Here is a 138,473-nt window from a genome sequence, read left to right on the forward strand (position 1 = left end):
CAAAGTCGACCTTTGAAGCACTAAAATTTCGTTTAAAATTTTAAAATCACTTATGCGCAGCATAAATTCCTAAATTTGAATTAAAACAATGTGTTTTAGGTAAAAAAAAAAAAAAAAAAAAAAAAGACATTTACTGATTACCAGTATATTTGAAATTTATAAAACAAATATTTTCACAAAAATATACATTATTGCCCACCTTTTAAAACCCAAGAATTTGTTCACCTTCTTCAACTGAAAAAAACAGTTCACACAATTCATCCAGACTTATGTTTTCATATGCACTTTTTAAATTATCGAAATTATCAAAAAGTAATTTTTTTTAGATTGTCAGTTTCTTATAGCAGACCCCTTCGATATGGAGGCATTGTTTACAGATTAACCAATTTGTAGTACAGTACTAAAGAAATAAAAGGAACGCCCCATTACATAATCGAAACCTCCAGTAACATCAATCAGTGATGTAACGTCTACACTTATTGCATGGAGATTGCAGTTTACCTCTTTGGTACTGCACTGCACAATATGTTGCTCCGTAAACGCTTACCGCTTTCATTTCAGTTTTTTGTGAGGTATCAAAAAATATCAAAATGCAGAGTTTTAAAAAGAAAGAGCGGAATTAGTTGAATTGAAAAGCAGACGCTTGTTCCTAATGGAATTTTCGAGACAAAAATATAGAGGTGAACTTATACGCCGGATATTCCAAACTCCTGTTATTACTGTTTATTTCTGTTTATTATTATTATTAAATAATCAGATAATTACGTCTCGATTGTTGTTTGTTATTGATTGGATTTTAGAGGTATCTGCAACCTTGCCCATTTGCTCCGTGTATATTGTCTGTAAATTGTGTGTGTGTGTTCTGAGATCGATTTTCTGTTTTCTAGACAAAAAACCCGAGTTTCTGGAAGAAAAAAAAACATGCTACCCTCGTCCGGGACCGACTAACTCAGCCACATTGTGAAAAGACCCATAACAATTCCTTCCGTCATCGAAGGGATTCGAATGATGCTTATATGCATTGTGCTAGTGCCAAGTAATTCTAAATAATTGATAAAAAGCAGAATTTACATTAATGGATAAATTTATTTTGAGACCTCATTACTGTACATGTAAGAAACCAAAATCGAAATTAATCAATTATCAATTTTAAAAAATAATAATAATTTTATTGCATTATCAGGCACACATAAGCTGGTCAAGATGATCTAGTTGGCCAGGATCCAGATGATCATCCAGTCACCACAAATGAGCACACAAGATGTGCAAAGGGGGGAAACTGAGAGATTTAACAGCCACTGCTAACGCCGTACGTGTGGGTAAAAAAAAAACTTCAGATTTGTCTAGGGATTAGATCGAACGCTTGTGGATCGAGAGCCAATTTTCGAATTGGTACAGCTTTGTACGGCATTTACATTTGTATAATTTTTATAATTTTTGTATATGAGTGATAATAATGACAAAATGAGTGCAATGTCGTAGGTTATTTTTAAACCATCAAAATGACTATCAGTGTGGGTTATGCCATGGTTAGGTAATAAGTACAACACGTAGCGATTTCAAAAGACTCGAAAGAGCCTGAATAAAAAAGATTATCATTGCTAAATAATTGATGCCCTCCGAAGTTAGTATTACTTTCTGTAATCGAAATACTGCCTGCGCGGTAGCACAGTGATATTGTCGGGGTGGGGTTTTTTTATTATATTTTTTGTTTCTTTGTCTTTATTTACTTATTTTTTTTTTATTATTATTTATATATTTACTATACCCCACTTTGCATCTGACTTGTTATCTCACAGAAGAATTCCGGTTCTGAGGGAGTTTCTATATTAGTGCACTCCTCCTTTGGGTTTTGCTGTGTTTTCAGAAATGACCAAACTCCATTTTCATTAAGTTAAATACAATTAGTTTATTATACACATTCACAAATAAAAAAATCTAGCAAATCATACACATTATTCACTTAATATAAGTACATAGCATGGATTACGTTCCTGATCATTGGCTTCTCCTATCCATCATCTTCTTCTTACTATTGCCCCCTGGGGCTCACATCTGGTGAGTATGGGCTTGGCACACCCAGGGTCCTGGGCTGGATATCATCATTCTTCTTTTTCTTGGTGATTCCCTTCTACTCTCTCTCTCTCTCTCTCTCTCTCTCTCTCTCTCTCTCTCTCTCTCTCTCTCTCGGGGTAATTCAGAAATTTTTTTTTTTTTTTTTTGGCTGGTGCAGCATAAGCCTCAGGCTTCCTTGCACCATATATGGCTAATGATAATAATAATAATAATAATATTGGGTCACTAACACTCTCCTAGGATCAGTTTAACTTAACTCTTTTTTAAATACAATTGACATTTTATCTATTATTCATACTTATCTAGCACAATCCTACATTCTTCTTCATGGTTAATACAATTCTTCTTCTGGAATTAAATGTCCACTTTACAAATTATTCTAGGCTAGTCTCACCCTAACACAACCAAATTATCCGTTAATGAAATATACATTGGTTTATTTATTTCTTGATTCTCTCAGGTAAATTTCAGCATTTAGCGACTAATTGCACCACTTCTCTACTTCAGTAACATTATATAAATTAACATACAACTCTAACAGCCCTATTGATTAACCCTACCAAAAGGTTTTTATTCTACATTCATTAAAGTTAGGCAGATGAAACGTAACTATGAACTACCCTCTTATTAAACAATCCTTATATTTCTGCACTTATCTATAGAATAAGTATTGAATCAACTATATGCATCCCAAAAGAATTCCCTTTAACTATTGTCTATCTTTAGCTACAGTCTTTTGTACTACCTAATGGTACCTCCTATGCAGTTCAGCACTTATCAGAAGTAAGTGCTAAACTGCATTGGTACCTATGCAGTTCAGCACTTACTTCTGGTAAGCTGAATTCCTCAGCTAATACTAGGATTGGTCTTTGACTTTCTGCTCTGCATCGGGGTCCACCATCAATCTGAGATCGCTTTTATTCAGCTTCGGAACTACTAACATCTGCCGGGGATACTATTCGCTTCGCCGATGATTCCTGGTGCCATATCTTTCTTCGCTGTGCCTGATCATTCAGTAGGAGTCGCTTTACTTTATTTCTCTCTGTACTTCATTTCTCTCTGTAGGCTGCAGGACGGTCCGGTGTTCTTCCGTAAGCATTATCTTGCTATTCTCCTAAATATATCTCTCGGTGGACGCTTTCGGACTTCTATGTCCCATCTCGAGAGAGTTCCCTTTACTGTAACTTATCTATACTTTACTAAAGCTATCAGAGCTTAGTCAACTCACAATAACTGGTTCTACTGGTGGATCACTTACAGGGACTGTTTCCTGAGCCTACCTCTCCGAAAAAAAACTTTCATCACCCCTTCTAAAGTATACCTCTCCGAAAAAACTTTCATCACTCCTCCGAAAAAACTTTTATCACCTCTTTTCGCGCGCACTTCCCTTTTTATTTTCCAAAATTTCGTAACGCCCTCCTTTCCTCAACCAATCATTTCTATCTGACCATCATCATCTCCATTCTCATTTGCCTCGACCCATGACAGGAAGGTCGAGCTCCTTCCGGTGTAGAAAGGATATTTCCGGTTTCTAGAAATTTCTCGAACTTTCTAGTAAGATGAACAGAAATTACATCAGCTCAGAATCCTTCTAGAACCATCCAGAAAACACCTGCGTCCATTTACTTGGTTCGTCTCGCCTTATTATGAAATGACCACGCCTGCTCTGTTAACGGTAAACCAGGCCGTTCCCCGCTGGTACCCCTATTGTAATCTCTGGAGCACTCCGTCCCTTGCCAAATCTATCAATTGACCCCCCCCCCACACTGTTCTGTCTTGATATCTTCACTTGCTGCTTCAGGTAGTGGGCGCTGATCGTATATCTCTTTTTAATGTTTATTTTCACGGTATATTTACATTAACTCTTTCTGGGAAGCGTTGGCAATTGTAAGACTTTGTGTCTTACAATCGCAAACGCTTCCCAGAAAAATTTATGCATGTGTAAATTTTTCTATACTTATACACCTTTCCACGCAATTTTGCCCACCGTACATCTATTTATAGATCCCCTTTATATACAGCTACTTATGCTTCACTATCCTCTTACGCCAAAATCACCTCGGTGAAGCCTCCTATAGTCCGTCTTTGGAGTTTTTCGTAAACGGTACCCTTCCTTGCCGACTCGTCGGGGACACCTCTGCTCCTCCCCCCTTCGTTCAGTAGTTATTTCTCCCGACTCTGTTTGCATACTGCTCCTCCCTCTTCCTTCCAAAACGTAATCATTTATTATGGGTTTCCATTGAAAGTAATATCTTTTTAACCTATTTTCGTGTTCGACCCGTTCGTGTCGGGGGTTGCTTATCGGTCTCAACTTGTAGGTTACGGGGCAAAGTTTCGTTATCACCCTGAACGGCCCCTTAGCTTGTTTAAGCCATTTTTTTCCTCTTTGTCCCTCATTCTTAATCAAAACCCAGTCCCCTTCATTATCTGCTTATGTGTCTGTCCCTTATTGGCTTATCCCTCCTCCTAGCACTATTTCGTAGGCTGGCTTCCTTGGCCATCCCTCTAGTGGTCTCGAACCGATCGATTAGCCTCTCATTTAAAATCCTGAATATCATTATATTTAGGCCGGGTGCTGTCGTCAGACAAATCCCATGGGAACCTAGGATCGAACCCGAGCAGTAGAAAAGATGGCTGTTCTAACTGCAAATAATGCATAGGGAATTTGCTCATCCCAGTTGCCTCCCATTCTATTACTAAGATGAGACAACGCTTTCTTTAGTGTTCTGTTTAGTCTCTCACACATCCCGTTGCATTGAGTCCTATATGGTGCCGTGAATATTCGCTTTATTTTCAGTAACTCACAAACCTGCAACATTAATTCTGACTGGAAATTCTGCCCGCGATCAGTTAAAATTGTGTCACTGCACCCGTACCGACACACCACGTGTTCTAAGTATGCTTTGGCAATAGCTGAAGCTGCCTGATACTTCAAGGGGAATGGCTTCGGGGTACCTGGCGACATGTCAATCACCGTGAGAATGTACCGATTTCCATTCCTAGTGATGGGTAATGGTCCCACAATATCCATGGAAATTGTCTCAAAGGCTTGATTAGAACTCTGGTGTGCTTGGAGAGGGGCTATACCTGTGAAGGTGTTCCGCACCTGACACTTGTGACAACAACGACAAAACTCCGTTACATCCCGATCCAAACCCTTCCAATAGTACCGGGTTTCAATCCTCTCCTTTGTTTTTCGGTATCCCATATGCCCAGCCATAGGATGAGAGTGATATCATCTTAATATCCACTCTATCATCTTCCTTGCTGCTACAACTCTTCCCACAGCTGCTTTCTCCCTTGATCCGGTCGTCCCATATCGGAGGATACCTTCGCCATCCAACTTCAAACGGTCATTTTCCTTCCCTCTCTCCTTGTTACTACCGCTCTCTAGTTCCAGGTTTTGCATGATTGTTTTTAGTTCGGGATCTTTCCTTTGTGCTTTGTGTAAGCGATCCCTTTCCCAATCGTTCTCTCTACAGGTTTCAGTGCCCCTCTTGTTTTTATCCCAAGTACGTAGACCGGGTTTGGGCCCCCCCCCCCGTTCTCCCTTCTGATGGTCGTATTCTGCCCTGCTCAAACAATCCGCTACCACATTTTGTGACTCCAGTATGTACCGCACCTCTATGTCGTACACTTGCTGTGCTATGCTCCACCTGACTAGCCTGTCATTCTTGTCCTTTATGTCCCGCAGAATTCTTAGCGGTTGGTGATCAGACAGAACGATCACTTTGCGTCCGTAGAAGAAATCTAAATTTCTTCACTGCGAACACGATTGCTAGAGCTTCCTTTTCACAGATGGCATAGTTTCTCTCAAGTCTACTCAGAGGCCGACTACAGTAGCCTATTGGCTGCCTGCCTCCATCCATTTCTTGCTCTAGCACCCCCGCTATAGTCTTCTTAGAGGCATCACAAACCAAGAAAAATGGTTCTGAGGGGTTTGGGTGTGCTAGCAGAAGTCGCTGTGTTAGGGTCCCCTTTAGGGTTCCGAAGGCCTGTGCTGCCTGCTCATCCCATACGAACCTCTGCCTCTTTTTGGTTAAAGCAGTTAAAGGCCTCATTATCTCTGCTCCATTTCTTATGTATCGCCTGTAATAATTTGCCATACCGAGCACTTTCCTTACTTCTTTCACTGTGCGAGGGGGCTTCAAATTTTGAATGGCTTCTATATTCTTCTGGTTTAGCTTTATACCTTCTGCAGAGATGGTGTGCCCCAGATATATCTGGGATCAAAAATTAGCACTTTGACGTTTTCAGAGATAGGTTTGCATCAGTCAGTCTTTGGAAAACATCCTCTAACAGCTCTCTGTGCTCCTCCAACGTGGAGGAATAAATCAGAACGTCGTCCATGACGCACATGACCCCTCTATCTAGTAGGTCCGCGAAAATAGTGCTCATAATGCATTGAAAAGAGGCAGCAGAATTTCGGGCCCCCTGGGGCATTCTGGCCATTTGATATTTTCCAAAAGGGGTTTGAAAAGCAAAGTATTTCTTGTGTTCAGGGTGGTTGTTGTTGTTGTTTGGGGGCTTTACGGCGCAAGGACAGCAAAGGCCATAATGCGCCTAGTGTTCAGGGTGGAGTGGTATCTGATAATAACCTGAGTTTAGATCCAGTTTAGAGAAATACATTGCCCCCTTTCGACTGCTCAGAATCTCTGAGCAGTCGAAAGGGGGTAGTTCCGGCTCTGACACATTTGGCATGGGGAAATCAATAGGTTTAGTGAATTGGTTAATTTTTCTAAGATCTAGCACTATCCTAATTCCCCTTCAGATTTTTTCACGACTACCAACTCAGTCACGTTGTGAAAAGGGCCCACAAAATTTCTCCGCGTCTTCGACAAGATTCGAATTCTGGTATTTTCACCCAGTTTGGGAAGGAAAGCGATCTATTAAATGTGAATGGGTGAGAACAAAATTTATCTATTCTGGCTTGCTGAAGATCTGCCATGCCTTTTACCTTTTACTCTTTCAGCCTTAGTAATATTACTGTTCCTTACTCTTTTTTTTTTTTTCTTACTGTTTTCCTTACTATTCTATTCAACTTCTTTTAAAAAAAAAATTAGCCAGGGCTCACATCTGGTGAGTATGGGCTTGGGTCCTGAGCTGGATATCATCATTCTTCTCTTCTTGGTGATTCCCTTCTCTCTCTCTCTCTCTCTCTCTCTCTCTCTCTCTCTCTCTCTCTCTCTCTCTCTCTCTCTCTCCTTGCGCCATATGTCTAATAATAATAATAATACTAATAAAGTAGCTACATCTTTCGGTGGTAAATCGGTTAAAAACACAGACTATTATTTAGAATTTTTGTCTTCCTTGTCATAGATTTCAGTGGCACTAGGGAATAATGCCATCTTCTGTGAAGAACATACTGGAGGATTAGTAGGAGATAGCAGCAAGTGATTGGGCCCGAAATTCTCAGATTGAGTGATTGCTGAAGCCTCCGGCTGGATGATGCCCAGAGTGGCGCAAGAAGTACGAAGTGATTTATTTTCAGCTGGCAGAACAGTCGGGGAGAATTGGCACATAGAGAAAGATCCTCACTCGGCATAAAATTTTTCCATATTGCAAATAAAAAAAATAATAAATAACAACAGTCATAAATTGTACAAGTTAATTTTTTTATACTGTATATATTTTTAATGCTGTTTTATTTATTTTTTTATTTTTCTCTACACTTATCTATAAATTTTTATCTTAATTTATTTTATTTTACTTTCTTTTTTTAATTAACTTATTTATTTTTTTAAATTAAATTATTTATTTTATTTATATTATTCATTTTTAATTAAATTATTAATTTTTTTATTATGATTTTATATATATATTTTTTCTCTATGCTGGTAGTACCTAAGCTTGGGTAGCTGTCGGTATGGGATTTGCTGGCACCCGCTGGTATAGCATTACCTCCAGTGGGTGCGGGACTTTGCCCTCTTCAGGGCAGACAAACGTTGTAATGGTTTGTGGAGCCAAGTGGAGATAGACAATTTGGCAATTTGAATTCAAATTGCCAAACTTCGTAAAGATAATCGCAATAGGAAATATAGTAAATCCAACACGTATAAAAGCAACCGAGAACATCTAGGAGACTTTATAGATTTATTCAAAATGTGGGATACGGATCCTATAAATATTAGCAAAATTCACAACACACTTTTCAGTATTAAACTTAGTGTACTCAAAGCACTATATAGAAAAACCAATGATTACGTCTTTGCATCCTCCCACCTTATGCACATTATATTGGATATTTTTAAATTCAGAATTAATATTTTGAATGTTAGCAAGCAGCCTGAAAACTCTGTCCTCATCTTATACTTTCAAAATAAAATGATGGATGATTTAGATATACATAAAACTATTAATTTACGTAATGACTTGCTGCCTATTAATAACTTACATATTAATATCAGATTTAGATATTCTAAACCATTTGGTCTTAAAGCGTGTAACTATAAAACAATAGCTACAAACCTTCACAATATTAACATCGGACAGGATACATGTGTTTGTCACAAACCTTCATTTCACAGATACGTGGATCCTAACCATAATCACATTATAACCGGCAATTTAGATATAATCCCATATCCCGAACTTAGAGATATTTTATCACTGGGTTTTAAATTTCGACCTAATCCACCTATTAATAAATCTAATTTTAAAAAATTGTTATATCTAGATTTACTAAAATACTGCATAAGATCAGCATACAAACATAATATACCGGTTGAAGCTTATCACATGTGGTTATTTACAATGCTTAATATCATATCTAATAAATATAATCAATTGAAATTCGTACAGGATAATCTATATAATACCAAATTAATAAATAGGCAGCTCAAAGATATACATGAACATTTTATAATAACTCCCGTTGACAAAGCTGCTTGCAATTATGCAATCATATGTAAATCATATTATATAGATATTATAAAAAATGAACTACAGTCTAGCCGTACATATAAACAGATAACATCTTCTTCTAATATAATAATCAAAAAATTAATTGCATTGCATAAAAAATTAAAGTTAAAGTATAATAACCTAAAATATCCATTTATATATTGCATACCCAAATTTCACAAAACACCAATTGCTTTTAGATTCATAACATCATGTAGAGATAGTTATGCGAAATTTCCCGGAAAAACGTTAGAAAAGTTACTTAAAAGTATATTAAATAACTTAAATAAAACTATTATAATAAATAATAACTTACCTATTATAAATGCTCTAAAAAATAATAATATTCATCAAATACAAACTTTTGACTTTAACAGTCTATTTACGAGCATTAACCTTAATAACTTAGAAGTCGTCCTCCAGAAACTATATTTAGAAAATAAAAATGCTATAAAGGTTGATTTAACCTATTGGAATTCTCTAATAAAATTATGCATCTTTAATAACTATGTATATGACGGAACATCGTTATATTTGCAAGTCACTGGCACCCCTATGGGAAGTCCAGCATCAAGCATAATCGCAAACCTTTATCTGTATTATACAGAAAGAGAATTTCAAGATAACCTACTTATATACAGATACGTAGATGATATATGTGTTTTTAATTGTCCACATTTTGTCCAGGATTACAGTGGATTATATCCAGGGGAGCTTGTGTTGGAAAAAACTAATAGTTCCGATACTATAGCAAATTACTTGGATCTTCATATAGAAATATTACATAATAATAAAATAGACGTAAACGTATATAATAAAAGAGATGCATTTAATTTTAACGTAGTCAGCCTTACAAACTGGAAATCAAATGTATCAAAATCAGTGCATGCTAATATAATTTTATCGCAATGTTTAAGGATTGCTTATATCTGCAATAGTAATAAAAATTGTTCAGCGGGCTTAACAGCGTTGTACGGCAGGTTGATCAATAATAATTTCCCTATCGCTTACCTGAAATATCACTTCAGGAAAGCAATTAGCATAATTAATTTCAAAAATTTGTTTTCTGAACCTATCGTTTCAATATAATTTTCAATAAAATCGTTATATTTAGTGCCATGTATATATGTAAATAGGATACACTTTGCATTCTTGGTGTCTTACGGCGTAGAAAACTTGTACCCACCGGCTTGCAAATTACAGTGTATCATTTTTTTTTTTTTTTAATACATATAGTTAAATTCTTTTAATTTACTTAAATTCACGCTGAGATAACATGCAAATTCAGCTCAGGGTCCTACTATAGGAACGGGTTTGCGATCCCGGGCATACCCGAGCCACAACTTATATCTTGTAATGCCTTTAAGCTGTCCTACACTCTTTATTTTTATTTCTCCGAAATTATTAGGGCAATCCGAGGACGTAGGAGAAACTATTTCTTATCTATACCACTATTTTTCGCCTTTGTGGAGTTCAGGTTCTATTTTTCCTACTCCTTTAGTTTTTCTTCTTACTATCTGCATGTTTCTCTTTGCGTTAATTTAATTTAATTATTTATTTTTACCGTATCCATCACATAGGGGGCACCACATATTATTTTGACGACTATTACATTATGTCCTAGATACGGTCAAATGTAGTATGTATTATATATTTAATCTTGTTTTAATCCTTAAATTACGTTCTCTGTCGGGTCAACGATGATTAATATATGCTTACATTTATATTTTACTTATATTTCTTACCTTTGATTCTAATATTTCAAAATTTTTCTTAATTAATTATCTTCATTCGATTTATTTATATTCGATTTATGTTCGGCCTATACTGGTTTATATTTGGTTTAGATTTAAATTACTTAGCATATATTGATCATCACAGAAACAGAGAACTTCTTGTCGTTTTTTGCCTTCATTCTGGGTGGTTGGCCCCAGTTGAAGTCATCTAGATTGTCGGTAAAAAGCGATAATAATAATAATAATTTTTTTTTTTTTTTTTTTTTTTGCGTTTTCTTAAGTCCTTGATGGTATTCTTATTATTGGATTGATTTACTTTTTCTATTGATATTCTATATATATATATATATATATATATATATATATATATATATATATTATAATTTTTTTCTTATTATTATTTTTTTATTTATTTTTATATTTTTTTATTTATTTTTATTTTTTTATATATATTTATTTTGCTAATTATTTTTTTGTGATTTTTTTTCTTCTATTTTCTTTAGCCCGTACCTTCTTTTTTATTTTTTTTTTTGCTTTGTACCTATACATATATTTTTAATTATATCATTTTATTTTATGTTTTTTTAATACTGTTTTATTTATTTATTTTTATTCTTTTCTACTCTTAACTATAAATTTTTATCTTAGTTTATTTTATTTTTATTTTTTAAGTTAAATTATTAATTTTTTTTTAATTATGATTTTATTTATTTTTCTCTATGCTGGTACCCTAAGTTTGGGTAGCTGTGGGTACAGGATTTGCTGGCACTACCTCCAGTGGGAGCGAGACTTCACCCTCTTCAGGACAGACAAAGATTGAAATGGTCTATCTCCACTTAGTTAAGGATATCTAGTGGTGGCCCACCTCTTCGTGGGCACCGGGCACGCTTTCCAGGAGATCGCCTGCCCGGTGGCAAAGAGACCAGAAACAACTAAACAACACAACGACACATAATATATGCAAAGATAACACTACACGTTTCTGCCCATTCTACAGAGTTTTGTATCATCAGAAAGTAACATGGCGGAAATGAATTATGTTCCTGTAGCCGCTGTACAGAAGATACTAAACATGTCTTCTGCCATTTAGCAATAAAAATTCGCCTTAATCTTGTCTTCTCAATCTTAGTGGGAGCGCTGAGATCTATTTCGATGTCATCATAAGTCAATGGTATTTTCTTCATTAGGTGATACTTAAGGTAGCAGTACTGAACTAATTATGCTTAATTTTAATGGCGTAACTGACAAGAGAAATTGCTAAATGGCCGCTAATTGGAAAAGCGAGCAATTTTTATGGATTTCTTTCATACCCGTGCACCCGCACGCTGTTTTTGTAAATGGCATGTTCATACTTGACTATTAAAAATATAATAGTTTATTAATTAAGGAGCATTCCATTGCCAAAAATCTTCTATTTCAACCCATGTTGGAGACCCAATTTTTTGAAGCATTTTTCCAGCAAACAGGAAAACCGACCAGAGAACGCATCCAAGTGGCATATATAATATACGATGAATATATGAGCTACTTTATCAGGTAAACAAAAAATATATATATTTATATACAGGGTTGTTAAAATTAAAGTATCCCTACGTAGAGAGCTCTTGAGCGAGTTCTAAGGATCTTACTGAAGAGAAATTTGGACAACAGGTACAAGAAAGAATTATTGGGGGGGGTAAAAAATTAGTTCCAAAATTTGTCACTATATAGCGCTTTGGAAATACAAATCACTTGAATAACGCTACAATTGCTCTATGTGTCTCCAATTTGGTCAACAACAGTTTCCATTCGAAGACAGCATTTCTATAGCAGAACATAACATGTCAACTAGAATAGCCAGCACATGACGTCTGATGCTGTCCTTAAGATCTGGCAGAGTTTGACATCCTTCCCGATACAAACTATTATATTTAGACCACCTGAATAATTAAATTCATCTGCCGTGCTGTGTCTTATGTCTGTCAATTACTTGTGTTCTATGGTCGATTTGTCTGTTTACTGGACGAAAAATCCCAGTTTCTGAGGAAAAAAGCTATCTACGCCTGAGACCGACTAACTCAGCCACAGAGTGAAAACAGTCTTCCCCGATACACCTGGTTCTTCAAAAAACCCCACAGCCAGGAGTCGCATGGGGTGAGGTCCGGTAGTCAGGGTGGCCAAGATGTCTGGAAACAACAGCTGATGATCTGTACTTCTCTAAAGTGTTGCTTTAGTAAACTTTGAACACAACGATGGATGTGTGGTGGCGCACCATCTTGCATGAATATGGTATCCTGATAGCACGTACGTTGTTGCAGCTCTGGTATTGCGAAATTTGCCAACATTTCATAATATCGCTGTCCAGTTACAGAACAGGTGCGGGGTCCAGTTGGCGTTACCTGTTCAAAAAAAATTGGCCCAATTATGAATATAGCCGTAAATCCACACCACACCGTCACTTTTGGAGAATGCAACTGGACCTCTTGGATAACTCGAGGGTTTTCTGTTGCCCAAATGATACAGTTGTGCATATTAACTTGACTATTTAAGCAGAAGTGGGCTCCATCACTCCAAAGGATGCTCCACGGCCAAGCGATATCCACTGCCATTCGCGCCAGAAACTGAACTGCGTATGTGAAACGAATATCTGCATCACCATGCTTTAGCTGCTGCAGCATGTGCATCTTGTAAGGATAGTACCGGAACACATGACGCATTACTAGCTTTAGAGAGTGTAGAGTGTAGAGTGTGTTTAGTGTCAAACTGCACCAGGCGTCTCCCCCATCTCCGCGTAGTATACATTGTGGGTGTAGAACAGAACACTGTCAATGCCAGAGGTTTAAAAGTGTATGGGTTTTGTATATGTGTAGTGTCGTGTACCGTTGTTCCTCTGGTCATTTAGCCGCTGGGCCCCTATTAGGTATTAGGTATTAGGTATGTTCGTGGGCTGACGGCACTGGGATTTCTCCCATCTCCGCGTATGTTCTCTGTATCGGACAAGCCAGAGATTTAAAAGTGTGTGGGATAAAAAAAAAAATCAAATTACTATATTAGGGTTACCCGTAAATGATTACATTAACCGGTATTCGTGTCTGTAAATTGCCTGTGTTCTCTGGTCGATTTGCCTGTTTTGCTGGACGAAAAAACCCCAGTTTCTGAGGGAAAAAAAAGTGTGTGGGACAGTGACATAGTGTTTTTTGACAAGCGGCACCGGTGCTTTCGCACAACTCCGCATTTGAATCTCCAGTGAAGTAAGACAGTACTGTCAAGGCCAGATAGCATACGTTAGTGTATGTTCATGTTTGCTTAGTGCGGGTTATGTTATTCATCTGGCTGCTTAGCCTAGGGTCCGTGCAACACCACAGACTGTTAGTTACCGTCACTGGCACTGGGAGCCAGACCAGGTATGTAGGAAGAGAACTCTGGCTGGCCGACCCTGGGGTTAGCCTGAGCTTCCCAGGGAGGGCCAAAAAAAAAAAAAATTAATAAAATAAAATAAAAATAATAATAATAATAATAACAAAAAAAAGTAAACAAATAAAAAAAACAATAAAAAAATAATAAAATAAAAAATATATAATAATATAAAATAAAATAAAAAAATAAAAATAAAAAATATTTTTTTTTTTTTTTGAAATAGGAGAAGGGGGTGAGAGATTGAAGTGAAGAAAGAAGGTAAGCAGAAGAAAGAGGGCGCGGTAGGGTGGGCTCCCCCTACCTTCCTAACTGGTCATGAATCTTTTCCTCACAATCTTTTCTCTTCTTCCTGAGGTAGGGTGGGCTCCCATTTGGGGGGGAGCCCACTCTACCTCAGGAAGAAGAGAAAAGATTGTGAGGTCAAGTGACCCACAAAGTCAGATTGCCTAATAGCATGATGATGTCAAATGCCAGTCCCACTCCCAGAGGAATATTTATATGAGTTCCTACACAAGTAGGAAAATCAGACATTGCTCTACACCTTGAAGAGTGCCGGCAAGTGAGTGGGTGCCACATTGGGCAAGGGGCCCAGTGTCAGCAATTTAATCTTCTTCATCCAAGGGTGACTTGTGGGCAATGAGCAGTGTCCCGCACTGGGTAGAGGACTTGGATAACCTTCTCTTAGGGGATGAGAGGAGGCACATGGATTCATGAAGCTCGAGGATTGCTTGGAGTTCTTGTGTCTATTGTAGAAAAGTCCTTTTTGGGTTCGTGGGTTTGTCAGATCGCTTCCTTTGTGAATGTCGAGAGATTCCTGTTAGGTCAGGATAAAGATCAATATCCTGTTTGGTTTTCTTTGATTCCATTCAGGATATGTTCTGTGAATTGAGTTTTGGGTTCATTATAAGATGGGGGTGCGTTGAACAGTTTGCTGTAGGTGAATTTGACGCATTTCAAATACAGTCTGGGCAAAAGTAGTGAAGGCTTTGTAGTTGGTTTCGTCAATTATGTAGAGATGTTCCTGCCCACTGGGTATATTTCCAGTTCTGGTAATTAGGAGACTTCTGGGTAAATCATAAAGAGGGCAATTATACATGAGGTGAATCCAATCTTCATTGTCACCGCATGTGCAGAGAGAAGAATTGGTGAGACCCAGGGCATGCAGCTTGGCCCGAAACGATCCATGACCAGTGAGGAAGAACGAGACGTGAAGGCCTGGTGAGTACCATGGAGGAGGTTTTCGTGCAGTTATCATAACTTGTGGAAGAAATCTTTTAGTTGTTTCACCTTTGGTTGTTTGCTCCCAAGATCTTTGCCAATGCTGGAAGAGCTTAGAGTAAATCTGTTTCATTTCGTTTTTTGGATCATTAGCTGGATCGAGTGTTATATCCAGAATGGTGGTGGGAATTCCTCTCTTTATGCGGTATGCAAGGCCACGACGAATAACCTCCAGGTCCAGAGGAAGAGTACCTGCTAAGATCTGCAGGGCAGGATTACTGACTGTGCGGCAAGTCTAGTCACAGTGAGTAGGATATTGCGTTGAATTGTATGTAGCTTTGCTTTATTACGGGCAATGATGGCACGAGGGAACCATATGGCTGCACCATAGCACACAGCTGGTAAGAAGATGGTTTTGTAAAGTAGCATGAGAGTCCTTCTCTTCAAACCCCAGTCTGCTCTACTAATTCCTTCGATCATGGCAGTATAACGACGTATTTTGTTGGAGAGGTAATTAAGATGAGGTAAGAATGTTAATCGGGAGTCGAAGGTTACTCCTAGATATCTTAGTTCTGTTTTGAGTTGCAATGTCTGCCCAGAGATTTTAATTTGAGGTGGTCTTCTTATGTCTAAGGATCCTTTGAGGAGAATAGTCTTCGTTTTTTCCCCAGAGATGACTAACTTGTGGTTGTTTGCCCAATTTTGGAGGCTCGTTAAGGCAGGGGAGGCAATTTGCTCAAGCAGAGTTCTAGAATCAGCTTTGATAAGGAGGATGAGGTCATCTGCATAGGCCATGCAGTCCACAGGACCTAGATCCATAAGAAGGAATTCATCTAGTATCAAGTTCCAGAAGTAGGGCCCAAGAACTGAGTCCTGTGGACACCCTCTAACAACTGGTCGGGAGGTTTTTCTGAAAATTTGTTTGAACAGTTACTGAGCGGTTGAAGAGGTAGTTCTGGAGACAGGGGTAGAGGTTCAGTGGAATATTGAGTTGACGTAATCTCCTGACAATGCTGGGCCACCAGATGGAATCAAAGGCACCAGCAAAGTCAATGGAGATAGCCAGTAGATATTTTTTTGTGGTTGAGTTTGCTGTGTTGAGGAGATTGTTCATAGCGTCTTCAGTGGAGCATCCTGGCTTGAAGCCATACTGCTTTGGAGAGTCTAAGTTGGCTGTCTGGTAGTAGGTGGATAATCTGGATTAAGCAGCCACTCCATTACCTTTCCCAAGACCGGGAGAAGAGCAATGGGGTGGTAAGATTTGGGTAGAGTAGGATCTTTATCTGGACCTTTTAGGATGAGTCGAAGCACTGCCTGTTTCCAAGAATCAGGGAAAATTCCTTTCGCAAGGCATTTGTTGAACAGTGCTAATAGGCGGTTTGGGAGATGTGTTGCTGCTTTCTTGATGACCTCAGCCTCAATATTATCATGACCAGGGCATTTATTTATTTTCGCTCTGTCAAGTGCTTTGTTCATTTCCTCAGTGGTGAAAGGAGGTTCTATTTTATTGTTGGAGAAGGCCTGGTTGTCTTGTTTAATTTGCTTTTGTTCATCATTGAGGGGACTCTCATCAGTCTGAAGTAGGGTTTCATTCAGAATATTATTCATGGATTCAGCCCATGTGTGTGTGTTGGATTGCCATCAGGAGTCATGGTTGCATTTGATATGTACTATGTAGTTTGTTGTGCCCATTGTTCGTCCGGCCTGTTAGCCGCCCGGCCCCTAATAAGATCCGACGTTACCAATACCCGCCACACGGTGGCCGGCCGGATGTTACCAATATTTGTACTCAGGCTGGTCTTGCCACTTAGTTGCCTGGGATTTCAGTGGCTAGGACCAAAAAAAAAAAAAAATCGAGGTTGATATTAGTGATACTTAACAAGTTAGTATTAATTGTTTGCGACGTGGGGCTGTGCGATGAAAGTGAGTTTTTAAAAACAAATAGGTTCGGGCAAGAATTTTGATGATCTCTTTTGATTGAAATGTAGGGCTAAACGCTGTGCAAGACAAAAGTTTGGGGGGAGGATGAACACTGGGGGGAAGAAATTGGAAATAAAGGGCCGACAGAATAGATGGCCCCTGCAGGTAGTGAGGCATGCCCGTGCCCCAACAGAGTGAGAAAATTGGGGAGGCAAGGAGAGGCAAGCCTCTCCTCCCCAGGAGTTTAGAAAGAAAGATCTGCTCAAGAGAATGCGGATTTGGGGCACCAATAGGCTGTTCCGGCGGAAGAGTGCCACCGTATGTCATCTCCATCAGTTTGCAGGCCCTAAAAAGCTGGTCGTTGGGTTTCATCTAGGTGGGACACTAATAGGGGGTTAAATCTGTGATGTCATCCTTCCAGACTGCATGTGGTCTGGGTCCTATTTTCTGGTCATTATCTTGGGGTCATAATCAAGTCTACTGGCTGTCATTATGGGGTTTTATCCCTTCCGTGATGTTTGCTAGTCCGCACACTACTTTTTTTCATTATGTAGTGGGTCTATGCTGCAAGGTCTTGGGGCAGTGTCCCTTTGTTCCGATGTCACGACTATTTAAAGGTGTTTTTTTCGCTTCCATTGGCGGTAATCATGACTCTTGTGGTTAGACAATATATTGTCACTTGTCTTTTCCCAGTGCATTTTGTAGTCAGTCCAAGGTCTGTATAGTCGGCTCCTCTGTGTCGTCTCGCTGCTATTTGCAGGTTTGTTTTGTCTCATTCCGTTAAGGTCTTCTGTATATGGCGGTTAGTGTTTGGCGCCTGGTAAATAATCGCTGGGCAAAATCAGTTAAGGCTAAATATTCTTCTTTTGTATCTAGTAGATGTGACTCAAGATCCCTCGGTAGACAGTGAACTCTAGTTATTAGTCTGCATGTAAAGTCTTCGTGTTGGGCACACTCAAACATAATGTGCACCCAGCTTTCTTGTTCCCCGCAAGTACAACGCGGATCCTCCACTATTCCCAATGCTGTAAGCTTTGCATTGAAAGCCCCATGACCCGTAAGGAGGTAGGTCGTGTAAAGTCCGGGTTGCAGCCAGGTTGGAAGAATGGGGTATACCCTGTCTACGCCCGGGATGAACTTTTTGGTGATATTCCCTTTTGTTGTGTTTGTCCAGCGGTATTTCCAGGTTTCTTTTAGATATTTCTGCAGCCTGTTCTTTTCAGCCTTATATAATAGGCTATTCCAGTACGTATGATGTCCAGGTCAAATGGGTTCCAACGGGCATACTCTGCCCCGTGGAGGCAGACCAGGTACACCAGTATTATAGTTATTTACTCTGGCAGGTCCCGCCACCTAATTTCCTGAGATTTCAGTGGCTAGGACCTAAAAAAAAAAAAAACGCTACAGATAGAGGTCAACCAAAAGGATTACTGATTATGCAACTGATGTTGTTATTAATTTTTGGGTGTACGGCTCAGGCAATTTAGAAATGGTTCAGACGCTGGTTATAAGTTAGAGAAGGGAGAGGGAGCTGAAGGCTGGGGAGAAAAGACAGAGATAAGGGGTCCATAGAGAAGATGATCCCCAAATCAGTGGAGCAGGCCCATGCCCCATCAGAGGGAAAAGAGGGATGGCGAGGTAGTAAGCGACCAGGGGTTACCTCCCCCCTGCCTGGGTGGTGAAGAAAAAGAACCACGCAAGGGAGCGTGGCAAAGAAAGCTTAATGGCAGCAGCTGAGCTGTGCTTTGGAGTGTCATAGCTGGGACGAACGTCCCGTCCCATCTTGCCTTTTTTTTTCAGTCTGGCAAGGCTGTCACACTTGGGACTGTGCGCAATGTGTCTCGCCCGATGTATACTTGTCACTACGAGCCTTCAGGTCTGGTCGTCAAGTGTGTAGTTATCAGTAGACTGTGTCACTAGTACGGGTCTCACCGCGGATTTGTCCCTTTTGTTAATTCAAAATTAGAGATGTATTTTCACTGCAGTCTGACTTGGGGCGGTTTCAGGGCTTCTGTCCATTTGGTCACTGGGTCAGCAGAGCTGCATAATATCTTTGTAAAGAGTAAATCAGGAAGGTCCAAAACAGTGCTGTCATTCATGGAACAGAGGTCCCATTTTAATTTGTAAAGAGTCTAAATCAGGAAGGTCCAAAACAGTGTTGTCATTCATGGAACAGAGGTCCCATCCCAATAACGATGGTAGTCATTGACAGTCCAGCTTGAAATTGATTCAGCAGAGCTGCATAATATCACAGTTTATAAAGAGTCTAAATCAGGAAGGTCCAAAACAATGTTGTCGTCCAGCTTGAATTTGAGCAAGACGAGCTAATCAGGTGTATGTTCGTTCCAGCGGTAGGGATCTTCTTCTTGTGAAGAGCTCCTGGCAGTATTGCGAAAAGGCGTTGTACTCTCTATCGATGTCCAACAAGTAATGCTCCTGGAGTTTTGGATTAAAGTTAATTCTGGTAATCAGAATGCAGCGAAGGTCCTCATACAAAGGGCAGTCATACATTAGGTGAGACCAACTCTCCAGCTCTCCACAATGGCAGATGGGATCATCAATAATTCAAAGACTTGAGAGTTTGGCTCTGATGGATCTGTGACCTGTTAGCAAGAAAGTTGTGTACAGGCCGGGAGAGAACCATGAAGGAGACTTGGGTATACCTTGTTGATATGTGGAATAAATTTCCTAGTGGTATCTCCTTTAGTAGAGTTAGCCCATCTATCTTGCCATATCTGCTGTAAATGGAGGCTAAGGTGCTTCTTTTCAGCAATCAAGTTATTAGTGGGATCAATGGTGTGGTCCATGAACGTCACCGATGTGCCTTTTGATAGTTAGTAGAGGAGCCCGCAACGTATCACCTCCAGGTCCAAAGGAAGGGTTCCTGCCAGCACCTGAAGGGCATCAGTGCTGACAGTATGGCAGGCCCTGGTAATGGTGAGGAGGATAAATATTTGACTTACAGTTGAATACAGTATGTCGGCTTCACGAGAAACAGCTGGCACACTTGCGCTACCAAATGGAGATTGACTTGATAAATGCACGACAGCCATAGCCACATCTTCAACACGAGAGGAGTCCACACGTTTTCGACCTGGTTGAACACCAAGCTGTCCTGTCTCTTCAAATTTCGAAATCATTTTGCTGACAGCACAAACAGTCATCGGTCCACGTGGGCCTTATGCGCTTCTGACGCCGGAATTCTCTGATAGCCCCAGCTGCATTGTTACTGATCTGATAGTACAGCTTCACTAATAGCGCCTTATTCTGCAACGTTGTTGGCATTGCTGCTGTAGTGCAGGCAAACATCTACCGTATGATTTCGAAGAGACTGCTTTGCTTCTATACAGTACAATAGAGCTGAGTAGTAGCTCAGAGGCAATAACTTAAGATTATTACGTTATCTGCACAATCGCAACTAAGATAATTACGCGCCATACAGTGACACAGCGTAATACAGCGACAAATTTTGCAACTTTTTTTTTTTTTTAATAAATGTCGAGCGCATTCTTTATTGTACCTGTTGTTCAAATTTCTCTTGAACTCGCACCAGAGCCTTCTACATAGGGATGCTTTAATTTTTACAACCCTGTATGTATATATAACCCGAAACAATTTTAACAAGAGTAATAGCCAATTCTTCCTGTGAATCATTCATTTGACAATGAATACACCCATTAACTTATTTATAAATCACTTAGTTCTGAACCCCGCTAAATTCAAATTTGTTTGTTACTGCGTTTTCATGTTGACACTTGACTTCGTGAGGTTATCGTTGTAGGGTTTTACGTGCATCAGTGACTTTAGGCCATACTGCAAAGTACATCTCCAGTCCGTGGGAGGTCCCCACGCACTGGAGATGTACAAATGTATCCCCAATTCACAAAGGGGAAACGAAGGTTGACACGAGTAATTACAGACCAGACAGTTTAACTTCTGTTCCACGTAAAATAATGGAATCACTGGTTAAAGATGCATTGCAGGATCATCTACACAAGGCTGCAGTAATAATTCAGACACAGCATGGGTTTGTTAATGGAAAGTCTTATCTGACAAATTTGATTGGCTATTATGATGTGGTTACAAAGGAACTGGATGCAAAAAATAATTTTGATATCATATACTTGGATTTCAGGAAATCTTTTGACACTGTTGCGCATGGAACACTACTGTACAAATTGGAGCAGAATGGTATTAAGGGTAAATTGCTACATTGGAAAAAAGGATGGATCATTGGGAGAAGACAGAGGGTGTCTTCTCTGTCTTCTCCCAAAGGAAAAAAGGATGGTTAAGTGGGAGAAGACAGAAGGTGGTAATCAATGGGTGCTGCTCTTCGTGGACTAATGTTATTAGTGGAGTCCCACAGGGTTCGGTGTTGGGTCCACTGTTGTTTTGTATATTTATCAATGATATTGATGAAGGTATATCAGGCTTAATGTCGAAGTTTGCAGATGATACAAAAGTTGGCAGGGTTGTTAATGACAGTAATGGCAGCGTGCTACTGCAACAGGATCTAGATAATTTGGGCAGATGGGCTAAGAAGTGGCAACTGAAGTTTAACCTTGACAAATGCAAAGTACTGCATGTGGGTAGAAGTAACCCCAGAGAAACGTACCAACTGTGTGGTACTACACTTAAGGTGGTAGAAAATGAAAAAGACCTGGGAGTAATTGTGCAGTCAGATATGAAGTTTTCTGAGCAATGCAGCAGGCTGCCAGGGCAGGTCATGGGGTTTTGTCAATGATATATAGGAATTTTGCTAGCAGGGAAAAGGAGGTGATTGTCCCTCTCTGTAAGGCAATGGTCAGGCCACGCCTTGAGTACTGCGTACAGGTCTGGGGGCTTCATTTTAGGAAGGATGTAGATTTGCTTGAGCATGTGCAAGGAAGGGCAACAAGATTGGTGAGGGGAATGAAGGGATGCTCTTACCAAAAATAGGCTTACGTTCTGTAAATTGTAGTGGCTGGAGACTAGTCACCTGCTAGGATATCTGACTGAGGTGTATAAGGCCTTGAATGGGTTGAGCACGCTGAATTCTGATGGGATTCTTCCACTTGTTCAGATTACGAACCTAAGGTGACATAAATTCAAATTAAGGAAAAACAGATGTAGAATAGATGTGCGGAAATTTGCCTTTAGCCAGCGGGTGGTTAATTGCTGGAACAAACTTCCATCTGTTGTTGTGGAAGTTGATAGGTTAAATAAATTTAAGGAGGAACTGGACAAACATTTAGAGGGATTTGTTTTTAATTTTTTTTTTTTTTTTTTTTTTGCCACTACTACTACTACATTATGTGTGCTCTCTAGCCGATTTGCCTGCTTGTTGTACGGAAAACGAGTTTCCGTTAGAAAAAGTATACATACAACGCTCACCTAAAACCAACGAACTCTGCCACGTTGTGAAAAAAGCCCGTAAAAGTTCCTCGCAACATTGACGTTGACGGTATTTCAAGCTGGACAGTTCACAACTGGTGTGGGGAGAACTGTGTCAATATGCAATATGCTACCAGCTAGAGCCAACATTAGGACATAATTCTGCCGCATTTGAAAGAGCCCACAAAAGATTACTCTCTTAAGGAATTCTAGCCGAGGCCTGGAAAGACAGGAAAAAGGTAAGAAGAAATGGTATTGATGCGTTGCGTCTTCGCGATAGTATAGTGGGTATAATCACCAACCTCCTCACAGCGGATGGAAACTATTTGTTTTAGTGGTGGGAAATGGTGCCAGAAAAAATGCTTATAAGGCATCAACCAAAAAAAAAAAAAAATACCATTTATTCTGCCTGTGGTTTCTAACAGTTTGCCTAGTTCGTTCTTGAATTTATTCAAAACTATGCACTTCCACAACAACAACAGATGGTAACTTGTTCTGGCAATGAACCACCTGCTGCCTAATGGCAAACTTCCATACATCTATTCTGCAACCATGCTTCTTGGATCGGAATTTATATTTCCCTCATTTGTGTAGTCTGTGAAAAAGGAAGAGTCTCGTCAACATTGAGTTTGCTCAATCCATTGATGGCCTTAAACACCTCAATTAGATTTCCTCACATATACTTAATCTCCAGACACTGCAATTCGCAGAACTAAAGCTTTTCTTGGTAAGAGTACCCATTTGTTCCTCTCAGCGATCTAGTTGCTCTTCTCTGTACCCGTTTCAGTAGCTGTACTAAAATACTTCATAAAAATCTTTCAAAATTGACGCCTCCAGACCTATATGCAGTAAGTACCCAAGTTGTGACCTGGCTATTGCCTTATATAATGGGGCAGTCGCCACTTTATCCCTACTAGCAAAATTTCTATATATATTGACAAAAACCCACAAGCAGGCAACTTATCTGCACTGCTCAGAGAACTTCATATTTGAATGCACAACTGTCCCAGGTTGTTTTCATTTTCTACTACCATGATTGTAGTACCACATACTTGGTACTTTTCGCTATGGTTACTACTACTCATGTGCAGTACTTTGCATTTGTCGATGTTAAATTTCAGTTGCTATTTCTCAGCCCATCTGCCTTTTTCTAGATCTTGTTGCCTTAGCATACGGTCATTACTGTCACTAACCACCCTGCCAACCTATCATCAAACTTAGACATTAAGACTGATATACCTTCATCAATTTCATTAATATATAGAGAAAAGAACAATGTGCCGAGCATCGAACCCTGGGGGATTCCACTAATGATATAAATTCAAGAAGAGCAGTGTCCATTGATAACCACTCTCTGTCTATTCATACTCAACTGTTCCTTTATCCATAGTAGTAACTTGCCCTTGAATGACGTACAAGAGGACTTAAGGAACATGAAGATCATGAGAATAAGAAGTTGGAGAAGTTTGACTTCTGTCAGGGCTTACTGGTGGACCATCGTTGAGAAGGCTAAAACCCACCCGGGGTTATAACTTCATATTTATCCTCCTGAATCGCAAATTTTTCTTCCCCTAAAAGAGGAAACCGACCAAAAGACGCATGCAATTTATGGACATAATACACTTGGTTGGATTAGTTTGTTCTCGAGTAACTCTTAATGACAGTCCCCTCTCCCCTCCGCTTGATGCGATGCTCCTGGTTTCCGGCACAGAAGGGGAACTAAAAACGTTTGACAGATAGTTATCATATAGTTATAAAAAAAAACGTTGGATTTTTCTAATATAGTCATGCACCATGTCCCAAAGTGTGATTGTACCATCTTGTTTGTTAAAGAACAGCGGTTGTAATCACTAGTGCTGTACCCGAAGTCACGTCAAAACAAAAATCTTATGAGTTTTGAACGATTATGGTAGCATTACTATTATGGTAGCATTACTATAATTAATTATTGAAGAGTCCTCTATCGGCGATTAATGACAATCAATGAAAGAAATATGGAGGTTTCGTCGAGGGTGTGGTGGAAATCCGTTTTAATTTATGTTGTTGTGTATCTTTTGTGTGAATAACTTGTGATGTTCAATATGGTGGATAGGGAAGGTGCATTAAAATGTGCTGTGTATTTTATGAACCTGTCTCAATGTAAACGATGTTTAAATTATTCAACGATGATAACAACAGTGCAATATGGTAATGGAATTTTTTCCTTTATTTGCATATACTGTATTAAAATTTAGCAGAACTGTATTGGATTTTAGCCGAACAGTGTTGGCACTACAGAATGTGTTGATAATGAAATATTCTATGTGTGTTAATGCAGTTGAATAAAATTTAAAGTAATAGGATATACACCAAAATGTTAAGTAATATAGATGTAAGGCCATTCTTTACATCTCATATATTATTCGTTTCAGATAGCGTCATCGTCAATTGGCAAATGCTAAATATGGCCAAAAGTATTCTGGCAACCCTCCATGAATATTTTGAACTGTGCAAAAGATTCTTAGTTATCTGTATCGGCCAAACCCGGTGAAAGTATATCAGGCTTAATGTCTAAGTTTGCAGATGATAGAAAGGTTGGCGACTGTATGCTGCTATAACATGATCTAGAAAAAGGCCAATGACTAAGAAATGGCAACTGAAATTAACATTCACAAATGCAAGGCTCTGCATATGAGTAGTAGTAATCTCATATTAACATGACAACTTTGGTACTATACTCAGGCCAGTGAAAATGACTGGGGTAATTGTGCAGTCAGATATGAAGTTCTCTGAGCAGTGCAAGCTGGCTGCCTGCTCATGGAGTTTTGTCAATGATATACAGGAATATTGCCAGCAGGGGTAAGGAAATGATTATCCCATTGTATGAGGCAATGTTCAGGCCACATCTTGAGTACTGCATACAGGTCTGCAGACCTCATTTTAGGAACGATACAGATCTGCTGGGATGGGTGTAGAGAAGGGCAAGGGAACATAAGGGTGGTTTTACCAAGGAAGTCTTCATTTGTACAAATTGCAGCATGTAGAGACCAGATACCTGCTAGCCGATCTGATTGAGGTGTTTAAGGCTTTGAGTGGATTGAGCAAGCTCAATTCTAATGACATTCTTTCTCTTGCCCAGAGTATACACATGAGTGGGCATAAATTCAACTTGAGGAAGGATAGATGTATAGAGGTTTGCCTTCAGCTAGCAGTTGGTTGATTGTTGGAACAAACTTCCATCTGTTGTTGTAGATGTGGGTAGTTTGAATAAATTCAAGGAAGCAAATTATTTCAGATGATGGACAGGTGACGTGGGATTTTTTTTTTTTTTGGCTGAAGCTTCATAAGCTTGCTTACTTGCATCACATGCCACTACTACTAATAATAATAATAATAATATGTAGCCCTAGGGAAATAGACCCTCCTCCTGGTTACTTCATTATAGAATATCACAACTTTGGAGGAAGGGAGAGGTGGTCTGCCCTCTGTTTCCCAATTCCAGAATTCATATTGCCTGACAGAATACGTCTCATGAGTTTGCACTTTATGTCAGTGGTCATATGTGAGATTACAAAAACAGCTTTGCTGTTTTTTTCTAACAGTATGCCTTGAGTTTGATGATTAAGATATTACTGGAATCATGATGTAGGCAAAAACCAACATTTTGAAAATCATTTTCCCCTATAAAATAGTATGTTTGGGTTACATTCTGGATCATACTGTGGCAGTTTTTCTCCTCCCCTCCCATTTCCTCAAGGAAGAACTACTTAAAGTTTATTTTACAGTACTGCAATATAACTTATGGAAAATGATAACCATGATTAATAGTAGCAACTTCAAAAATGTACAAACTGTTCATCATCTTATGCACACATTGCATGAACTGACCTTTAGCAGTTTTTGCCATTCTAAATTTAATTTCATCCTTGAAAATAATGTCACATGCTTTTGTTTACAAAATCTTATAACTGAATTCAGAGGGTCCTTGGTATATGTCGTTAATTAATTAGGGACGATAAACTCAATATACATCGTATACATTCACACTTACATTGTTTGAACAGGAATGTACATGTATATTTCCCTCGAATCTTCTCATTCTCCTTCTGTATTTAAATTCATAATTATGTATTGTATATAAAATGTAAAAATATATACAGTATGTAGCATTAGTAGAGGCATTTGATGCAAGAAAGCAAGCTTATGCAGCATCAGCCAAAAAAAAAAAATAAAGTAAAATAAATAAATAAAAAATAACCACTTCCACTTCATCCCTCTGTTCATTCGAAATACCTGTCCAGCTGAGCCTTAAACTTATTTAGGCTATCAACTTCCACGACAAGGGATGGAAGTCTGTTCCACCTACCAACCACCCGCTGGCTAAAGGCAAATTTCCGCACATCTATCCTACGGCTGTCTTTCCTCAATTTGAATTTATGCCCTCTCAGGTGATTATTCTGAGCAAGAGGAAGAACCCATCAGCATTGAGCATGCTCAAACCATTCAAGGCTTTCTACACCTCTACCAGATCACCTCGCTGGTGCCTAGTCTCCAGACACTAATTCGCAAAACGTAAGCCTTTCTTCGTAAGAGCACCCCTTTGTTCCATTTACTAATCTTGTTGCCCTTCTCTGTACTCGTTCCAGCATCTCTACATCCTTCTTGAAATGAGGCCTCCAGGCCTGTATACAGTACTCTAGGTGCGGCCTGACCATTGCTTTATACAAGAGAATAATCACCTCCTTATCCCTGCTAGAAAAATTCCTATATATCATTGACAATACACCATGAGCTACTCTTGCAGCCTGTCTGCACTGCCCAGAGAACTTCATATCTGCCTGCACAACCATCCCCAGGTCCCTTTCATTCTCCATCACTGTCAGTGTAGTACCACAGAGTTGATACGTTGCTCTGGGGTTGCTGTTTCCCATATGTAGTACTTTACATTTGTCAATGTTAAACTTCATTTGCCACCTCTCAACCCATCTGCTCAACCTTTCCAGATCCTGTTGCAGCAGCATAGTGTCAGTAGTGTCCTTGACAACCCTGCCAACCTTCGTATCGTCTGCAAACTTGGACATCAAGCTTGATATAACATCATCAATATCATTTATAAATACAGAGAACAATAAAGGACCCAATACTGAACCCTGAGGGACTCCACTAATAACATTAGTCCACGATGAGCAGTGTCCATTAATTAACACTCTCTGTCTTCTGCCACTCAACCATCCCTTTATCCCTATCAGTAATTTGCCACCAGTGCCACACTGCTCCAATTTGCGCAGCAGTCTTCCATGTGCAACAGTATCAAAAGCCTTTCTAAGATCCAAATATATAATAAAGTCATTCCCTGCATCCAATTCTTTTGTGACTACATCATAGTATCCAATCAAATTGGTCAGGCAAGACCTTCTCTTAACAAAACCATGCTGTGTCTGAACTATAACTGAATTCTTGTCAAGATGATCCTGCAGTGCTTCTTTAACCAGTGCTTCCATTAATTTTCCTGGAACAGAAGTTAAACTCACAGGTCTATAATTACTTGTGTCAGCCTTTGATCCTCCCTTGTGAATTGGGGTCACATTTTCACATCTCCAGTCCATGGGTACTTCCTTTGCTGCCTCCTTTAATATAACTGGATAGATTCCATCCACAACAGGTGCCTTTCTTCTATTTATCTTCAACAATTTCTCCTCCACTTTACTCTCAGTTATTACAAGATTGTAGCTTACTGCTACAGTTGAATACACCTCTGGCATTCCCCTCGCTGAATAACTCCTCATGTGTGAATGTCGATGCAAAATATTCATTTAGTTTGTTAGCTACCTGAGCAGGGTCATCAACAGTTGACCCATCGATATCAAGTGGACCAATCTGATTCATCCCCTTCCTTCTAGAGTTTACATAAGTAAAGAACTCTTTGCTGTTTTTCTTCACATCCCTTGCCAAGGATCTCTCGTAATCTGCCTTCGCCTGCCTAACCTCCTTTGTAACTTGGTTACAGATCAACTTGTATCTATCATAGGTTTCTGTGTCACGTGCTAATTTGTATGTATCCCATGCATTTTTCTTCTCTGCCATATGCCTCATTAGTTCATCTGACATCCATTTTGGCCTAAACCTTGAACAATATTTCTTAGTTGGTATGTAAAGCCTAGTAGCTTGCAAGATAAGTTCTTTGAATGCTTCCCATTATGAATTTGCTGTTGGTAACATCATCAGTTGATCCCACTGTATAGAATTTAAATACTGTCTCAGTCCATCGTAGTCGCCTTTACGAAAGCAATACCCCTTCCCTTTACCCCTAATGGTAGTTACCTCTTTGAGTAACTCCAACTTCAGAACACTGTGATCACTGCCACATAGTGGTTCATTTATCTGCAGATTCTTAATGCATGAAGAATCACTACTGATAATCAAATCAAGAGTATTACTCCCTCTAGTTGCCTCCCGAACATGCTGATGTAGAAAACAATCATCCAATAAATCCACAAAAGCCTTGCTAGTGTGTGAGTGACCAGCCCCCAAATTCCAGTCAATATCTGGGAAATTAAAATCCCCCATTATAAGACTCTCTGATTTACTGGCCCACTCTATTTCTCTGTACAGTTTCTTATTATACTCATCAGAGTCATTAGGCCTATAGCACACTCCTACTCTCAATTTTGATCTCCCAATGCTTATGTCACACCAAACTGACCCGACATTGCACTGTCCAGCGATGTCAACTGGCTTCACTTCCTTGGATTTTGTGTTTCTTAACTAATAGCATAACCCCTCCTCCCTTCCTATCCTGTCTATCCTTTCTGTAGACATTGTACTCCCCAAATTCCAGTTCTGCATTCCTTATATCTGTGTGACACCACGTCTCTGAAATCCCAACAATATCTGCCTTTGATGTTTTGAGCAACACCTCAAATTCATCACATTTATTTACTAAACTCCTAGCATTGGTGTACACGCAAGTATACATGCACCTGCTCTTCCTCTTAGCCACCCTAACACAACCCATGTGTTTACTTGTACCCCCATGATTCCCAGCAGTCTCTGAAATATCCTGCATCTTATTTTCCAGGCTGCTGCTCATTCCAATAGAAGCAGTGCAAGAATCACTTTCTCCTCTGCCAGTGGCTACTGTTAATCTATTAGTCCTTGTATCCCCCCAATCTAGCAGTTTTCCGACCCACCTAACCCTGCCTCGATAGCATCAACAAACATTCTTGCACCCTTTCTATTTAAGTGTATCCCATCCCTGTAGAAGCAGTCTCTCCTGTTAACAAGTACAGACCAGACTGAAAAAAATTCTACCCCTTGAGCCCTGCACAATCTTTCCAGGGCCGAATTGATCGACAGGGCTCTCATCATATACTCCCTTCTATCGTGTCTGGGCAGAATTGCAGACACTTTCAAATTCAACCCTAATTCACGACTTTTTTTCATCAGTGACCTGTACTTGTTAAGTAATTCCGCCGGTCTCCTACTCTTAATATCATTAGTGCCAACGTGTACAACTATATCACCTTTTGTGCCCTTAAAAGATGATATCCACTCTACAACGTCATCAACCTTTGCCCCTGGCAGACATACCCTGGTCCTGTTCCACCTATCCTTTTTACAAAGCATGTTTCCCGTTTCCCTGACAATAGTCACCAACAACTACTAGTTCCTTTGGGACCAGCGCATTCTGCCTTGGGGGTTGCCGCGATGACCAAGTGCAAGCTCTGGCATTGGTGTGGGCAGCTGAGAGCTTGATGGGCCCCTCACTTGTAATCCTTCGAGGGCATCCACCCTGTCCTTCAAGCTCTCATATAGGCCCATAACAACGCTGAGTTGTCGCCTGATTTCCTTACACTCCTTGCATCGCGCACATACAAAGACATCCCCCATGGCAATATCATGTCCCATATCTGACTGCTCCGCAAACATCAAGCAAATAGTGCATCTTAAAAGGCTGTGATTCAGAGGGCAACTGCCCCCCCCCTCAGTTCTCCCCTGAGCCACAGCATTCCCATTAGCTTGAGTCTTTTGCTTTGCTGCTCTGGTTTGAGTCATGATTTCGATTTACTTTCAATAAAATTTCAATTTCAGTATAAAATTAAATCCTAAACTTGTATCCCAACACAGTTATAACGCTATATTTATGTTTCAGTAACGAGTGTTATCTACGAGTGTTATCTACGAAATATTTATGTTTCAGTAACGAGTGTTATCTAAGAAATATTTATGTTTCAGTAACGAGTGTTATCTACGAAATATTTGTTTCAGTAACGAGTGTTATCTACGAAATCCCTTTATATAACTTCTGTATCAAGGTATGTATTAATTATTTATTTTTACTAATTATTTATGTTACGTAACCTAAGTGGTTATATGTATAGTTAAAAGTACAATTTAATTGCCAATGAAGTTCGACAAGATTAATAGATTTTACTGATTAATTTTCCCGTAACAATGGCGGCTATTTACGAACGGTAAACACGTGGATTTGATACCCTTTCCGATACTAAGTAATACCTACAAAATCTCTATCTAAGTTACTTTAAACTTAAGTACCATAAATAGGAATATAAAGCTACTCTAGAAAATAAGTTAATATGTCAATTTAAACTAGTAAAGCAGAAAATAAATCAGAAAAAACTTCTCTGTTCCAAGAGCGGCAGAAAGGCACTGTATCAAAACATAAGTACAGCAATAAATATGTATTAATTTTAATACAACAAATAAATTTTACAAAACTGTATAGCCATCACTGTATACCATTCAGTACTGTAAATCATAATTTTAGAGAATACATAATGAAATAAAAATATAAATAGTAAATTCTAGAAAATAAGCAATAGAACTTTCTAGAACAATGCACAGTAGGTCCGTGAAGTCACATGCCACCACTTGTGTACCCACTGTCCAGTTCCATGTTGTTTTGTGAGTGAAGAGGTGCCGTGCATATATATCTAAAAATATTTTACTAATACTTCATCATGAGTGGAAAATATCCAAGAAAGTTGCTTAGTGCAATGAAAAGGCGACATAATGTGACTTAAGATGTTAAAATAGGGGTGATTAAGCAATGTAGAAGTGAAACAGCTGTTGATATTGCTTGGTGTCTTGACTTACCGCCAACAACATTGCATATGATTATCAAAATGCAGGGAAGATAATGAGCAAAGCATGGTATATAACCCAACATTCTACAATTAAAATTACCAGGCAGAGGAGTAGCATTATGGAAAAAATGGAGAAGTTGCTTTCAATGCGGCTTGAAGATTTGCACAAGCAAAATACTCCAGTAAGTTTTGCTCTTATATGGGAGAAGGCCCTCAGCCTCTATGATTTAAAAGTAAGAGAGTGTGTTTAGCTTTAGCAAGTGAAACTTTTAGTGTGAGTCGTGGCTGGTTTCATAGGTTTCAACCCATTATGAATTTAAAAATGTGGGAGTACAAGATGAGTCAGCAAGTGCAGACACTGAAGGGCATCTGCATTTGCGCAGACTGTCTAGGATTGTAAAGGAAGGTTACAACTCTAGACAAGTTTTTAATTTGGATGAAACTGGCCTCTACTGGAAGAGAATGTACATTTCAATCCATGAAAAAAGTGCCCTAGGATTTAAGTCCTCCAAAGACCACTTAACACTTTTTCTTGGGTGGAATGCAAATGGAGGAAAGAAGCTTAAGCCACTACTCGTGTATCACAGTGAGAATCCCAAGGCCATGACAAATTATATGAAACTTCAAATTGCTTATACTGAAGTTTTTCTTATCTATTACTGAACAAAAATGCCTAATTTTGAGTTTTGCATCAGATAAAATTGAAAATTTATTGTAAAGATCCTTATAGAGAGCTTTTAATGATTGTTTTAATAACCCTGATAAAATAGAGTATTTCATTAAGCCTTTTGATCTTTTATGAATGATTGTTGTATTGTTGAGCTAGTTATTGTCAGTGACTATTGTCAGGGAAGTGGGAAATACAAGGGGGTATCAAGAAGTTCGTACCGTGACCTAGATAAAACATCAGTAGGAAGATGCCGTTTTTAATATAAGTTGTCTACATATTTAATAACTAACATGTGAAATTTCATTCCCATAGGTGAACATACACCAGAGGTGGAACCCGAGGAAGTATCTAGCAGTGATCAAGTTCCTGCATTTGCAGGGCAAGAAGCTCAGGAAATTGACGAAGAAATTAAAGCTGTGTATGGGCAGAATTGTCCATCCTATGACACTGTAAAAAAGTGGAAATGGGAGTTCCAGTGTGGTCATACAAGTGTCTTTGACAAGCCAAGAGAAGGAAGGCTATCAACATCCACAGACAGTGAGACAGTTGCAAAGGTTGAGCAGCTGGTGCCGAGTGACAGACAGACATGTGAATTCATTTCATCACAAATGCAGTGGGAATTAGTTATGGGTCTGCCCACAGCATTTTACATGATCATCTGCACTTGTTTCATTTGCCTTTGCAGAAGCAATGTCAAATGCAATGTTTTTGTCAACTGTTGGATTTGTGTAATGCGAATTTTGAGCATTTTTTGATCGGTTGGTGACAAATGATCAATGCGGGTGTATCGGTATGATCCTGAGACTCAGTAAGTCACCAATGGAGTGGAATCATGGTTTCAGGTAAAAAGTGTGGACTTCTATGATCAAGGCATTAAGAAACTGATCCATACATACGACAAATGTGCTACTGTACATGGAGAGTACATAGAAACGTATTAAAGTTCCTGTGAAGTTTCGGCGCCTCCGTAGCCAGGTGGGAAGGAGCAGCAGTGCATAGCACACGCTTCTTGATTAGACCGGGGTTCGAGCCCGTCGCCACCAAATATGGAGGATGCGGAAAGGTCAGGGAATGACCACCGCATATCCCGGAGCAATATGGCCTTAGTTGCTAATGCTCCTAAAAACCAAAACAACAAACAACAACAACTGTGAAGTTTCACCTTTCTAGGGTTAGTATTTCTAGGTAAGGGTACAAACTTTTTGATACCCCCTCATATGTTATGCAAAAAGGTTAGGTGAAATAGGACCAGGGTATGTATGCCGGGGCAAAAGTATATAGTGTTGAAGAGCAGATATCATCTTTTAACGGCATAAAAGGTGATATTGTTGTACATGTTGACACTAATGATATTAAGAGTAAGAGATCTGATGACTTACTTAACAGGTACAGGGCAATGTTGGCAAAAAGTTGCAAGTTAGGATTGAATTTGGAAGTGTCTGACATTGTGCTCAGACATGGTAGGAGGGAGTATATGTTGAGAGCCTTGTCAATCAATCTGGCCCTGGAGAGAATGTGCAATGCTCATGTGATAGAAGGGGCGCAAGAAAATTGCTGGTGATATTGAGGCAGTGATAGGTGTCAGAATACTGCTAGCTTGGTGGGATACACAGATTAATAGTTTAACTAGAGCCACAGACAGAGGTGAAAGTGATCCTTGCATTAATACATGCATCAGCCTAGAAAGCATTGTGTCTGGAATCTCAGGCCCTGCTTTGGGTCACCTTGAAACAAATGAATGTGGGCTGTGCTAGGGTAACTAAGAGTAAGAACACGTGCATGTATTCATGCATGTACACTAATGCTAGGAACATCATAAATAAATTTGATGAATTTGAAATACTGATTAAGTCGTCAAATGCAGACATTTAGGAATATCAGAGATGTGGTGTCACTCAGACATAAGTGTTGCTAAATTTGAATATGGGAAGTACAATGTATATAGGAAGAACACACAGACAGGACTGCAGAAGTGGAGGGGTTATGCTCTTTGTTAAGAAAAATTCAGCTTTGTGTGATATAAGTGCTGGGAAAACAAAATTGAAAGTAGGAGTGTGTCAAAAGCCTAATCACTGTGATAAATATACTAAAGAGCTATACAGGGAAATAGTGGGCCAGCAAATCTGAATTTCTCATAATGAGTGATTTTAACTTTCCAGGTGTTGACTGGAATTTGTGGGTTTGTCACTCAGACTATCACGACTTTTGTGTATTTCTTGTATGACATGTTTTCTACAGCAGCAGGTTAGGCAACAAAAGGAAGCAATACTCTTGATCTGGTTATCAGCAGTGATTCTTCATGCTTTAAGAATCTGTAGGTAAAAGTCCTACTGGTTGGCAGCGATCAGTGTACTAATGTGGAATTTAATTAAAAACAACTACTGTCAAGGGTAAAGGGAAAGGTTTTGCTTTCTTAAGGTGCCTACACAGGCCTCAGACAGTTTTTAAATTGTGTGCAGTGGGATCAACTGATGATACCAATAACAAATTGTAATTGGGAAGTATTCAGGAAATTAATCAAAGAAAAGCTACTAGGCTTTTCGTACTAAAAAGAAATGCTGTTCAAGAGAAAGAAAATAACTCTTTCCCACCCTCCTATCCTGTGTCCTTTCTGTACAATCTCTACATACTAATTTACTGTCAAATCCTTGGAGTTTTGTAATACATGAGTTGCAAATCAATTTGTTGGACTCTTATTATATTTCAATTCTAAACTGACTGACAAATTGTCATGTCATAAGTTAAATGACTGGGAAATACCATTGAAACATAATGACAAAATGACCTTGGAATCAGAAGACAATTTACAAGTTGGTACTCGGCTACATGCACCCACAGATGAAGATGAAGCAGGACCTTTGCCAGTGAAATAAGAAGGATAAAAATGTGTTCATGAGTGGAAACCCCACAGGTTGAGGAGAATTCATAAGAATCAAATGAACAAACCACTGAACATCACTCTGAGGCAACTCTATGGACAGCTGGTTCTATCCTGGACAAAGTTGTTACAGCCAGATTGGGGCTAGAAAAATTAATGACCACAGAAACAGGAAAAACCACTGCAAATGTTAGAAGAGAGAATATAGAATATTGGACAGCTGTGGAACGGACATTCAAATTGATAATGAAGTTCTCAAAGCAAAATTAGAAACGAAGGAATCGAGTGGGAATGAACAAGACTCAGGCCTATGCCCAAGTACTTATAAGTAACCAATCAGCCCAAAAGATAGCCAAGAAACAAGACACATAGACAAATCAAGGAAAGGGCGACAATGTGATTATTATAAGACCAACAGAGGGAACCAGGCTTGATTCAAGGGAAGCTCTGAAACAGGCAATTGCTAAAAACCTGGAAGCACAGTTTAAAAATGTGAAGATTAAGACACTAAGGAAAATTAGAAATTAAGTATGGTCATTTAAATCACCACAAAAGAAGATACAGAAAAAAATAAGGAACAACCCTCTGGTCACTGACTGTAGTTTAAAGATTGATAAAGTAAAAACCAAAGGGCCCAACATCTTAATCTTTGATATAGATAAAGCCAAGAGTAAACAGAATATAACTGAAATATGCAAAAAAATATATACAGGAACACATGACAAAGGATCAACTAAAGTTTCAAGATCTATTAAAACTATAAATTACTAAACAAAGAATTTTCTCGGAAATACATTACAAAGTCAAGATTTGCCCAATACTGTAACTGGATAGCTGAGTTACTTCCCATGGTCTGGCAGATATTATCTAAACAGCAAAGAATCTATATAGGATGGGTTAGTCACTAGTATAGGAAGCACTTCCCAATACCCAACTGCTACTGACTCATATACTTCAGACACACGTGCACTCAGAATGAAAGCACATGCGGCCACTGTGCCATAAGAGGGCACGAGTACAGTATGTGCAAAAAAAGGGGTAGTTTGGGGTTGCCAACCTGTTCCTGTACTAGGACCCTGAAGATAGTTCTGGGACTGTTAGCAACCCCAAACTACCCTAGCACACTCATTTCCACTCATCCTCACATTACTTTTTACTGTTCTGACTCCCTACCTTTTATTTCTTGTCCGCGATTAGGTTTCGAAAGCAATATCAAGATGCTATTTTCTTGCTATATTTTCTTTTTTTGCCTTGTACAAAGTTCAGCATCTATTTTATGCTATTTTGTCAGTTATTCTTTCTCCCCTATACTGCATTTTCCTTAGTTTTGACGGCTGGCCCTTGAAAAAGATGTTAAAATCATTGGATTTGCAGCATTAAGTACTTTTTAGTATATTATTTTTTATATTGTTTTACATTTATTTTTGCAAGTACTAATTGATTTATTATTTGACTTCTATTTCCGGTGTTATTCCATGATTTCTACTTACGGTTTTATTATACTACCTACTCACTATTAGCCACATTAATATGTACTCCCTCCTATCATGTCTGTGCAAGATTGCAGACACTTAATTTAATCATGACTCATGAATTTTTCCCAACTATGCCCTGTACTTATTAAGTAAGTCTTAGATCTCCTAATCTTAATATCATTAGTGCCAATGTGTACAACAATATCACCTTATGTTCCCTAATCTTAAAATCATTAGTGCCAATGTGTACAACAATATCACCTTATGTTCCCTTAAAAGATATCTGCTCTACAGTATTATCAACTTTTGCCCCTGGGAAACATACCCCAGTCCTATTCCGCCTATCCTTTTTTGCACAATATATTTCCTGTTTCGCCGACAATAGTCACCTACAGTGACTACCTCTTTTTTGCAGGACCATTCTGCTTTGGGGACTGCCATTGTGTTGTCTGATACAAAAGTGGGGGGCCCTAGCATTGAGTTGGGCAGTGAGAGGTTTAATGGATCCCATTTTAATTCCTTCAGGGGCATTCACGCTGTTCTTCAATAAATGCTCATCAGAACACCAAGTTCACACCTAATTTCCTCATACTCCTTGCACTGAGCAGACACACAAAAACATCCCCCCCCCTGCCCTTGGCAGTATCATGTCCCATTCCAGAGAGTCCATTAACATCGCACAAACAGCACATTTCGTAAGGCCGTGATTCATAGGAGAATTATCCCCTTTAGTTCTCCCCTGAGCCACAGCACTCCCACTTCTTTGATTCCGTTGCTTTGCTGCTCTGGTCTGAGGCATGATTTCTATTTTTTCTTCCTTCCAAGAAACCCATACGCACCCAGCTGTTCAGTAATCTGTAAGTTTGTTTCAAATATGTCACCTTTGAGGCACAATGAAAATTTCTTCTCAAGTTTTGCACCTGTTAAATTGGGAAACGCTTCCCATATATAGTAGAATCCAATTTCTTCTTTATCCAGAACCTTAAAATCTGTGAATCTTCCAGTGTCTCGCACTGTGAGAATATGTGATGTATGAAACTGCTATAAAACAGTTTGCTGCATTCTTCCCTGAAATCAGGATTATTATAATAACCTAATCTTCTACAATTATTTATTTATTTATGGTCATTGGGTGCTTTCTACTCTACATAGTAGTAACCCAGGTCTATAATCATTCAAATATTCCTTTTATAATTACTCCAGTGTCTATTACTATTATACTATATATATATTGCAATATTGCATTGTAAGTTCTAAGTATACATTTGTAAGTTCTAAGTAATTATAATAGATAATAAATTTAACTAATGCCTACCTATGTGATTCGGACTTTCTAGCGTTTATTTGCCACAATTAAAACAGCAGAATTCTATCGCTCACTCTATATTTCTGTAACAATGGTAGCAGAAGTCAAACTGTGGCTTCTTATGCAATTCTAACTGCCAAGTAACAAACAAATAAACCAACTCAATCAGAGAATCTTAAATAATAACTACACTGCCAAATTTAAATCAAAAGTTATAGAAAAACAAATTTTAAGCAATAACGAAAGTTTCATTTAGCAGCTCTGAAAATGTTGCTTGTTCCACTGGTGCCTTAATCCCAGGATCCCTGTAGATTTTGGATGATCCAAACCTCACCAAATAATTCTGAACTTTTTGAAAGAAGCAACTCACCAAATCATTTGGCTTATTTTATTGTGGGTGATAAGTTTGTGTGTTTTTTACTCGAAAAAGTGTGTAAACTTATCCAAAACTTGTCTTCCTTTACTTGTAAAAGTCAATGTGTTAAATGACAAATTGTTTTACATGCCAGGTTCCTGTGGTATATCATTGTATTCTCGTTACATGTAATATAATTTATAACCTTACACCAGTATGTAAAAGTGACACAGAAATAAGTGACAGAATAAATTGTATTTTCAATTAAAAAATGCAATAATAATATTTACATGTTAAACAATATCACTCAATTTCTATGAGACAGTGGTGCTAAGCATGCATTCCATATGTGACTTAAATATAGGCATTACATATATGCACTCTAGTACAAAGTATTTTAACATTCACAGTTGCTTTTAAAATTAAAATTTATTATATGCTAATAATGATAGATAACAAAAGTTGTCTGAGTTAAAAAAAACTGTTACAGGAAGTTATAGTTCCACAATTGATCATAGCAGAGTGGTTAGTATTAATATGCTATTGGATTGCAATAGCACACATGTTTGAGTTGACTGTGGTTTGAAATGTGATTGTTAAACATAGTTACTGATTGTATTCATGTCCAAATTATTAGCTGTAAACTTGTCTGACCTAGTGATCATGCTGGATTATAAACAGAACGAACTAATGAGTGGTTTATGAAGATGTCTCAGGTGTTCCTTTAATCATAAAGTTCGCTTCTGCTGAGGTTTTAAAATTTTAGAATAAAATTTAGTGTTTTTTGTGATGACCTTTCTGAACTCTATACCCACCCTCGTGCACTTCCTAAGAAGGAAAAAAATCGAATCTCAGCTTCACTCTGATAATCTGCAAAATTCAGTGTTATTATTTTCACTCCAGACATTGAAAATCATGCTGTAAGAGAAAATCATGATCTGCCAAATGCAGTATATCTGTGAATCTTCCAGTGTCTCGCACTGTGAGAATATTATGACACTGCTATAAAACAGTTTGCTGCATTCTTCCCTGAAATCAGGATTATTATTTTTATTAAACTTAACTGCCTCCATATTACCAGTATCCTTTTTGTTTAGGTGTCTAATAGCATTCTAAAATCAACTAGGCTGCTGGGTGTTTTTTTTTTTAATCTTGACACAAATGAATGTGATACGTGGTTTTTCCACCTAGTTTGCTGGTCATTTTATCATAACTTTTGTGAAGCTCACATATGTTGTGCATGTATAAAGATTTATAAAGGTCACTACTACTTACAAGTAATGAAATAACATTACAGTGTATTTACAACAAAAGTTTACAATTAGATCAGGAAAGCCAAAGCAAATATTTCATAATATCTGACTTAAATCAGTCTTTCACTGAAAGTTAGAGCTGTTTTTCTGACATGTGTAAGCAACAAGTACATGATAGTGATACTCTTGTTTCTAAGTTATAAACAGGTTGCTTACAACATGAAACTTCTGTTAATATAAAGGCAAAGTTATATGGCATAAATAATATAAAACTTTTTACAGTGTGTTCACTGTTGTAGTTTGCATACATTTTTTATTCTGAAAACAGTCTATCACCACATATATTATATTGAGGGGTTTGTTGATGAAATTGTGTTGAGTTTCTGGTGGAGGAGGCATCTCCAAATCACATCCATACATGGTGGATCTTATAACAGATGCTAGATTGATATATGATGGGCACTTTTTATTTTTAGTGTTAATACCTTGCAATTTAGATGATTAAAAAATAGTGATCATGTTTCTTTGCTTCTCCCTCATGTCAGATCATGGGAATAATAAAAGGCAGCGACTAATACCTTGCAATTTAGATGATTAAAAAATAATGACCATGTTTCTTTGCTTCTCTCTCATGTCAGATCATAGGAATAATAAAAGGCAGAGACTTTTCTTACTGTTCCTCAACCTTTCAGCACAAGTGGGCACTTGTGTGGAACCATAGTTTATAGTGATCACTAAATTTCTTTCTGATATGCACAATATATGTCTTTTTAATAAATTCTGTAATGTTTTTCCTTTACTTTTTTTTATAACAAAGCTAACAAATTGTTTTGCTATACCACAAATACAGCTAAATGTGTGTGGATGATGCTGCTTCTTTTTGCCTTATTGCCCTACAGAATTTACAAACATGAAACAGTTTTACTTGGATATTTCCATATAAAGTAAAACAGTACAGAGAATAATAGCATCCTGGTAGTCTTCTATCTGCTTATAAACTAATACCATCTTCCAGTGTGCTTTCTCAACACTTCTGGAAGGGCCTCTGTTGTTCTTGGTCATACTAGAATCAGAGGTTGTCGATCTTATAATAATGAAAAGTGCACTATCAATTTTACATATTTTATTCAAAAAAAAAAAAAAATCTATATGTAATGGGGGGGGGGGGAAGTGGTGTTATTGTTGAACTTGTCACACACTACTTACAAAAGACAATTAGCCAGACCCCAAAACCATTATATTAAGACTTGTAATTTGAAGAATAACATGTTTTAATATTGTTGCTATTATTTTTTTGTCCTAGAGATTTGTTTTTACTTTGTAATTTATATTTATTAAACTTAATTGCTTTCTATTATATTTCAGATTGTTGATGTAACAGAATAATACGAACGTTAACATACCTTATGGAATGCTATGTAATTTAAATGAAAAAGCAAAAAGAGCAGCTTGTAAATGAAGAGGAAGCCAAGAAGGATGTCATTTCATGTAGCCTATAGTTGATATAGTCTATATTATTCTTCAAAAACAGCCATTCAGGTATTGGATATATCACATATTTACATTGATATGCTGCCATAAGTTTCACTGATTGCAAGCCCCTTATTGTATGTTATATTGTGGATATTTTATAAAAAAAAGACAAAATTGTAAATGAATTTTGCATTGAGAAACTCTCCTCAGGAACTTTTCTTTGTGAAGAAAGTGCAAAGATATAGGTACTACAAAGAAAAATCCTCAGTTTACAGAAATGAACATTTTAATTTGTGATGGTGACTAGGTGAGTACACTGTATTTTCATTATTTGTTCCAGTTTTATTTTAATAAAGTTGCTATTAATAAAAAGTTTCCTAAATTTTCTGCCGTTAATTTGATGATCATTACTCTAATTAAATACTGATCCACTTCCTTCCATCCATGTGAAATGTGTTTAATGTGTTTAAGCATAAGTCAAAATTCTGAAAAAAACTCACAAAACATAAGCAGTTCTTAAAAGCCATTGAATTAAAACAGAAAAAACCCATAAAAGATGGGGGGGGGGAATGCCAGATATAACATAACCCTTTCTTGAGTATGTACATACGTGGATCTATGTTTTTCATGTATGAGTGTAAGCACGAGATCTGGAGAATACATCATACATAGATCTGTTTTGAAATTCATTTCCAATAATGTTAATGTACAGATTGCCTTATAGATTTCAGCCTGTTAGTTGACCTCTATTCGTAGCTTTGAAAATTTAACTTAATCATGTATTTATTGTATAAGTTGACTTCTTTTTCTACAGTCATCTTTCACATCTTGTGTAGTGGTATATTACAATAAAATCTATGTTAAGAACCATTTATTTTTAATTTGGCTATTTCTGCTCTTTCTTTTAAAATTTAATTGTAAAATTTTATTACATGGGGAAACTTAGAAATTATAGACCTCTGAGGCCGACCCTTGGGGGTTTGTATACAAAGTGACCACTAACAAGCTGCCCAGAGGCGTGTTCGTATCAACCACAAAATTACCGAACAGTCTTTACACCAGACAGTGTGGTAAGGCATTGTCAATAATATTCTAGACACTACATTCCAGCAGCCTGTTGACCCACACACAACAGAACAGCTACATCTCAGCACGGAGAATAAGACATATCACACAACTGCAACTGAAGAACCCTTCACCCCAACCGAGCTCAACTTAGCTGCATCTAGAATCAGAAACAAGAAGGCTCTGGGCAGAGACATGCTCGATCCAGAAATTGTCCAGAAAGCCATTGAACTTATTCCCACTACCATACTCAACCTGTTAAACCACTGTCTCCACCAAGGATTCTTCCCCACACAGTGGAGGACTGCAATCGTTAGACTTATATTGAAGAATGCAACCAAGCCACGTGATCTGCCACAATCTTACCGGCCCATTGTACTGCTGCCAGTTTTCAGCAAACTTCTCGAACGGATGATCTCCCATAGAATAGAAGTCCACTACAATGACACTGGTCTCTCCACAATAGATGCACTGGAAACAATCATTGAAGCTGCTACCAAATGCAACTCCAAATACTTTCTACTAATCTTCTTCGACTTTGCTGGTGCCTTCGATTCCGTCTAGTAACCCAGCATCCTGGGCAGGCTCCGAGGGTACAAGTCCCAGAAAACTTATATAGATGCATCAAGACCTATCTCCAGGACCGGCAAGTCATCGTGTCTGCTCCCCACTGCAGCTTCAGACCAGTCTTCATGGGTCTGTACTGGGGCCTCTCTTCTGGAATCTGGTTCTGGATGATTTCTTGAACACCGAACTCAACAATGTACAGAACCAGGCCTATGCGGATGACCTGGTCATGCTCTTTTCTGCCAATAACAGAGCCCAACTGGAAGCAACTGCCAACCAGGCCATCTCTACCCTTCAAGCTTGCGCAGATCATAACAACCTAAAGATCTCCCCAGAGAAAACCAGTTCGATCCTACTAAAAGGTACCCTTGATCTGAGAAGACCACCCCAAATCAAGGTCAATGGTGTTACAGTCAAACTAAAAACAGAGCTTAAATGTCTAGGTTTGATCTTAGACAAAAACCTTTCCTTCATCCCTCATCTAGATCAACTGAGGATTAAGATCAGGAAGTATGCTGCCCAAGTCTCAAGAGTTGCCCGGAAGGACTGGGGCTTGAATATGAGAATGCTCTCCCTCTTCTATAAGGCAGTCTTCATCCCGGTTATCGCTTATGCCTCTGGAGTCTAGTACAAGAAGGCCAATACAGTTGTAAACAGATCGTGCTTAGGAACTATCCAGCGCTCTATTCTCCTGCTGTCCTCGCGTGCCTGTCACACTGTCAGTACCCATATGCTCCAGGTCTTCACTGGATCTCTTCCACTGGACCTGGAGATTTTGTCATGGGCTGCTCTACCAATTAGCCAAAGGAAGAACAGTTACCTGTGCCGGTTTCACTACTGACCCAGCAAATAATAGAAACACTGAAAAGAAGAGACTTAATGAACATGAACATCTAACAGACACCTGGCAAGAAAGATGGCAGACTTCAAGTAAAGGTGCTGTCTCCAAAAGATTCCTCCCGGATGTCAGGGCCTCTCACCCCCTCACACCTGACTGGTTTTCACCGGGACTCTATGATACTTACCTCCTCACTGGACGTGGCTCCTTCCAGAAAAAACTACATGACTTCGGAATTTCAGACTCATCCCGCCGCTGCTGTTCACCTTGCCCACAGCTGTGAAATCTACGAGGACTTCAGGAGGATTCTAATAACGAAAATACGCTTCATCTACCAAAACCAAGAACACCTCACCCTACAGAATGAAGAAACTTATCAAACCCTGACTCAATTTGCAATGGGCCTATTTACCAGGCAGAAAGCTCTACCACCACCATAGTATTTGAATCAATAGGTCAAAACAACCATGGCTGCCAATTGTTGCTGCACATCGCTGAGTCATGGATACTAATGCCTTGGACCAACGTACACAAGACTTGACCAACAAACCATCCGGAGTACAGAACCCAACTTGCTCCCTCACATCTCGAGTAGTCAACTGGTCTCCCCACTTGTTTGTGACAATACTAGTGGTGCAATCAAAGACAGAGTCCTCACATACCTTGACAAATTCCTCATCACTGACTCCTGGACTAACTTCTCCCCACCGGACATGATACATCTCATCAAGAAGAGACCTAACATCGGTCCCTGGACTTGACCACCCTATCTTGGACTCCCAGTTTTGACCTCCCCACTATTTGCTATCATGGAATACTGGACCAGCCTTCAGTCTGTTGTTGTTGTTATTTGATTTTTAGGAGCATTAGCAACTAAGGCCATATTGCTCCGGGGATATGCGGTGGTCATTTCCTAACCTTTCCGCATCCTCCGTATTTGGTAGTCATGGGCTCGAACCCCTGATCAAGAAGCGTGTGCTACGCACTGCTGCTCCTGTCCACCTGGCTTCTGAGGCGCCCCTTCAGTCTGGATGCGACACAGACTCACCAAATGGAGTCCCAATGACGACACTAGACCTTCTCAAACACGATCCATCCACCATAGCAGCACTCAAGCTGCCGGATCTCCACCAAGTTGCCGGCTCCTACTGACTAGCTGTGCTAGCCATACCTACCCTGCACTTGCAGGGTATCTCTCGTTTTTTTTTTCTTTTTCTTTTTTTTGTGGTTTTCAAACACACTTCCCCACACACACACACACACCCCACTCCGCCAGCCCATTCTTTCCTCTGGTCAGGCATTGGGTATGCCACACTGTCAGCAGGTGCCTTTTTACCCCCTCCCCCCATTTTCTCTTACACAATGCTTTCCCCTATCTTGGGGGTGGTTTTTCGTCCAACCGCCACCCCACTCATCCTTCTGGTGAGGCACTGGGCATGCCACACTGTCAGCAGGGGCCATCTTCCCTGTCAGCCCCTTCCTTTTGTTTCCTACCCTTCAGCCTTCTGCCTTCCTCCCTTACTTTTCTCTTACACAACGGGTTTTTTTTTTTTTTTTTTATATATATGTATGTATATACAGGGTGATTCACTACCAGTGTGACAAACTTGCAGGAGGTGTAGGGGACACAAAGACGAATCAGAATCACATACCATTGCAGGGTCCGAAATGCCTTCGTCATGCGGTAGAGGATGTTAAACAGGAGGTTGCGTGAACAGCAATCCCGCTGGAAGTCTGCATTTCCGAACCGTTTCTGTTGAAGAAACCAAGTAGCAAAAGTCCTCTGGAGTGGATAATCCGTAGGTTCCAATGATTGGATGCGTTGCTGAACTCATAATGAACTCATTTGGTTTGTTAACAGTATCCTCCATACAGTGGATTGGGAAATACCCAATCGATGGGCCTATCGCTCGAGTAGTCCTACTCGGATTGCCTTCTGCAAGACGTAGGACATTCTCCTTATTGTTTGGCGTCCTCGTCGTTTGCTCTCGATTCATGATACCTCTCGTGAAACAACCAGTCTCGAGTAACCTTCTGTGCACACATGCGAAAATCGTATGATGAGGAGCACGCCTGTGCGGGACACATTCCTGGTACAAGTGCAGAGCGGAGCGCCCGTTACAGTCCGCAGCTCCATACGCGAGGTGCATGTCGGCTCAACGTTTGAATACTCGTCCATCCTACTGCCTCGGGAACTGGTTCGCAAATGCTGACTTTCAGCGGGATCGCTGTTCATGCGACCTCCCATTCAACGTCCTCTACCGCATGACGAAGGCATTTTGGACCCTGCAATGCTATGTGATTCCGATTCATCTTTGTGTCCCCTACACCTCCTGCAAGTTTGTCGCACTGGTAGTGAATCACCCTGTATATATAGGTCAGCCTCCCCGTGGCACGGTGTGGTAACGTCGGGTCTCACTAGGGGCTTGACGGCTAATAGACCGTAGGAACAAAGGGCACAACACATGACCCCCACACACCTTCAAATCTCTGGCCCGATACAATGTACACCCGCAGAGATGGGAGAAATCCCAGGAGCCGTTAGACACTAACATACCTTACACCCTAATAAATAGTGGAAGCAGAGACAACATTTTGGGAACAGGCTTTATGATTGAGAAGGACACTAAAGCACGAATCATGAGTTAGTGTAATTAATGAAAGGATTATAGGGGCCTTTTTTAACACATTTGTGATCAGTATACATAATTTGACAGAAGATGCAGAGGATGAAGCAAAGGATGCCTTCTATGAAGCACTGGGGAGGACATTAGATGAGGCCCCAAAACACGATATTAAACTTATCCTTGGTGATTTCAGTGGCAAAGTTGGGAGAGAAGTAGTACATATACCAGCTATAGGAAGAAACAGCTAACATGAAACCAGTAATGCAAGAGGGAAAGGCTTGAGCATTAGTAGCACAAATTCCCCACATAAGAATATCCACCAGGAAACTTGGATTTCACCTGATAGTATCACAATATTTCTTGTCATGGAGAGGATAAAAATGCAGGACCAGGTTGGGCCTATTCTTGATAATTATATGCATGTGCTGAAATTCATGAATTTAAAATTAGTAGTATTCCTAGCATACAGTTATTGAAACTTGCAGTATTTATGCTTTATGATAGGGTATCAGTCATTGTGCTCTCTAGCTTCACATTGTGGAACAGTCTGACTGGCATGTAATTGTTTAAATGTTTTTTTTTTTTTTTTTTTAAATTGACATTATATTTATTGTCTGTCAAAGATAATAAGGAAGATAATATTCAAAAATCCCAAGTGAAAAAAACAGTCATAAAAAAAAGAAATTTTCACAATGGTGCTCATAATAGATTGAAAATAAAGCTGGCATCAAAATCAAACAATTTTGAATTTTGTTGTTGATTTTTTATGGTTACAAATAAATTTTTACCACATTAAGTGTGTGCAGGAGATACAAAAAAAAAAAAAAAAAAAACTGGTGCAACCACCTATGAGACGATGATCATTCTGGGCGTCCATCATCGAGCACCACCCGAGAAAATGCCACAAAAGTTCGAACTGCGATCCATGAAAACTCAGGCAAACCATCCACAACATTTGTGGCATTGTCAGACTATCGTACTGCATGTGTCAGCAGATTTTGTCAGACGAGTTGAACATGAGAAGGATTGCAGCCAAGTTCGTGCCATGGCTACTGAGTGAGGATGAAAAGCAGCATCGCATAGAAGTTAGCAGAGATTTTCAAGAACGGGCCAGGAGTGATCAAAACTTCCTTTCTACAGTCATCACTGGTGACGAGAGTTGGGTATATGGATATGACCCAGAAACCAAGCAACAATCATCCCAGTGGAAGAGCCCATCTTCCCCCCCGACCAAAGAAAGCCTGACAAGTGGGGAGCAATGTGAAGTCCATGCCGATCTGTTTTTTTGAACATTGACGGGATTATCCATAAGAAATTCTTCCCTCCTGGCCAGACCATCGATGCAAAGTTCTACTGCGACGTCCTGAGGCAGTTAAGGAAAGCTGTCAGGAGGAAACGTCCAGAGAAGTGATACACAAAGAACTAGACCTCCATCATTGCAATGTGCTGCCCCACACAGCTCTCGCTGCGGCACAGTTTTTGGCATCCAACAACGTGACAATCCTTCCCCCCCCCCGCACAACTTCTTCCTCTTCCCAAGAATGAGAATGTCCAAACAGAATTGCAGTGGGTGTGCTGAACGCTATAACGAAGAAGGACTTTCAGAGAAGCGACACACAAAGAACTAGGTCCTTCGTCGTGACAACGCACTGGCCCACATATCTCTCGCTGTGGTGCAGTTTTTGGCATCCAACAACATGACAGTCATCCCTCACTCCACCCCTTTATTCACCAGACTTAGCCCCCTGCAACATCCTCTCCCCAAGAATGAAAATCAAGCTGAAGGGTCGAAGATTTGACAGCATAGAGGATATCCAAACAGAATTGCAGAGGGGGGGGGGGTACTGACCACTAGGATGGACTTCCAGGACTCATTCAAATCATGGGAGAAGCGCTGGGATTGGTGTTTATGCTCTCAGGGGGACTACTTCGAAGGTGACAGTGCCAAATAAGACCCAGGTGAAGTCTAATTTATTTTATAAATACATTTTGGGAACTTTTGGGTAGCACCTCGTACATACATGTAGATATGCACACACACAAGCACTGTATATGATAAACAATGATGTGAAAATAAAATTTCAAATTCCAACAATTTAAGTGAGTAAAATATATTCATAGTTTGAAATGTTTTCCTATAAAGTGGGAGTAGAGATTTCTACCTCCACTCCCAGCAATCAAAATCTCTTGTTCTCTTTTGTCTGCATTACTTTTGGTGATGTCAAAGAAATAAATCTAGGTTTTTCGAGTCTTTAGGGCATGTGTAAAAAAAGCAGCCCTGGTGGTATAGATGTAGAAACAAAGAATATCACATGCTTTTATATAGTTAAGAGTAGAATAAATATTTCACTAAACCAAATATATGAACATGACTTATGATAATACTTACTATGATTTCTTGTCCAAAAACCAGAAAAATCCTAAAATCCCAATCTCTTAAATCTTCAGATTTCTGGAAATTTGTATTATACATGTTTATTTAATAATTTTAAGTTGCATAATATAGAAGATGAATATACAATATAGAAGATACATAGAATATAGATGATACAGTGAGTCCTCGTATAACACGTGTTTACACTACACAAATTCGATCATACGCGATTTATGAATAGGGGAACGATATTGTATATAACACAAACCGAATTCGCTTATGCACAATTTGCCTTTGTGTTTACAAGAAATGGCAGTTGAACGCGGAATCGCCCCAACTGAACGCAACACAATAGGAATGAAGAGAAGGTTCTGAAAATGTATTTGTTTTTTTATATCAGTGAAGGGGAAACACATTTCACCATAATAACGTAAAAACCCACACAATTCTAGCTATCGGTATTATCGCAAATGCAATTAGATCGAGTTTACTACCAGTTTATAACAGATTCCACTAGCAGGAACACAACTGGAAATTGTTTTTATTGTTTTATGGTAGTAACCCCCAGAAATGTGCTTTAATAAAATGTGAGCTAGTGAGGTGTTCATAGTGTGTCTCTGCCTTTACGGTGTTGTTTATTCAGTTGCTACACACACGCAGCTTTGTTTATGTGTATCAAGCATGCCTCCTCATTTTGTAATTGTGCTTTATTCCCTAAAAATGAGTAAAATACCTAAAAGGTGTGAAAAGGAAGCGTCCTGGTGAAGACACTACAGATTTAGAGAGAAAAAGAAAAGCAATATCGATAAACATAGGCAGACTGGGTCAAAAATTCTTACACGGGAAAATTTGTAGTGGCCTCATACTAGCATTTATGGCCAAAATCACACCGGCCTCTAGCCCACCAGGGTTTCCCCGGTAAGGCCGGAGGCTGGTGTGATTTTGGTGTGATAAACTATTACAAAACATGGACTGATATTATGTTGGGAGGTATGTGCAGTAAAGTGAAAACCATTAATTTATTATTAGTTAATCAATTACTAATTAGTTGGTAACAAGATAATTAGTTATTTACTTTAAACTTCTATTAACTAGAAAAGAAAAAATTTTGATTAATTTAAGAAATAAAATTCTAACATGGCCGAAATGTAACACACCACCTACATTAACTCATTTAAAATTCAGATAGCCATATATCTGCATCCTTTCAGAATAAGACATGTTTATATGAACTCTTTTTGTTTCCTGAAAGTATGGCCCATGTGTTGTGACACCCTGTGCATGCGATTAATAAATACATAAAGCCATAAATGTAAATACATTTTGGGTAGTGTACTAAGACATTGTCATTTCAATATGCAGTAAATTCAAGAAGAAAACTGCAGCATTACACATCTGAAATTGTGAAATCCTTCAAGTGTTGCCTTGAAAGATTTCACAACCTTGCACTTCTGAATAAGTAAAACTTCCCAAATAGAGAAGACTATTGTGCAGAGAATAATTAACCCCCAGACAGCACCTTTTTGGCAATATTTGTTCCCTCTTCAGTGGGGGGGGTAGGTTATATTTTGGTTGATTTATATTTATTTGGGAAGTGTTACTTATATGAAAGTGCAAGTCTAAGCAGCTTGTGAAGGACTTCACAATATGAGATGTTATATTAATGATGCTTAGTGCACTACCCAATATGCATTAGTAGATAAATGTAACTAATTATCTAGTAGATAAATGTAACTAATTATCTAGTAGATAAATGTAACTAATTATCTAGTAGATAAATGTAACTAAGTAAATAAATGTAACAAGTACAGGTCAATGTTGAAAAAAGTTGCAAGTTAGGGTTAAATTTAAAGTGTCTTCAATTCTGCCCAGACACAATAGGAGGGAGTATATGATGAGAACTTTGTCAATGAGTTTGACCCTGGAGAGATTGTGCGAGGATCATGGGATAGAATTTATCTCAGCGTGGTGTGTGCTTGTTAACAGGAGAGATTGTTCCTACAGGGATGGGATACCCTTAAATAGAAAGGGTGCAAGAATATTTGCCGATGCTATCGAGACAGTGTTAGGTGGGACAGAAAACTGCTAGCTTGGGGGGGGATTCACAGACTAATATATTAATAGTAGCCACAGGCAGAGGTGAACGTGATTCTTGCACTGCTTCTGTTGGAATTAGCAGCAGCCTGGAAAGTGAGGTACTGGGCATTTTAAAGACTGCTGGGAGTCATCATGGAACAAATAAATACATGGGTTGTGTTAGGGTGACTAAGAGTAAGAACAGATGCATGTATACTTGCATGTACGCTAATTATAAGAGTGTAGTAAATAAATTTGATGAATTTGATGTGCTGGTGATGACATCAAAGGCTGTTCTTGGGATATCAGATACAGTGTCACACAGAGATAAGGAATTTAGAATTAGAATTTGGGGAGTACAATGTGTACAGACAGGATAGAAGGGGAGGAGGGGTGATGCTGTTAGTTAAGAAACATAAAATCTAAGCAAGTGCATCCACTTGACCTGGATAGACAGTGCAGTGTTAAGTCAGTTTGGTGTGACATAAGCACTGGAGAAAACCAAGTTAAGAGTAGGGGTGTGTTATAGGCCTAATGACTCTGATGAGAACAACAAACAACTGTACAGAGAAATAGTGGGCCAGTAAATCAAATTGTCTTATAATGGGGGATTTTAACTTCCAGATATAGACTGGAACTTGTGGATTGGTCACTCACACACTAGCAAGGCTTTTGTGGATTTATTGGATAATTGTTTTCTACAGCAGCATGTTCGAAAGGCAACCAGAGGGACTAATACCCTTGATCTGATTATCAGATTATTCATGCATTATCTGCATGAATAATCACTGCTGAATCTGCAGATAAATGAACCAATAGGTGGCAGTGATCACAGTGTACTGATGTGGGATTTACTTAAAAATGAAATTACCATCAGAGGTAAAGGGGAGGGTTTTTGCTTTTGTAAAGGTGACTACAGTGGTCTCAGATTTTTTTTATAAATTCTATACAGTGGGACTAACTGATGTTATCAACAGCAAATTCTAAATGGGAAGCATTAAAGGAATTAATCTTGGAAGCTACTAGGCTTTTCATACCAACTAAGAAATACTGTTCAAGCTTTAGGCATAAATGGATGTCAGATGAAGTAATGCGACTTGTGGCAGAGAAGAAAAATGCATGGGATGCATATAAATTATCAGAAGCCACAGATGCCTATGGTAGCTATAAGACAGTCTGTAATCAAATCACAAATGGCGTTAGGCAATCAAAGGCATATTACAAGAAATCTTTAGCAAAGGATGCATAGAAAAACAGTAAAGATAGTTTTACTTATGTAAACTCTAGAAGGAAGGGGATGAATCAGATTGGTCAACCTGACAAGGGGAAGTCTTGTCTGACAAATTTTATTAGATACTATGATGTGGTCACAAAGGAACTGGATGCAAAAAATAATTTTGATATCATATACTTGGTTTTTAGGAAAGCTTTTCATACTATTGCACATGGAAGACCACCATACAAATTGGAGCAGTATGGCATTAAGGGAAAGTTGCTACAATGGATAAAGGGGCAGTTGAGTGGGAGAAGACAGAGAATGGTAATCAATGGACACTGCTCTTTTTGGACTAATGTTATTAATGGAGTCCCCCCATGGTTTGGTGTTGTGCGTATTGTTGTTTTCTGTATTTATCAATGATATTGATGAAGGTATATCAGGCCTAATCTCTAAGTTTGCAGACAACGTGAAGGTTAGCAGGGTTGTTAATGACAATAATGATAGTACCTGATATACCTTCATCAATGATATTGATGAAGGTATATCAGGCCTAATGTCTAAGTTTGCAGACAATGTGAAGGTTAGCAGATATGTTAATGACAGTAATGATAGTACACTACTACAACAGTAACTGGAAAAGTTGAGCCGATGGGCTGAGAGCTGCCAAATGAAGTTTAAAATTGACCAATGTAAAGTATATACTGCATATGGATACCCATATGCAATGTACTGCATATGGGTAGCAATAATCCCCGAGTAACGCTCCAATTTGGTTGTACTACACTCGGGGTAGTGGAAAATGAAAAGGACCTGGAGTAATTGTGCAGTCAGATATGAAGTTTTCTAAGCAGTGCTGACAGGCTGCAAGAGTATCCATAGTGACTTGTCAATAATATACAGGAATTTTGCTATCAGGGATAAGGAGGTGATTGCCTCCTTGTATAAGGCAGTGGTCAGGCCACACCTTGAGTACTGCATATGGATCTGGAGGCCTCATTTTAGAAAGGATGTAGAGCTGCTAGAATGAGTACAGAGAAGGACAACAAGACTGGTGAGGAGGAAAAGGGTGCTCTTACCAAGAAAGGCTTAGATTCTGCAAATTGCAGTGTCTGGAGACTATGCACCTGCAAGGTGATCTGATTGAGGTGTACAAGGCCTTGAATGGGTTGAGCAGGCCCAATGCTGATAGGATTCTTCCACTTGCTCAGATTACAAACCTGAGGAGGCATAAACTGAAATTGAGGAAAGACAATAGACAATTGTAGAATAGATGTGCGTAAATTTGCCTTTAGCCAGTGGGTGGTTGATAGTTGAAACAGACTTCCATCTGTTGTAATGTGTAGGTCATTGGAGTTCAACAACTTAAATAAGTTCAAGGCAGGACTAGACAAACATTTGTCTAGTATATAAGCTTGCTTCTTGCATCATATGTTTCTATTAATGCTAAATGTGACAAATGTAATTTCCTTAAAGTGCATTCTGCAGGAATTCTTGTGAAAAGTCAGTCACACCAGGGCACCTCCATAGCCAGGTGGGAAGGAGCAGCAGTGCGTAGCACACGCTTCTTGATTAGACCGGGGTTTGAGCCCATCACCACCAAATACGGAGGATGTGGAAAGGTCAGGGAATGACCACCGCATATCCCGGAGCAATATGGCCTTAGTTGCTAATGCTCCTAAAAACCAAATAACAAAAAAACAGTCACACTAGTTAGTTTCTAGATTATAATATTAATTTTATTATTTTTTTTTTTTTATTTTTTGAACCTTCTGTTCTCCATTTTAAAATTTTTAACCACTTTGGAAGCATCCTGCTTTATTCTGATAGTACTTATCTAAGTGATTGAAATTTCTCTGAGAAACCTATTATCTCCCTCTGTTTTGTTTTTTTTTTTTTTTTTTTTATTAGATTAAGGTTTCTTAATGTGCATATATTTGTGTGGGTAGGCGAGTTTATTTATTTTTATTATTTTATTTATTTATTATTTACAGTTTTTTTTTGTTGTTGAAGAATGGCTTTTTAAATGGCTGCCGAACAGCAGGAATGGGTCCAGTGCTGAGGAAGCTCAAAGAAGGAGAAGCTAGACATGGAAGTCATCATCCAGTAGGTAAGTTTAAATTGTCAATGTAATTTAAATTTCAAGGTCATGGATATATAAATAAAATTCAATTGCTGAAATATTTCCCTTGCTAGCAAAAAACATGCTCAGCAGTTGCAGTTGTCAGGTTATGACATTTTACAGTTTAAATTCTCCAAATATGTAATTGAATGCATACTTTATCTCATTAAAGCTTCATTATTTTGATGGGGGCCTGCTTTGTGATAGCAGTCACAACTATACACATTAGGCACTCAATATTTTGTCACCTATTATCACAGAAAAGAAATAACATCCTCTTTGAATTAACAGTACTGCTTTCATTTTGTTTTCTTTTAGCCATAAGAAATGTATAAATTGTTATGATACTTAGCTATGCCACATGAGAACTGACAGATAAATAGTTTAAAAACTGCATAATTACACTGACTAGAATTTAAACCTTTTTTTTTTTTTTTTTCTCATGATAAGATATTTTATCCATATGTATTTCTTAGTGTTGAATACAAAAATGAGGGATGTTTGAAAAGCTTGTGGCCTGAATATGAAAGATTTATTTGAGGAGTCCATACACTTTTGTCACCGATGCTGCAATGCATTGATTCCAGCTGCAAAGAAAGTTTCCTCTTTGGCCTTCAGGAATGCATCCATCGCAACAATGATGTCACTGTCTGTGGGGAAATAGGTACAAGTCTAATGGTGCTATGTCTAGTGAATATGGAGGATGATCCAAAATTTCAAAGCTACACGTGGGCAGTGCAGCCATGGCAATAACAGCCATTTGAGCAGACATGTTGTCCTGCATGTTGACGATAGCAGTAAACAACGGATCCGTTAGACAGCAATGTAATTAATTAAAAGGTACTAAAATTTTATAACCATTTAAAAGAAAGTGGAGAATCTTCTATTTACCCGGAATTTGTTGCCAGTAAAGGTTGGTTTGAGCGATTTAAAAACCACTTTTCATTTCATAACATAAGAATTCAAGGAGAAAGTGCATTGGCTGATAATGAAGATGCCAAGACAACTCTGCTGATTTATTTAAAGAATGGTTTCTAAATTGTTTTGTGCCAGCTGTGGAAATCCATTTAAAGCAGAAAAATCTAGGTGGTTGTTGTTATTTGGTTTTTAAGGAGCATTAGCATCTAAGGCCATATTGCTCCTGGGATATGCAGTGGTCATTTCCTGACCTTTCCGCATCCTCCATATTTGGTGGTTACGGGCTCGAACCCCGGTCTAATCAAGAAGCATGTGCTACGCACTGCTGCTCCTGCCCACCTGGCTACGGTGGTGCCGAAAAATCTAGGTTTCCAAGTTTATTACTATTGGATTATTACTCCAGGCCATCCAAAAGATTTAAGCCATCCAAACATTGAAGTAATATTCCTACCACCTAATACAACTTCTTTGATTCTGAATAAATTGGAAATGATGGGGGCATGGAAACATTTTTCAATTGTGAATATATCGGAATCATAGCTTTATCACACAAAGAAGAAAAATCATCAACATTAAATGCATGTTGGAAAAATGTATGGCCAGAGTCAGTTCATTCAGGAAATATGTGAACCAGCAGAAAACAGAATCAGTGCGATAGTAGAACTTGCCAAGTAAGTAAGAGGGGAAGGTTTTGATGATATGACTACTAAAGATGTTCACGGATTACTGGTAGAAAAAGAGGCCGGTGAAGCAGATTTGGTGGAAGTGGCATCGGAAATAAACCAAATCAATTCAGAGGATCATAGGGCAGATTAAAATTCCAAATTTTACAGTAAAAAGCATACGGAAAACATAAACTAGCCAAGCAATTAGAATCTTATTTTTTGAATGCAGATCCTTCTACCAAAAGGAGCAAAGTTCAAAAGGGAGTTTCAAAAATGTTACCTCCATAACATAAGAATTCCATACCGTGAAATTTAAAAAGATCTATTAAGCAAAAGCAAACAAATTCGGGTTACTGATTTTTTTAAAGAGAGCAGAAGATACACGAAATCTAGATGCTGCAGAAGAAAGTTCAGAAGGTGAAGATATTCTGCAACAGAGAAAATGTTCTTGTTTGATCTTGCTTAGCCACAATGAAGAGGAAATTAAATTAAATGAACGTACATTATCTGACATATGTATCACAGTTTGTAAGCCATTTGTTCGGTTATTACTATTTTTAATAAAAATTGTTTCCAATAGTTATAAAAAAAAAAAAAAAAGGTGTATTTTTGTTATCTTTTGGAACGTAACCCTCCTTTGGTTCTTAGTCCCGTATAACACAGTTTAACAGATTTTTCTTAATCCATCTATTAAAATTAAAATGTGTGTATTTTTGGATGAGGGGGGCTGATGAGGGGAAAATGCATTTTTTAAAGGGGTCAGCATGTAAAAAAGATTGGGAACTCCTGACTTATATCATTCAAACATACTGGTACAACTTAACGTTTCAACTGGTACAACTTTTTGGAGATTTTCCCAGTTGAAAAAAAATTTGATGTTCTTTCATTGCTCCATTGCAAAATTGTGACAATCTCTGTACAACCTCCAACCATTTGTTGGAGGAAGTTTTAACCAAAACATACTACTTCAGTTTATTTTCAAAACTCATTGAACATGACTACAGAGCACCAGTCCAGGAACTTTATTGCCACACCTCATATGTTCAGATTTTATGCACATTGCCTAATTAAAAGTAGTGCAGCAAGTTTAATTGGATGATTCTGGAGACTAATAATGTCAGAGGCTGAAAAAACAAGGTTTACTTTGTAACTTAGCTGGTCAATTAAATAACTGTTTGCCTGTTTACACCTTTCTCCTTTCACAATAAAATGTGGTATGTATTATATGAAGCAGAATTTATTAGTCCCAAAAGCTGTGGCAGATTGCTCCAGGTGTCTGTTTTAATCAACCACTTCTCTGCACTTTTGTTTTTGTCAACTTTAGGCTTGTCTTGATGACAGCATCAGTAATTTCTTCTGTAGTCATTGTTATGGGAGCATCCCTGTTAGTCTAAAGTTAAGTCCATTGTTGAAAATTTTTTCACTGCATTGTATCATTAACACAATCCACTAATTCAATTTCTTGATGGTTGCTTTAGCCTGCTTGCTTTTTTGAGATTAAAAACTTCAGAATTCTCATATTCATCATCCAACTTATTTTCAAATGTTGCTAGAGACTATAGCTTTATGAAATTCTCAGTTTTTCCTTAATAGTTTCTAAATTTCACATGAAGTCACATTGGTAAAACATTTTCAGATTCTGCATTACTCCTACTAGTCTTCTGGCTGTATTAGACCCATCACATTTACAGTTAGAAAGCACAAAAATATATTGCCGTTAACAAGTTCATTTCAAGAGAGAGGCACAGTAGCAAAGTACAACTTCACTGTCTTCTGGCATTCCTTTTTTATTTGGGTGTCCTTTGCCACTGGAACAAATACATAATGAAATCCCCAAACACAGATTTTTGCATTCGTCTGTACTCCTCTATCAGGCAACATAGCAACAATCCCCAAGGCAGAATGTACAGATCCCAGTGTTACTATGTGATGCAGAGGAAGATAACTTATCCTTTTAAAACATCTTTGTTTTGTGTATTTTCCAATCACAGTGAATTTTACCTTATGCATACATGTGATAAGCATCTTAAATGATTATCACAAGCATTTAATTAATGTTTATCAAAGAAACATTAATTAAATGCTTTTTTATTGTGCTTAAATCTGGTAACACTAGTTTTGTTATCTCCAACTACTGTCAAGTTTGGAATACATTGCCACAGTAAGCCAATTTTATCAGCATTATAAAATTTATCTGCAGTCAGCTCATTTTCAGTAAAAAAATTTTTCTAAATTACTTGCAGAACTTCTCAGTAGATTCTGTATTGGCAGATTTCTGTGTTGAGCATTCCAGTCCCACACAGAATCTTGAAAAATGTTCATTCAAGGCGCCCAAAGCCCAGTGAACATTGCTTTCTGATTTAAATGCTCTCCGTTTTCCTCATTGCATCTGATATAGGTGACACTTCTGCCCTATAAGTTTAGGAGTGTGAAGCATAACATTTTTCTAAGACTCCACAGGAAAATAAAAAAAAAAAAAATAGTCCATAAACTTATTGTGATGGGATTTTGTCATAGAATGTAGAAAAGCTGATATTAAATTCTTTCATAAGTACATAGTGATTTGCACCTTTTGTACATTTTTCTATCTGTGTCAAAACCATGCATTTACACTTTGGTCATTGACTATAAGACATTTTCAATACCTGCAGAGGATGGGCCTCAGATTCTCAGATAAATACTGCACACAAATTCAAAAACAAATTACAATCACATGGGAAAGAGTGTGGCTCCATTGGACATCACTTCCTCTATAGTAATTTAATTTACTGAATTTATTTTACATTGTATACAACATTAATGTTGTATAGAATGAAAATTAAATTCAGTGTTAATACTTCATATGAAAATCATGGAACTTTTTGAAATCGTAGCAGATAATTTGTGATCTAACAAACCTTCCCATGCCATAAATTAATTATAGTAACTTTGAAGTGTTTTAAGTTTAGTGAAAATCTTCACCTCACATACCATAATTCAGTGAAAATAAGAACATATGTATACATTTCTTACTGAATGCCATTGGGCTTCTTTTTTTATCAAATTACTAATATTGTAGGCCGTTTTTTTTTTTTTTTTTTTCTTTGAAAATGTATGGTAGTTTTCAGGCACAGTATGAATTGTTTATTAAATTGAACTAAGCTTTTTTTTTTTCTTTCTTTTTTTTTTTAATGGGTTATAATCTAGTTATTTTTATAGAACTATTGCCATTGCATGAAGTTTCTGGATTTTGGGATGCCAGATAAAAAGAGCTTTTATTGGAAATATATAATGGAAGTATATAATTTTTGCTGAATTTTTCTGTAATGAAATAGTATCAACACAAACTTTGTTTTGTATGTTATATATAAGTTTGCATATTTTGTTTGTTTATTTATTTTTAATTAGGTTTTCCCGATTTAGCTACTTGGCCACCTGAGCTAAGCTTAACAGTACTTTCACATTTAAATGCCACAGATTTATGCTTGGCATCTTGTGTGTGGAGGGAGTTAGCACAGGATGTAGTTCTGTGGCAGAGGTAATATAGTTTACATTCTTAGTTGTATAATGTATTAATTAATTATATAATATAAAGTACTATTGATATAGAAAAGATTTTTTTTTTTTTAATCATTATACAGAATAATCCAAAAATGAAACCATCCAAACAAAAGAAATTGCACATACTGGAACTCCCCGGCTTACGTTAAGGGTTGCGTTCCGCAGAACGCTATATAGTCAGATTTTACATAAATTGGAATCCCCCCCCCCCCCCCCCGCTTGTGCAGCACTCAACTGTGCTCGCTGAATTGATTGAATCAGAAAAACTGTTCAACGAACATGTAAATAGAATTATTTATTGTATTTATTCAATTTTTTATCTTGTGCACAGGAAAAATTACAAAAGTGGGCAATTTAAAAAAATTGCAAAATTATAAAATTACAAAAAAAGAGAAGAGACAGACATAATGTCGGTAAGTTTTACCTCTCGAGCATCGTTGCCAGAATCAACGTCTTCAGCTGATAAGTACGCCGCTGCGGAGATTGAGGGCTGTGGAGATTTAGAAGGGGTCGGTCGCCAACCTTACGAAAGAACATATTAATGGATGACTCGACGGTGGCTTTTTTCTTTGCATCGTAGATTTCTTTGTAGCAAGCATGTCATTCAGCCCTCTGTTAACTTTTAAAAATCATTCTCTTTCAGGATCCAGCTTCTCAAACCTTGCCGTTGCCAATGCAATTTCACAAAATGCCATTGCTATCTCTCTGGTGATGAAGTGTCTCGGCTCCTCGTTTGGTTCTTCTTGAGCTTCGTCAGCATTTTCTTCTTTCACTATCGCTGCTTGCAAGTCAATAAGTTCTTCGTTAGATAATTCCTTCTCTTCTTCCTCTATTAACTCCTCCACGTCTTTGGCACCAACCTCTTACTGAAGGGTAGCACCCTTTACAATCTTATCTGTGACCTCTTCATATGATTTGTCTTTTTCAAATCCTTCAAAGCCTTTTTACGTACCATGAGGATATTTTCTTTCATGCGCCATTTAAACAACGTTTTTAGTAATTTCCACCCAGGTTTAAGATGGCATGGTAAATAATGTAAGATTTCCAAAAGTCTCTTAACGTAAAATTTTTCTCATCGTCTACTGCACACAATGCCTGAATAAATGTGCGTAAATAATATGCTTTTAAATTCGAAATAACACCTTGATCCATAAGTTCAATGAGTGAAGTCGTGCCAAACACGACTTCACTCATCCACCTTCAATCATAGTAGAAATATGACTCTCGAGTTTTAACTGAAATCATCTAGATGCGTAGGATGTCCAGGAGCATTATCTAATAGAAGCAAAATCTTAGAGGAACATCGTTGTCTTTACAATATTTTGCATTGAAAAATATTGTAAAGAAATATTGGAATGAAGCAGCATTTAAACCAATCCTCAAAGACAGATATTGTTATCCATGCTCTCTGGTTCGATTGGAAATGTACAGGTAGGGTGGCATTTATTGATGCCCTTAAATGCACAATGATTTCCAGAATGGTACACAAGCAGTGGTTTTAATCTGTAATCTCCCGCTGCATTAGTCCCAAACAAGAGCATGACCCTATCTTTTGATGCCTTGAAACTTGGTATTGTATTTTTCTCTTCGGCAATGTGTGTTCGATCCAGCATTTTTTTTTTTTTTTTTTTTTTTCCAATACAGAGCAGTCTCATCAATGTTAAAAATTTTCTGCATTGAATAGTCGCCTTCATCAATTTTTTCCAACACTCACAAAATTTCTCTGCAGCTGCAGAATCAGCACTGGAGACTTCACTGCATACTTTAACATTGTGGAAACCAGCATGATGCTTAAACCTATTAAACCACCCGTTGCTTGCCATGAACTTGGGTTGGGGTTTGCCATACTTATCCTTAATATCTTTATATATACTTGCTACTTTTGCTTGAATGGTCATTAGACTCAGGGGCACTTGCTTCTGAATCTGATTTTCCATCCATATTATTAATAGCTTTCCCACCTTCGATATAGCATCTGAACGCTGTTTTGTGATTACTGTTGATCTTAAATGAGTTGATCCTTTAACATGTTCTTTTATATGCGCACTGTTCCTTAAAATAGTATTCACTGTTGAAGCAGCGAGACCTAATTCCGTGCAATAGATGACAAACTTTGTTCTGCTTGGTACTTCTTAATTAATCATCTTCATTTCTAAATCAATTTTGTTTCATTTCCTCGCACTACAACCACTTGTACTTTTCATTGGTTGCTTTCCCTTCATCATTGTAATACATAAATAGAAATGAAGAGAAGTTTCTGAAAATTTGTTTTTTGTATGATTGAAGATTTCAGTGAAGGGGAACAAATTTCGCCATAATAGCATAAAAACTCACACAATTGCAGTTATCGGTATTATCGCAAATGCAATAAGATCAAGTTTACTACCCATTTATAATTAGATGCACTAACAGAAAAGCCCAATAAATCGGAAAGTTCAAATTGTTTTGGTTTTTTTTTTTTTTTTTTTTGGCATGACCTCCAGAAATGTGCTTTAGAAAAATATCACAGAGGCATTAAAATTGATTCTTATAATGGGAACATATGATAATGATGAAAGGGTAGTGCAATTTCCATTATAAATATGAACTTTTAGAGAGATAAATAGCTTAGTTATATAGCAACATTTTCAACTTCCAAGGACTTGAAACGAATTACAAAAAAAAAAACTGTGTTATTGGGTTCACATTACGATATTTTCAGGATACTTCCATTTATTTCTACGGGATGCAAAATACGTTTCCACAGTTTTTTTAAGTTGGCACCGGCCAGCAAAAACTTGCGTAAAGTCGAATTTCCGTAAGTTGAGTATCACGTAAGTCAGGGAGTTCCTGTATTGGTTGTAGTCCTAGAAAATGTCACTGCAATAAGTAATATACTGCTCTCCTGTATGGGCGCCTCCGTAGCCGAGTGGGCAGGAGCGGGAGTGCAGTAGCACACGCTCTTTGAGTAGACTGGGGTTCAAGCCCCTGACTGCTGAATACGGTCGATCTGCCAACCCGCACTGGACCAGCGTGGCAGATTATGGTCCATTTCCCTCAGCATGAATTGTTGAGGAGGCTTCCATCCTGCAGTGGGTTGATAATGGCTGCACTTTACTTTTACTTTACTTTACTCCTGTATTGTAAATTAAATTCAGTGTTGATACTTCGTATGGAAATCATGGAACTTTTTGAAATAGTAGCAGATAATTCATAACCAACTTTCCCATGCCATAAATTAATTATAATAACTTGAAAGTGTTTTTTGAGTGCAGTAAAAATCTTCACCCCTCATATCATAATTCAATGAAAATAATAACAAATGTATACATTTCTTACTGAATTCCATTGGGCTTTTTTTTTTTCCTTCTGTTTTATCAAATTGCTAATATTGTAACAGCGTCCTCTGTATTTTGCAGGAGAGCAGTATACTGCTTCATGAATTAAACAGCTTTGAGTTGCACTATTAGTCGAGGACATCCCGCCACAATTATTATTCTGTATCAAAACAGTTTACCTGATATGTGGTGAATTTTGTAAATAAAATATGAATTAAATATCTATGAGTTTAAAATACACTTTTTGTTATCACAATTTTTAGACCCATGCAATATTTATATAATTTTATTTATGTAAATATTTATACATAAATAAAAAAAGCCTGTGTAAATGAATCGTGGATTCATTTACACAGGCACACAAGACACAAAACTGCAGCTTTGAGTTCCACAAACTAGCCAATACAATGTTTTGATGTGTGAGAACATTGTATGGAATTTAGTTTTATATTATTAACAGCTGGCTGTATAGTATATAAATGTGTTAGGAATGTACATGCACACACAGAGGGGGTGGTGCTGAAATGTGAGAGTTCAACCTTACAAAATAAAACATAAGAAATTCTAATACAGAAACACCCTTTGAGTTAAAGGGGAGAACCTATTTATACTTATCTATGTTAACATTTTTTCTTAACACAGTAGAACCTTATGGTTCACAGCTGTGCCATTCACTGATTTGCCTATTTGATGTTAATTTTTTTTTAGTTTCTTTTGCAGATTTTAAAAGACCCTCTATATAGTTTTGTGTGCTCTAATCATACTTCCCCCTGCATAGATGGCCAGATGCCTGGTCATATGAAGGAGTGATCAAGTTGCTCTACCCTTAATGTTGAAATAATTAGTTTCAAGTTCTTTTGAAATATGTATTATGTACCTGTATGTGTCTGATGCACTTACACAAAATTAGAGGTCACTCATAATAATACTTTTTTGTTGCAAGTGTGCAACTGATTGAAGAAGCACTACCTCAGTAAGAAATAGAGAAAACTGTGGCTATAGCTGTATGAGCACATCGAATACTTTGTGAAAAAGAACTGGACTTCGACTGATATTTACAAACTTGGGGAACACACTAGGTGACTCTGCTCCATCATATGACAGTTAAAAGGTAGTGGCAGTGTTCAAATTGTGAGATGAACATTGCAGAGGATCTCCAAAAGCTACCACCACTTCAGAAAACATTAAAAGTCCATAACATTGTCCTACAGGACCATCGTCATATGGTACAGTATAAGCCATATTGACTGATATCCTGGGAATGAAAAAAATATGCGGCAAAATTGGTGCCTCGAATGCTGCCACCCGACCAGAGGTTCGTTCATGGCATCCTTTCTCCATGTACCATGCCAACCCAGAAGACTTTGTTGACAGATACACAGCAAAACCATGGCTCCATCACTTTGACCCTGAATCAAAATAACAAAGTATGGACTGGTTACATTGATCGACTTCCTCAAAGAAATTAGGGTGTCGAGCAAAGAAGGTGGTATTATTATCAGTAGTAGTAGTAGTATTGGCAAATGATGCAAGGAAGCAAGCTTATACAGCATCATTAAAAAAAAAAAAACTGATCTCTCCATCCACTCTAATAATATGTATAAGGCTAATTCTCCCTTAATTTTATATGAACTACCCACTTACGCAACACCAGATGGCAGTTTTTTCCACCAATTAGTTGGAACAAACTGCTGGCTGAAAGCAAATTTTTTACATGTTATCCTGCAGTTGTCCTTTTTCAGCTCATTCCCTTGTGTTTGTTGTTTGAGAAAGAATACTATTCATCACTAAGTTTACTTAATCCATTTAAAGCCTTAAACACTTCAGCTTTTTTTGAGATTCTTGGGGTGTTTTCAGCACCAAGCTGTGATGGATGTTTGTTGGATAGCCAACCACAAGAATTTTTTTTTGGCAGGAATGGAAAAAAAAAAAAAGCCTTGGAACATAGTTGAAAAAAGTGTATTAGTTTTGCAGGGGATTATGTTGAAAAATAAAAATACCTTCATTGTCAATCAGTTTGGTGGGCTTCCCAGCAGTTTTATTGGCTGAGAACCCAACCTGTCCAGTTGGATGCATAATCTTATTTGCCATTATTATGTCTTCTGATGCAATATTTCACCTTTCTGTAGCCTGAAAGAATTCTTAATGAACATCACAAAAAAATCTGCTTTTGGAGTTTTGTTTAATATTTAAAATCAAGTCTGCAGACTGCTACAAACCCTTCCCCAATCAGTATAAAACAAGGATTTATTGGTAAACATTTGGAACATATGATTTCTTCTTCGCCCGCCCACTGATGAATAAATTCAACGTGTAACTTTCATTGCCAGTAGAGTTGTAAGGTGCATTAAATTATTTTGTATTACAAACTCCACAATGAGGTGTAACCTGTAGATTTCTGCTGTATATCTGCACTTGGCCAAGTCAAGTTTTTTTATACAAAAATCTTTTGGACAAAAACCTTGCTTTCCCATAGGTCCTTGATCTCACTTTTTACAGATTTGCATTTTATAGATGTCTTTGAGAATGTAACTGCCACAAATGGCAAGATACTGTAATATTGCTTGCATTATTTTGGTAAGTGAGACATTTATCAAGTTTATGTACATGTCATATTCTGCAATTAAAAAAAACAAAAAAAAACAATGCTATATGTATATCATTTATTTTTGCCAATGCTAAACATTTTTGTTACTGATGTTCCCTTTGAGACAAGCAACATTGGAAAATATTAATTATCCAAAAATAGTTCAGGTCTAGATAATTTTGGAAAAGTAACTTTTTTCCTGTAATACCCAATTAATTGTACGGAAGTGCTATCCAGAAGTTTCTGGACTCCCCTTGCTAAGCAGTACAAATGATACTGTGGATCTGTTGCTGGATAATGACAATGTATACCTTTTGTGAGCAGGTTGGTGCCAACACCTCTTGTTTACCTTATTTTAACATTTTACATGCTTATTAGTACAATCTTGTTATGTGTTCCTTATTTGTGAGTTAACGGGGTAATAAATTTAAAAGAATGAGTTCTACACAATCAAAATGCTAAGAATCTCTTTTTAAAAGCATGTGGGTGGAGAGGGGGATTTCTGCTTATTTTCATTAATGAATTGGTCATCAGGTGTACCATGGTCTATGTTACAAAATAGAAGTGCAGAATAATAGTATTGTTTTGTTATGTGCAGTTATTTCATAGTAATTGTATAGCAAAACTAATAACAATGTCTTTCAGTAAGTTTCCAAAGAAATACAGCACAAAATTACAGATGGCATATATATTTGTAAAATTTGAAAAGGGTAACTTGTTTTCCTTGTATATCTACCGTATGTGGGAAGCTAATGCTAAGAATGCAGAATGCTTGTATGAAACAATGGGGAAACCAGTCTTATGTAGTTTAACCTGGCCAAAAAGTGTGGGTATATTGTACTTCCTAGGTTTTAATTGTTTTAACTGCGCCTTCGTAATGTGATTGTTTTACATTTACAACATATCAGAAAAACAATTACATTACGATTGCCCAGTCTAACGCTGCATTCTCAGCAATAGCTTCTCACATATATAATATAGTCAAACCTTTCAAACTACGAAGTTTGGGATAAAAGCAACGATTCTCTATTTAATAACCTTAAAGATAAAGTACTTAATGATAATGACATTCTATTTTCTCTAGATTTCACCTCTTTATATACCAATGTGAATGTCGAATACACCTTGGACATTGTCTGGGACATGTTAAACAATAACTGTTACCTATTAACCATACAAAACTCCCAATTGCAGCTATTTTCAATTTTATAAAACTTTTAATTGAAGCCATTCATATCACCTTCCAAGATAAAGTTTTCAAACAGTTTTTTGGCCTACCCATGGGTTTAAATCTGAGTGGTTTACTAGCAGAAATATACCTTACCACAATTGAAATAATACATTTAACACCCTGTGTCATCTACTATGGTAGATATCTCGATGATATACTTTGCATCACATGCAGGGACCATACAGGACATTCTACAGAACTTTAATAATATCCATGCAAAATTAAACTTTACACTAGAAACTGAAAATACTGAAACAAAATTGTTACTTTTTTTTTAAATTTCACCCTCACTCGGGTTATGAACAAAATTCAATTTAGCATATACAGAAACGCCACCAACACAGGAATGCTTCTTCATTACAATAGCTATCATCCCTTCACCTATAAAAGATCCATTATCCTAAATCAATTTCTCAAGCCTACAAAATACTCAACATCTGAATCAGCCCTAAACACAGAATTACAAACATTAAGAAACAGATTTCAAAATAGAGATTACCCCCCATCTATTTTAAACATAATAAGGTTACAAGCAAAAAATAGATTCATAATACCACACCAGTCATCAATAATAATAACATAAAAAATATTTTATTGCTTTACCATATATTGAACAATGGTTCAAACAACTAAATAGTATTTTCAAAGACATACAACTCAAAATCATAAGCCAAACCCACAATGAAACTACATGCAGCCCTTAATAATCATGACATCCAATCCTCTACCATGTTCCAGTTAAGTGATTTAGTCTACAGTGTATCTTGCAAGGATTGCAACTCTTCATACCAGGGATCTACTTTCTGTACAGTCAATGCGAGAATGAAGCAACATTCAACATCCGACCTTTTGTCCCACTCCTCTGCTTCGTAACTTGCATTCCATGCAATCAGTGAAGGCCATGCCTTTCTATTCAACAAAGCAAAAATACTGAGCATCCAACATGATTACACCAAATTATTAATTGTGGAGATGTTCAAAATTAAATGACATTATAATTCAGTTAACATACATCACCCCTACCCCATCTCAGATGCATGGTCCTACGCTCACATGTGCCAAGATTGCAACTAACCACCATGCTATAAATTTCGTCGCAATACCTGCGGTTTCACTTTCCTGTGATCATTACTCTAGTCGAAAAGCCCTGTCTGCTTCAGAGAAGTAGCAAAATTCTTTTAGTTTTAATAGTTCACAGGATTCTTGATGTTTTTTATGTTTTAATATTTAAAGTGTTAAAAGAATGGATTCATTATGTAAATTTGTTTCAAAACATTTAATTTGTTTTTAAAGTATAGCCTTATTGTCTTCTCTCACTCAAAGATTAGAGTTGGTGGTTCAATGTATTTTGGGGTTGGGGTCTGCGGACCTCAGATTCCCGTGTGCATTCAATCATTGATTTTGTCTGCAAGTGTGAGGAATACGTGTAAACTATTTGTATAGTTGATTCAAAAACTGAGAGTATCGCCACAGAAGTGTTCTACAAGACATCATAGAGGTAATTCCTCCTTTTCTTATCTAATCCTATGTTTAATATTTATTTCTGTTTCTAGTCTATTATCTCTCTATACATTAAAAAAGTTTTCCTCCTAGTGATATTTATTCAAGCCAATGGGAGAAGAGGATGGGGCAGTTACATCACTTATTCGAACAGGCGCTTCCGCAGCCAGGTGGGCAGGAGCAGCAGTGCGTAGCACACGCTTCTTGATTAGACCGGGGTTCGAGCCCATGACCACCGCATATCCCCAGAGCAATGTGGCCTTAGTTGCTAATGCTCCTAAAAACCAAATAACAAACAAACTTATTCGAACCTTCATAATGTTTATCAACTCATGCACGTGACATGTATGCCATCCTCTTGCACTCTCTCAGTTTGCCTAACATGACCACGCTCAGCACATTCCATTTGTAATGTTTTTGTTTTATGTATGTATCTTCATAACTGATGAAGAGATCCTTACTCTCTAAAGCTGCTATTTAATTATTTCTCATTTATTATTTTTAGCGCTGTTAAACTTAGTTACCATTTTTCTGGTTGAACTGTATTCTTTATTGTGAAAGAGGGCTGTTTGGTGATGCTCATCCAGAATCTCTGCATCAGACGGGTTGTGTAATGGAACCCACTTGATTGTAAGGCAGATACAACGAATGATTCTCCGTTGCGAGATCCTCACCAGCAACAAGAAAGGAGACATCATTCATATTCCTAGGATCATCTTAGACATCGGAGGGGACACTGATATGCCTTTCGTTCTGAAGAGACTGCAGTTCCCTGTCAGAGTAGCTTTCGCATCAACGATAAATAAGTTACAGGGACAGATTTTTGACTACATCGGATTGTTCGTGGTCGATTGCAGACTTCATATTCAGTCACAGACAACTATATGTAGCTCTTTCAAGATCGACAGACAAGGCTGGTATACACATACAATGGGCTAACAAAGGACCTAAACTTATAAAGAACATTGTATTCGAAGATGCATTATGAATTGAGATGAGATCAGTTTCATAGCAATAAAAACTATCTCTTAGCTTTACAGTTTTCTTCCTTAAATTCCTTGATTCCAACTTCCTTGAAATAAAGTGATGTATACAGAGTAAAAGACCTTAGCCTAAGTCCGTGGCGCCTCCGTAGCCAGGTGGGAACGAGCAGCAGTGCGTAGCACACGCTTCTTGGTTAGACCGGGGTTCGACCCTGTCACCACCAAATACGGAGGATGCGGAAAGGTCAAGGGAATGACCACCGCATATTCCCGGAGCAATATGGCCTTAGTTGCTAATGCTCCTAAAAACCAAATAACAAACAAAAAAAAAAAAAAAAAAAGCCTAAGTCCGTACAAAAGAAGCAAGCATGGGGGTTGGCAAGCAAAGCCCCCTAATACATTATTAAAGACATTTTTGTGTGTGTGTGTGTGTGTGTGTGTGTGTGTGTGTGTGTGTGTGTGTGTGTGTGTGTGTGTGTGTGTGTGTGTGTGTGTGTGTGTGTGTGTGTTCACAATATTGGCCTCAAGTTTTGCATCTACAAATATAAATTTTATATCATTCAAAAAGTCTTAATCAGAAATCAAGTTTCTTATATTAACCAGAATTTAATAAGTTAATTTTTAAATACAAAATTAAGTTATTGGTGTTTGTATATAGGTAAACAAATCAAACTCAGATTCAGGCATGTATGTCAAAATATACTGTTCTACTTGACCAGTGGCATAAAAAAAACTATAAAAACATTAAAAAATAAATTAAAATGTTTAAATTTGAATAAAAGGTAGCACTTACAGACTTTAGAAATGGGCTACAGGATTACACTATCCGCTTGAATTCGAGAATTACATGTGATTCCATCTTCCGCATGCTGAAGAAGAGTTACACCACTAGATTTGCAGTTTAGCTACATCAGGATGGCAGTCTGTTTCCAGCAGCTGCCCAATTAATACAGTGTACTTGATACCCACTTGAAACTCTGGTGGGGACCGTAATATTCTAATCCAGTGGTTGTTAACCTTTTTGTAATAATGGCACCCTTAATTTGTTTTATTTTGTGGCATTCCTACTCAATTTTCTGCCTGTTAGATCCGAATTTTTTCTCTCTTTCTCTTTCTTTCTCTCTCTCTGCGTGTGTAATTTAAAAAATGTTATATGATAGTTATTATAATAATTATAAGGATGTACCTTTTTATAATGAAATAAATACTTAAATTAAAAAAAATAACAAGTGTAAGTAACTTAAACCCAAATTGCGTGGCACCCAGTTGAAAACCACTGCTCTAACCCTTTTTGCATTAATACCTCCATGTTATGAAATGTATTTTATATTGATAGAAGAATAATTTGTCAGGTAACTGTTTCATTTCTGTACTGCCATAAAATTTGCTGAAAGCTGAATAAGTTTATCATACTATAGCTTTGAAAGTTTTGCTAACTTCTTGCCACAAGATTAACATGATAGATTTTTAGCACCATGGCAGCCTGGTGCTTGTGATTTTGAGCCCCCAAACTACAGAACAGAAAGTATTAATCATTCATTGTACAGAATTCAGTAGAGGGAGGAAAAAGTGATCTTTTTATTTAAAAAAAAAAAAAAAAAAAATTGAAATTTTACAACCTTGACTAAATCTTTCTGTTAAATGGAATTAACAGAATTGGAATTAAAATCCATTAGTCTTAGCAGGGCCAGATTAAGGATGAAATGGGCCCCTGACCATATTTAAATTTGAGGTCCCTTTAATATATATATATTTATATTGTACATGCATATAAATACAAATACTACACTACATAGGTTTTTATATTTATATTGTGAATAATAATTCCTTGATAAAAAAATATTTTGTTTTTTGACTTGAAAAATAAAGTAACAATAAAAACAATTTTAATAGAAACTTTTAACTTATTTATTGTACAATAAGAAGGTATAAGAATAAAATTTAAACACTTAACAAGTTAAGTTTAAGTATGCTCTTATATTGCACGTTTTCTTGGTTTATTATTATTATTAGAAATTTTTATCACTACTTTAGAAAACATTTACACTGAAAATGAGGCCCCTCTTTGTGTGAGGCCCCCGGCCATGGCCGATTTAGCTGTATCATTAACACGGCCCTGAGCCTTAGTTACAGATGTTTGTAGTGTTAAAAGCAATATACTATTTGTGTGATCATCTTACCATTCAGTATACTCTTCTTTACAGCCTCTGTAGAAGTCAGTGGAGTTACACCTCAATTTATTCTAAAGTGAAGAATCCAAAATTTTCTTATCATAGGCTTTACTTGCTGCTAGATGAAGGGACAGTGACTTTCAATGCAGATGCATTTATGGTATGTGGCATAGTTTTCTATAATATATAAGATTTAGTGTGGTATACTGATTATTTGGTATGTTATAAATTAATGTGATTTATAACTATAATTTATATTAATGTACAACAAAAGTTATTTTTAATCCTATCTATCATAAAAAAGGTCATTTCCATAAACTGAAAAATCAAACCCCATGGTGCTATTATTATAAAAAGTACCTTAAGTTACAGATAATTAATTGCATTTTAATTACTTCTTCATAAAGGAAACACCAAGATTCTCCCACTACTTAGATTCCTTTTGCCAGAGTTTTTTGTTCCTGTAGGTGATAGTCGGTTTGTGCTGTCACCTTATTGGATCACAGTTGAGGGATGTCTGAGGTTTGTTAGATGTGGTTGAGAACTGAATTAGGATACTATTTGAAAGGGGAGGGAAAGAGAAAAAAAAATTGATTTTTTTATTTATTTTTTATTTTTTTCAGAGACTTGGAATGGAGGGCTTTAAAACTGATTCAGTTGGTGAGACTCCTCTAAATTGGGTTAATTCCTTCACTTTTGAATCAGAATCAAATTGATTTTGGCACTCTCATTACCTTGATTGAGACACTCAATACCCTGATTGAGACATCTAATTTACTGCAATTAAATTTCTTCCAGATTACTTCATGTGCAATGATACTGTTGTTATCAACCTGTTTCCACGGGTTTCGGTGGAAACTTAAACAAGAGAGTTATTGACTAAGTTAGAGCTAAACTGCGAAATTGGATGTCCCGGTGTTTTAGGTTGGAAACAAATTTAACTCTACTTTAACATGTTCACTTATTAAAGTTGAAGTGACTGTGTTGATAAGATATTTCTAAATTGTGGCAGTTAGTAATATTACTTATCATTCTGGTTTGAAGTCTGAACTAAATTTTTTTTTTAAATAGGTTTACTAAAAGTTAAAATTATTATCACTGGGTTGCCCAAGAAGGGCACATGGCTGGGTTTCTGTCGGATAATTGTTCTTGGATTTCTCCTGGGATGAGTTGAACAAATTGATTCTTGGCTGCCATACTGCAGTCTTAACTAAAAATCATTGAATTGTTTGGGTTGCAAAGTATTGCAATTATGTCCTGAAATCATTGTAAATAACTGTTAAAAATTTTAAATTTAGATAAGTTTTTATGTGCACTAGTACTTTCAATTCTAATTCTATTTCTTGTTATATACTTTTCTCTTCTTTTTCAGGAGAAGTTTCTCCTTACACCCCTCTTTTCTATTACTTTTCCTCCTTATCTGTTCCCCACTTCTCCCACTAGATGCCTTTTCCATTCTTTGTCTTCATTTTTAATTCTTCTTTTTTGTGAGGATCCTCCACTGTCATCCCCCCCCTATCTCTCTGATAAGTCCTATTCTTCTGTTTCTGGGGCTGCCTTCTTTCATCCCTTTGCTTTCTGTCTACTTTCCTTCTCCCTCTAAATTCCTTTTTCTTTCCTTCAATACCTTGGGCTCCCAGGCTTGCCTGATAGCCCCAGTAAGGGTTCAGCTTGAAAGTGGTCCCTGGCATGCCTCCACTTGGCCAAGGTTGGGAGTCGTTAAGGGACCAAGTGTCCCCTGGCTGCGAAGTTGCCAGGTGCCAACACTCAACATAACACACACATGTACTTACACACCTACATACATATGCTTGCCAGCCTTGGCCTTTGCCTTTTCAGATGCTGAAAAGGGGAACCCTGAAGACTGCAATTAAAACAATTGCACCTTGACTATCCAGTGTGTTTCGGTACCTGTAATGTTGAAACATGTTCAGTGGAGCTAAAAATACAACCCCCCCCCCTCAGGCTATCATATTTTTACATATTACTGGGTACCAAGTTCATTGAAATTAATGCGATTTTTGGTAAACTACACTTAATCAGGTAGCACATATTTTTTTTTAAAAAATAAATCAATACACGTTTTTTTTTTTTTTTTTTTTTTTGACAGCTCTGTTGCCAACACAAAACATTATAATTACCTATGCTACTTAGTATACGTAATTTTCTGTTTTCTCAGCCTTCAAACCATGTGTGGTTTGAAGGCTGAGAAGACAGAAAAAAACTTATCGACGTTAGACTTGAATTTTTGCAGATTATAATTTTCATGAAATAAAATTAGCATTCCAAACTTGTCTACTCAAAATGTGGCCTAGCCACTGCCTTATACAAAAGGATAATCACCTACTTATGTGTTGAAAAATTCCTCTATATCGTTGACAAAGCCTTAAGAGCCATCCTGGCCACCTGTCTGCACTGCCATTCTACTAACAGTATGGTACCACACAGTTGGTACATTAATTTGGGATTACTGTTACACATGTGCAGTACTTTACATTTGTCAGTGTTAACCTTAATTTGCCACTTCGCAGTCCATCTGCTTCATTTTTCTAGATCTTGTGCCGTAATTACTATCATTAACCACCCCTGCCAACCTACATCATCTGCAAACTTATACATTAAGCCTGATATGCCTTTATCAGTATCATTAATTGATATAGAAAACAACTGGGCCCTAGTACTGAACCAATGCTGGAGGACTCCATGAATAACATTAGTTCAAGAGGAGCAGGACCAGTTGATAACAGCTCTCTAGTTTCTCCTACCCAACCATCCTTTTATCCATAGCAGTAATTTTCCCTTAATACTACACTGCTACAATTTGTATAGCAGTCTTTTATGTGAAATACTGTAATTACACACCAGTATACGACGTTAAAATAATTTTCTGCAACCAGTTCTTTTGTTACTGCATCATAGTATTCATTCAGATTGATAAGACAAGATCACCTCTTAATAAATCCATGCTGTAACTGCAGTACAACTGCATTTATGCCTAGACTGTTCTGCATTATTTCTTTAACCAGCTACTCCATTATTTTCCCTTGAACAAAAATCAAGCTAACAGGTGTGTAATTACTCCTGTCACCCTTTGATCTCCCTTTGTGAATTGGAGATACATTTGCACATAGGGAACTCCCCTGAAAATAAGGCTGATCTTATAATTATGGCTAAAAGTTTGCTGCCTCCCTTAATATGATTGGATTGATGACATTTTAGGAAGGATGTAGATTTGCTTGAGTGTGTACAGAGAAGGGCAACAAGATTGGTGAGGGGAATGAAGGGATCCTCTTACCAAGAGAGGCTTAAGTTCTGCAAATTGCAGTGGCTGGAGACTAGGCACCTGCGCCGTGATCTGATTGAGGTGTATAAGGCCTTGAATGGGTTGAGCACGCTGAATTCTGATGGGATCCTTCCACTTGTTCAGATTACGAACCTAAGGGGCATAAATTCAAATTAAGAAAAGACATGTAGAATAGATGTGCGGAAATTTGCCTTTAGCCAGCGGGTGGTTAATTGTTGGAACAAACTTCCATCTGTCATGGAAGTTGATAGGTTAAATAAATTTAAGGAGGAACTGGACAGGCATTTGGAGGGAATGGAGCGATTTTTTTTTTTTTTTTTTTTTTTGGCTGATGCTGCATAAGCTCATACACTTGCGTTTTTGCATCACATGCCACTGCTACTACTACATCCACACCAGGTGCCTTTTTTTATGTTTAGTTTCAACAATTTCTCTTCCACTTTCCTCTCAGTTATCACAAAATCATTTAGCACCCTGTTAGAATTTAATAAACTTCTAACATCTCCACCCCTAAATTCCTTATGTGCGAATGTAGATGCATAATACCTATTCATCCCTTTCATTCTAGTGTTTACATAAATAAAGAAATCTTTGTTGGTGTTTCTTTTTATTCTTTGTCAGAGACTTCTTGTAATCTGCCTTAGTTTACCAGGTTCTCTCACTACCGGTAATTCGGTAATTGTATTTAAATTGACCAGATTTCCAGGAATTTACAAAATGCAAACATTTTACAATAAAAGTTATACATAGTAATGTGAAAAAACCATTAAATGAGAATTTACAATAAAAATAATCGTTGTGAAGGCAACCACATTATGCGATACAATTAAAACGATACCCTCTATGCTACATACGTAGTTCAAATATATGGGTTAACTATGGTGTATTTACACCGATACTATATAGTTAATTATCAAAACCCATAAGGATTATGCCCTGTGCATTTAATTTTCCAAATACATTACCACCACACCCTTTTGGCATCTCTCATAATGTGGATATAACTTCGCAACTGTGATGGCTTGTTATATTACCTGGGTACCTGCCTGCCCACTGATGATGAAGCTGCACAGCTTCGAAACGATCGTCTGGGTGGTGGTACCACTGAAAATAAATAACAGTCTTCTCTACTAGAGAAGCGTTATTTATTTGAAGTAATGCAATAGTAGCTATCTCGTGAAGGCAACCACATTATGAGATACAATTAAAACGATGCCCTCTGCGCTACATATGTAGTTCAAATATATGGGTTAACTATGGTGTATTTACACCGATACTATATAATAAAACTAACTTACTGATACAGAGACTGAGCAAACATTTATTTTTTAAAGTTATACATATAAATGTCTAAGCACCATTATATGAAAATTATTGCAAAATATCACAACTAAATCTAATAAATACTTAGAATTAATTACTCCTTTTTTATTATTAATAAAATAGCCTCCCAAAAAGAAGAGCGTATTAAAACTGCCATCATCTAACCTCAATCTAATTTTAGTGCAAATAGTATCTGCATTAGAAAATGCTCATTCTGATTCAGTGCTAGCTGTATGAATTGTCATTAATGCATCAGACTTTTTTCGGATATTTTCCTTTCAGTTTTTGCTCTGTGAAGTAATTTATTTTCTTTTTCACTACGTCTTTTCTACTTATAATTTTCTTTATGTTAGTGTGATCAACATCTAAGCTGGTTTTATGTTTAATGAATAAATTAAATTTCTCTTTCATCGTTAAAAGTGTATTTGTAGGGTCTGTGGTTGAATCAGTTGCTGTGGATGAACTGGAAGTTGGTGATGTTGTTCTGAGCGAGTAGCTAACAACATGAACTTCCCTTAACTCTCTCTCATTGTCAGATATGTGCTTGAGTAGTTCTACAATTTCATTCAGCAGTATACTCTTACTTACAGTATTGAAAATTCCATACTTATCCCCTCCGGTTTTATATTTCTGGATTATGTAAAAAGCGTAAAATATTAGAGTAAATGGTACGTCTTTCTTTCACTCGCAAGATAATTTCTTGCTTCGTTTCATTATTTAAAAAGAAATTTTGCTTGGATAGTTCATCTAACATGAATTCTATTGTTATATCTGCAACATACAAAGTCATGTTTTCAGAGCACAATGATTCTATTGCTACCTTTATAAGCTGTAATGTCAATATTGTTTGAGAGCAGCACAAGTTCATTTTCAGTAAAGATTACATCTGAATTAATGTCAATAAGACTCTTTCTAACAGAATTTTTTACTTCTGAAAAATGCTCCAACATGTTTTAGTCCAATATCAGAGACAATTCCTCTGTAATATGCTTCTGAAGGATATCATTTTTTATGGGTGACTTGCGAAAAATTGACATTTCGTATTTTTGTTATTAAAAAATTCAAATGTTCATCTTGTAAAACGTTCATATCATAATCACCATCAATAAAATGTTCTTGTGTCACTTCTAAGTCATTTGCAAAGACTTCTGAATCAATATCCTCATTATCAGGCTCAGAATCTATTTGTTCCTTCCTTTCTTGAGAATCTCTTTTGTTGTAAAGTATATAATTTTTGCAACTTTCTTCATTAATGCAGCCCCATCAGTTATTACAGAAAAAATATTGTTGAAATTAACATTAAATTCATTTAATTTTATTTCTAACAATTCAACACAGTTTTCAGCACACATGCGAATCAAACCGAGATTCCAAAATTTATCACTTGCATGCAGAATAACATTCATATAGTAATGATTCTCTGCAAAGTTTGGGCTCTGATATTTCTTTTACTACCTCTTTGTGAATTTTTTGTGCATATTCTTTGACAACAATTTTTAATTGAGTTCGCTGACTTTGGAATATTTACGTAACCACTTACAGACAAGAATCTTTTCAAATCTTCAGATGTACAAAATTTCGACAATAGAAATCCATCTAGTGCAGTCATATGAGATATTATAGCCGGAAGAGAGTCGTCATGCATTTTCCTGAAAAAAGTAGTCATTTTTTGATGAGATTCAATGGATGTAGTTGTACTAGCGTTACCTTCAATTGTTTCTTCTTCTTTTCATTTCAATAAATTGATGTTATGATGTTGCTCGAGGTAATTATGCAGTCCACTAGTACTCCCACCTACTGCTCTGATAGTTTTTGAGCACTACATACAGACACCTGCGTCTCTTCCTTGTGCGTGATTGAAGTAATGCCATGGCGAATTTTTATTCATCACTAAAAATAAAAATGTTTTTTTATTTTACTTATCAGTTAAACAAATTGTTTTATCCATAAAAATAGAAATTTGTCCTAATGCAACTCTAGGTACAGTTGCATTAGGAACCACTGCATTCGTGCAAGATGCGCTTGCACCATTGTCGCTTCCAGGAATAACTTGGATAGGCTTATTGTTATTTGTGTTGGGTAGTATGCAATCTAGTCCCTCAGAAATAATAGAGTATAGGAAACGTATTTTTGGCATGGGAAGGCTTTCGATTACTCATTTGGATGTAATGCTGAAAATTTTGTACTGAAATACCAGTAAAAAGTAAGAATTACCTGTAATTTTATCGAGGCGTGTTTTCCACCATTTACCAGTAAACCAGTTACCGATAATGCAACCCCTAGCCTGAGCACAAGGAATGTGGAAGTAGCAGCAAATTCAGAACATAAGTCTGTCCTGTTTTTTTTTTTTTTTTTTTTTTTCTCGAATCTTGAACTCAAGGACTCATAATCTAGCCCTGTAAGGAATTGAGTGATAGTTCTTTTAAAAAAGGACATTCCTGTTGTATTAGGTTAGTAAGTTACTGAAGTTGAGTTAAATGGTAATAAATGTTATTGCTCATGGGTAATGAAAGGGTGGTACAGGGTTAAATAAAGGGAAAGTAATAGTATAAAGGAATTAGTAAAGAAATTATATTTATAGGGGTAGTTCTGTAAGGATATGTTAACCTATATCATTAATTTAGGCCAGGTGCCAACACAAGATAACATATCAGATGAGGTATAAAGAGAAAGAAATTTTATTAATAGAGAGTAAAGAGGGATGACTAAGATGGTAACTAGAGAATAACTAAGGTACAATGAGTGATTTATAGTGAACATTACTGAGGTAAGAGGACACCAGTTGCAATACACTTCATGTTTTAAAGGTTAGAAAAATATACATATAGAAAGAGTAATAAGAGTTGATATGAGTTTTACTGATTTAAGTGATAAAAATTGGTAATGAAGAGAATTGAGTAGTCATTGATGATTCATAATAAGTAAGATACGACTGATACAAACTGATGTTAATTTGTAACGAAAGGGGAATGGCTTTGAGCATAGTTGATGAGGAAGAGATAGTGTATTGCACTGTAGTATGGTTCAAATATATGGAAATTGGTATGCTTGTATGTAATTATTTTATTTATTATTTTTTTTATGTAAATGCTGTATATAATGTTCATTAAAGGTTTGAGATTTTTATTCTAGGGGCAAAAGTCGATGATGTTGTAGAACAGATATCATGTTTTAAGGGCACAAAGGGTGATATTGTTGTATGCGTAGATACTAATGTCATTAAGAGTTGGAGAACTGCAGATTTCATAACAAGTACAGGTCAATGCTGAAAACATGTTGTGAGTTAGGGTTTTTAGATGTAGAGGAAGCAATATTTGTAATGTGCTTGTGCCAAGAGAGATTAGAAGTCAGGGTAATCTCCAAAAGAGATATATCATTTTGCCTAGAAATCGGAGTGTCACCAAAGATAAGCATAGGAGCAGAAGAATCCTTTTTGCAAGATATAAGACAAGACTGAGTTTTAGAAGCATTTAAATCAACTAAGTTGTCTTTGCCCCACTGGAGAATTACCTGGAGATCAGAATTTAAGGAAATGGTAGTGGATATTCGAGAAGTTCAAGCTGAGAGAACAGGGCAAGGTTTCTCAAAATGGAAAGTGAAATGCAATGTGCTATCATCAGCAAAACTATGGATAGAATTTCTGGTCAATGGAAGAAGGTCAAGAGAAACAGAGTGAGGGAAAGAACTGAACCTTAGAGGATGCCAGCATTAGTGGAGAAGTTAGAAGACAGAGCCACCTACCATCACTCTCAGTGAGTGATCAAAGAGAAAACTGGATAACCAATTACAAAAAACAGCTGGAAAACCATACGATGGAAGCTTGTTTAGAAGAACTTTATGCCAAACACGATCAAAAGCCTTTGAGATATCAAAAGGAACTGCTGTATTTCACCGAACTTTTCCATTGAATTTGTTCATAAATGGGTAACATAAGCCATTATTTTAAGAGTTGGTGGTTAATTGATTTCTCCATTACTTTAGAAAGAGTAGAAGTAATTGCAGTGAGACAATAATTGGATGGGAGGGATTTGTCACCCTTTTTAGGAACTGGTTGGATATGAGCAAATTTCCAACTAGAAGGAAAAACATCTTTGGAATAAGAAAGTGAAAAAAGGCCACAAAGAACAGGAGTAAGTTCAGGAGCACAGGTTTTCAGAACGAGTGGAGAAATACCATCACGACCTGGAGCTTTCTTAGCATCAAGATTAGTCAAAATCCTTCTGACATCCTTTTGACGGAAGACCACAGGAGGCATTGAATGGAGTGTTGGGAATGGTGGGAGGTGATTTACCAAGATCATTAATACCTGAGTTGGAAGAAAAATGGGATGCTAGCAGGTCAGCTTTATCCTTGGCTGAAGTTACAACAGAACCATCTGGTTTTGACAGAGGTGGGACCTGAGATGAGCAAAAGTTGTGGCCAATAGATTTGGCAAGAGACCAGAATGCTTGGCTACCGTTAGGGCAAGAAGCAAGTTTTCTACTCTTAGCCTGTTCAAAATCTAGTTTGGACTGATTAATAACTGCTTTACAATTGTTGCGAGCTTTGATGAAGGCAGAAAATGAAACTGAAGAATTAGAAACAAACCAATTATGATAGGCAATGTTCTTATCTTGAACAGCCTTAGCACATTTATTGGAAAAGCAAAGTTTAGATAAAGGACGAGATTTTAAAGTGGAGTGTGGAATAAAGGATTCCATTCCAACAAGAATAATTTCACTAACCCGATCTGAGCAAACATTGACATCAGAAGTTTTGAAAGAGTAATCCGACCAAGGAAAAGAAGAAAAGAAATCTCGCAGGTCATCCCATTTTGCATTCTTGTAATGCCAAACAACATGAGGTTGGGAATAGCCATGAGATAAAGGCTCCAGTGGAGAAGAGACAATTACCAAGTTGTGATCTGAGATGCCTAAAGGACCACTCATTCCGAACGTGTACTTAGAAGGGTTGTTTGTGAGAAAAAGATCGAGCGTGTTGGTTAGGATTGTCTGGTATCCTTGTAGGTAAATGAACAATCTGTGCAAGGTCATTAGTAATTGTAAAAGCCTCAGCATCTCGAAGAGCTGGGTTGGTGTGACTAGAAAACGGAAGCCAGCTGGAGTTGTGATCATTAAGAGCTCCAAGTGATTCATGGAGTTGGGAGAATGGTAGAGACAACAGATGAATTTGACATAATGAGGTAGAGAGATTTTAAGCCAGAGAGGATAGAAAAGAGGAGATTCCAAATTACAAAGTCTCTGACAGGGAATATCGGAACGGACATAGATACCACCTTTGAGGCGAAAGGATTCATTCAGCGAATAATTTGGGCAACTAAGATGAGCAGTAGTTGAATCAACTGATGACTGATATTCTGTCAGGAAAAGTAAATGGGGTTTGGCAGACTGCAAGTGGAAATAGACATCGTTGAGATTAGAATTGAGACCACGTAAATTTGTGAAATGAACTAGGAAGTGTTTGGGAGGTTTAGATCTTTTCACAGATAAGCTTACTTTGTTACAGGAGTGGCCAACTTAATTTGTGATGCGATCTACTTTTTTCCTTTAAAATGTGCCGCAATCTACCCTCTCAAAAATTTCATTGCACAAGGTGCACAAATCGAGGGATGACTATATTTAAAATTCGTCGTGATCGACCGAAATTAAATCTGCGATCGACTGGTAGATCGCGATCAACTCTTTGGCCATCCCTGCCCTATTAGTTTGACAATTCATGGTGTATTCAATAGTAAGAAAAAGTGGGGGTGGGGACATGCTGTATGAAGTAATGATGTTTTTGGATATGGCGTAGACATGGTAAGAATATACCCAGATCCTTGACATAACGTGTCCTCGACGATGCTCCCTGCATACACACTACTCGGACTCCCTCCAGTCACTGTCTGTCAGAGTAGAGGTACCAGGATTACACAGTAGCTGATCCGAAAGCCTCCTAAAGAGTTACCAATAGGTTTGGTCCTGTGTACTAACTAGCGGCCGGCCTGCATCTCGACCTTGCACGCATTGTTCATTTACCTACAAGGATACTGGACAATCCTAACCATACAGCTAAAATGCTTAATCTTTTTCTCACAAACAACCCTTCTAAGTACACGGTAGAAGTGAGTGTACTTAAAGGGTTTAGGCACCTCAGATCACAACTTGGTGATTGTCTCTTCTCCAATGGAGCCTTTATCTCATAGCTATTCCCAACATCGTATTGTTTGGCATTACAAGAATGCAAAATGGGATGACCTGCGAGATTTCTTTTCTTCTTTTCCTTGGTCAGATTACTGTTTCAAAACTTCTGATGTCAACGTTTGCTCTGATCGTGTCAGTGAAATTATTCTTGTAGAAATGAAATCCTTTATTCCACACCACTTTAAAATCTCGTCCTTTATGTAAACCTTAGTTTTCCAATAAAGGTGCTAAGGCTGTTCAAGATAAGAACATTGCCTATCTTAATTGGCTTGTTTCCAATTCTTCAGTTTCATTTTCTGCCTACACCAAAGCTCACAACAATTGTAAAGCAGTTATTAATCAGTCCAAACTAAATTTTGAACAGATAAGAGTAGAAAAGTTGCTTCTTGCCCTAATGGTAGGCAAGCATTCTGGTCTCTTGCTAAAGCTATTGGCCCCAATTTTTGCCCATCTCTGCTCCCACCTCTATCAAAACCAGATGGTTCTTGTCACTTCAGCCAAGGATAAAGCTGACCTGCTGGCATCCCATTTTTCTTCCAACTCGTGTATTAATGATCTTGTTAAAACACCTCCCACCATTCCCAACATGCTCCATTCAATGCCTCCTGTGGTCTTCTGTCAGAAGGATTTTGATGAATCTTGATGCAAAGAAAGCTCCAGGTCCTGATGGTATTTCTCCACTTGTTCTGAAAACCTGTGCTCCTGAACTTATTTCTGTTCTTTGCCACCTTTTTTCCCTTTCTTATTCCAAAAGGGTTTTTCCTTCTGCTTAGAAATTCACGCATATCCAACCAGTTCCTAAAAAGGGTGACAAATCCCTCCCATCCAATTATTGTCCCATTGCAATTACTTCTACTCTTTCTAAAGTAATGGAGAAATCAATTAACCACCAACTCCTAAACTACCTGGAAATATTCTGTGTGATCAACGATCGCCAGTATGGATTCCGTCAGTGTCGATCCACCGGTGATATTCTGGCATATGTTACTCATTTATGGACAAATTCAATGGAAGAGTTTGGTGAAACACAAGCAGTTGCTCTTGACATCTGAAATGCTTTCAATCGTGTTTGGCATAAAGTTCTTCTAAACAAGCTTCCATCGTATGGTTTGCCAGCTGTTTTTTGTAATTGGTTATCCAGTTTTCTCTCTGATCGCTCAGTGAGGGTGATGGTAGATGGCTCTCTGTCTACTAACTTCTCCACTAATGCTGGTGTCCCCCAAGGTTCAGTTCTTTCCCCCACTCTTTTCCTCTTGTATATTAATGACCTTCTTCCATTGACTTGAGATCCTATCCATAGTTTTGCCGATGATAGCACATTGCATTCCACTTTCAATTTTGAGAAACCTTGCCCTGCTCAATCAGCTTCAACTTCTCGAATATCCACTACCAATTCCTTAAATGCCGATCTCCAGGTAATTCTCCAGTGGGACAAAGACAACTTAGTTGATTTCAATCCTTCTAAAACTCAGTCTTGTCTTATATCTCGCAAAAAGGATTCTTCTGCTTCTATGCTTATCTTTGGTGACACTCCGATTTCTAGGCAAAATGATATATCTTTTTGGGAATTACCCTGACTTCTAATCTCTCTTGGCACAAGCACATTACAAATATTGATTCCTCTACATCTAAAAAACTTCGTTTTCTCTTTCGCTCTCTGCGTTATTTTTCTTTCAAACAGCTGCTCACTCTGTACAAATCGCAAATCCGCCCTACCGTGGAATATTGTTCCCACATCTGGGGCAGTGCCCCAAAACCTCTCTCAGGTTTCTAGATTCCATTCAGAAAAGGGCAGTTAGGTTAATTAATGACTTCTCTCTAACAGAGTCTCTTCACTTGCTGTCTCATAGATGTATTGTTTCTGCTGCATGCCTCTTCTACAGATACTTCCATGGGCACTGTTCTTCTGAATTGGCTTCTATAAATCCCGCTCTCTCTTTCAAAACAGTCCGAACACATGCCGCCACCAGCCAACATCTATTTACTGACCAACTTCAAACTCACAGAACCAACTTTTCATCTTCCTCATTTATTCATTCAACTGCCATTTTCTGGAACAACCTTCCTTAATATGTATTTCCTGAAGATTAGTCTAGAGAAGTTCAAGTATGTCAACAAATACCTTCTTTTGTCTTTTCAACCCCCAACCCAAGCTCTGTACTAAGTGCTATAGGTTCTAATACCTCTCGTGTTTGGGGCTTTCATTAAAAAAATAATAATAAAAATAAACTCTAGAAGGAAGGGGATGAATCTGATTGGTTCACTTGATATCAATGGTTCGACTGTTGATGATCCTGTTCAGACAGCTGATAATCTGAATGAGTATTTTGCATCTACATTCACACATGAGTAGTTAATAAGGGAGGAAAATGCCTGAAGTTTATCAAACTGTATCAGGGTGCTTAATTATTTTGTAATAACAAAGAGAAGGAGAAGTTGAAGTTAAACATAAGAAAGGTACTTTGGGGTGGGTGGGATTTATCCAGTTATATTAAAGGAGGCAGTAAAGGAAGTAAGCAAACTCTTAGCCATAATTATGAAAGCATTCTTGGACTCGGGAAGTCCCCACAGACTGGAGATGTGCAAATTTATCACCAGTTCACAAAGGGGGTATAAGGGTGACATGTGTAATTACAGACCATTTGATTTAACTTCTGTTGCATGGAAAACAATGAAGGCACTGGTTAAAGATGCATTGCAGGATCATTTAGACAAGACTGCAGTAATTATTCAGACACATCATGGGTTTGTTAAGGGAAAGTCTTGTCTGAAAAATTTGATTGGATACTATGGTGTGGTTACAAAGGAGCTGGATGCAAAAAATAAATTTGATATCATATACTTGGATTTCAGGAAAGCTTTTGACACAGTTGCGCATGGTAGACTACTGTATAAATTGGGGCAATATGGTATTAAGGGTAAGTTGCTACAATGAATAAAAGGTTGGTTGAGTGGGAGAAGACAGTGGTAATCAGTGGATGCTGCTCTTTGTGGACTAATGTTATTAGTCGGGTCCACCAGTGTTCTGTGTTGGGCGCACTGTTGTTTTTTATATTTATCAATGATATATTGATAAGGTATATCAGGTTTAATGTCCAAGTTTGCAGATGATATAAAGGTTGGCAGGTTTTTTAATGACAGTAATGGCAGCTTGCTACTGCAACAGGATTTAGAAAATTTGGGCAGATGGGCTGGGAAGTGGCATCTGAAGTTTAACATTGACAAATGCAAAGTACTGCATATGGGTAGAAGTACAGAACCCAGAGAAATGTATCAACTGTGTGGTGTTACACTTAGGATGGTAGAAAATGAAAAAGATCTGGGAGTAATTGTGCAGTCAGATGTGAAGTTTTCTAAGCAATGCAGACAGGCTGCCAGAGCAGGTCATGGGGTATTGACAATGATATATAGCAATTTTGCTAGTAGGGAAAAGGAGGTGATTATCCCTTTGTATAAGGGAACGGTCAGGCCATTCCTTGAGTACTGTGTACAGGTCTGGAGGCCTCATTTTAGGAAGGATGTAGAGTTGCTTGAATGTGTACAGAGAAGGGCAACAAGATTGGTGAGGGGAATGAAGGTCCTCTTACCAAGAAAGGCTTAAGCTCTGCAAATTGCAGTGGCTGGAGGTTAGGCACCTGCGAGGTGATCTGATTGAGGTGTATAAGGCCTTAAATGGGTTGAGCATGCTGAATTCTGATGGGATTCTTCCACTTGCTCAAATTACGAACCTGAGAGGGCATAAATTCAAATTGAGGAAAGATGGTTGTAGAATAGATGTGCAGAAATTTGCCTTTAGCGTGGTTAATTGCTGGAACAAACTTCCATCTGATGTGGAAGTTGGTAGTTTAAATAAATTCAAGGAGGAACTGGACAAACTTTTAGAGGGAATGGATGTGTGAATTTTTTTTTTTTTTTTTTTGTTTGCTGATTTTACATAAATTCATATGCTTGCTTTCTTGCATCACATGCCTTCATTACTACTACTATATTGCAATTTACAGAGAGTTTGCAAAAAAAAAATTGTATATGTACTTTGAACAATACTGTGAATACAGTGTACATATTTCAATTTTTTATATCTTATCTGTGGTGTGCAAATGTCTTAACTTTGTTAAGATAATGATATAAATAATGATAATGTGTATAGCCCTAATGTAATACTGTATCAATTTCATTGGTGTGTGTTAATAGTTAATTTGCAGACATGGGTTATATTTTGGCTTTTATTTTCATCCCTTTAGGGAATGGACTATTTCTTCAAGCATAGATTAATTGATGATCATCCAACTGAAATAGCAAGGTTCTTTCACAACACAAGGTTACTCAATTTGAGGCAGATGAGACTCTATTTAGATATAAGGTAGGAAGATATTTTGCCATACAAAGTTTAAGAATCCTTTTTTTTTTTTTTTTTTTTTTTTGGAAATTAAAATTGAAAAATATGGGCAGCATATCCATCCCATTTCTTTTTACTTTCTGTGAAATAAACACCCTTGAAGTTGTCTTTGTTTTCTTAGCCATCTCAGCTCTCTATCATATTATTCAGGCTTCCTGACCTAAATGACAGGGATAGGAAGAAAGCTTGAATAAAAATTAGTATAATTGAATGAATTAATAACTTTATTTATTTATTATTATTTTTTTGTCATCCCAACAAATCAAAACAGTGTGGTGTTTTTTAAGAAATATATTCTTTTATATACATGTGTACAAGTACACAAAAGTAAATTTCCCAATAGTGAACAGTGCAAATGAGATGAATGCCAAGCAGAATGGTTGCAGCAAAACTTCAAAGTCATAATCATCTGATGCCATATCATCATTTTGTCATTTTAAGACAGCCACGTATTTGAACTTCCCAGTTGACTGGTGTTGTGAAAAGATGAAGGTGATGTAGGTGTACAAATCAAATTGTAAGGTAGGCAAAAAAGGAAAAAACTTATTTGTAGGAATTACTGATTCCTGAAAGAAGTTGTAAAAAAATGATCCGGAGAGAGAGAAATGCATGGCATGGGTTTTATCATGGTAGAGCCTGGTGCTTAGTCTCTCATTCTTGGACTGTGGAACAGTGGCAGCAGGTCTGTGAAGCGATGAGTTGTATTACAATCTTCCGATCAGAGCAAGTGTAGCTGTGAAGAAAGAATGACTCTGGGACATCATCTACCACAGTGTGTTTTGTTCACAATAAAATTCAAAGGAGGTGAGGTTGTGGTGTTGGCCGCTTCTCATGATATGTCTCAAACCACTGGTTGTATGCCAAAAACAGTCAACAATACTTTTGTATACATACTGAAATATTTTTGTTAATTTCATTTGCTGGAATGTACCCCACATTATGGAGTATATTCCAGACAATGAAAATCAGCAAATTGACCTGATTTGATATTTATAATCCAGAAATTTAGCCAAATGCTAAATTTTATTATGGTTAGTTAGGAATATTAAATTACAGACATATAAGTTATTGTAAATGCATCATATCTATACAAGTAAATTAACTGATGTTATTATAGTGGCATTGTTTCATCATATTGTGAATGCCTTCACGAGTTGCCTATTCAGTTACCTATCTATCCACCAATGAAATGCCAAACAACTGTTTGCATGATGGTATCCACTGAGAATAAATAACAATAATCTTCTCTATTGAGAAAGCATTACTTATTTAAAGTATAACTAAATAGGCAAGTCAGATTCACAGAGAGATATAATGAAATTATGTCACTATATTAACTTTGTTAATTTTACTGCATATGGATATGATGCATTTGCTCTAACTTACATGTCTGTAAATTTTGCCACAGTTTGCAGCTTTTGATTATTATATTATTAAACAACATATAGTATGTCTTCACCTACTTTAACCATGCTGGTGTGTTCAAGTCTGTTCCACCAAAAATAAATTTTAGTTGGTTATATTTTTTAATTGTTACAGATCTGATTTTTGTCTGATATCTTATGACTTTATTTATACATGTAAGCATTATATGAGTGAATTTTTTATTCGTAATATTTTTGTTATCTGAATTAAAAATTGTTCCATCAATATCATACAGTGTGAGATGTAGCAAAACGTTGCTGGCAGATAACTCTGAGTTGGCAAGCTGGTCTGTGCATCAGCTTATAAATTAACACCTCCAAGGTGTACTCATTTTACAATGGCTGTTCAATAAAGAACGTTCATAATATTTCATAAACTGTACTGCTTGCTATTTCTAGCTGAGCTGCAGAATTTAAAAGCAAACCAAGCTGCATCATCTGGTAACTGCGCAGTCAACTCATGCACACAGTGTGACCTTGGTCAAGTCTTATGCCTCTTCAGTTTTGCCTACGTAACAATGAATGTGCAATGCAGGGAACAGTATACTGAGCTCAGATTTTCTTTATTTCACGAAAACATCAGCTGAAGTGTATGAAATGTTATAAGAGGCTTAAGGTGAATCGATTTCCATATAGTATAGCTTGCAGGTGGTTTAGAATATTTAAAGATGGTTGTTGTTGTTGTTTGGTTTTTTAAGGAGCATTAGCAACTAAGGCCATATTGCTCCGGGATATGCGGTGGTCATTCCCTGACCTTTCCGCATCCTCCGTATTTGGTGGTGATGGGCTCGAACCCCGGTTTAATCAAGAAGCGTGTGCTACGCACTGCTGCTCCTTCCCACCTGGCTACGGAGGCGCCAAGATGGTTGTAATATAATCACAAACATCGGCGGTCCCGGAGCTCCAACCACTGCTGTGACCACAGAAACCATAAACTGCTGAAATCATGAGAGAAGATCATCGTATAACAGTAAGGCAACTGGCAGAGATGTTGAATACCAGTAAGAAGCATGCACAATATTCTCCGTGAACATTTGCATTTGGTGTGTTTGTGAACACTGGGTTCCAAGACTACTCACATCTGAGCAACAGCAAGTGTGCATGGGGATTTGTCAAGAGCTGCAATGGATGGTTACTGAAGATAGTGAGGTTCTGCAATGTAATAATGGCAGATAAGACATGATTTCATCATATTAGCCCAGAAAGTAAGCAGCAAAGCTCTGTTGGGAAGTCTATCATCACCAACTCCGGAAAAAGTGGAGGTTATTTTTATTTTTTTATTTTTTTGACATTCAAGGAATTTAGCATTAGCATTAGTAGAGGCATACGATGGAAGAAAGCAAGTTGATGCAGCATCAGCCAAAAAAAACGCTCCCATTTCACCCCTCCGTTCGTTCCAAATACCTGTCCAGCTCAGCCTTAAATTTATTTAGACTACCAACTTCCACAAAAAAAGATGGAAGTCTGTTCCACCAATCAACTACCCGCTGGATAAAGGCAAATTTCCGGACATCTATCCTACATCTGTCTTTCTTCAATTTGAATTTATGCCCTCTCAGATGATTATTCTGAGCAAGAGGAAAAATCCCATCAACGTTGAGCATGCTCAAACCATTCAAAGCTTTATACACCTCAATCAGATCACCTCACGGGGCCCTAGTCTCCAGACACTGTAATCTGCAAAAATTTTAGCCTTTCTTCATAAGAGCAATCCTTCATTCCATTCACTAATCTTGTTGCCCTTCTCTATACTCGTTCCAACATCTCTACATCCTTCTTGAAATGAGGGAAATTAATGGAGGCAGTACTCAAGGTGGGGTCTGACCATTGCCTTATACAAGGAGATAATCACCACCTTATTCCTGCAAAAAAAATTCCTGTATATCATTGACAAGACACCTTGAGATACTCTTGCAGACAGTCTGCACTGCTCAGAAAACTTCATATCTGCCCTCAAAATTACCCATAGGTCCTTTTCATTCTCTACCACTGTCAGTGTAATACCACAGAGTTGATACATTACTCTGAGGTTACTGCTTCCTATGTGTAGTACTTTACATTTGTCAATGTTAAACTTCATTTGCCACCTCTCAGCCCATCTGCTCAACTTTTTTATATCCTGCTGCAGCAACGTACTGTCATTAGTGTCCTTAACAACCCTGCCAACCTTCGTATCGTCTGCAAACTTTGACATTAAGCCTAATATACCATCATCAATATCATTTATAAATACAGAGAACAACAATGGACCCAACACTAAACCCTGAGGGACTCCACTAATAACATTAGTCCGCAAAAAGCAGTGTCCATTGATTACCACTCTGTCTTCTTCCACTCGACCATCCTTTTAGCCATAGCAGCAATTTGCCTCCAATGCCACACTGCTCCAATTTGTGCAGCAGTCTTCCATGTGCAACAGTATCAAAAGCCTTTCAAAGATCCAAATTATGATATCAAAGTTATTCCCTGCATCCAGTTCCTTTGTGACCACATCATAGTACCCAATCAAATTGGTCAGACAAGACAACCCCTTAACAAAACCATGTGGTGTCCGAGCTATAACTGAAGTCTTGTCTAGATGATCCTGCAGTGCTTCTTTAACCAGTGCCTCCATTAATTTCCCTGGAACAGAAGTTACACTAACAGCTCTATAATTATGTGTCGCCCTTCGATCCTCCTTTGTGAATTGGGGTCACATTTGCACATCTCCGGTCCATGGGTACTTCCCCTGAGTCCAAGGAAGCTCTCATAATTATGGCTAAGGGTTTGCTTACTTCCTTTGCCGCCTCCTTTAATATAACTGGATAGATCCCATCCATCCCGGGTGCCTTTTTTATGTTTATCTTCAGCAATTTCTCCTCCACTTTGCTCTCAGTTATTACAAAATCATCTAGCTCACTGCCAGAGTTTAACTCACCTCTGGCATTCCCCTCCCTGAATAACTCCTCATGGGTGAATTTAGATGCAAAATACTCATTTTTAGTTTGTTAGCCACCTGAGCAGGATCATCAACAGTTGAACCATCAATATCCAGTGGACCAATCTGATTCATCCCTTTCCTTCTTGAGTTTACTTAGGTAAAGAACTCTTTGCTGTTTTTCTTTGCATCCTTTGCCAAAGATTTCTCATAATCTGCCTTTGCCTGCCTAATCTCCTTTGTGACTTGGTTATAGACAGCTTATATCTATCATAGGCTTCTGTGTCACCCATTAATTTATATGTATCCCATGCATTTTTCTTCTCTGCCACATTTCTCATTAGTTCATCTGACATCCATTTAGGCCCAGACTTTGAACAATATTTCTTAGTTGGTATGTAAAGCTTAGTAGCTTCCAAGCTTAATTCTTTGAATGCCTCCAATTTTGAATTTGCTGTTGGTAACATCATCAGTTGGTCCCACTGTATAGAATTTAAATACTGTCTCAGACCACCATAGTTGCCTTTACAAAAGCAAAAACCCTTCCCTTTACCTCTGACGGTAGTTACCTCTTTGAGTAAATCCCACTTCAGCACTCTGTGATCACTGCCACCTAATGGTTCCTTTTTCTGCAGATTCTTAATGCATGAAGAATCACTACTGATAATCAGATCAAGAGTATTACTCACTCTAGTTGCCTCCTGCACATGCTGATGTAGAAAACAATCATCCAATAAATCCACAAAAGCCTTGTTAGTGTGTGAGTGACCAACCCACAAATTCTTGTCAATATCCGGGAAATTAAAATCCCCCATTATAAGACTCTGATTTACTGGCCCACTCTATTTCCCTGTACAGTTTTTTTTTTTTTTTTTTTTTATATACTCAACAGAGTCATTAAGCCTATAACACACTCCTACTCTCAATTTTGATCTCCCTGTGCTTATGTCACACCAAACTGACTCGACACTGCATTGTCCAGCAATGTCGACTGGCTGCATTTCCTTGGATTTCGTGTTTCTTAACTAATAGCATAACCCCTCCTCCCTTCCTATCCTCTCTATCCTGCCTGTACACATTGTACTCCCCCAAATTCCAGTTCTGCATTCCTTATATCTGTGTGATACCACGTCTCTGATATCCCAACAATATCTGCCTTTGATGATTCGACCAACACCTCAAATTCATCAAATTTATTAACTATACTCCTAGCATTGGTGTACACACAAGTATACATTCACCTGTTTCTACTCTGTTACCCCAACACAGCCCACGTATTTACTTGTTCCACTATGACTCCCAGCAGTCCTGGAAATCCCCATTACCTTGCTTTCTGGGCTGCTGCTCATTCTAATAGAAGCAGTGCAAGGATCACTTTTGCCTCTGCCTAAGTCCACTGTTAACCTTTTAGTCTGTGTATCCCACCCAAGCAAGCAGTTTTCTGATCCACCTAACACTGCTTCGATAGCATCAGCAAATATTTTTGTACCCTTTCTATTTAAGTGTATCCCATCCCTGTAGAAGCAGTCTTTCCTGTTAACAAGCACAGACCAGGCTGAAAAAAATTCTACCCCTTGAGCCTTGCACAATCTTTCCAGGGCCGAATTGATCGACAAGGCTCTCTTCATATACTTCCTCCTGTCGTGTCTGGCAGAATTTCAGACCCTTTCAAATTCAACCCTAATTCACGGCTTTTTTTTCAACAGTGAATGATTTACCATTATGTTGTGCCAGGTGATGTGATTATTATGGGACCTTCTACAGAAGTGATCTTATTAAGTGTACAGAAATGTCTGTAACACTTTGCAGGATCACAAATAATTACTGCAGGTGAGTGCAGTTATCTCGCACCGTTATGCATCACAACGGTGTGAGACCTCACATTGCTCGTACTGTAACTGAATACGTAGCCAGCATTAATGTCAAATGTGTTCTTCATCTACCCTACAGCCCTGACGTTACACCCTGTAATTTTTTTATTTCCAAAGTTGAAGGAGGAGCTGTGAGGATGTTGTGAAAAAAATATATGTAAATTATAATTTTTTATTCAACAATCCTCATATTTTGTCTATCTTAATGTTAGGTTGGTTTTGTTGAGTGCAAATGAAAATTATGGCTTTCCATAAATTTTAAAGTGATCATGATATTCAAATTGACTTTTATCTGATAGTGAAGAAAAAATGTCAGAATTTGAGGATTGTGTAGGCAGTGAAAGTGAAACCTGTTTTCTCAGAGAGGCAGATATTCTGCAGCAAATGGTATCAAAGACCATTGCCGTGAAAACTACTGTTGACATGATATTCAGTAGTTAGCAGTTCACTTGAAAAGATTTCAAATCTCCAACTAAAAGTGATATATCAGTACGGCTTGCAAAGTAATGCTGTCTACATTTTCAAATTTGCCATACTTTTTCATCTTGAGTATATGTCATTTCCAAGATTATCTTTTCAAGTGAATTGCTGAATATTATCTCAACAGTAGTTTTCACGGCAGTGGTCTTTGAATCAGTTTGTTGTATCTGTAGCATTCCTGATAACATTTGCTGTAGAATATGCCTTTCTGAGAAATCTAATTCTCAAATTATTTTATTTATTTGGTGGGTTTTTTTTTTTTTTTTGTCTTCAGATAAATAGGAAGTATGTAGAAAAGGCTTGCAGCAGAAACTGAATATCTGTGAGACAGTGAAGACATTTCGTAACAGATGAGTCATTAATTAACTTGACCGCCCTCTTTTGAATGGAGTCTAGAAGCTTGAGAGAGGTTTGAGAAGCACTACTGCAGATGTGAGAAAAATATTCCATGTAGTGTGGATTTAACATTTGTACAGAGTGAATAGTTGTTTGTAAGAAAAGTAATGCTGAGAGAAATAAAAATAATAATAAAGAATAAATGGAGTAGGGGGAGCGGTTTTTTGGATGCAGAGGAATTGGAGAATTGGCAGTCTTCATGAGATCCAGACTTTGGATTGTGTATTTCAACCTGTAGTGTCTCTTGAAAAATATTACATGAATATTATGCTTTGTTAATAAAACTACCCATCATGAGAGAAGAATAACCAATAAACTTATAATAAGAGAACTTTGGGATAAATAGATGGAAAGTCTACCTAAATTATACGTTCCAGTTGAAACTGTTACTGTTAATGAGCATTTGATTGGTTTTGGTGGGTGGGGGGGGGATTGTTCCTTCAAGCAGTTTGTGCAAAATATGGGATCAGGATTTGGATGTTGTGTGACAGAAAAACGTCAGATATTCTGAAAATGCAGATTTATGTAGGAATGTATAAATCATGGTGTAAAGACAAAAATCAGTGAATGAGTATAGTTTGTCCTCACTATGAGATAATAAAAGGGCATAATGTTCCATGCAATAATAATTTTAATCTATCAGTTGAAGCAATTCCATATGAAACAGAATCTGTGTTAGGATGGTAAGACAAAAGGCTTGCAGCAGAAACTAAATGTCTGTGAGACAGAGTGAAGGCACTTTGTAAGAGATGGGTCATTAATTAACCTGACTACCCTCTTTTGAATGGAGTCTAGAAGCTTGGGAGAGATTTTGGGAGCACTACTCCAGATGTGAGAAAAATATTCTGTGGAAGGGGATTTGACATTTGTACAGAGGAGGGAGTTATTTTGGATGTAGAAGAAGCAATATTTGTGATGTGCTTATGCCCTGAGAGATTAGGAGTTAGGATAATTCCTTGTACAGATACTTGATCTTGTCTAGAAATCTTGAGTGTCATTGAAGCAGAGCAGGAGACGTCTTGTGATAAATACCTGAAGATCATCATTTTTAAGGACTTGATGGAGGATACTCAAGAAGCTGGCATTTGTGCAGGACAAAGTTTCTCGAATTGGTAGGTGGGATGTAGTGTGCTATCATCAGCAAAAATATGGATAGGATTTCCAAGTAGAAGTTCATTAATATACAAAGGGAAAAGAGTGGGAGAAATAACTGCACCTTGGGGAACATCAGCATTAGTGGAGAAATTTAGGACAGAGAGCCATCTATCACTGGCAGTGAGGAGTCAGAGAAACCTGGGTACCCATTTGCAAAAACACAGTTGGCAGTACATAAGATGAGAGCTTATTTGGAAGACCTTTACCCAAAGATGAGTAACATAAGCCATTATAATATCAGTGGATTGACACTGACAGAATCCATATTGGCAGTTATTCATCAGAACCAGTTTAAGAGCTGGAAGTTGATGGATTTCTCCATTACTTTGAAAAGAGTAGGGGTAATTGGTTTAGTGTTGTGGGTGATAATTGGATGGGAGGAATTTGTTAACCTCTTTAGGAAATAGCTATATATGAGCAAATCTAATACTGTTAAATTCAAGCTATGTTTTAGTCAAATATATCAAACAAAAAACATCTTAGATTGTTTTTGCTGTAATACTTTTGCTGTTTTTCCAATATCTTTCTTAGGCGTGATGTACTTGATCATTTAATAGAACTTCACAACTATAAGAACCAGTTTCTGCCTCATGCCCTGCGTAAATTCTTTCAAACTCTTCAAGCTCCAAATCACCATGATAACTATCTTCATACTCTTCTAGAAAAATTTTCAGCAAGGTTCTGCAAATGCAATCCACAGTTTGGAATGAGTGAAGGTAAATTATTTTTAGTGTTCATTATTTTAAAAGTTGATTTTGCATGTGCTTATGTATATTTCCATATAAATATATAATTATTAAGAAAAAACAATCAAAGCATATATTTAATGAAAAAAAAACTTATATAATGTGAATAATTTTCAAAATTAGTCTGAGTATTTATAACCAGGAGCTCGAACAAGGATGGCGCAGGAGGTGCATTTGCAACACTCAGAAGCATAACAGTCCACACAGAAATAAGGCTAGAAACATTCTATAGTTGGGGGGGGGGCATATTTAATATTTTTTCCTGCTTTCTGGTGCTGCTGATAACTCACAACAAGCACTAAATTGGTAAATGAGCAACATTCCAAGAATTTTGCTGGATCCTCTCATCAGATGAATAAAAGGCTAAAATAAAGTTTCAGAAGGGGTACAAAATTAATTTTATAACAGGGGAAATTATGTTAAAGATTGTATAAGCTAAATAAGATTGCTATGAATGATTCTAAGACTGCTATAGTGATGCTGGATTGCATATGAGGTCAAGTTTGTCAAGCTTCAGGATAAAGTTAGCTCTGTTAGAATTTGATAAACTTATAGTATCCCCATCCCTGAAGAATTCCTTGTGCATAAATGTAGATGCATGATACCTATTCAGTTGATCAGCAACCTGAGCAGGATTGTCAACAGTTTAACCATTCATGTCTAGTGGACCAATGTGATTCAACCCCTTCCTTCTAGTGTTTAGATAACAAAACAAGTCTTTGCTTTTTTTTTTTTTGCATTCTTTGCCAGAGACTTTGTAATCTGCCTTAGCTTACCTAACCTCATTTGTTACTTGATTGCAGACTACTTTGTATCTACTGTAGGTTACTGTATCACTTGATAATTTATATGCATCCCATGCATCTTTCTCTACAACTTCTACAACAGCAACTTCTCTACCATGAGTCTCCTCAGTTCATTTGCCATCCATTTAGGTCTAAGCCTTGAACTAATATCTCTTAGTTGGTATAAAAAGCCTCTAGAGTTGCTTCCCATATAGAAGTTGCTGTTGGTATCATCATCAGTGGATCCCACTGCACTGAATTTAAAAACTTTCTGAGGCCACTCTGGTAACCTTTACAAAAGCAAAAGCCCTTGGCAGTAATTACATCTTTAAGTAACTGCCACATCAGTACACTGTGATCAGTGCCACCAAGTGGGTCTTTTATCTGCACATTCTTAATGCATTAAGAGTTGCTGATAATCAGATCAAGAGTATTGCCTCTCTTGCACACTGATATAGAAAACAGTCACCCATAAATCCACAAAAGTCTTGTTAGTGCATGAGTGGCCAGTCCACAAGTTCAGTCAAGTCCCCCATTATAGGACATTCTGATTTACTGGCCCACTCTATATGTCTGTACAGTTGTACATTATATTCATTGCCATCATTAGGCCTATAACATACTCTATTCTTTGTTTTTTCAGTACTTATGTCGTGCAACTGACTCATTGCATTGGCCACTGTGTCAACTGGGTGCACTGCCTTAGATTACATGTACTTAAAATCATGAAATTTGTTTAGTAAATTCCTAACATTAGTGTACTTGCAAGTATATGTACACCTGTTTTTATTCTAGTAACCCTGACACAACCCCTATATTTGCTTCTTCCATGAGAATCCCTAACAGGCCTTAATCTCTGACACCTTGTTTCCAGGCTACTGCCTCTTTAACCAGAAGCAATGCAAGAATCACTTACTACCTGCTGTTAAATTTTCAGGCCCGTGTATCCCCCTTTCCCAAGCTAGCAGTTTTCCAACCCACCTAAAACTGCATTGTTAGCATCAAATATTCTTTTATCCTATCCCTGTAAAAACAGTCTATCCTATTAAAAAGTGAAAAGAAAAATTCATCCCCATGAGCCTTGGGCAGTTTCTCAGGGCCAGACTAATTGACAAGGCTTTTATCTTGTATTTCTTCCTATCCTGTATGGGCAGAATTGCTGACGCTTTGTTTTAATCCTAACTCATGACTTTTTTCTCAACATTGTCCTGTACCTTTTAAGTAAAACCTCAGATATTCTACTCTTAATATCATTAGTACCATCTTCAGTAATGTCATCAACTTTAGTGCCCCTGATAGAAAATACCATTATCCTATTCTGCCTGTTCTTTTTGCACAATATATTTCTTGTTTCCCTGAGAATCAAGTCACCAACTATAGCCATTTGCTGTGGGACTGATCTCTGCCTCATGGAGTGTTGTTTTGGTTTGTTGTTTGATGCTGGAACACAGGTCCTAGCATTGGTCCCTCTCTTTTAACCCTTCCAAGTATTAAACCCTATTCTTCAAGCCCTCGTATAAGCCCAGCTGAATTTGCGCTTAACCTCCTCATGCTCTTTACAACACACACACACACACACACACACACACACACACACACACACACACACACACACACACACACACACACACACACACACACACACACAAAAGCATCTCATTTGGCCATGTCATTCATGGTAGCTTTGTAAAAGAGATCAAGTAGAGCACATAGTATAATCCTGATTTGTAGAAGCACTGCTGTTAACAGTTCTCTCCCATACCAAACATTCACACTACTCTGAGCTCTTTGCTCTGCCAGTCTAGTCTGAGGCATGATTTTTGTGTAAATATAATTTGAAAATAACACACAAAATTATGAGATGCTGCACTATACTAATCCTGCTTGTATGACAGCAGTATAAATTATGCTATTTTAAATTACATTATGTACTATGCCAAGGCTACCCAAATTGCGCGGGGTGTATTGTTTTTATGAGGCAATTTTTTAACAAAATATGGACAAACCATCCCATTAATCTGGGTACAAAATGTATTTTATCTCAATCTTTGAAATTAAATGTATTAATTTATAAAAGTATGTATACTCATAAATAAAGTTTATGTGAAATCTGTTTATTTGCACTTGTTCTGAAAGGTAGGGTACAGGTAAAATGTAGGCAATGTTTTAAGGGGGCACAAGACAGAAGTTACTGTATGACACAGTTTCATTATAAAATCACGTTTGTATTACTATAAATTTATAGTTTATGGATGTAATAAAAACACTTGTAATATTAATTACACTCCTGTAAAACTACATAGAAAGCCATCATGTGTTGCCTAATATCATCCTATATACCATATCAGTGGTGGCAGAAGTAAACTTCAGTTTTTTAAACAACTTCCAAGGCCAAGTGAAAAACAAATTCACCAACTTAATCAGATGAACATAAAAAATAACTACATTACTAATTTTAAACAAAATAATATTTTTGAGCAATAAAGAAGGTTCCACTTCACATCTCTCAAAAAACGATCTGATTCCAGTGCTTTCATTATGCAGTTGAGATGGTTATCAATATCACAAACATATTTCTTCTGTAAGGACAGCCTCAAAGATACAGTACCATAGCTATCATACAGTGATTCTCAATAAAATATCAGTATAAATAAACTGTGCATTCAGTTTGATAGTGCCGAAAATTGGAGTGATTGGCTGTTCTCCAAAATTTTTACTCCAACGTTCACAAAGCATAGTGAGCGAATGTAAGATTGAAGATAAAGTAACTAGGACATAGCTATTGACTCTCTGGATTTATGTTAGCATGTCAGCAGTGGATGGGAAAAAAAAAGAAATATAGACTTAAGGAAGAGATGAACACATCCTACCAGAGCCTACATATGCTAAAAAGGCTGCAGAGAAGCATTCTATTGCAATATAAGCAGAAATGGCTATTCCACCTAAATTCACTCCCATTGTGTACCACTTACTGGGTTCTCAATAACCTGTACAAAATACTCAGTCAGCTGCCACTTCTATATCAATAATACCTCCTAAATATCTAGTGGTAAAAATTCATAGAAAAATTCAAGTATTGTGGTAGCACAGAAATAAATCTATGTCAGTGTTGAGGTACTTGTTGATTAAGTCTGGGGGGAACTCTTTTCAGAGATAAAAATAGATATAAGCCAACAGTCATTCTTCCCCAAACAAGATAAATCTAGGATTCAGAAAAAAAAGACTTCAGTCCTTTGAAAGTCAGGTGACCTTTCTGCCAAGCCCAAATAATGGATAAATTCCTAACGTGAATTGTGGATTTTGACAAGATAATGGTGACATCAAGGCCGTTTTGCAAAAGCATGAACCTGTTCAATTTTGCTTGTAGGGGACATACCTAAAGGCAAATGAAGTCCCTTCCTTGCATAACCTCACTCTCATAACAGTACAGTTGGAATGGTTCCACTCTTGGGAATGGGAAAACTCTTCTTCCAGACTCCATTTTACCCTTTGTTAATCACATTTTACACAGAGGCAGTAGCAATCATATTGTAGTTTGGCTTCTATTAACAGTCTGCTCCATCTCTCTGCCACATGTGGGTGAAATCTGGAAAATGCATAGACATCCGCCCCCCCAAACAGACCTTGATCTTATTATGTAGTTGCCTTCTAATGTCTTATTGATTTCAATGAACATAACATCTGGTGAGGCTGTGTGCTGACATTAATGGAGAAGGTCATATCATAGAGCATGTGTTCACAGACAATCTTTCTTTTAAATATGGAGAACTTTTGCCACATACGTGGATGCTTTCTGTCTGCTCCCCCTCTCGCCTCCATTTGTTTACTTAGGAGATGGAGAACCCTTAGGAAAATGATCACTTCCCTGTGATTACTACCTCAGCAGGGAAACTGGCTCCATTTTAGATTATCACAGTGGAAGCTCAGTCAAGCTGAATGGAATGCCTTTCAACATCCCTACAGTCAGTTGGGAGCATATCAATAAGGCAGTGGCATAGTACATCAAATAAAATAATGTCCATGCAGCTGCAATTCAATTCCTAAAACACCTAGTCAGTTTCCACTATTTCCAAAACCACAGTGGAAATACAGAATGCACAGAAGCAAAAAAAAAAAAAAAAAAAAAAGCCTGAATGGATATTTCTGACAACATCCTGCTATTTATAATCTCATAGCCTTTAAATTTGTGTGCACCAAAGCATGTTACATTCAACATCAGAGTCTAAAGGAATTTGCAGATATGTTTTACATCTTCTATTACCAAATCAACCAGCCCTAAGCCAATCTGAGATTAAATCCTGGAAAATGAAAGGTAAATACGTGTTATGCTCTTCATCAATCCTAACCTAAAATGGATATGCTATTGCAGATTCAACTGCAGGCCAGTGCCCTTGGGAAACATTTTGTAACTTCTCTGCAATGACATCTTAACAATAACATCTTTTTCTGTTAACTCTGAGTTAACAGAAAAAGAAAATCGAGTACTAAATTTGTCATATAAGGAGCTTTACCCTTAAAACTGGCCATTTAACCTACAAGAGTTGAAAGGGCAAGCTCTCATGCCTATTCAATCAAGTACTGTTGCACCAGATGACACCTGGTTTGAAATGCTTAAACACTTTTCAATAAAATCTGTGGATCACCTGCCCCTCTGCTAACAAAATCTTTAAGAGCAATTTCCAGACTTCAGATGCAAGGTAATCATCCTTGCCTTTGCTAAGCCAAGAAAGGATCCCAAATTTCCAAGTGTCTGTCAACCTATAGCTCTGACTAGCTTTTTGTGCAAAATCTTGGAAAGAATAGCCAGTGCTCCTCTCATACGATATTTAGAAGCAAACAACCTCTCCAGAATGCAGTGTGGTTACAAAGGAACAGGTCCACATTGATTCATTCAATTAGATGCTAAACATGCATCTCAGATGCTATCCAAAAATGAGAGCACCTGATATCTGTTTTCTTTGATATGGGAAAAGCATATAACACAATGTGAGATTGGTATTTTAAATGATCTTTATAACCCCAGTCTCAGAGTCACCTTGTTTTTTTATGAAAAAATTTATCATAATGGTTATTCCAAGTCTATGTATGATTCTCCCTCTATTAACATAAAATAATTTCTGCAGGTTTTCGTTTCCAATTCAACACATACGAATACAGCCCACAGATGATATCTTCTCTCAACTTAGAAAGCAATACAAATTAATAAAAGAACTTAGTTTATAAAAACTAATATAATTGAATTTTATATTTATTTGTATTTTTCAAAGAAAATAAAATTATATATTTTCAACTTCTAACCCGTATTAGCATTAGTAGAGGCATATGATGCAAGAAAGTAAGCTTATACAACATCAGCCAAAAAAAAAAAAAAAAACTTCCCATTTCACCCATCCATTCGCTTTTTCCTTTAATTTATTTAAGCTATCAACTTCAACAACAGATGGAAGTTTGTTCCAGCAATCAACTGTCTTTCCACAATTTCAGTTTATGCTCCCTCAGGTTTGTAATCTGAGCAAGAGGAAGAATCCTATCACCATTGGGCCTGCTCAGTCCATTCAAGACCTTATACACCTCAATCAGATAACCTCGCAGGTGCCTAGTCTCCAGATGCTGCAATTTGCAGAAGTTAGGCCTTCCTTCATAAGAACACCCTTTTATTCCCGTTGTTACCAGTCGTTGCCCTTCTCTTTACTTGTTCTAGCAACTCTACATCCTTTCTAAGATGAGGTTTCCAGACCTGTTCGCAGTACTCTGCACAGCATGGTTTTGTTAAGGGGAAGTCTTGCCTGACCAATTTGATTGGATACTATGATGCAGTCACAAAAGAATTGGATGCAGGGAATAACTTTGATATTATATACTTGGATCTTAGAAAGGCTTTTGATACTATTGCACATGGAAGACTGCTGCACAAATTGGAGCAGTGTGGCATTGGAGGCAAATTGCTGCTATGGATAAAGGGGTGGTTGAGGGGGAGAAGACAGAGTGGTAATCAGTGGACACTGCTCATCGTGGAGTAATGTTATTAGTGGAGTCCCTCGGGGTTCAGTGTTGGGTCCATTACTGTTTTCTGTATTTATAAATAATATTGATGATGGTATATCAAGCTTAATGTCCAAGTTTGCAGACGATACAAAGGTTGGCAGGGTTGTTAAAGACACTGCTGACGCTATGCTGCTGCAACTGGATCTGGAAAGGTTGAGCAGATGGGCTGAGAGGTGGCAAATGAAGTTTAACATTGACAAATGTAAAGTACTACATATTGGAAACAGCAACCCCAGAGCAACGTATCAACTCTGTGGTACTACACTAACAGTGGTAGAGAATTAAAAGGACCTGGGGGTAATTGTGCAGGCAGATATGAAGTTCTCTGAGCAGTGCAGATGGGTTGCAAGAGTAGCTCATGGTGTCTTGTCAATGATATACAGAAATTTTTCTAGCAGGGATAAGGAGGTGATTATTCCCTTGTATAAGGCAATGGTCAGGCCACACCTTGAGTACTGTATACAGATCTGGATACATCATTTCAAGAAGGATGTGGAGCTGCTGGAACGAGTACAGAGAAGGGCAACAAGATTAGTGAATGGAACAAAGGGTTGCTCTTACGAAGAAAGGCTTAAGTTTTGCAAATTACAGTCTCTGGAGACTAGGCACCGGTGAGGTGATCTGATAGAGGATAAAGATAAAGCTTTGAATGGTTTGAGCATGCCCAATGCCAATGGGATTCTTCCTCTTGCTCAGAATAATCACCTGAGAGGGCATAAATTCAAATTGAGGAAAGACAGATGTAGGATAGATGTGCGGAAATTTGCCTTTAGCCAGCGGGTAGTTGGTTGGTGGAACAGACTTCCATCCCTTGCTGTGGAAGTTGATAGCCTAAATAAATTTAAGGCTCTGCTGGACAGGTATTTCGAACGAACGGAGGGGTGAAGTGGAAGGTTTTTTTTTTTTTTCCCTAATGATGCATAAGCTTGCTTTCTTGCATCATATGCCTCTACTAATGCTGATGCTACTCAAAGTGTGGCCTGACCATTGCCTTATACAAGGGGATAATCACCTCCTTATCCCTGCTAGCAAACTTCATGTATATCATTGACTAGACCCCCCCCCATGACTTGCTCTAGCAGCCTGTCTGCACGGCTCGAAAAACTTCATATCTGACTGCACAATTACCCCCAGGTCTCTTTCATTCTCCACTACCCTGAGTGTAACACCACACAGTTGATACATTTCTCTAGGGTTACTGCTACCCATATGCAGTACTTTGCATTTGTTAATGTTAAACTTCAGTTGCCACTTCTCAGCCCATCTGCCCGACTTTTCTGTATCCTGTTTCAGTAGCATACTGTCATTAACAACCCTGTCAACCTTTGTATCATCTGCAAACTTCAATATTAAGCTTGATATACCTTCATCAATATCATCGATAAATATACAAAACAACAATGGGCCCAACACCAAACCCTGGGGGACTCCACTAATAACATTAGTCCACGAAGAGCAGTGTCCATTGATTACCATACTGTCTTCTCCCACTCAACCATCCTTTTATCCATTGTAGCAACTTGCCCTTAATGACATACTGTTACAATTTGTACATTAGTGTTCCATGTGCAATAGTATCATCATCAATCTACTACAGGATGAAGGCCACTCCAGCAACTTTCCAGTTTCTTCTGTTTTGTGCAATGGCCATCCATTTACTACCCACAAACTCATGAATTTCATCTGTCCATCTCCGTCGTCGTCTTCCAGGTTTTTTTCTAGCTTCTCTTGGGTACCATTCTGTTATTCTCTTAATCCATCTGTCATCACGTCTTTGAGCTATGTGTCCTGCCCAAGGCCATTTTAGTGTTTTGATATGAGTGTCCTTTACTTGAGTTTGCTGCCTAATCCATGTGTTTCTCTTTTTATCTAACAGTCTTATTCCCAATATAATTCATTCCATTCTTCGCTGTGTAGATCTCAGCTTCTCTTCCATTCTTTTGGTGAGTGCCCAAGTTTCACTTCCATGAGTCATGGTGGGGAGTATACATTGGTTCATTATTTTACGTTTCAGACAAATTGGGATATTACTCCTCAATATGTGACTATATTTCCTGAATGCTATCCATCCAAAATTTATTATTCTCTTTACTTCCAGCCATTTATCATTATTACAGCTGATGACTTGTCCCAGATAAGTATATATGACTCCACCTTATCAATTACTGTTCCTTCAATCATTATATCCCTTTCTATGGCATACTTGTTTATCATTACTTTTGTTTTAGCCATATTCATCTTTAGTCCAAAATCCTTACTAACTGTGCATAACTGATTAAGATTTTCTTCTAATTCTTTGGGATCATGGCTTATGACCATGTGGCTTATAATCTTCTGAAAGCTTCCTCAAGGGCAACAGTAAACAACTTTGGAGATATTGTGTTCCTTGTCGAACTCCTTTCTCAATTTTAAATTTGCTACTGTCATTGTCTAGTCTAATAAAAGAGGTAGAGTTCTCATATATTTTCTTCAAAATCATAATACAGTAGATTCCGGTTATTTGGGCCACCAGTTAATCGGGGCAGCCGTTTATTTGGGGCAAATCTTAAACACAGAAACCAATCGAGAAAATAGCCACAGTTTACTTTTCTTAATTGGGACAGCATGCCGTTTAATCGGGGCAGGAGACCGCAGCACTGGAGATTACCCTGCAGTTGTCTCCGACGGTACCACGTGGTTCAGTCTAAATTCTGGAGATCACAACAATAAAAACAATTAGCAGTCACCTGTTTATTGGGCTTTTCTGTTAGTGAAATCTGTCATAAACGGACAGTAAACTCAATCTTACTGAATTTGCGATAATACCGACAGCTGGAATTCTGTGTATTATTATGGTGAAATGTGTTTACACTTCCATGAAATCTTCAATCATATAAAAATATTAATTTTCAGATCTCTTCATTTCTATTTTTAAAGCTTTGTAACTCGTTACTCCATTCTCACTTGTGCATAATGTGTTACTTGCAATTTGTGTGTGTGCCGTATTCTTTGTTATTGATTGCTTATCTTTTTACAGTTTTAAATTTTAACCCCCCAAACCCACAAATGTCAGTGAACAGAAATATCAGCTAATTCGTATGTACATATTACAGTACGTATTAATTATTCTGATTAATCACGTATATTCTTTCGATTTTCATACGTCGTTTAATTTTTTAATTGGTAAGGTAATAAAAGGTAAATTTGGGCTTAATATATCTTTGCTTTTATAGCCTATTATTATTATTAGGAATATTATCCATAAAATATTATGGATAATATTCCTCCTATTTTTGCTAATTAGAATTGCTGTTTAATAGAATTAAAATTCAATTCACAAATGTGATCACAATGACCAGCGCTTACTGCACATCATATAGTGAAGGGTACTTTACTATGTTGAGTTTGTCGTAACGCAATTTGATTGTACAGTGAACCAATTGTAAAGGGGGGTACATTGTATTTTTAACTATTTACATGAAACTTCAGATAATTGGGGCAGCCGCTTAATCGAGCCAAAACGCACTAGTCCTGATGTGTCCCAAATAACAGGAATGGACTGTATATGGAGTATCTGTGCCTTGTTTTTCCAGTGCCCGAAACATTGCCTTATGCTGTATGGAGTCAAATGCCTTTTCATAATCCACAAATGCCAGGCATAATGGTGTTTTATATTCATTTGCTTTCTCCATTAGCTGTGACATTACATGAAGGCGATCCATAGTTGACAATCCTGTCCTAAAGCCAGCTTGCTCTTTCGGTTGATTCTCATCAAGTATTCTTTCTAATCTGTTAGTAATGACCCTTGTGAACAACTTGTAGATGTGGGATAACAAGCTAATTGGTCTATAATTTCCAATTTCTGATTTATCTCCTTTTTTATGCAGCAAAACTATGGTTGCATTATTCCACTCCTTAGGCATCACACCTTTACTAATGCATTTTGTGAAGTCTTGCCAGTTTTTGTGCCATGTCTCTTCCTCCCAATTTTAACAACTCTACAATAAATTCATCTTCCCCGGGACTTTGATTCTTCATTTTCTTCAACGCATGTTCTACCTCATCAGGAAGGATATCGGATATGTCGTATATGTTACTAATTTGCGATCCATCTTCCCCACTGCTAGTATCATTCCCTCGCTCCTTGTATAATTCTCTATAGTAGTCTTCTGCTATTTGAATTATGCCCTCTCTGATATTTATAAGTACACCATCACTGTTCTTCAGTTTCAGTATCATTTGTCTTTCTGTATTACTGCTCATGGCTGCTGATTTAAGCCCTTTGTTTTCCCTTAATGCTTGTTCTACTTTCTTTTTGTGTTAAATCTTATGTCCTCTCTGAGTCTCTTTCTAATGGATTTGCATAACTTAGTTACTCAATTTTCTCCTTGTCAGTGTTTATCTTGCTCTTCATTTGTCGTCTTCAGTTCATCATGACCAGTATTTCTTGACTCATTTTTTCTTTGGATTTCTTTTTACCTATAGGTTTCTTGGACTTTATCACTTTCAGAAAGTAGTAATATTCCTCATCAATATCTTGGTCCTGAGCTGTTTGAAGCAGCTCAAAATTTTTCTTAAGTTCCAGTACGTACTGCTTTTTCTCCTCTTCTGTTATCTCAAAGACCTTCGTATTATTTACTCGAGTCAGTTTTTTCCTTTCTTTTCTTACATCTATATCAAGTGTGCATATTGCTATTCTGTGATCACTTCCAACATTTACATTATTCAGGACACTAATATCATTCACGATATATCTTCTGTTAGTGAGGATGAAGTAGATTTCATTAGTTGTTAATCCATTTGGGCTCTTCCATGTCCACTTTCTGTTCACCCTTTTCTTGAAAAATGTGTTCATTACTGACGATCCTCGAGATTCTGCAAATTCCACAAGTCTTTCGTTTCTTTCACCAATTCCAAAATCCAAGCACATGATATCAAAATTATTTTTTGCATCCTGTTCCTTTGTGACCACACCATAGTATCCAATCAAATTGGTCAGACAAGACTTCCCTTTAACAAACTCATGCTGTATCTGAATTATTACTGCAGTCTTGTCTAGATGATTCTGCAATGCTTCTTTAACCAGTGACCCCATTATTTTTCCCTGAACAGAAGTTAAATTAACAGGTCTGTAATTACTTGTGTCATCTTTTGATCCCCCTTTGTGAATTGGAGATACATTTGCACACCTCCAATCTGTGGGGACCTCCCCTGAGCCCAATGATGCTCTCATAATTATGACTAAGGGTTTGCTTAGTTCCTTTGCCGCCTCCTTTAATATAACTGGATAGATCCCATCTACCCCAGGTGCCTTATGTTTAACTTCAACAATTTCTCCTTCACTTTGCCCTCAGTTATTACAAAATCATATATCTGCCTGTTTTTAGAGTTTGATAAACCTCTGGCCTTCCACTCCCTGAATAACTTCATATGTGAATGTGGATGCAAAATACTCATGCTATCTGAGCAGGATCATCAACAGTCAAACCATCAATATCAAGTGGACTAACCTGATTCATTCCCTTCCTTTTAGAGTTTATATAAGTAAAGAAAACTTTGCTGTTTTTCTTTACATCCTTTGTCAAAGATTTCTCATAATCTGCCTTCACTTGCCTAACCTCCTTTGTGAGTTGATTACAGACTAGCTTATATCTACCATAGGCTTCTGTGTCGCCTGATAATTTATATGCATCCCATGCATTTTTCTTCTCTGCCACGAGTCTCATTAGTTCATCTGACATCTATTTAGGCCTAAATGTAGAAGAGTATTTCTTAGTTGGCATGAAAAGCCTAGTAGCTTCCAAGATTAATTCCTTGAATGCTTCATATTTAGGATTTGCTGTTGGTAACATCAGTTGGTCCCTCTGTATAGAATTCAAAAAATCTCTGAGACTACTGTAGCCATCTTTATGAAAGCAAAAACCCTTCCCTTTACCCCTGATGGTAGTTAAATCTTTAAGTAAATCCCACATCAGTACACTGTGATCACTGTCACCCAGTGGTTCCTTTTTATGTAAATTCTTAATGCATGACTAATCACTGCTGATAATCAGATCAAGAGTATTATCTTCTCAAATATGCTGCTGCAGAAAACAATCCAATAAATCCACAGAAGTCTTGCTAGTGTTCCGGTCATTATCTGGAAAGTTAAAATCCCCCATTATAAGACATTCTGATTTACTGGCCCGTTCTATTTCTCTGTGTTGTTCTCTATCCATTGTACTCATCAGAGTCATTAGGCCTATAACAAACTCCTACCCTCATTTTTGCTTTCCCAGTGCTTATGTCATCATTGACTGACACCAGACTGACTCAACATTGCACTCTCCATATGTATCAACTGGATGTACTTCCTTGGATTTTGTGTTTCTAAACTAACAGCATAACCCCTCCTCCCTTCCTATCCTTTCTGTACAGATTGTACTCACCAAATTCCAATTCTGCATTCCTTATATCTGTGCACCATGTCTCTGATATATCCCAACAACAACAGTTTCTAGACTATTGACAACATTTGTTGTCAATAGTCTTAAAAATATAACCAAAACACTGTCCTTCCATTTCAATAAATTAGTAAATGCTGCTTTCCATGTCAATGAAATTTATAAAAGACAAGTGTAAATTTATATGCATCATTGGGGTGATTTTCATGCTAATATCATTCAATGAAGTGCTACACCTTCAAAAATTTAATACATTTATAGCAGAAGCTGAATAACTTTATGAATAAGTATTATAAATTTCAGACTTGGTCTTGTGCAAACTAATATGAACAGAGATTTTTTTTTTTTTTTTTTTTTTTTCAAAAAGATACATTATTTCAAAATATAAGAACAAAAACCAAAGAAATACACTTCTTAATATCTAATATGACCTCCTTTAGCCTTTATAACAATCTTGAATGGAATCAATAGATTTTGGCAGGTTTCATTTATTTTTTGAAAAATCTCCTATTTTTTGCTTGTTTTAGCCAAAACCCCTCTTGGTTTCTTCCTGGATTACAAAATACAAATACCTGATATCCAGCTTTTTTGAAAGTCAAATTGCCAGCTATGTGTTTGAATCCCTTCAATGAGATGTTAATCATTAGATACTAATGTACTGCAAGTACACTAGTTGTATGTATTTCCATAGCTTCAAGCTTTTGCTCTATTCCATGAAATTTAAACTCCTTAGACCTTTTGACACCTCTCTCTCTTATTGTTGAATGAAGTCAAACTGGATTTTCAGCCTCTCATACTCAGAATGCCTAACCACTCGCTGATAAACGGACAATCACCAGATAGTGTTTCCTGGGTGGTGGCACTTAACCAAGAATAAATAGCAATATATTTTTGCTTTAAGGGAAGTGCTACTTACTCAAAGTGAAGGAGTATGGCATGTTGTGAAGGGATTCACAAGCACCTTAACATTGACAAATGCAAAGTACTGCATATGGGTAGAAGTAATCCAGAGAAACATACTGCGTGGTACTGCACTTAGGGTGGTAGAAAATGAAAAAGATATGGGAGTAATTGCTTGGTCAGATATGAAGTTTTCTGAGCAATGCAGACAGGCTGCCACAGCAGGTCATGAGGTATTGTCAATAATATACATGAATTTTGCTAGTAGGGAAAAAGAGATGATTATCCCTTTGTATAAGGCAATGTTCAGGCCACGCCTTGAGTATTGAGTACAGGTCTAGAGGCCTCATTTTAGGGGATGTAGAGTTGCTTGAGCATGTACAGAGAAGAGCAACAGGATTGCTGAGGGGAGTGAACGGGATCCTCTTACCAAGAAAGGCTTAAGTTCTGCAAATTGCAGTGGCTGGAGACTAGGCACCTGCAAGGTGTCTGATCAAGGTGTATAAGGCCTTGAATGAGTTTAGCAAGCTGAATTCTTATGGGATTCTTCCACTTGCTCAGATTATAAACCTGAGGGGGCATAAATTCAAATTGAGGAAAGACAGTTATAGAATAGATGTGCAGAAATTTGCCTTTAGCCAGTGGGTGGTTAATTGCTGGAACAAACTGCCATCTGTCGTGGAAATTGATAGCTTAAATAAATTAGAGGAAGAACTGGACAAACTTTAGAGGGAATGGATATGTGAAATTGTTTTTGTTTGTTTTTTTTTAAATTTGCTGATGCTACATAAGCTTATGTTGCTTTCTTGCATTACATGCCACCATTACTACTACCACCATTTCCAGAATGAGTTTCTTGAACAAGTCTAGATCTCAAATAATGAGTCCTTCCATAGTGGAGGGTTTTGTGGAATGTTTCTTCTTGAAGTTTTGAAAACTTGTAAAAATGAAATCTATGTACATAATAACTTTAGATTTTTTATTTTTATTTTTGACTTGGTTTCTTAATATTAGAATGAAATTATTTCAAAAATCGAATTCTGAAACATTACTTATTTTTTTATGTAATATTAACCTCTGCATCTATTTATGTATCATTTGATTAAATTTCATCTGAGTTTTTATAATTTTATATAATGATTCCTTTTATGCTACTCTTGGAAAATATAACACTGTTCTTAAAGGAACAGGTTCTTGGGATCAATAAAAAAAAATAAAATTGTAAAAAAATATATATATTAAACTAAGACTCATAAGTCAGTCAGTGCATATTCTATGCAGTTAATGTAGCAACCATGTTTTTACTGATAGTACTTGTTGAAACAAAATCTAAAATAACTGGTCTTTTGTTTTAATATTTCATTTCAGATATGGTATACATCCTTTGTTTTTCCTTGATCATGTTGTCAGTGGATCTTACCAGCCCACATGTGAAAAATAAAATGTCAAAGAGAGAGTTTATTCGAAATGTAAGGCATGCAATTCATCGAGCAGATGATGAACTGTTTGGTCATTTGTATGATGATGTTTATTTACGTGGTCATATTGCCCCGAATTCCAGTGACTGAGAAGAATATAGCAAAGTTTTATTTTTGTATAAAGTTTCTTGGTTTTAATTTACTTAAAATATAATTGATAATGTAATATAGGTTTTATACTAAAACTGCAGTAGGTCATTACTGCTAAACAATATCTACATTATGTACATATAAATTCATCATTTTTATGATGACAAATGTAAAAATCTGTACATTTTTCACTGATTTATCATCTTTTACATTTACTTACTGAGCCAGGCTGAATTTGCATTAATCAGTGGCTCAGGAAACACATAATTTAATGACATTTGGAATGGCAATATTTAAATGTGTAATTTAAATTAGCTTATTCTGGTTGTCAGATCTGGTGTATATATGTAAAGAAATGTAAAAAAAATGTTTTCTATGAATATGAATTGAGACATCTCTGCAGAATTATAGTTAAAATGCATTAAAGTAAAATTTAACTAGTTTCATATTTACTGGTAATTTGTGGTGGTTTTTTTTTTTTTTTTTTGAGATTATTTTTCAGTTTGTTTGGTGCCAGATTAGAGAAATACTTGGGTAAATCTCTTAACACAAAATTTTCAACTCTATTATTTCCCAGATAAAGTTCCCAGACTGGTGCTATAGCAGTTATGTTTAATGAGTTTGAAAATAAACAGAAGTGGTATGTTATAGTTCAAACTTCCTCCAACAGATGGTGGTACGGAATTGTCCGGTAGGCTGACAGGTTGCAAATAACAACCAGTTTCATTAGTAGTGTTTCTGTTTTGCAGTGGAGCAACAAATGAATATTTGATTTTCCTTTAAAATGTGGAACAGAGTGTATGAAATGTTAAAAATTTTTATCATGACAAAATGCTAAGTTGTGCCGGTATCTGAACTACTCTGAGCCACTTATACCAGTTGAATGGTATAAATGGTTCAGAGGTAGATGTGAGGATGTTCATAATTACCCAAGGAGTATGTGTCCATCAATCTCGAAATGAGGACAGAGTTGCAAAAGTTTGGGAAATTGTGACAAGGGATTGTCATTTGACCCTCAGAATGATAGCTGTTGAGTTGAATATGAATAAACAGGCAGTTCATCAAATTCTGCATGATTTAGAGAAGTACAGTCTGTCCTCGTATAGCACGATAGTTGTGTTCCTAGAAACCCTCGTGCAATGCAAAATCGTGCAATATAAACAACAGGCCCTATGGGAAAAATAGAGTTAGGTGCCGACTACCCAAGATTGAACAGGCATTTGTAAATAAAACATTACCAAACACAATAAATAATCGTAATAAAATACTTACGTATTTTATTACGATTATTACGTAATAAAATATTGCTAATGCTTTTGCTTCTATCGTAAGCAAACTTGTGTTTTGTTTGATTTTCTATCCAAACAGATGACAGGCGTTCCACCTCTTCCAATTCTTTGTGTCTTAATCTAATGGATTTTAATTATACTTTGAGTTGTTCCTACTATAAAAGTTGTTTTTATTTTCTCTGCATTCTTTGTAATTCTCAGCGTTGCCTCATTTAGGTCTGTAACATGTGCAATATCACATGGTCTTTCATTTTGCTCAAAGCGTTTCACAATTTCATATTTTTTCTCTATGGACAGAAGTGGACTGGCCATAAGCCTTACCGGGGAAACCCCGGTGGGCCGAGGCCGGTGTGATTTTGACCATAAACCATAGTATGAGGATGCTACAAATTTTCCCGGGTAAGAATTTTTGATCCAGTCCGCCTCTGTTTATCGATATTGCTTTTCTTTTTCTCTCTGAATCTGCAGTGTCTTCGCCAGGACACTTCCTTTTCACCCCTTTTAATTAAGTATTTTACTCATTTTTAGGGAATAAAGCACAATTACAAAACAAGGAGGCACGCTTGACACACATAAACAAAGCTGCGCGCGTGTAGCAACTGAATTTTTTTTTTTTTTTTTTTTTGGTAGTTGTTGGCACATAGGCTTCTGTGGCCATAATGCACCTCCCAAGGTTTTTGCAGTACTTTGATCCAAGCCCGAGGCGGGAATCGAACCCGCGACCATTGGGTTGCCAGGCAGGCACTTTACCCACCCGGCTAGCCCGGTCGGCTAGCAACTGAATAAACAACACCGTAAAGGCAGAGACAACTCTTATTAACACCTCGCATTTTACTAAAGCACATTTCTAGGGGTTACTACCATAAAACAATAAAAACAACTTCCAGTTGCGTTCCTGCTAGTGGAATCTGTTATAAACTTGTAGTAAACTCGATCTAATTACATTTGCGATTATACGGATAGCTGGAATTGTGTTGGTTTTTACGTTATTATGGTGAAATGTGTTTCCCCTTCACTGATATAAAAAACATAAATACATTTTCAGAACCTTCTCTTCATTCCTATCGTGTTGCGTTCGGTTGGGGTGATTCTGCGTTCGACTGCCATTTCTTGTAAACACAAAGGCGAATCGTGTATAAGCGAATTCGGTTCGTGTTATATAAGATATCGTTCCCCTGTTTATAAATCGTGTATGATCGAATTCGTGTAATGTAAACACGTGTTATATGAGGACCGACTGTATGTACAAAATTTGTGCCACACAGCCTCAAGCATGATCAAAAGCAATGAAGAATGTCATCATGCGAAGACTTCATCCATGCTTGTCCATACAATCCTAATTTCCTCAACTGTATTGTCACAGGAGATGAGTATTGGGTGTTTCGGTATGATCCAGAGACAATGTGCAGAGCATGCAGTGGACTTCAAAATCATCACCAAGGCCCAAAGTTTTGTTTACAGGATCCAGAATCAAGATGATGCTGATCGTGTTTTTCTACAACCAGTGTGATTTATAAGGAATTTGTACCTGACGGGAGAGAGTTTTCTATATACAGGTGCTTCAAAGACTATTGGAGTGCATCTCTTGGGTTCTTGTTGCATGACAACTCCCCGCACCCTTTCTGCACTTGTGAAGACATCTTGTCAGAAATGTTTTCACAACAGATCAGCCATCCACCCTACTCTCCCAGTCTAGCACCAGCGGACTTCCTCTTTCCCAGGGTGAAAACTGCCCTCAGAGGAAAAAGATTTCAAGATGTTGAGAACAAAGAAAAATATAACCGCAGAACTGAACATCTCTTTGATGCCTTTGCTGACTTTTTGTAAACTTTTAGACTGGTGTAATTAGTGCATTCAATCAGGTAATGACTACTTTGAATTAAAATAAACCGCGTATGTATCCTGTACACACGAAATATGTTTTATGTGAAAATTTTTCTGACAAAAATCAAAACCATTGTTAAATTTTTTTAAATCAAACAGCTAGAACCGAAGTTATGAATAATGTAATGTTTTATGCTAATGCCTGCTACTTACTCTACCGAATCAGCATTAGCAACTGAGTTAGCATCATTTAGAAAGTGACATCTCACTTCCTGAATTTCCATCTTGCATTGCATAATCGGTTTTACTTCAAGTCCAAAAAATTTAGTAGGTGCTGCCAAAGATGTTTTCACATCAAAAAATAAAATTAAATTAAATTAATTTTTGAGCTCCTTCATTTTATTTTTTTATTATTATTATTATTATTATTATTACACTAGTCTGGCAACTTGACTACCACACCTTATACACACATGTAGGTAAATTTGAATATCTTATAGCTAAAGTATATACTTTAAGTGATAATTAAAAAGGGAAAAGCTTTATAATTTTTTCATTACTATCAGAAGCACCTCTTCATTTATGTCACAGAATGAATTTGACTCCTTTCTGCTTGTTTAGGGTAGGTTAAAATAAAACAATTGCAATTTAAATTGTTAATTATGCGGTCCCCTTTATTTTCAGCCAGGTAGTAGCATCATGGGTTTTTAATCCATTTGGAGGGAACACTACGAGATATTAATAACCATTTTCTTCTGATCCGATGGAAAGAAAATCAGATATTTTTGCCAAGTAACCTTTACCAGCAGTTGACTAATTTAGCCAAAGTGAGAAGGAAGCCCAAGAATGTCTCTGCCCTTCCATATTGACTCAATCCCATAATTTTTGAATTCGGTTCATAAAGGTTGCTGACGAAGCCAGTAGCAAAGAGCTTAACCTTGATAGCATTTTCGAACAAATGCTTACCTGAGGTGGTTGCCACTTATTTTGCACTAGTCTGATTCCTTGGCATTCCCCAAATATATGAGCTTGCATTTGATAGAAATGACAGATGAGTTGAACAGACTTTGTTCACCTTATCTGCTATTTACTAGGCTTTCCACTGAAACCATTTAAGGGGCTCGTGATTTACTCTTTTTATATATATATTCACATATAAGAAGAATTCCTAATCCCTATTCTTAGCTCTCTTTGCTAGTGCTTTCTTGTAAAATGTCTTTGCCCAACCTCACTTTTACCTTTGACCACATAGGTTTCTTTAGATACAACTCACTTTATGGTATTATATTATGGTCACTGCCTGCTTATTGGCACTCTATCTGTGAAGTTATGATATATTAGCATTAGTAGAGGCATACGATGCAAGAAAGCAAGCTTATGCAGCATCAGCCAAAAAAAAAAAAAAAAAAAAAAAAACTCTCTCCCATTTCATCCATTCATTCCAATTGCCTGTCAAGCTCGGCTTTAAATTTATTTAGGCTATCAACTTCCACAACAAAAGATGGAAGTCTGTTCCACCAATCGACCACCTGCTGAATAAAGGCAAATTTCCACACATCTATTCTACAACTGTCTTTCATCAATTTGAATCTATGCCCCCTCAGGTTTTTAATCTGAGAAAGAGGAAGAATCCCATCAGAATTCAGCGTGCTCAACCCATTCAAGGCTTATACACTTCAATCAGATTCACCTTGCAGGTGCCTACTCTCCAGGTACTACAATTTGCAGAACTTAAGAAGCCTTTCTTGGTAAGAGCACCCTTTTTTTCCCCCCTCACCAATCTTGTTGCCCTTCTTTGTACTCATTCTAGCAACTCTACATCCTTCCTGAAATGAGGCCTCCAGACCTGTACACAGTACTGTAGGTGTGGCCTGACCATTGCCTTGTACAATGGGATAATCACTTCCCTGTCCCTGCTAGCAAAATTCCTATATATCATTGACAAGACTCCATGACCTCCCCTGGCAGCCTGTCTGCACTGCTCAGCAAACTTCATGTTTGACTGTAAAATAACCCCCAGGTAATGGCTCACCTTGCAAATTCTAAAAATTACAATAAAACACTATTATTGGTCTCTTTTGTTTTTGTTCAGTATTTTGTAACTGAGTTTGACAAATTATAATTAATAGAGCACCATTTTAAATTCAGTTAAAAAAAAGCTAAATTAACTAAAAGGTGTGCCACAAACGTGCAAACAAATTAGTTCCATTTACTCCCACACAAACCAACGAGTCCACGCACAACATCACATAAAAATATCTCCACTTATGTTGCATAGTTTCCCCTCATTCTCTTGTCCATTCTGATTCAAACATCAAGAGAATTTTGAAGCTGATGAAAACATCTAGGATTATGTAGAACTCTGTCGGAGAATCAAAGCACAATACAACCGAGGTCCGGATTAAAAATAGACTTTCTTATTAGCTTGTACAGTACTTACACAGTATGTGCAACAGTGATCCATAACTAGGAATATAATTACATCTTACATTAAGGAAGTGTCATTTCATAATGTTTTAATAAAGGTTTACAAAATTTTACCCTTATGCTTTCTTCAATAATGTCACAATACAATAACATTGGCAAACCTGACCCACATGCATTTTAACCATAATATAATGCAACAATAATGATAGAGAAAGCAAGAATAACATACTGTTAAATAATTTTTCTAAAAATAAAAATTAATAAATAAATTATTGTGAATAAATTATTAATAAGTGAAGAAATTTATGCATATTTTAGAAAAACGTAAAATTGACAAGAGAAACAATGAATTTCTTGACAAGTTGGTGAAATTTTCTATTATTGCCAATGTATTTTATTTTAATTTGTTTTACAAATTTTGAAACTCTTCAAATGCAGTAACTGCAGAGGAAACAAGATAGTCTCGCGTGCATAGAGGGTGTTTAATTACTGTAAAAAAATTGTAAATTTTTAAGCTACAAAATGGGTTTAAGAAAATTAAATTGGTGCATATTGTTCATTAAATATAAATTTTTAAAGTGTGTATACATAATTTTGAAACACCTTGCATGTGTTCTTTCATCAGTGCTTTAGAACATTTTCAAATTCTATACAATGTAGTGTTAAATAAATTCATGAAAAGAGCTGATTTGACCTATAAGGGTGATTCCAAGTCAAATTAACCAGTAAAATGGCCATTTTCAACATCTTCCATTAAACTTTCATGAAACTTTGTAAGATTGTTCAACAGAGTTCAATACACATGTTTCAGAGTTAAGACTTTAAAAGTTTGAGGGGGTGGAATTTCACTAAGTCTTAAAATATGCATATCTCAGTCTGAGTAAGATAGAAGCTTGCAGTTTGTTAATTTTAAGCTATTGGTGTGGTCCATATGATAATATAATCAAAATGGAAAAATGGCAGGAGTTTAATTTTCAAGGTCATAAATAATAGCAATAGTTTTCTTCTTGATGGGACCAAGTGATGTTTAGAGAGGTATTAGTAATGGCCACATGGCGCAAGAAAGCCTATGGCTTAATGCTGCACCAGCCGGGAAAAAAAAAAACCGAATAAAACAATGATAAAAAAAATAAAATTATTTAAATAATAATTAATAAAAGAAAAGAAAATTAAACCTATCATCTTATGTGCTTCCTTGACCCGAAGGTACTATCCAGATGACCTTTGAATTTCCCCAAACTGTCAGCCTCTACCACCCATCTAGGCAACTTATTCCAGTAATTTATAACTCGCTGGCTAAAATAAAACTTCCTGCAGTCCAATCTAAACATTTCCCCCTGTGACTTCAATTTATGTCCCCTAGTTCTAGAATCATAATCTTGAAAATTTCGTCCTCATTCATTTTACTGATGCCTCTTAAACACCTCAATTAAACACCTAAGGTGTCTAGTTTCCAAACTCTGCAACCTGCATATTCAAAGTCTTTCTTCATAAGGACGTCCTTTAGCCAATCTAACCAGGCGAGTTACCCATCTTTGCACCCTTTCAAGAAGCTCGATGTCTTTCTTTAGGTGCGGCCTCCATACCTGAACACAGTATTCCAAGTGTGGTCTAACAAAAGCCTTATATAATGGGATTATCACGTCCCAATCTCTACTTGCAAAGGTTCGATAGGTCATCAATAGGACACCATGGGCCTTCCTTGCAACCTGTTTACAATGCTCAGAGAATTTCATGTCTGACCGTATTGTAACACCAAAGTCCCTTTCCCTTCAGTACTGGGTTTAGTTGAACTCCAAGTGAATAAGTTATTTTGGGATTACTGTTTCCCTGGTGTAATACCTTACACTGTGTTGGATTAAAGCATAGCTGCCATTTTTCTGACCATTCCTGAAGTCTATCCAGGTCTCTCTGAAGAAGCTCAGCTTGACAGTGATCGTTAATTACTCTACCAATTTTAACATCTGCAAATTTAGACATCACGCCCTTCATCGATGTCGTTTATGAAAATTAAAAACAACAGTGGTCCTAATACTGATCCTTGAGGAACCCCACTTCTTACATCAATCATCTGAGGAACAACCATTTATCACAACCTTCTGCCCTGAAGCCATCCTGCTATCCATCTAAGAATTTTCCCAGTGATTCCAACCTGTTCCAGCTTATAAAGCAACTGCTCATGTGGGACTGAGTCAAATAAACAATGTCGAAATTATTCCCTAAATCCAGCTCGTGAGTGACCCTTTCAAAATACCGAACCAGATTTGTTAAACATGATTTTCCCTTTACAAAACCATGCTGAGTATCCTTGAGAATTTCAATTCTATCCAAGTGATCCTGAATTCCACCCTTGATCATTGCCTCCACGATTTTCCCTGCCATTGAAGTCAGACTGACAGGTTGATAATTTCCCACTTCACTTTTAGAGCCACCCTTATGTATGGAAGATACATTGTCACTTTTCCAATCCAAGAGAATCTCCCCAGAGTCTAGTGATGCTCGCATAATTAGCCTCAATGCACTCACTTGCCGCCTCCCTAAAGATTATATTCCATCAACTCCAAGAGCCTTACTGACGTGTAAGCTCAAAAGTTTTTTCATTAAATAATCTTGCAAAATTTCAATATCATTAATTACATATTTTTCAACTTCGCTCCCACAATTTCCCATTGCCACGAAAGATTTTTCATTTGTAAATATCGATGCAAAATAACTGTTGAGTTCATCTGCAATGGCAGCTGGTGTATTTAATACTATCCCCTTTCCCTTACATAAAGGTCCGATCTGGTTTGTCCTGCTCTTCTTGGCATTTATATATGTGAAGAATTCCTTATCCCCCCCCCCCCCTGTTTGCTAGTGATTTCTCATAAACTGCCTTTGCCGGTCAAACCTTTTCTGTGGCTCTATTACAGATCATCTTGTAGCTGTTATAGGCTTCAGTACTTTTTATTGCTCTGTAACCTTTCCATGCCACCTTTTTCTGCTCAAGTAATATGGCAACTTCACTATTCATCCAACTTGGAATCCTCCTCATGGAGTATTTTTTCAATGGTAAATACGCATTCAAGCATCTGTGATTAATGTTTAAAAAGCATACCACAGTTCAAATGTATTCATTCTCTCTGCGATATCTACCCAGTTAATAGAGGCTATGTGTAGTACCTTAAGGCATCATAATTTCCTTTTCCGAAATTAAAACCCATTCCTTTCCCTTTTACTGCTGCTACCTCTCTCATCATCCACCATAGATCTCTGTGATCACTTCCTGCTACTGTTTTTTTTTTTTTTTTTTTTTATATGTAAACCCCAAACACGAGAGGTATTAGAACCTATAGTACTTAGTACCGTGCTTAGGTTGGAGGTTGAGAAGACGAAAAAAGATATTTGTTGACACTGGACTTGAACTTCTGTAGACTAATTTTCAGGAAATACGTATGAAGGAAGGTTGTTCCAGAAAACGGCAGTTGAATGAATAAATGAGGAAGATGAAAAGTTGGTTCTGTGAGTTTGAAGTTGGACAGTAAATGGATGTTGGCGGCACGTGTTCGGACTGTTTTGAAAGAGAGCGGGAATTATAGAAGCCAATTCAGAACCGTGCCCATGGAAGTATCTGTAGAAGAGGCATGCAGCAGAAACAGTAAGTCTATGAGACAGCGAGTGGAGAGATTCTGTTAGAGATGAATCATTAATTAACCTAACTGCCCTCTTCTGAATGGAATCAAGAAGCCTGAGAGAGGTTTTGGGAGCACCACCCCAGATATGGGAACAATATTCCATGGCAGGGCGGATTTGCGATTTATACAGAGTGAGCAGCTGTTTGGAAGAAAAGGAATGCCGAAATTTTATAGATGCAGAGGAAGCAATGTTTGTAATGTGCTTGTGCCAAGAGAGATTAGAAGTCAGAGTAATCCCCAAAAGAGATATATCATTTTGCCTCGAAATCGGAGTGTCACTAAAGATAAGCATAGGAGCAGAAGAATCCTTTTTGCAAGATATAAGACAAGACTAAGATTTAGAAGGGTTGAAATCAACTAAGTTGTCTTTGCCCCACTGGAGAATTACCTGAAGATTGGCATTTAAGGCATTGGTAGCAGATTTTCGAGAAGTTGAAGCTGATTGAGCAGGACAAGGTTTCCCAAATGGAAAGTGGAATGCAATGTGCTATCATCGGCAAAACTATGGATAGGATTTCCAGTCAATGGAAGAAGGTCATTAATATACGTGAGGAAAGAACAGAAGCTTGGGGGAAACCGGCATTAGTGGAGAAGTTAGAAGACAGAGAGCCATCACCCTCGGTGAGTGATCAGAGAAAACTGGATAATCAATTACTAAAAACAGTTGGCAAACTGTAAGATGGAAGCTTGTTTAGAAGACCTTTAGGCTAAACACTATCGAAAGCCTTTGAGATGTCAAGAGCAACTACTTGTGTTTCACCAAACCTTTCCACTGAATTAGTCCATAAATGGGTAACATAAGCCAGAATATCACCGGTGGATCGACACTGACTGAATCCATACTGGTGATCGTTGATCAGACGGAAGGTTTCTAGGTAATTTAAGAGTTGGCAGGTAATTGATTTCTCCATTACTTTAGAAAGGGTAGAAGTAATTGCAATGGGACGATAATTGAATGGGAGGGATTTTTCACCCTTTTTAGGAACTGACTGGATGTGAGCAAAAATCCCAGCAGAAGGAAAAGCACCTTTGGAATAATAAAGTGAAAAAAGGCGGCAAAGAATAGGAGTAAGTTCAGGAGCATTTTGAGAACAAATGGAGAAATACCATCGGGACCTCTAGCTTTCTTAGCATCAAGATTCGTCAGAATCCTGACATCCTTTTGATGGAAGAACACAGGAGGCACTGTATGGAGCATGGTGGAAGGTGTTTTACCAAGATCATTAATACATGAGTTGGGAGAAAAATGGGATGCTAGCAGGTCAGCTTTATCCTTGGCTGAAGTGACAACAGAACCATCTGGTTTGGACAGAGGTGGGAGCAGAGATGGGCAAAAATTGCGGCCAATAACTTTGGCAAGAGACCAGAATGCTCGGCTATCATTAGAGAAAGAAGCAAGTTTTCTACCCTTAGCCTGTTCAAACTCTAGTTTGGACTGATTAATAACTGCTTTACAATTGTTGCGAGCTTTGGTGTAGGCAGAAAATGAAAATGAGGAATTAGAAACAAGCCAATTACGATATGCAACATTCTTCTCTTGGACAGCCTTAGCACATTTATTGGAAAACCAAGGTTTAGATAAAGGACGAGATTTTAAAGTGGAGTGTGGGATAAAGGATTCCATTCCTGCAAGAATAATTTCACTGACACGATCTGAGCAAACGTTGACATCAGAAGTTTTTAAGCAGTAATCCGACCAAGGAAAAGAAGTCACGGGTCATCCCATTTTGCATTCTTGTAATGCCAAACAACAGGAGGTTGGGATTAGCCATGAGATAAAAGTCCCATTGGAGAAGAGACAATCACCAAGTTGTGATCTGAAGTGCCTAAAGGACATCTCACTTTGACAGTGCACTTAGAAGGATTGTTTGTGAGAAAAAGATCAAGTGTATTGGCTGTATGATTAGGATTGTCCGATATTCTTGTAGGTAAATGAACAATCTGTGTAAGGTCATTAGTAATTGCAAAAGCCTCAGCATCTGAACCAGCTGGGTTGGTGTGACTAGAAAACGAAGCCAGCTGGAGTTGTGAATATTAAAATCACCAAGGATAATTAACTCACTGTTAGGAAAATTGGACTGGAGAAAGTCAAGTTGCAAAGAGAGGAAGTCAAAGAGTTCCAAGTGATTAGTGGCGATTGAGGCGAAAGGAATCATACAGCGAATAATTTGGGCATCTGAGATGAGTAGTAGTTGAATCAACCGATAACAAATTCTATCAGAAAAGGTACATGGGGTTTGGCAGACTGCAAGTGGAAATGGACATCGTTAAGATTAGAACTGAGACCACTTTATTTGTGAAATGAATTAGGAAGTGCTTGGGAGGTTTAGATCTTTTCGCAGATAAGCTTGTTCTATTAGTTTGACAATTCATGGTGTATTCAATAGAAAGAAAAAGAGCGTGGGACATGCTGTATGAAGTAATGAAATTTTTGGATATGGCGTACACATGGTAAGAATATACCCAGATCCTTGACATAACAATGCTCCATGCATACACACTACTCGGACTCCCTCCAGTTTACTATCTAGCAGAGTAGAAGTAACAAGATTATACACTAGCTGATCCGGAAGCCTCCTAGAGAGTTACCAATAGGTTCGATCCTGTGTACTAACTATCGGCCGGCCTGTGAACACCGTTTTAGAGCTGTACGAAATATAAAGAATATTGGGTCTCGCCACGACGTTCATCATAACCTAAAAAGTCATCAATCGTACTGCATGATGGAAGAGATAGGGAAGGGTTGACCGGAACTTAGCTCTAGATACTAACATTGGTTCCACCACTTGAAGCCTCCAATAAGCAAGGTGGTGGTATTGCACCGGTTGATGAGAGTCATCTACCACCTGGTTGTCTACTGTCAGCCCTGTTATGCCATCTGATCTTAATCTTAAAAGCCACTAAGCATTGTGTACTGACCAAACAATACCATTCTAGATTTAGACCAAAATGAAAGTCTTATGCTTAGAGAAAAAAAGTGAATAGAATGAATATAAACTGTCAAGGGATAGTCCTACAATAAGTGCAAACTAGTATGTAACTAGTGGTTAAAAGCAGCAAGGAATTATTTGCTTATGTTAACATTAGAAGGAAAGTCAAATTGCATTGGCTCAGTGGATATGAATGGTACAACTATTCCTGATATTTTACAGATTGTTAATAAACTGGATAAATATTTTACTACTTTCACACATGAGGTTTTTAGAAGATATTTATAGAAGTCTATCAATGACTAATTTTACAGCTGAAAGCTTGAAGTACTGTTGATTATCTATTAAGATTCTTAGCAGAGCTTATTATCTTAGTACTCACCTCTAGATCCATATTGGTTAGGGTTAAATTTACATAAAGGAAAGTAGAGTGAAAGTAAAAGTTTCCAATTATATTAATAGATTAATTAATTTAAAAACATGTCTCTAGGAAGAGGAAGTGCACCACTTTTTCCTGGTTGTCATTTATAAAATTATATGAAAAAGATTTGCGTGTTGAGAAACCAAGAGCTGTACAAGAAGCTTTGGCTGTCGTCATCATAAGTTGGTGAATGACACGAGTTGTAAGTGTTGATTTATGGTATCGTAAATCAAAACTTTTCTCGTAAAAATAATATCACCATTAATGAGATTCTCAGTACTAATCATCCACAATACTAATCAGGCATACGAGAAAATTAACTCCACTAATATATCAGACGGAGACATGCTAGCATCCTGCAACGTATCACTGTATACTAAAGTAAACGTCGATTTCACACTACAAAAATTGCTGGAGTTAGTGATAATAGACTCTACACTAAAGGATCGCACATCCCTAAACATCAACAGTATCCTAGAATTAACTAGTCTTTTAGTTAGGGCAAAACATTTTCGGTTTGGGAATGAAATATATGAACAAGTATATGGCCTTCCAATGGGTTTGGGCATTTCAGCAATTTATCTTGCCACCATTGAAAACCAAATACTTGAACCCTTTTCCTTCTCAGATTAAATTATTCATGCGATGTGCACATGACGTATTAATTATAAGCAATAAAACCACCATCGATGAACTCCTACAAAAATTTAATTCCATCCACAACAGACTAAAATATACTTTTGAACTAGAAGATAATAGTATTAATTTTTTAAATCTGACCATATATAAATCAGATAACAAACTCAAAACACAAACATACAGGAAAAAGACGCATGCAGGAAAATTCCTACATTTTCATTCCCACCACCCCTACAACACAAAAAAAATCAGTATTATACAACTAAATCTACAATGCAATTAAATACAATCATTCACAAGAAGATTTGCCTACAGAACTACTATAACTAAACAAAAAAAACTTTATAGCTAGAAAATACCCCAAACAGTTAATTCAAGAAACCATATTAGCTGTAAAAGAAAAAATTAATAATCCTCACACTGATAACATTAGTACTGATCATAACAAAATACAATAGTCACACTCCCCTATCATAACCAACTTGCACCTCAGCTCTGGACTATTTTCAGAGGGACAAACATTACACTGATTTTTTCATCATATAATAAACCAAGTACTTTTTTCAGCAAATACAGGGAAACATATAAATACAATATTCAAGGCATAAACAATATAATATACCTTATAAAATGCGAATCTGGATGTAATGCATGCTACTTAGGTAGCACCACCACCACAAAATATGGAACTTCCAGAACAGCCAACACTAAAGCATACTATCATTATAACAGTTTCAAATCAGACCAACCAGAAACTGAACTCAGTCAGCATGTACACTATTTTAATCATGATCCATTAATAGATAGTGCAATTACATTAATTAAACTTAAATCGAATTATAAGATATTCCAGTATGAAGCCCTAGCTATAGAATGGTTCCGCCAAAATAGATCATACAAAATTTTAAACACTAAATTACCCACGAATCTATCACCAATATGGCAGCTCACACGAATCAAATTTCCACGTGTTTAATGTAATGCTTCCTGGGTACTACGATACTATAAATCAACACTCGCAACTCATCGTTCACCAACTGATGACGACGACATCGAAAGCTTTTCGTCTAGCTCTTGGTTTTTCGACACGCGAATCTTCTTTATATAATTTTAGAAATGACAACCAGGAAAAAGTGGTGCACTTTCTCTTCCTAGAGACATGTTTTTAAATTAATTAATCTACTAATATAATTGGAAACTTTCACTCTCTTTACTTTCCTTTATGTAAATTTAACCCTAACCAATACAGATCTAGAGGTGAGTACTAAGATAATAAGCTTTGCTAAGAATCTTAATAGAAGCCTATCAAATACTGACTTGGAGTTAAATTATGGGGGGGGGTCAAAGAAGATTTTGGTTCACCCAGCATAGTTGGGTTAGAAAGTTGAAACATGCACCATGTATTTTGGTCGTCAGGCAAAATGACACATTTTTGCCACCTCACACTACTGCAGCTCAGTTTTGTAGAAGTCCTCTGACTGTCCTTCAAACCATAACTTGGCAGCAGAAATTCACCTCATCAGTAGCAAAGTGTTTTCCATGAAGAAAGGACTTCAGTGCAGGAAAGAGAAAGAAATCTGAAGTGGGGGGAAGGTCAGGGAAATAAGCAAGATGTGGCAATATTTCAAACTCACATTGGTGGGCCCACCTCACTGCAGCATACAAGGAATGCACAGGGACATTATCGTGGAGCAAATGCACACCTTTTGTTAGCTTTCCCAATATTTTTTCTTTCTTTTATAGCAGCACATAGCTTTGAGTTTAGAATAATACTTTTCCATTACAGTAGAACAGCCCTTTTGAAGGTGTTGTTAGTATTACACCATGCTGATCCCAAAAAAACTGACAGCATCACCTTTAGTTTTGGGATCATAGTGATCCAAGTTTCATCATAGTGACCAGCAGTGAAAAAAAAACTGCTTTTCCTGGCACAACAATATTTTGTGCCCTTTCCTTCTTCTGGTAAGGGGTCAGAAGTCTTGGAACCCATCTAGCAGACACTACTCATATGCAACTGTTGAGGGATAATGTTCTCCACAGACCCTACACTAATTTGGAGCTCTACAGCTAGTTCTTTGTTAATACAGTGTTCTTCCAGGATTAATGCCTCAATTTTTGCAACACTTCTATTACAGCAGTTGCTGGGAATCATGCACTGAGTTCTTCCACACTTGAGTTGCTTATACCAGTGTACTGTAACCTGGGCGGTCTTCTCCATAAACAGCAACCATTTCCTCATTTTGGATGTTTTCCCTTGCAGAAAGAGGAACCAAATCACTGATCTGTATCTCACTTTATCCATTGTGACACTTCATTCAGTGCTGGAGCAAAGAAATATGAATTGTCAGATTGAAACTAAAATTTGTATGGTTGCTCTAGAGATTTCAAGGTATCAAACAAAAAAGAAAAACTTTCTATTACAATTACTTCTGGGTGAATACAAATCTTTTTTGAACCCCCACTCATATTTTATAATTAACAGAAAGTAAGACTGTAGAGAAATTTCTTCTGTTACGATCCAAGTTGCTTGTAATGAGTTGAACCAAACTGACATTCTGGAATAGCTGGCAATGAAATAGCAGATCTTACAACCAGAAACTACTATTCTGCAGACTTTTCAAGTTCCATATACAGATTACAAACACATCTGCAAAGCATGTTATTATAGCTGGTCACTAATCTGGAAAGGTTATCCAGGAAACAAACTCTACCAAATAAAACCAGAACCAAAGCTGTGGCTCTCCATCTTCCAAAAAAACAGGCAAGATGGAATAATTTCAGGAATGCTAAGAATTGGGCATACTCACATGTATCTTTTAATGAATGAACACTCCCCAATGCTTATCATGTCACGTACAACTGACTGTTCATCATTTATTAGTAGACTGTCCCTAGTTTCCAAATATCTGTTCAAACACCTTTAAATCATTTGCTAGTACACAGTCATCATTATAATTAATGCAGATTCTCAGAGATCCTGATAAAACAACTGTTTACCTGCCTAAACTGTATAGGTATATATCATAAAATATAACACCTATTACAATAAAGTTAGCATTTCGTACTAACCATTTGAAAGACACAATAACACCCTAGCAGCCTATGTGTCGTAAAACTCCATAACAACCTCTGATACGAGTGAGCAAGGCACCTGGAATGGATGGTATTTATCCAATTATTATAAAGAGAGGCTGTAAAAGAGGTAGCTCAAGTTTTGGCCATGATAATGAGAGCATCCTTAGAATCTGGATTAGTACCTGTAGGTTGGAAATGTGCAAATGTAACCTCTATTCACAGGGGGGCAAAGTGGTTAATAATAGACCTGCCAGTTAAATCCCCATGCCAGAGGAAATCAGTGGCATCATTAGTTGAAGTAATGCAAACCATCTTGATAGGAGTGTAGTCATAAAGCAATCACAGCATGAGTTTGTTAAATGCCTCATAAATCTGATTAGCTACTACGTGTATAAGTTTGTCACAAAGGAACTGGATGCAAAGAATTTTTAACATAACCTGTTTAGATTTCAGTAAAGCCTTTGATACTGTACCACATATGATTGTTATATAAATTGGAGCAATGCACTGGGAAGGTGAGGGTTACTGCTATGGATAATGGGATGATTAAGTGGTAGGAGATAATGGGTGGTTATAAATAGCCCCATTTCTCTTCATGGACTAATGTGATGAGTGGAGTTCCACTGTGGTTAGCATTGGGCCCATGTTTATTAATGAAAGTGATGTAGGTCACAGTATCCAAAAATATTAAATGCCCCCTCCAAGGGCTTTGTTTTTGGGGAGGCATGTGTTTGCATAAAGCACTTTTTTAATAAAATATGGACAAACTTTTTTCTTTTTTTTTTTGCTTGATTAACTTACTTTGCTTGATTAACATAGTTTAGTTATCACACAGTACTTAGAGTGGCAATTTCAAGAGGCAGTTGCATCCATCCCACAATTTTTTTTTAAATGAAAACTATGAACACGAAAATTAGTACCTACAGTACTTGGAACTGCGTGGGGAGTTGAAGACTGAGGGGACACTTTTTGACAGTAGACTTGAATTTCTGTAGATTGTAATTTTCAGTAAATACATGTAAAGAAAGATTGTACCAGAAAGTAGAAGGGATAATATATTGTGTTGGTTCTGTGAGTTTGATTTGGACAGTGAATGGATATAGGGTGATTGTGACAAATTTTTTTGAAAACAGTGGGAGAAATTACAAATGCCAATTCAAGTGTATTGCAGTATATATTGATTTCTGAAAATGTGTGTCATGCTAAATTTGGATTCCATATTTCTAATGGTGGACCATGTAGTTTAATAAACAACAAACATTTAGAAAAAAAGTACCGAAATGTTCCAGTGCATTGCGGCCCGAATAATACCACTGCAGGATCACCGATTGCAGAGACAAAGGTGAATATTTTTAATAAATTTAAGGAAGATGATTGAAGAACCCTGTGAGGTCAGGATTTGGATGCATAGTGATTTCTTGCTTGCACCAACCAAGTGAAAAGAACTTAATTAGTAAGTGAGAGTAAACACAAGGCACAGATATTTAGCAGATAAAATATTAAATTTAGCAAATATGGAACATACATAGAAGCTTTCAGTTACTATATGTAGCCTTTTTCAACTAATTGAGCACTGGCAAGCGGTTATTTTTATGTGCTGTAGCTGACTTTCGAGTATATAAGTACACAAAGTCACGGAGGAGGGGAGAGTGGTTTATAGGTAGTTGCAAATGGTGATGAGGGCAAGGAGGAGAAGCGGGAAGGAAGACGGTTGACTGCCGAGTTTGTGGACTATGAGAGGCCCAAAGATTGGATGTATGCAGGTGCCATGGTCCCTGTTGATCGTATTCCCGGTGACATTGCCCAAAGTGTGCATGTGGAGGGGTGCTTTTTTTTTAGGAGGGGGTGCGTGTTATTTTTATGAAGCACTTTACTTAATGAAATACAAACAAAACCATCCTACTAATCCAGGTACAAAGTGTATTTTATTCCAATCTTTGAAATTAAATGTATTAAATCAGTGTCGCCGGGAATACGATCAACAGGGTCCGTGACACCCGCATATATCCGATCTTAGAGCCTCTCATAGTCCACAAGCTCGGCAACTGCCTGATAGCAGTCAGCCATCTCCCTTCCTGCTTCTCCCTCTCCTGACTTCTCTCTTCCTCGCTCATGTCACCATTCACAACTCCCCGTGACCTCGCATACTTACGTACTCTAAGATCAACTACAGCACACAAAAAACAACTGCTTGCCGAAAGCTTCTATGTATGTTCTGTATTTGCTAAATTTAATATTTTATCTTCTAAATATCTGTCTTGTGTCAGTTTTTTTGTGTTACTGTGTTTACTCTCTCACTTACTAATTAAGTTCTTTTCACTTGGTCGGTGCAAGCAAGAAATCACTATGCAAATTTAAGGAAGATTTGGACAAATTGTGGGAAGGAAAGAATAAATGGTTTTTTTTTTTTTTTTTTTTGGCTGGCGCTATATAAGTAGGCTGACCATACGTCCCATTGTTTTTTTTTTTTTTTAAAAACTAAAAAACACTTAAATATTGGCACAACATAACCTATAATTGTGATTATATCATAGGCTGCCATTGTGGGTAGTAGTCATTCATGGAACAACGGGTAGAGGCGTGTTGATCAAATACCGAGAATTCCAGCTGCCAGTGGTTACCACTACGACTGAAATAAACTGACAATTTTTGTCACAGACCTTTAACAATGTGTTGTGTGTCTGTAGTCGGCATTTGTCCTGTGTGCTTGTCGGTTATAACAAACACACTTGAAAGTTTTTGTTTTATAATTTTAAACCTGAAAATTTAAAATGTCAAAAAAGAAAAATTACGCTAAAATTTTGAAATTTTGAAGGTCTTCGTTAAACGAAGGCCTTCAAAAAAAATTCAAATTTATTAAACTGGACAATTAGTATAGTGATAAAACAAAGGTGGTTTGTCAACGTTGTAATGTTTGTTCAATTTCTTTCGCTCGTGGAGGTAGGAGTGACATTAATTAACAAACTATGTAGCCAGAAACAAGGATGCTGAGAAAACTTCGGTTCAAAACATCAGCCTGTTCATCGTAAGACATTATTATTATTATTAGCTATATGGTGCAAGGAAGCCTGAGGTTTATGCTGCACCAACCAAAAAAAAAAATTAGAGTTACCCTGAGAGAGAGAAAGACAAAAGTAGAAGGGAATCACCAAGAAGAGAAGAATGATGATATCCAGCTCAGGACCCTGGGTGTGCCAAGCCCATACTCACCAGATGTGAGCCCCTGGGGAGAAGAAAGTGCTAAAATCACAGCATACAAAGCTCTTGTTGCCTATCATACCGTGCATCACGATCAGAGTTTTCGTACAAATGACTGCTTGTCAAAATTGATAAAAAAAAGATTGATCGACCAAAATTTTCTTTCGCACGTACGAAATCAGAAACAATAATTACTAACGTTTTATTACCATATATACTGGATGAAGTAATAATGGATTTGAATGAAACTAAAAGCATTATAAGTTTAGATGCGTCAAACAAAGCATCAAAACAAAGCCATGAAACTGTTTCCAATTGTTGTGTGGTACTTTTTGTCTAAATGTGGTGTTAAAATTATAAATTTTACTTTTTAACCTGGTGAAACATCTAAACTACAACGTATTATGTTGAAGAAAATAATAGATAAATTCTCCTTACAAAACAAAATAATTGCTCCGTCTACTGCAAATGCAAATTTTGGAGGCTGTAAAAGAGTTGGTAAAAATAATGTATGGAGAACAATTGAAAATGAGTTGGAGCGAGAGATTATTAATTGTGGTGCACATATTATTCACAATTGTCTCCAGTATGCTGTTGACCAATCAATATTGATTGTTTTGCAGTTAAAATATACAAATATTTTTTTATATACACAGTCAGAGTCAAAGAACTTAAACTTTTGTGAATTTGTAGAAGACAATTATGCAAAATTATTGGAACATGGAAATACAAGATTTTTGTCCATAGGCCCATCAACTGACAGAATTTTAAGCATGTTTGACAGACTTCGTTCATATTTTCTTTCTCAAGAGAAATGCCCTGTTATGTTGAAAAAATTATTTTAAAATCCCTGTTTGAAATTATGGTTGTCATTCGCAAGAGATCAAGTTTCATCATTCCAAACATATTAGTTTTATTGAAAAAGATAATATTTCAGCTACAGAACTAGCTATGAATACTGAAAATCTTACAAACATATTAGAAGCTAAAAAAACAAACTTTTTATAAAAGATGTTAAAAATAAAAAAAATGTTAATAGACAGAGGTGAAATTAGTGAAGTCACATTTTTTGAAGTAGTTAAGAACTTTTATGAATCCAGCTTAGAATATGTACAAAGTGGAAATGCAGCTTGAGAAATACTGAAAAATTTAAATTGGTATTACTGAGATAGGTACCCAAATGGAAAGAAATATAGTACAGTTTCAACGAGGAGAAACTGTTCCTGCTCTTGTTCGTGTAAAAAGTTACATGAACAAGAGCAGGGGGAACTCACATATTTGATCAGCGGGCACTTATAAAAGCAATAGTTGTCAGGCAGTTGGACACGTGGAATAAAAACATTTCTGTATCTGATAGATGGGTTCAAATATTTTCTGAAATGCGTGAAAAATGTTTAGATTTCCAGGATTTTAGTAATGTGGAATTTGTTCTTTGCCTACCTGGAAGTACAGCTTCTATAGAGAGAATATTTTCCATAATGAATAGCATGTGGTCGAAGGAGAAATCCTGATTAAGTGTTGAAACCTTGAAAGTCATGTTAATTATAAAACAAAATTGTAATATGGAGTGTGATAAGTTTTATGACAAGATCTTAAAAGACCAAAATACGTTCATCCGAAAAATATTCTTGGTGTGAACTTGATGATGTGCAGTCCCCCTCGACCTAAAACATTTTGTTGAATATTTTTTCCTGCTCTTTCCGAACATTTCTTCTCCCCGTCCCGTTTTGGCCTCGAAGAATTGTGATCAGCCTACTCATGGAGGTAGGAGTAACAGTAACCAACATCTACATAGCCAGAAGCATAAGGATGCTGAGAAAACTTGGAATACGGTTCAAAACATCAGCTCGTTCCCCATCCTGTTTTGGCCTCAAGGAATTATGGTCAGCTTATATATAAGCCTTGTATGGTCAGCTTATATATAAGCCTTGCTTCCAAGCATCTTATTGCTAATACTAACACAGTGGATAAATGTTATCACTTTTACAAAGTCTGGATCAGACATATATGAATATATAGAAAAAATGTTTATTGTAATCATTGTTTCAGTTTGTTATATATTTTTTTGCCATTACGATTTAAACATAATCGGTGGTGGCTCACGACTCTGATGTTTGGGGGTGCCGCATCTTAAAATTACATTAAAATTGCCTTGGTTATAAGACATGTAGACATACACAGTAATAATAATAAGCAAGTTAAAAATACTACAAAACATTAACTAAACATTTACCATTAACAGACTTGAACTTTTATTTAAAAACAAAATCCATTCCTCGGTTTTTATTTGTTGAAAATAGATTAATAACTTTTTCATTCAAGTTTGGTGCACTGTTGACCTTAAAATAAAAGCAAGAATTTGCTGCACAGTATTTATAACACAGTTGAGTGTTTATTTTGTTCATTAGTTTAAGTAATATCTGTGTAGCAGTGTATAGTGAATTTAGTTATGAATGTAACATGGTCCATTATATTAGCTGCCCCTCCATCCTTCTTTGATTATTTGAATTTGCTTAATGTCCAAGTTTGCAGACGATGTCTGCAAACTTGGACATTAAGCTTGATATACCATGATATTGATGATGGTATATCAAGCTTGATATTGATGATGGTATATTAAGCTTGATATACCATCATCAATATCATTTATAAATACAGAAAACAATAATGGACCCAACACTGAACCCTGAGGGACTCCACTAATAACATTAGTCCACGATGAGCAGTGTCCATTGATTACCACTCTCTGTCTTCTCCCCCTCAACCACCCCTATATCCATAGCAGCAATTTGCCTCCAATGCCACACTGCTCCAATTTGTGCAGCAGTCTTCCATGTGCAACAGTATCAAAAGCCTTTCTAAGATCCAAGTATATCAAAGTCATTCCCTGCATCCAGTTCTTTTGTGACTGCATCATAGTATCCAATCAAATTGGTCAAGCAAGACTTTCCCTTAACAAAATCATGCTGTGTCCGAGCTATAACTGAAGTCTTGTCTAGATGATCCTGCAGTGCTTCTTTAACCAGTGCCTCCATTAATTTTCCTGGAACAGAAGTTAAACTCACAGGTCTATAATTACTTGTGTCAGCCTTTGATCCTCCTTTGTGAATTGGGGTCACATTTGCACATCTCCTCCAGTTTGTGGGTACCTCCCCTGAGTCCAAGGAAGCTCTCATAATTATGGCTAAGGGTTTGCTTACTTCATTTGCTGCCTCCTTTAATATAAATGGATAGATCCCATCCACCCCAGGTGCCTTTCTTGTGTTTATCTTCAACAATTTCTCCTCCAACTTTACTCTCAGTTATTACAAGATTCTCTAGCTTACTGCCAGAGTTGAATACACCTCTGGCATTCCCCTCGCTGAATAACTCCTCATGTGTGAATGTCGATGCAAAATATTCATTTAGCTTGTTAGCTACCTGAGCAGGATCATCAAAAGTTGACCCATTGATATCAAGTGGACCAATCTGATTCATCCCCTTCCTTCTAGAGTTTACATAAGTAAAGAACTCTTTGCCGTTTTTCTTTGCATCCCTTGCCAAAGATTTCTCGTAATCTGCCTTCGCCTGCCTAACCTCCTTTATAACTTGGTTACAGATCAACTTGTATCTATCATAGGCTTCTGTGTCACGTGTTAATTTGTATGTATCCCATGCATTTTTCTTCTCTGCCATATGTCTCATTAGTTCATCTGACATCCATTTAGGCCTAAACCTTGAACAATATTTCTTAGTTGGTATGTCAAGCCTAGTAGCTTCCAAGATAAGTTCTTTGAATGCTTCCCATTTTGAATTTGCTGTTGGTAACATCATCATTTGGTCCCACTGTATAGAATTTAAATACTGTCTCAGTCCATCGTAGTCGCCTTTACGAAAGCAATAACCTTTAAGAGGACACCAGTGCTTGTGAACTCCAAAAAGGGTATTTCAGTAACTGACTGCCATCCAGCAAAGAACAAATGGATGTCCCTGCACAATTCATATAATAGAAAATGAACAGAATGCTGACACAAGAAATAAAAGATGTCACGGTCACCAAATAAATGAAGATAATGAACCAAAATCCAAATTTAAATATCAATGCATTCAACTGAGAAGTCTAAACCAAATTCAAACATGCAAATTAACATTAAATCGTAATAAACAGATTCAACAACAGATTGCCGAATAGCAATCAATGACAAACATAACCCTTATTGGAATTCAAAAGCACAGATATTCCTATGAACATCATTATTCATTTTAAAAAGAAAGTGGTCTCATTTTTTAGAGGGTGTGGGCATGTGTCTCCTTCGGCTGGGGCTGTTGCACTCCCAGAGATGAGTGCTTTTGTTGTTTTCCTTTAATAATATAAACTGAATTAATAAATAAACTGAAATAAAATAAGGAAGACAAAAGTCGTCCTTATTTTATTTGTTTATTTTATTTTTTAGCTGACTTGGTAACATAGGAGTAGAATGGCACCTTACCAAGTCTGGCCTTAAAATAAAAGCAAGAATTTGCTGCACAGTATTTATAACACAGTTTAGTGTTTATTTTGTTCATTAGGCTTAAGTAATATCTGTGTGGCAGTGTATAGTGAATTCAGTTATGAATGTAACATGGTCCATTATATTAGCTGCCCCTCCATCCTTCTTTGATTTGTTTTATTCTATCCCAATTTCCATTCTGTTTTATTTATATGTTCATGGCCACCACTTGGTTTCTTCATTATGTTTTAATGTATTCTATCATTTGGTTTACATTAATTAAATAATAACTGGATTTTAATTTGGTTATGTTAAATCTATTTATTATGATTTAGTTCAATGTTAATTTGTATTCGATTTAGACCTGTTGATTGACCGCAATGACATTTAAATTTGCATTTAGGTTTGTTGTGTTTGCTTATTTAACCTAGAAGGTGGCGGCCACTGCACCTTGTATTTCTTAAGTTTGCATTCTATATGTTATCTACCATCCAGCTTTGTACAGGAATATCCATTGATTTTTTACTGGATAGCATTCAATAAAATATGATCCTTTTTGGCATTCACAAGCATTGAACATCCCAATGAGGAGACGGTGCTTGTGAGTCCCTGGTCTATTTTATTGTTCATTCACAAAAATTGCTGGTCACTCTTTGGGTATGTATCTCCTTGGGCCTGAAGTTGTACATTCACAATGCTGGAAGTGAATGTTACTTTGTTTTTTGTCTTCCTTGTTTTACTTTATTTTAAACTTCAAGTTATTTCTGTGAAAACATTTTGGCATATCAACCATTAAATTTGAATTAGATATCACAACTAGATTACTGACAGAAACAAAATAAATTAGTTTTAAAAGTGTTAAATTTAAAAAAACAAACAAAAAAACTCAATATTCTTTGAACAGTATAATGTTTTCAATATGGAAAGTAAAAACGTTGGGTTGCTTAGAATAAGTGCTGAGGCTACAAGGTGTTAAACATAGTTCAAACCTGTTTACAGAAAGAAAGAATAAAAAGAGATCCTTCCTTGCCCAAGATTGGCTAACTATATTTTAAGACCGTAACTATAACTGTAACTATATTTTTAACCATATTTTAAGAAATTTGGGGGGGGGGGGGGTGCATATAAAGGGAGAGCCAAGAAGTATGATCTGCAGTATTAGTTTGAATATATTAAGGTAAAGGCTTCTGCTACATTTTTATTTATTTTTATAAAAAGTTAAGATTCACATACAAAATCTATTGAAGTGTAAATTTACCTTAGTGAAAACCTATCAATGAAATGAAACACTCAATTATATCCCTAACAACAAATTTAATTATTTCTTTTGCCATTACCATTGTGTGATAAGAAGGCACCAGCAATGGCTTCTTACATTACCTTCATTTGTATAAGCAGAGTTCCACATCTAAATCTATAGGTTGTGTGTACTGCATTAATTCAATAAATCTGATTTGCATTGTCTACTCTCAGGAAAGAGTGTGCCCTGAGCAGCTATAAACAATTTCAAAAATTTTTAAATATATCAACTGCTGTGCACATCATAATTTCTGCTCTGATTTTCTGGATTGTATTCAGCATTTTATAATTTTTTAGTAATTATAATTATTAAAGTAATTATCTCTCTCTCTCTATACATTAAAAAAGTTTTCCTCCTGGTGATATTTATTTGAGCCAATGGGAGAAGAGGGATGAAGGCGACGTGGTACAAGTGGGCAGGGCAATTGCCTCACTACAAATGTGCAGGTAAATAATTACACAGGTGATTTCCTGATTAGATTTCGATCCATGCATTATAATGTTAGTATATTAATATAATTGCGAGAGGGGTGTAGAAGATTTGACTTACTCTGTCATACCTCTACATTTTATGTGGTACAAAATGGAAAATAAATGGCGTCAATGTAAAAATGTGTAAAGTGGTCACTCAGTTGAATAGCGTCTCACTGCGAGATGTCAAGCGGTTTCATTTGAAATTATTGTTACACGAAGTGAAACATCTAAGGTGTTTTGAAGAAATGAGAAATATGAACGAGACTTTTCAAGAAGCCACTCGAGTGGCCGGTCTAAGCAAATTGGTCGATTATGTGAAGGACACTCTTTCGGAAGCAGCTTCAGCAATGATGCCGAGCAAGTTCAGACATTTTTTTGTATATTTGATATTGGCTGGGGGTTGGCAAGCAGGGAGTAGAGCCCTAGTTATTTATTATAATTATTTTTAATGGTTCATCTTAGCTAATTGTTTTTGCATTAAGGGATTAACCACTGAAAATTACTGCAAAACCTCCTTCCACTGACCGATTATCTATACTTGCCTGCCCTGTTAAAGGCTTGACATCTCATGATCCCTAAACTTAGTCATATTCAGCCTTCTCCAACAAATAAAACTATTTTAATTCATGCATCTACCACCAGCTGAATTGAAAAAAATAATTTTACTGTCAGATATTTACAAACTACTTTTATTTACTTCTGTTCATTTTAATCAAGGCTTTGAATCATTTTGTTTGTGGGCATTACTATAAAGACTGATACAAATTACTTATATTCTTTACACACAAAATCATTTATTCAGAAATAAATTACAGCACCCTTCACCAGAGTTTCGATCAAATACATTCAAACTGCACTGGAAGTAATCCACTGGTTTATAAAAAATATATATATGAACTGCATTGGGGCTATAGATAGGCCAATGTGTGAATTGTATTTTCCCATTTAGTCAGTCAGCTACTCAAAAACTACATCTACCATTAAAAAAAATACAGAATTTGTATAAACTACACTGAAAAAAATGGCACTGATTTCTTCAGTTAATTTGGTTTTATGTATAAAAGCAACAGAAACACAAGTGAAAAGCCGTATTGGAAATAAGAAAATTATAAGTATAGAAATTTCATGAATTTTCACTGTTTGGGAATCTACACAAAAGTCTGAAAATATTGTGAATCTGAGAAAAATACTGTCAGAAAATGAACATTAAAATTTAAATTAGGAATTTTTTCTTTGTTAATGTCTGTGTTATAAAAAGAAAGAGATTCAGATTATTAATATTTGTTCTTGAAATGCTAAAACCATTTAATGCTATATACAACTGTAGCCAAATGATCAGTATGAAAGTACAGGGTTATTCACACCACATATTCATATCCACTTGATACCAATGTGGATATGAAAATACATCAATTTTCTTGTCTGCTAGACTCCTCTGACTCCATGTTGCCATCCTGGAGTATAAAAAATATATATATATTTTTTACATATATATATCTCCAGTTGAGTAAGCATTAACTTATCCACAGATAGTAAGTAAGGTGAGGTGCAGTAAACTTTTTATTGTAATTTTCATGGAGTGCTTCACATGAATTGGTTGTCCTCTCTGAATTCACTTTAAAGGAAGCCCAAATGTTTTATGAAAATTTGGTAGTATCATCAATGTAATTATACACCAAATAATCTGAGAAGTATGAACTGTTTCGGTCATCCCTTGCTCTCTAGTATTTCTGCAGGATCCAAAAGCAGCAGATCAAACATTCACTTCAGCCAGTTTCCAATTTCAGAAGAACAGTTTTGACACTCTTAAGAAATGTCCAACAGTTGAAGTTGATATTGGTTGTTTTATATTTAAAGGAAGTAAACAAAATACTTATGATGTAATTCTCATTTACTATTATGCAAATGATAAACTTGATAAAAAT

At 37.2% G+C, this 138,473-nt stretch overlaps 1 protein-coding gene across 2 annotated transcripts; it reads left to right on the top strand.

The window, feature by feature from the left end:
• Positions 1 to 24,624: 24,624 nt before the first annotated feature.
• LOC150085535 (F-box only protein 8-like) lies at positions 24,625 to 110,834 on the top strand. Of its 2 annotated transcripts, none has more exons than XM_090373316.1 (8): positions 24,625 to 24,809; positions 41,011 to 41,425; positions 53,876 to 53,991; positions 58,974 to 59,103; positions 70,949 to 71,075; positions 85,966 to 86,084; positions 94,895 to 95,079; positions 110,630 to 110,834. In XM_090373316.1, the coding sequence occupies exons 2-8, from the start codon at positions 41,415 to 41,417 to the stop codon at positions 110,827 to 110,829; spliced, it is 888 nt and encodes a 295-aa protein (XP_090229442.1). In that variant the 5' UTR covers positions 24,625 to 24,809; positions 41,011 to 41,414; the 3' UTR covers positions 110,830 to 110,834. The 2 variants fall into 2 exon arrangements, with proteins under 2 accessions (XP_090229442.1, XP_090229443.1); XM_090373317.1 differs by having other exon boundaries at positions 53,895 to 53,991.
• The last annotated feature ends 27,639 nt before the right edge of the window (positions 110,835 to 138,473 follow it).

This window comes from Mastigoproctus giganteus, chromosome 5 (genome assembly GCF_048544385.1).
Source record: "Mastigoproctus giganteus isolate SK-2022 chromosome 5, ASM4854438v1, whole genome shotgun sequence".
Lineage (NCBI taxonomy): Eukaryota > Metazoa > Arthropoda > Arachnida > Uropygi > Thelyphonidae > Mastigoproctus > Mastigoproctus giganteus.

What these genes read in the sequence shown, in the direction of transcription:
- LOC150085535 (XM_090373316.1), top strand. An exon ending in TCAATGCAGATGCATTTATG is followed by an intron (nt 71,076 to 85,965) that starts GTATGTGGCATA and finishes TCATCCCTTTAG; the next exon opens with GGAATGGACTATTTCTTCAA. An exon ending in ACAGTTTGGAATGAGTGAAG is followed by an intron (nt 95,080 to 110,629) that starts GTAAATTATTTT and finishes ATTTCATTTCAG; the next exon opens with ATATGGTATACATCCTTTGT.